The sequence below is a fragment of the Protopterus annectens genome, chromosome 7.part0 (assembly GCF_019279795.1).
Source record: "Protopterus annectens isolate FY-2018-M chromosome 7.part0, PAN1.0, whole genome shotgun sequence".
NCBI classification, from domain to species: Eukaryota; Metazoa; Chordata; order Ceratodontiformes; family Protopteridae; genus Protopterus; species Protopterus annectens.
The window spans coordinates 1217744554-1217888732 of record NC_056739.1 but is presented as its reverse complement, the minus strand read 5'-3'; positions in this window follow the sequence as shown (position 1 = coordinate 1217888732).

Sequence of the window (144179 nt, the reverse complement as noted above, 5' to 3'; positions counted from 1 at the left end):
CATTTTGCATGGTAGTGTTGGAAGCACAACATACATAACAAATGATGTAATAAGTGAGAGTACTCAACTATTGTTAGTAGTGCCCTTAATATCTGAACAAGAGGTAAATGAAGACAGAATAGATAGAGTACAGAATTACACTATTGCATTTACCTTTACATATTGCTCAGAAGCCTTAGATATACGTAGGGCATTGAGAAAATATTGGTATTGGTTAACATTAGATAAAGACCTTGCAAAGGTTTTAAATTTTGGTCCTATAGTTACATATAGACGAGGCACAAACATGAAAAAATTGTTAGAACAAAAATACAATGTGAAGAAAAATAATAGGGGTACCCACAAATGTGGGGCATGCCGGTATTGTTCCTATATTGATGAATCAGAAATGTATGTTATTAGGAAAGATAAGTTTTTTGTTAATGGTTCATTTGATTGTAACTCGAAAGCAATTGTCTACCTTGCCCAATGCACACAGTGCACATCTTTTTATATTGGGAAAACGGATAGGCGTTTAAGGGATAGAATTTATGAACATACATATGCAATTAGAAAGAACAAAGATGAAAATGCTCTTGCTAGACACTGCAATTTGAATGCAGGTCACAGTTTTAGGTTCATGGTAATTAGTCAAATCATGAATAAGTTATATCAGTGTGACCATATAACCGATAATTTTTTGAAACTAGAATTGGAAAAAAATGAATTAGCCTGGCAATTGCGTCTAGCAGCATATAGAGAACCAGGGCTTAATGAATTTTGTTCCATTGCATGTGTATTAAAAATGAAAACTTTATTGAGATAAATGGAATTTTATCTATTATTATATATGGATATTCGCTAAAAGTTTAGGAAGACACATTTAAATATATTTTTAAACAATTTTTAAACATGTTTTAATAAACATAATATAAATACAACATTCTTACCTTGTGATTTTTTTAATAAATTTATATTTATTTAGGATATACAATTATTATTGCTTAACAATAATTTAAATAAATTATATATCCATATGCTGCTATTATTTATAAATTATATAAATTTTATTTATATATTTTATGAATATTATTTATCTTGTAAACTTAATGAATTTAAAATTTATATACATATATATTTATCTAACACATTTTTTATGATATACACCAAGGTTTTTAAAGGGTTAATATTAATTTATTTACTTGTTAAAATTTCTTGTATAAACTTGTCCACTATAGTAATCTATGAACTGTCAGTTATATTATCTAGAAGTATTTAAAAGTATTCGAAATTAGTCAAAAGCATTTATAATTATTTAATAATAAAAAGAAGAGAAAACTTTTCCAATTATCTAAAGGTATAAATATAGTACCTATAATAATAATAACAACATAACATAGAGGCTTAGAATATGGCTTATACTTATTGCCATAAGTTAATTATTAATTAATTACAATATATACCATATTGGAGATAATAAAATATGCTAAAAGGACGTAGTGTCTGTTTTAGTATCTACTTATTAATAGTTTAGGATTTTTAATCATAATTTTTATTAATAAACATTTATTTTTAACTACAACATTTAATAATACTAATAGTTTCAATTTAAATAATCGGATTTATATTTTGGTTATTGGGCATCATTTAAATCAAACAGTGTTTAATACTGAGTTATATTTTTTTAAAAAATAATTAACAGAAGCGTAAGCAATTAGATTAGATTACCGTGATTAACAGAGAGTATTTAAATCCTAACTGACCAAAAAGTCAGCGTTTTGTCTGATGAAGTTCAGATACACATCTGAACGAAAAACGCGTGGTTCCATTTAACAACACTTTTTCAGTGAGCTTTTGTGAACTGTGGAAAACTTCGCTGTGTCGGACTTCACTGTACACAATTTTTATCTGACTGGGTTCGTGGTTTGTGATATAACTTGCCTACACCAACGGTTTTGGGCGGACAGCTGTTAATGACTGTACATTAGGTGAACTAAGCCGCACTTGGTTACGGCAGTTGGAAAACGACTGCACCTCACCTTATTACGGAAGCTATAACATCGCTACCAGGGCTGGCCATCCTGGAGGTTTACTTGAAAGTAAATTAACGTAAAACATATTGGTTTGGTAATCACAGAATTGACATCCAAGTGCTACTGGTCCACATTGGAGTCTCTGATAGACGGTTATTTTTCTTCCGCTTTTTCAACCACATCAGAACCCAGGTCTGGTTTATTCTTTTATATTTTATGAACTTTGTGTTGCCTGTGCCAACTAATAGGACATTATTTCTAAAGTACGGACAGTACGTGGATTATATCTTGCTTTGGGCTTGCATATTATTTGGAGACTTTGTGTACTCAATAAACCTCATGTGTTTTATGCAAAGGTGATCCATTCTCATAAGTATAGCAGTCAATTTTTGTGCTTTTTTACAAGTTTTGTGAGTGTGAAGTTTTCTTGGTTTACATATTGGGTCCCCTTAGAATACCACCAACCACTTAGCCAATTGTTAAAATCAGTTATCCTCTCTCAGTTTCTAGTTATCATAATTGGTTGACAATACTCCTCAAGACCAGTTTCTCCCTGTCTCAGGTCATTAACTACCTCATGGCCACCACTAAATTGTAGTCCTAGTTGTCTGGATTAAGGAACCTTAGGACCCTTGTGATATCGCATTTCCTGACACCACACAAGTGGGTTACAGTTACCCTGTTCTTGTATGGTATGATGAATGTGGAGTTTGCATGTCTAACTATAAAACCACCTATGACCAAAACATTTCCTTGTAAGAACACAGTATTAACGGGCTGCATGTAGTAAGGACTGCTTTCCTGGTGACCCTTGGGTGATCTGTGTGAATTTGCAGTATGTATGAGTGGAGAAGGAGTAATTGCTGCCTTATGTGCTTGAGGTTATGATCTTTTACAATCTTTTCTAGGAGTCTATGAGAATTTGTTTTCTTTATAGTTTAAGCATAAGTGATGGTCATGTTTATTTGTTGTGATTGCTGTGGTGTTATGGAGGTTTGATGCTTGTTGATGGTTGGCAAATATTAGAGGCATGTCTCCATGTCTCTTAAATATTTGCATCACTTGCAGGTTGTAGTATCAATAATAGGTAGAAGTGGTGAACAGTTAGTAAGCATAAGGCAGTTACTTTCCTGCTGTAGATCACCTAATGGAAACAGAATGGCCACAGATGGGGTGAAAGCAGACTACTGAGCTATGTTGCCAGTGAGTGGTGGACTATGGCTGGTCATACTAATAAGGAGGTGACTGGAGACTACAGTAGTAAACCCTGGTGATTTATGGATGACTGTATTTAGAATGACACTCTGAAGATAGGTTAGATGGTTAATTGAGCAGTCTCTTTTTTAGACAGTAGCACTAAGCCCATTCTAGTTCCTCAGAAGCAGGTAACATACTTTTTGGTGTTCAGCAATCTCACTGTACATACTGCAGATGTCTGTAGGCTTGTTTTACCCCTTCTCCTGATAGAGAACCTGGATAGCACATGCACTTGAGAGCAAAGTTGCACAATGGTCTAAAATTCTGACTGAAAGGTTTCCAACAAAACAGCAACTGGACCAGTCTAGGGCATGCTGCACATATTGCACAATCAGATACAGCCAAATATTGATGTCTCTGTGCTCTTTCTCCTTCTAGGAGCAAAACAGTGACACTAATACCAATTGCGCCCCTAAGAAATAATTGTATAGCTTTTGAGTGATCAGAAGTCTGTAAGAAGGCTAGGAAATAATGTCCCTCTGCTCCTTATCTCACTAAGGACAAATCAGAAGCAATAATCCCAAGCTGATCTATAATAAGTGGTTAGTACTCTTTAGTGATCAGTTGTCTTGCCCCAGATTTTGAAGACTTTTAAAAGTAAGGTGAAAAAAGAGGTTATTATTCTAAGTATTGCAATGTATATATTAAGGTGTGAAAGAGAGGATAACTGAACCTCCAACAGTCTCAGAGGAGGGTCTTCTTCTTCTAAGCTTGATCTTCTAGCACTGATTAGTATGAGCAGAAGAGATGGGGGGAAGGCTTCTAAGGTCAAATTTACAGTAAGGGCAGGCCATTCAAGTACCACTAAGTTAAAAGCACAACAGGTCAGGATGAGTGGGTTGGAAAGATTCACAGTTGCAGCAGGCACAGATCAGCTGCAGATCCAAAATATTATCCCCTTTTTCTTGTTCTGCATACCTTACATCTGTACTCCTCCCACAAATTATCAATAATTAATCCATTTACAGTCTGAAAGCAAATCTTTGTTAAGATGCCCTAACCAAGAAATATTAAAATTCTAAGAAAAACAATTTTAAAGTAAATCAAACTTAAAGTAAAACAAATGTGAAGTTAACAAACTGCAATAAAAAAGAGCAAAAATAAAATAAAATAAATAAAATGTAAGTATGCAACCCTTGAGTGAGGAATTCCAATGTATTTGCACAATAGCAGCAGCAGTTAAATCAGTGGCCGCTCCCTCTGCCGGCTAGCTATCAAATCTTTTCCTATCAGAACTGAGCACTTTCATTCCCAAAATGTGTAGGATATTCCCATCAAATCCCCTAGGGTGGAAACCATCTCAAGAAGCTCCAGAAAACTTTTGTAGAGCTTGTGGTCTCACTAGCATCCTGCCTGACCCTTCCCATGAGTAATGGGGCTACTAATGTCTATCTAAGTGTTTGCATTTGCCCTAATGAGCAGCTGTCTTGGAGTATCCTCACCAGCTTGCATAGCCACAACTACACCTTCCCCTGCACTGGTCCTACTGATTGACAATGTCTTCATCTTCCAACAGGGATCACATGCAGAAGTAGTGACAAAAGCCCAACTGGACATCCATCTCCCGGAATAAGCATATCTGTTATTCCTCTGGTGACTTGTCAATCACCCAAGCTGCTAACAGAACAAGAGTTGTCTCAGCCATGGTCTGTACAACATCAGCACTGTAATCACCAAAAAATATGATATTAATCATACCTACTTGCTCTTACAGCATGCTCTTCCAATTGCAGCTGCATGGTCCTGCTGCATATAATTAATACATTTCAAAAAGTATAATATAAAATGTGCACTCCCCAGCCTGCCTATCAGTTTTAATAATAATAGTTAGGAATATGTCATCCTAAGCTGTTCTCCCACCCAAATGAAGTCAATTGTGTACTTCTTTGTAGAGGACATAAAGTCTTTAAGATTAGGACTTATAAAATTAGTATATAATAGTTAAGGAGGAATAAACAATAAAAATAAGTTAGCTAACAGCCTCTCTCCATGAATGAAGAGCTCATCCATTAGTACATTTATTCTTTAGTTCAACCATTGTGTGACACCCCTCCTCTGGGCCAGTGATCAAGGAGTCTCAATCTTCACCATGGACATTGGTGAGTGGTGTTCACTTGGAACAAAAGTGGATACACACAGTATTTCCAGATGCAGCTGTCTGCACCAAGCACAATATCCCTCAAAAGAACACAGGGAGCACACTCCGTCCTGGGGCTGGGTTCCCCCTCCAGGCTCAAAATAAGACTCTACTTTTCTCTCTGCAAAAACCAGTGCTCTGTGTCCCTGTTCCAGATAGCTGACACACACACTTTACGATTTCATTTTTGCACACACACACACACACACACACACACACACACACACACACACACACACACACACACACACACACACACACACACACCTGGAAAAGGCTAGTACAGACTTACCAGCTAGGTCCAGGCTATAAGGTAGTTCCACTGCTACCAGTCAGCTACTCTGAGGCTCTTATCAGGTTACCCAGTTATACTGAGTGAAGTTAATACTAACAGCAATGGTAATGTTGATCAAAAAGCAAGGCTTTCAGGAACTTCCACAGTGTCACCATTTAAATATAAGTACAATTAATGGTTAACATTTTCTCTAAAAAACAACCAAAATGAAAAGTTTAAATATATTTAATAATAATTAATAAAAGGAACATGAAAATATTGAATATCTCTTTACAATAAACATCTACTTCTCTGAAGTACAGGCTAACACAGAAGGTCTTTGGCTAACAAAGTTAGCAGATGACTGCAAACTAGGAGCCATAATCGAAACTCCTAACGATGTGGACATCCTACAAAAGGGCCTCACTGAGACAGATGCCTGGTGTCAAAGCCATGGCCTCAAGCTCAATGCCAAAAGTGCATTGTCATCCTCTTTGGTAAAAACTCTGTACCCATGAACTACAACATAGGCGGTAGTATACTTACCACCAAAAGTGTGATAAGAGACCTTGGGACACAGGTGGACCATAGTCTCTTTTTTGATAATCACATCGCCACAGTAGTCAGGAAATCCTTCTACATGGCACACCTCATCACAAAAGGTTTCTCATCCAGAAAAAAAGAGGTCATTGTTCCCCTCTGCTCATCACTCATTAGACTCATTATAGAGTACAACGCCCCTTTTGGTATGTACCTCACAAGACATCTACAACAACTGGAAAGGCCGCTGAAATACCTCACAAAGAGGATTACTGGCCTCAAACAGATGCCCTACGCAGACCGTCTCAAAAAACTCCAGCTTTACTCCATCGCATATCGCCTACTCAGAGGTGATCTCTGCCTAAGATACAAAGCTATGCCAAACCCAGAGCTGTTGGACATGCTCCACTTAAAGAAATCCCAATCCCTCCGAGCTACACCCTCTAGGGACCTAAACCTTGTCACCACAATAAACAGAACATGACGGAGGGATAGATTCCTGTCCCAGAGACTTCCCATTCTCTGGAATAAACTACCTATCTATATCAAACAAAGCTCCTCATTAGCACTCTTCAAGAAAAATCTTGATGATTGGATGGGAAATAGGAAATTCATCCCGGAGATCACCTCTGGGGCTCTGCTCGACAGTGGCACAGGAAAATAATTTTCTTGGGTGGCAAAAGCCAGGGTACCTTTTTGACTGGGCTTGTATAGGCCCCAGGGCCAATAGCCTAGTACCTACCTATGAACCTATGAACCTATGAACATCAGAGTTTCAATCACAGGAAATATTAAAAATAACACGGATAGATAGATTCACACAGATAAAAAACAGTACTTAACTAATCTCACTGTATTTTCCTGACTGATCTAAAGAATTACTATTCCCTGGTTACTTACTAAAGCAAGGCAAGATGAAGTGGGTAAGTGATGCTTCTTTGTCAGGTTTCAAAAATATACTGTCTCATCTAATATTAAAACATCATTTCAGTGCTGGATTACAAAATTACATCATATACATCTGGTTATCTGACTTCTGGTTCCCACACTACCCCCTTTTCTAGAAACTGAACCAGAAACTAGCACATATCACACACACACACACACACACACACACACACACACACACACACACACACACACACACACACACACACACACACAGCTTTGCTAAGATGTGTTATAATATCTGGAAGCTATAAAACCAGTTCAAAAATATCCACCTTTCCAGGGTCCCTAAAGACAATACAGTAGGATTCCTAGTCCTGGTTTCACAAATATTTTGTCTCTGGCTGCAATCAGAACTGTAATATACAATCTTTATGGCCTAAACCAGGTAATTTAATTTCAGAGTATATTTCAAAGTTAGCTGGACTGAGATTAACCTCTTCTTTTCTGGTATCCTCTGTTACAGTATATTAATTTCAACAGTTACAATACAAACTGGAATACAGGTGTGTTTGTTTTCTTTACAGCTGGACCCACTGTTGGTACATTTTTAACACAAACAGTTTTACAAATACATTTTTCAACACAAGCATCTACACAAATCAGTTTGATTTACAAATGACATATAATTCTTTACAAAACTCCAGTTAGCTATGCTGGCATATGGTACACATCCACTGCCCTACTTCTCCTGGCATAGCTAGCAGTACCTCACATCATCGCACCCTGAAGAAAATAAATTATCCCTTACCATCTTCCAGACATCCAAGTGAATCCCTCAAGCCATACAAATCTATTCAGTGGTGTTCAGAAATGACCAACTTAAACTCCTCGGGAGTGACCTACCTCATTCTTCCTGCTGTCTGAGTTGATTCTAACTATCTAAAAAGCTGTTGCTTGATTTCAGACTTTCCTCAGTTCACCTGCATGCTCTGTACAGGACCTCATATTGCTGTATAAATGCCAGTGAAATCTCTGTTCATTCCTAACCATGGACCCTGTGCATACAACCTTCTCACATCTTAGTCAAAGGGCTAAGAACTTTAATACTTTAGAGAGTTAGTCAAAATACATATTTCTGAAGACCACTCTTTGGAACTGTAGTATTTTCTCAAAGTATTCTTCCACATCTGTTTTTAACTTGTCTTACCCCTGTCTCTCCTTCTGTGATAGATTACCTAACGTAGCCTGATATCCAGTTCATGAGATTCTTTCTCATATGGCTATATGCTTAACTATTCCATCAGAAGCTGCATCGCACTGTACAGTTTTAATAACTGGAATTTAATGTTACAAAGTAATTGTGCATTTATAAACATTTCAGTGTTGCAATGTTTAGCTGATTTTCCCCATTTAATTTAATAACTGCACAAAAGTGATTAAGTATTATTCTCAGTCTGTTTTCTTCTTGAAAACCTCATAACTTTAATTTACATGTTCATATTTCAAAATTGTAGACCTAGGTTATCACAAGACAATAAGAAGTATTATGTTTAAGCTCACATTTTAACACAGCCTCAGTTTATTATTATTAGATCCAGTTTTCCTTTCATAGTTTATATATGTAGGAGTGTACAAGTCTGCCATGCTTGTATCAGAACCTCTAAATCTATGGTCTATTTCCAAAAATCTCACTCAAATATATATGGATCATCATCATCATCACCATCAATCTGCTTTTTTCCAGTTTTCTACATGGGGTTGGGCTGTTGTGTCAACTGTTGCCATCCCTCTCTATTCAATACCACTCTCCTACCTACGTCAAACCTCATGCCTATCACAGGTCTTCTCTCACACAATCAGTCCACCTCTTTGCTAGATGCCCTTCTTTCCTCTCGCCTTCTTCCTGTCTGTCCCAAATCATCTTCACCAGATTGTCTTATGTTTTTCTGCAAATGTGCACAAGCTACTGTACTTGGTTCTCTTTGAAGTTTTTTCTGCAATCAGAGCTGCTTTGGCTTCTGCTCTTATGTTCTCATTTCTTCATCTGCTCGGTAGTGTCCACCCTACCATCCATCTCAGGCACATCATCTCCATCATCTCTAGTTTCCTCAACTGCTCTGCCTTTACTGCCCAAGTTTCCATACCATATAGTAGTACTGGTCACACCACTGTTTTGTATGCCTTACTTTTCAGTATCTTTGTCATTCTTTTGTCACACTACACCTGACACTGTGCCATTTGCCTGCAGCTCCTCTGATTCTAGCTTTGACCTCCTCATTCAGACTTCCTTTTTCCTCAACTGCCCCTCTAAGATACTTGAAGCTGTTAACCTGTTCTGCTGTTTTCCCTTCTTTCTCAATTCTCAGCTTCTTCTGAACTTCACCATTTGCTGCTATTACATCTATCTTATGTGCTGCCAGTTTTATCCCATGTGCCTTCGTTTTTACATTTCATTCCCCTATCCTTTGGTGAAGTTCTTGCTCAGAGTCTGCTTGTAATGCACTTCATCTGCATACAACAGTTTTGTTGATCTGCCCCTCTGACCTGTTTGCTAATGTAGTCCATAACCAGTATGAGCAGCAGTAGGCTCAGAGATGAACACTGGTGCACACCCACTCGCTCTGGAAAACCCCTCAGTGACCGAACACTGATTCGTACCTGTAGTATTGGGTCCTTGTACATAGCTTGCACTAATTCCACCAATGTTCCTGGGACTTTGAACCACCACAGGACTACCTAAATCAGCTTTCTTTGGACCTTGTCATATGCTTTTTCCTAGTGTAGGAATGCCCAGTTGGACTTTTTCCTCATCTCTAGCTTCTTCTTAACTATCTGTCTCACTGCAAACATCATGTGAGTTGTGCAGCATCCTGGTCTGAATCCAAACTGCTCACCTCCCATCTTACCTTCTTGTACTTTGCATATTCACTTATCGATCACTCTGTCCAGAACATTCATGCAATGTGACAGGAGTATGAAACGTCTGTATTGCCCACAGTTGTGAATGTCCACTTTGTTCTTGAACACTGGCACTAGTATGCTTATCCTGCAGTTATTTGGGACAAGCCTTTCTCTCCACACTGCTATGAGTACCCTCAGGATCCATTTCTCCCCTATCTCCCCCAGCATCTTTATCATATCTGCTGTGAGCTCATCAGAGCCTGCTGCTTTCCATGACTTCATTTTCCTTATTGCTGCACTTCCTTGTTTTAGAGTAAGCTCTTATTTCTATTTCATCATAGACTGTGTATAGAGTAGTACAGCTTCTGTAAGGTTTTCTTCACTCAGAAGCTACTGGAAATACTCTGTCTGCCTTTGATGTCATGTGGACTGGTGAGTAGGTTGTTATTGGCATCCCTTATGAATGGTGTTTGATGACTGTCTTCTTCATCCTTCTAACTTTCCTTTCAGCCTCTTGTAGAGTTGCTTTGTGACATCTGCTGACTCACCTTCCAAAAGTCAGTAGAGTGCCTTTGATGCCTTGTCATTTGCTATTGCAATCACTCCCTTAGTCTCTTTGTAAGTCAACCAGTGTTTCTTCATAGCTCAGTCCATCTTTTCTCTCTCCCACTTTTTTTTTGCACTCCTTAATTTTGATATTTTCCTGGACTTAAGAATACCAGCACCAGTTTTTCCTTATGTACCTTATTTCCATACTGGTCTCATCTACATATCTCTTCTACAGTCCTCACACATGGTGTCTTGAGGCACTGCCATTCTTATCCGGCTCCAACTGTTTTCTCTTCTTCCTGTGTTGCTTGAGCCCTGAGTATTTTCTTGAACTCTTGCGTTTCCACTCCAGCTATAGTTGCAAGCAGTGGTCAGAGAAGGCTCTAGTGTCTGCTGACACTAGACTTTTCTCTGACCATTGCTTGCAACTGATTATGACCACCGGTAGTTCAAATTGTGAGTTGACTGTCTCACCGGGGGTGACTTTGCAATCTTTGATTCTACACCACCGCTCTTTCCTCACTAGGAAGACAGAGTTGTATATTGACCATTTCTATATGTGTGTGACCTTGTTACTATCACATTCTTGCTTAAACATGTCATGGCTACCATCAAGTCATTCGAAAGACAGAGGTCTAGAATGGACTCTCCTTTTTCATTTCTGTTCCCCACCTATGTGGACTCATGCAGTCCTCTTCCTGTTCTGTCCTTCCAGTATGAGCATTGCAGGTCCCCCATTACTAACACCAACTCATGTTGTCCTGCTTTATCTAGTAAGTCCTGCAACTGCTACCTGAATGCACTCATTTCCTTACTTTCACAACCCCGATGTGGGGAATAGGCTGGGATTATGAATAGGCTGGGATTATGAATACTGCCCTACATTTACAATGGAGTCTGATTGTCATGAGTTTATCACTAATTTTGGTGATGTCCCTCACTGGCCTAAGAAGCCTCTTCCTCACCACTATTCCTTCACAATGCCTAGTGTGTCCTCACCTTCAGTTGCAGACTCAGGATCTCAAGCCAGATGGCTTTGCAGCACTGTCCTTCTCTTTTGTCTCCTGGATACAGAAGAATTCCAGCATTCTCCTTACCATCATGTCATCCTATTCCAAACTACATCCTATCAGTGAGATTTAGTTCCTTCGACAGAACTATCTGAGGTAACCCAGTCTGGATGTGTGTGTGTACATATATGTATTATTATGGCATATTACTGAATCAATTTTTAAAATACACCTGAATGCATATTTTTCCGACAAAATGTAATCCTTTGTTGTTCTTTCTAATTACAGAAAGCTATCTTTCATTGTAAGAATATACATATGATCATATGAAAAACAAGTCAGTTGCAGTCAAGCTATATAATTTACAAATAGCAATAATTTTCACCCATTTGAAAACGAGCGTGACTCACCAAAGTATATTAGTCACCACACTTTACAAGAATGAAAGCTTCCATTCAGCTGCCATAACCACTGTATTGCTGTAATAGCTGCACAGTGACACTAATGCTCCTTAGACATACAATACAAGCATCTCTACATCGTTTTTTCTGTTACTTATTTTTCGATCCTTATGTTTGCTGATCATGATGCATTTTCCTTCTGATCAACTATTCACTGGAGAGTCCTGGAATGAGAGTAAGAGGGTGGATGGGCTGTCATTTGGGTAGACAGAGGGGGTAGATGCTTCTTCCCTGGCCTTTTTGCCAGTCCTTGTTGCAACATGATGTCAGCGGGCTCCCACATTGCTATCCCATAGCATGCGCATTCTCATCTGCCTAATGTGACTACTGTGCTACACACAGATGCCTGGGCCCAAAGCAGCATGCTGCTAATCTCTCTATGCTGAAACCTATTCAAGTCGTGGATTCAGCAGCTTCCCTCCCACTTGGATGGCAAGCTGGTATATACATACCCTCCTTTACATGTCTCTTTTGTTCCTGGGGAGGTGATCATTCCTGGGATAACTGTATCACTTCCATGTCTTCTTGCTTCTGCGCCAAGAATATTGTATCTGTAATGAAATATTACATCTCTCTTAGTCACAATACAAAACATCATAACTGAATTGTCTGGCTTTCACCATGACAGCACCTTATCTTATTTCTTAAATTGCAAAAAAAAAAAAAAAAAAAAACTATAAACAATTATTTTTGCACAGAGTACATTGAGGTGCTTGATAAACACTTGTAACACCTAAAGTTTTGAAAAAACAGCAGGTGACAAACTGTAGTGCTCATGTGAATCTTATATAATAATTGTAAAATGAGTATACAGCAGATATACATACTCTCATGAAAGCAGCATATGCAATTCATCATTTCCTACTGGTATAGGGATATCTAAAATTTAGGAATTTCTCTTACTTCTGGTCAGTGATTTTTTGAGAGTTTAGGCTTCACTCATCACAAGATGTGGGATTAAACTTATGGCCAAATCTATTACAAGACATAAGAGTTATTGCTGTCCTTGAGTTAAGGAATACTCCTTGCTGTCCAAATGTTGTTGTTGTCTTTTGGCTTTTCCCGGTTAGGGGTCACCACAGCAGAACTCCAGTCCGCTAATGATTGGCAGTAGATTTTGACAAACGTCAAGGTGCCAGCTCGACATTCAACCTAAGCACACCCATTTACACAGTCTTTCGAACGCCCACCCAACCACGGGGAGGACATGCAGATTCCACACAGAAGGCACTCCCGCCAAGAATCGAACAGGAGAACCTCTTGCTGTGAGGCAACAACACTACTGCTGCACCACCGTGGATGTACTGCTTGCTGTCCAAATAACTGTGTTATACAACTGCCACAGTAACATAAAAAAAAAATAAAAAAAAAAAAGTGTGATCTCTATAGCACTATTTGACAACAATCATAACATATAAATAAATGCTCACTTATTCCATTGGAAGATGCATCTTTTATTAATATACTAAATTGGAATGGAGGAAATGCAGGGTGTTTTCAAGTAAATAATAGTGTAATATTACCATAATACTATACTAAACTATAGTTTATAAGCTGCAGATATAACTCTATAATTTTATTTAAAAATATCAGTTTTCCAAATGTATATTAAAGCAAAAGCACAGCAAGACCTTTTTGAATAAACTTAGCTTGTTCGCCAGGCAAGTGAATCTCAGGGGTGGTATGCAGTACATTTTCAATAAACCATAACCACTCAGTTTGAAAAATGCATTTCTGTGTCCATCCCAAAATTCATGTTGTTCAATTCATTCCTTACTACATCATATAATAATCAGATTATAACATTTAACTGCCAGGTCTCTTCTTTCATAGTTTTGATCTTTTGCTTATGAATTTTAACTTTCTACAAGATTGTCAGTCAGAATTACACTTATGCATATGATAGCCAGCATACAAATAGCGCATGACCCTTGAATTTGCAAAGGTTATGAAGCACTGTCTTTTTTGGTAGAACAAATGCATTAATACTTCATAAATGCTTTCATGTGAAAAGAAACATTTGCTCTACGGGAATAACTCAGCCATAAATATAGCTGGGTTACCCAATGGCTATTAAGGCCACAGATGTTTCCAGCATCAAGCAAGAAAAATATTCACTTTTTTGGTCAGTGGAGCAAAAACACTTTGCCATCTAGAGCCAGCTTTTGATAACATACAAGCTTTGTCAGAAAAATAAAATGTAGCTATTGTATTCAAAAATGGAACCAGAAACTCTACTTTTAAGACAGTACTGTAGTGATGCAAATAAAATGCCTGATTATTTATATTTTAGTTTTTACTTTGTGTTATGAAGTGTATGCAGACATAGTTTTCAAAAATGCGCATGTGTGCAAACACATACAGACACACACATGTACGCGTGCATGAATATGTGCACGTCTATGAATACAAATACCTTATAGATGTAATACCATAAATATTTTCTAATTTCCCACTTCATAAACTCAAAAAGGTTAAATAAACATAGGTTAAGATACCAAATATCAGAGGACTTCTGCACAATCTCAGATTCACATTCTTTCAATACTGCTTCAGATGGGTACACTGCTGTTTACTAACTCTAAACTATGCAATATGATGTGCAATTTTAACAAAAACATAAAATCATTTAAAATGAATTGGCTATCAAAACAGTAACAAAAAGAAAAAAAAATAAAGCTTCAGGGTGGGGAACCATATATCAAGAAACAGTATTGCATTTTGTGACAACTGGATGGATAGCCGTGTGTGTGTGTGTGTGTGTGTGTGTGTGTGTGTGTGTGTGTGTGTGTGTGTGTGTGTGTGTGTGTGTGTGTGTGTGTGTGTGTGTGTGTGTGCACTGCATTGATACATACACTAAGACAAACGTTATCAGTACCTGTGTAGTATGTGCATGTGTGTAGAAATAATAACCTATCATACTGCCCAGTTTGCTAATTCCCTAATATGCCCCAGAAAATGGACTAACAAAACAATGATTATGCTACAACTTGACCAGTATCTGTTAACAGTGAGCAAATATTAAATGCTAAAAATGACTTACTCTGTCTGGCAACATAAAGCTAGATATAAAAAGAGGCAATCTCATTAAGATCACTCAAAACCCCTGCTGATATGTATGGAGAGATGCCCCAGTTTCAAAGGAACTTGATTAGCAGATTACTATGATAAACAATCAAATCTTTCCCAAATCTCAAAAACATTGAATGATTGGATGAGGCTCATGAGCATCTTGACCCCCCCCCCCGACTGTTCCCATTTTAAACACACTGTACCAGCTAAGTGCAAGTTTGCCCTAATTACATCAGTTACAAAACTGGAACTGTGTACCTATGTTTGCATTAGAGGACATGACTATGGAACTGTGTACCTGTTTGTATTAGAACACATGACCATGGAACTGTGTACATATGTTTGCATTAGAGCACATGACCATGAAACTGTGTACCTATGTTTGTATCAGAACGCATGACCATGGAACTGTGTACCTATGTTTACATTAGAGCACATGACCATGGAATTGTGCCCCCACTCCCCATTAAGGAAATCACGGTAAAACATTTCTCCAAAGCCACCTTCATGCTTCTTAAGACAGAAGTGTTGAACTTCATGACACCCACGCAGATGGACAATACAGTTATGACTGCTGAATCCTACACAGATGCACTCTATAAGCACTTACACGAGTGCATGGATAATGCCATCCCAAACAGAACCAAGATGCTATCCTCCAAAAAAAGGAAGCCAATCTGGTGGTTCCCTGCCATGAACAAACTCTACAACAGAAGGAAGAAACTGTTGCAAAAGAGAGTAAAATCCCATGAGTAGAGGAGTTCCCTGGTCAGCCTCAGTAAGAAGCTGAGATCCCTTATAAGATCCTCCAAAGCTAGCTATAAAAACAAAATCACCACTGATTCTAGGGACAACCACAAAGCATTCTATCGCTATGTCAAGACTCTCAATGGCAACAGCCAGATCTGCTCTGTGTTACAGCACAATGGCACGAAAATTACAGAACCAACTGATATTGCCAACGTCCTGGCAGATAGGTTCAATGCTAACTTTACCCCCCTCTCACCCCCCAAAGGGCCCATATCTATACAGAAAGAATGCAGAGTCCCTGTAAGCACAACTATGCAGGTAAAAGCTGCACTCTATAAAGCCAAAAACACAGCATCCATAAGACCGGACAACATTCCAGGCTGCGTTTTACATGAACTTCAGAACGAACTGGCTCCCCACCTAAGTACCATGTTCAATCATAGTCTTATATCAAGGTTTGCACCCACTGAATGGTGCACAGCAACAGTTATCCCACTCCAAAAAGGGGGAGCCACCACGGATCTTGGGAACTATCGCCCTATTAGCCTGATGAGCCTGGTCTGTAAGGTCATGGAACGTATCATCATGGAACTCATAAACAAAGACATTGGTAACCTCCAAACTCTGGATCCCACCCAGTTCAGGTTTGTGAAAGGCAGATCATGCCTCCTGAACCTGATAGATTTCTTCGAGGCAGTCAGCAAAGCTGTAGACAAGGGTAAGGTGGTTCACACACCCTATCTTGACCTCACCAAGGCTTTTGACACCATCCCCCATTCTGAAATTATAGCTAAACTCACTAAACTAGGTATAAATCCCTATGTCACAAGATGGGTTGCCAATTGGCTCACTAACAGAACCCACACTGTAAAAGTTGCAGACTCCAAATCTGACTTCAAAACAGTGACAAGTGGAGTACCACCGGGTTCAGTCCTGGGACATCTCCTGTTTGGTATCTACTTCTATAAAGTACAGGCTAACACAGAAGGCCTTTGACTAAAGAAGTTTGCAGATAACTGCAAACAAGGAGTCATAGTTGAGTCCCCAAATGATAAGGACATCCTACAGAAGGGCCTCACTGAGACAGATGCCTGGTGTCAGAGCCATGGCCTCAAGCTCAATGCCAAAAAGTGCATTGTCAACCCCTTTGGTAAAAACTCTATACCCATGAGCTACCACATAGGCGGCAGTCTATTAACGCCGAATATGTGATAAGAGACCTTGGGACCAGGTGGACAGTGGTCTCTCCTTTGATAATCATATCGCCACAGTAGTCAGGAAATCCTTCTATGTGGCACACCTCATCACAAAAGGGTTCTCATCTAGGAAAAAAGAGGTCATTGTTCCCCTCTACTCGACACTCATTAAGCCTATTATATAATACAATGCCCCTTTTGGAATGTACCTCACAAGACATCTGCAGCAGCTGGAAAGGCCACAGAAGCACCTCACAAAGAGGATTACTGGCCTCAAACAGATGCCCTAAACTGACCGTCTCAAAAAATCCAGATTTACTCTGAAGCATATCGCCTACACCAAAGTGATCTCTGCCTAACATATAAAGCTATGTCAACCTCAGAGTTGTTAGACATGCTACACCTAAAGAAATCCCAATCTCTCTGAGCTACACACTCTAGGGACCTAAACCTTGTCACCACAATAAGCAGGACATGCTGTAGGGATAGATTCCTGTCCCAGTGACTTCCCATACTCTGGAACAAGCTACCCATCTATATCAAGCAAAGTTCCTCATTAGCACTCTTCAAGAAAAATCTTGATAAGTGGATGGGAAATAGGAAATACACCCCAGGGATCACTTATGAGGCTCTGCTCGTCAGGGGCACAGGAAAATAACTTTCTTGGGTGGGGTAAGCCAGGGAACCTTGTTGGCTAGGCTTACTTAGGGCCTTGGGCCAATAGCCTAGTACCTACCTATGAACCTATGAACCTATGAACCTATGTTTGTATTAGAACACATGACCATGGAACTGTATACCTATGTTTGCATTAGAGCACATGATGATGGTGATACCTCTACCCTACAGATCCACAGAGCTAACCAACAACATCATTACTTTAACAAAAATATAAAACTTCTTTGCACAGTATATATTAAAAAAAAAATTACTGGCATCAGAGATCCCTGTGGTGCAGACAAACAATCAACAACAACCATGCTTGTCCAAATAAGTAAACACTGGCACTGCTGGGTGCTTACTAATGTGGACTCTCACAGCATCAGCTCCCCTCATTATCATAATATGATAATGATCATCCCTCCACAATCATGCCTAATGAATTCATTTTTTGTCAACGAGATCTTTGTCGATATTCTTAAACAAGTCTATTTATTTATTTACATTTGTTGACCGGGAAAATCCTACTGGACACAGGTCCTTTTTCAACGGAAGCCCGGGGTGAAAACTCCACAATAAAAACAAAAATTAAAAACAACAATTAATTACAAGTTACAAGAAGTATAGGTAGGTTTTGTTTAACAATAGTGGTAAACAGTTATAGTTCAAAATGAAATTAAGTATTTAGTTAAATGATACAACACTTATGTCATTGGTGCCATAAAGACTAGCAAGTATTTTAATAGCTGAACTAGCAGCTATTACCCTTGAATAACAGTGGCTAAGATTACAGCTGAGATACAGGTTTACAAGCATTGTATTTGGCTGCAATCCAAGGTAGTTAGAGGGGTGGAAGAAAGGAATTTGAGAGGTTGGGGTAGAGATGTTACAGAGGTTTGTTACGGGGGCATGCCCAGTGCTCTTTTAGTTGAGATTTTAGAGCAGCTTTGAAGTTAGTGCATGATGACACAGAAGTTATAATGTGAGGAAGGGTATCCCATAATTTTGCTATGGAGTAGAAGAAGACAGCTTCTCCAGCAGAGTTCCTGGTTCTAGTTACCTGTAATTGATTTTTGTTGCTGAAGTGTAGTGGTCTGATGGTATGATAGGGTTGGAGTAGAATTTGGAGGGAGGGGACTTTTAGAGGATGATTTAGTAGTTTGTGGGTGAGTGAAAGTTGGTAGCATTGAAGGAGGTGAGGAAGTTCTAGCCAGCCTAGTTCAGTAAGTGAGGTGCAGTGATGGCTACGGTAGTTTGCGCCAGTGGCAAACCTTGCTATTTTGTTGTAGCAAGTTTTGAGTTTATCTAACTCACTTTGACTTAGGTTGGTATATATTGGAGAGGCATAGAGTAGGGTAGAGATAAGGTGGCTATTTCCAACTGAAATCTTGGCTGTTTTGGTGGGGAATTGCTTATTTCTGTATAAAGCTCCTAGTTTTTTGTGTACTTTTTTATGGTTAATGAGATGTGGATGTAAAACTTGAGGTTATTCTCAATTTCAACTCTAAGTACTTTGGTGTGGTCTGTTGGGGGATAATGGTGTTGTCATTGGCTTTAATATTAAATTGGTGTGTGTTTAGATTGTGTTTGATGGGTTGGAAGATGAGGAGTTTTGTTTTGTTTGGGTTAAGTATTAATTGTGTATCTGAAAGCCGAGTTTCAACTGAGGAAAAGGCTTCCTGTATGGTCTTTTGAAGTTCAGTTAGGGACTGGGCTGAGCAGATGATGGTGGAATCATCTGCGTACGGTATAAGAGTGGCTTGTTTGGTAGCGGAGGCTAGATTATTAGTGAATATGGAGAAGAGTAAGGGTCCAAGGATGGATCCTTGGGGAACACCTATTGAGGCAGGGAGTTGGGGGGATATATCATTATGCCAAACAACGGATTGATGGCGGTCAGTCAGGTAGCTCTGGAACCAGTTTGTGACAGATTGAGAGAAGGATAGAGTATTGAGGACAGTGATGAGTTGTTTATCAGAGACCATGTCGAATGCTTTAGATAGGTCTAGGGAAGTTGAGGGGATGAAATAACCATTGTTTTTATGTTGAAGTATTGTATTAGTGAAAGCAAGTATGGTAGTGGTTGTGCTGTGGTAAGGTCAGAAACCATGTTGTGTGTTAGATATGAGGTTGTTAGTAAGGAGGTAGTTAAGAACTTGAGAGTAAATGCATCTGTCAAGTATTTTTGATAGAGGAGACAGAATTGCTATGGGCCGGTACTTCGTGAATTCTGTGGAGGGCCCACCTTTGTGGTGGGGGATAATGTAGGATATTTTCCATTGTGAAGCGACATAGCCTTCAGATAAAGATCGGTTAATCAGGATTGCAACTGAGTAAGCTAGGGTTTCAGCTGCAATTTTAAGGTACTCAACTGAGAGGTTGTCAGCTGCTAGTTTTGTGGACTTTAGTTTCGATAAGAGTCTTTTTATGTTGGAGGTAGGGATAGGAGAGAAAGTGAATGCAGTGGACAGGTTACTAGGTGTAGTTGTAGGGGGTAGGGGAGAGGGGTTGTGTTGTTTTGTTAATGATAGAACGGTTTGTTTGAAGCGAGTGTTGAAAGAGATGGCAATGTTTTCAGAGGAGTTTGTTTTGTTTGGTGGAGGGGTTCCTACTTTTCCTGGGTGGAGGATGGAGTTTATGGTTGACCAGAATTGTTTAGGGTTGTTTCGGGTGGAGTTCAGGGCAGACTGGTAATATAGGATTTTGTCCTGTTTTATTAATTTTTTGACTTTATGTAATTCACAGAATTTCTGTCTATCAGAGGGTTTTTTTGTCTTGCGCCAGTGATTCCAGGCTCTATCTCGGTTTTTAATTTGTGATCTAGTGGCTTTTTGTAGCCATGGGGAGGACCGGGCTTTAACTCTAGTAAATCTTGTGGACACATGGGTGTTTAGGACTTTAAGGAAGGTGGTATTGAAAAGCTGGACAACGTCATCAAGGCTGAGGTATTTTAGTGGAGTCCAGTTTCAGTTTTTTAGGGCTGAGATAAAGTTGTCAGGGTAAAGTTTACTTTATTACGTATTTGCTGATAGGTAATGGGTTTAGCCTGATATATGTGTTTTTTGAGTAAGAACGTTGGGGTATGATCACTGAGGCTATCCGGTAGGCAGCCAGTTGTGTATGATTGGGGGCTTTTGCTGACTAGTATCCAGTCAAGAGTAGAATGCTTGTTGGAATTCTTATTTATTCTAGTAGGTGTCTGGATAGGTTGGAAAAAAACATGAAGATTTAGATGTTGAGTTGGATGGTGGTTGGAACAGAATAGCCAGTCTATATTAAAATCACATAATATTATGGTTTCTTGTGGAAGGTGATGATTTATCCAGCTGAGGAGGTTTTCTAGTGGAGGGATATTGTTGCCAGGTGGGAAGTAGCATCCTATTATGTTAATGGTCTTGTCTTGGTTTACTTTTAGGTTGGTATAAATTATTTCTTCTTTGTCAGTTAGGGGGGGCTGATAAGTTTAAAATTTGAATATTAAGATTATGTTTATACATTAAAGCTACACCACCCCCTTTTTTGTACAACTGATCTTGTCTTAGGATATTGTAGCCTGAAGGGAGAATTTGCTCACTGGTAATGTGAGTTTTGAGTCAGGTTTCTGTTAGAATGATAATATCAGGGGAGTATATGTCTATGGTAGCGTGGAGTTCATGGATTTTATTGGTTATACTTCTGATATTTAGGCTTAAGATAAGGAGTTCAGTTGGTTTCCTATTGGATGTAATTTGAGGGTGCGTGAGGTTGTTAGGCTGACTATCAGTGGAGGAGTTGTGGGGTCCAGGGCTTGGGTGGATGTCCCCGCTGAGAACAAGTATTGTTATGGCTGAGGACATTAGTTTTAGTAATGAGAAAATTAGTTTAAGTTTTGGGGTAGCTTTTTGTTGGGTGAAGTGGGTGATACATAAAGTAGGTTGATGGATAGTTTGTAAGGCATTAGGAATGCTTTTTGTTTGTGTGGTGGAGGTGATAGCTTAAGTGGGTTGTGCATTGGGGTGTATTTGTTGTGAGAGGTGTATGAGTAATGTGATGGTGTGACATGAGTGGTGGTGACTGTAGCTGTGCAGTGGAAGTTGTTTGGTGGGGGTATAATGGTGTTTTGGTAAGATGTAAAGTGTGCAAGAAGGGTGCATGCAAAGAGTATAGGTAGACTGTGGAGGATCATGGTATTCAAGGTGGGAGGTTAATGGTAGGCTGGAGGTGTGGTTAGACTTGGTGTTGCAGGTGTGGTTGGTTGTGGTTGTAATGGGAGGGATGTTTGGCTAGAATAAGTCTAGGTGTGCAGGGGGGCGGGTGGTATATGGGGCAGGGAGAGGGCAGAAACACTATTTGTTGTACATATCAGCTGGAACCAATCAATAGGCTAATACAACTCAGCACTAGTGGAAAGTCTGTAAGGTAACCCCGTATTGCTAGACTCGCTTCGGTAAACCATAAGTCTTTGCCTTTTAAATAAAATACCTTTTACTTTGAGTACAGGGATGGATAGTATACAGGGAAATGGAAAAAAAAAACAAGGAAGGAAGGCTATGCAGCTGTCCTTCTTGGTGAAACACGTCACAATTATATTAAAGGCTTAGGCAGATAAATGTATAAAAAATGACCTGTGTCTTTGGCATTAAACTGCTGGGTTCGAGTCCATTAGCAATGGGACATAGACTGTAAAGAAAAGGGGAAAGAGAGGTTGAGTGAACAGAAATAATCCCTGGAAACCTTGAGGCAGAATGCCAGACCACAGTAGAAACAATCAGTTAAAGTGTGCCTCAAGACAGTGGAGCAGTTAAGAGTAGCAATTCCTAGAGGTAAGAAACTTATGCATGTAATAGCAACCTAACACATGCTGCTTTATTAGTTCTGTATAGTTTTGCAACTCCTGATATTAGCAGTTACTAAAAAAGAGAGAAGAACGGAAGGATAAAGTTCAGGGGAAAGGGTAGGGAGTCCAACACTATTTGATTGAGTGAGTGAGCGTACCACTTGACAAATAAGCACTAAAGTGTTTCACTATAGAAACTTGCCTAGTACAGCAGGAAGATTAATGAAACTAATAGGTCCACTGCAGGTGAGATGAACACTTGTTTTTCTTGTCACGAGGAAGCTGCAAAGGGGTGAGAGATCCAGTTAAGCAGGGTTAATCGGTTGTACTCGCTGGGAAAAATGCAAACAGCAGCTAGTACAGCAGGAAGATTAATGAAACTAATAGCTCCCCTGCAGGTGAGATGGATGCTTGTATTTGTTGCCATGAGGAAGGTGCAAAGCGGTGAGAGATCCAGTTAAGCAAGGTTAGTCGGATGTACTCACTGGGAAAAATGCGAACAGCAGTCGGGAAGCAGAGGAAATTCTCTTCATAAGGATGAAAAGACTGTTTGAAAGTCTTGTCAAAAAGCACCTTGAAAGTGCAACATCTCATACTATAAATCCATAGATCCAATAATATACAGTCTAATTCTAAAGACTTGAGACCATCTAAACTTCTCTGTCATCTTACAATGGTGACTGATATGGTGACCATAAAATTATAACTAGAACATTTAACAATTTCTAAATATGAATGTAACATATATATAAGCTTCATGAAATATTAGTCAAATAAACAAGAAAAAGAGACATCACAAACTCCTTCCCCCTGCCATTGTTAAACCAAGATATAACTAACTAATGTAATATAATTATATTGCATCAAAATATTCCATAAAGCCCACAATCAAGGATATCTCAATTCACTCTTGTATTTGATGTGTATGTACGTATCAAGTTAACTCTCTAATGACATTCTTATTCCTTAAGATACTTTGTAATATATTTCTTTCTGGGACTCATTTTATTTGTCAGTTACACTACCTCTTCAATAACTGCTGAACTTTAGCATCCCGCCTTGTACTTCTAGATTTTTTGTGACTGTCATGTTGCTATTTAAAACAACCGTTTTATTTTTAATTGAATGCACTTGTCTGCCAAATTCCCAACAAAAATAAGCTCCATGTAAATTGTACTTGTCTGCCAGTCACTACCTGCAAATGATTATCCATATCTCTCTTAAATGCTTCCATTCAAAGAAATGACATAAAATATGTTCTCAAGTTCCATGATATCAACATATAGGATTCACTACTGGTAACTTTTTTCAGCCTGTACAGAGTATAAAATAGTTGTGTAAGTACTTCCAAACAAAGATTATGAACCACTCAAATTGTTCTTGTCTTGGTAGTAGTAGAAAACTCAGTATCCGTGCCAAAACATTTTTCCATTCTCTTTTTAATGCTTTGTAACCATATGACTTTCAAGGCTCTATAAACTCAACTCACCAACCAGCAGAGTGTTCATAGTAGAACTTTGTGTGCTTAATATGTTGATGTGCCATTCACAGACAATGTATGGAATTTAGAAAGGTTGCCATGAAGGATAAGCCTTTTTCCCCTCCAGGTAACCATTTCCAATTTAGAGTTAACCATACTATATTGTTGTACAACAATGGGGTGCAGTACTTCAGTGGGCTATCTCTGTGGCCTACTGCAAATGCTAAAGAAATGTTTTGAGGGAGTGGCTTATGCTAATTAGCCATGTGTGGTCCTCCTGGAATGCCTGTGGTAAGGCATTTACACAACTGAGTGATTCAGAGACTCACTCTGCTACCTAAGGTACCTCAGCCAGCCGTGTTAATGAATCTGGTCAAAACCTGACACTTACTTTCAGTGGGTGACATTATGTTAGAGGTACAGCCAGTGAGCTTAGTGGCAAGGTAGTGTGTGTGTGTGTGTGTGTGTGTGTGTGTGTGTGTGCGTGTGTGTGTGTGTGTGTGTGTGTGTGTGTGTGTGTGTGTGTGTGTGTGTGTGTGTGGATGTGTGTGGGTGAATATAAATAAATGAGTGTGTCTGTGAGTGCAGTCGGGTGGGAGGGGCTTTGTTTCTATATGCATTAAATTGAGTGGGACAGTTGGCACTCCCCTAGACCAATGAACAAATCATACAATATTAGTGAGGAGGCACACTAGATACTAGAGATACTTTTTATATCATGCCCTAAAGGCACTTAAAAAGATTTAAACCATGTATCTCATGGGGCAGCGCAGTGGTGCAACGGTTAACGTTGTAGCCTCACAGCAAGAGGTTTCTAGTTTGATTCTCAGATAGGGTTCCTTCTGTGTGGAGTTTGCATTTTCTCCCTGCATTCACATGGGTTTCCTCCAGATACTCTGGTTTACTCCCACATCCTAAAGACATCCGTCTGGAGCATTTCTCCCTGGGCCTCCACTGAAAATAGGCTCTGTCCTAGACAGACTCTCCCAGTCAACAAATGTTAAATAAATAAATAAATAAATAAAACTCTGTGGTAGAACTGTACTTCTGTATATCACCACTAAACACCAGGGATCATCTTAGATAATACCTGAAGTCTTTAAAAAAAGTTAAAGAAAAAGGAGATAGAAGCTTCTAACCATGTACTCATGGCAAAAACCCCATCGCATAAGCAAAGTGGTAGTCCTCTGTGCATTGACTAGACAACAGGTATGCAGTTAGCATATTATTTGAAGTCTTTTATAAAAAATAAAATAGGGGTGGAGAATTCAAACCGTTTGTAGATAAAGTGTCTCGTCACTCCAGAGCCTAAACCTTCTACACTAACTGGGTTGGGGTTTTATGCTAGTGTATTTTTTAATACTCTAAGCAGTAAGACACTCTAATATCTGGCATCATTCACTGACTGCAAAGGTACACACATTATGAGGGACAGGTCACTTATAAGAGACAACATTAGGAGCATTCTGTAAATTCAGGAACAGTGGACTCACCTAAAAGGTTAATAGAGCATCAGGTCTAGCATCATGATGCATTTTACCAACAGAAAGAAGAATGAAACTGTAATGGCTGGCAATGCTGCCTGACCGTAAGGATTTGTGATTTGTGAAGGCAAGGACAAAAATAAGGAGATACATCGGGAATGTTTGGTCAATTCAGGAACAGGTAAGAGAGGTGTGTGTGTGTGTGTGTGTGTGTGTGTGTGTGTGTGTGTGTGTGTGTGTGTGTGCGTGTGCGTGTATGTGTGTGTACAACAGAGACTATGGGGTGCCTGCTCCAACATAATGCATGAGCCACCAGTGGTGACAAGCACGGGAAAGTGCTGCTCTGTACTCAAGGTGGATGTGGGTGATTTGGAGACATGCAAAATGGCTGTTAATGATGTAGTTGCTCATTCTAGCTATCATGCCACTCACATTTCCTTGATTGTGGAAGCAGTTCCTCTTGGTGGAAGGTCTTACTGTTGGTGGTAGGGTTCTTTTTGAATCCCCGGGAATGGCATTCATCTGTATACCACCTGATATTGCCTAAAGCGATTTCTCTGAATCATGTAATGACAGGTGGTATACAAAACATACTTTACAAAATGCTTTTCAACAGCTGCACATTGTACTTTTGAATAGCCTAGATCATTAAGACTACAAAACACACAGAAATGAAGTCAAGTTTTAAGAGGCACTTTTCTTGCATGTGTTTTGTATAGTGTCATTTTTCTAATGTTATCTACACGCTACCATATCTTAATACTGGAGGCCACCTACAAGTGTGTAACTAGGTTTTCATCTTGGTTCAAAATTCTAGTTATGACTGCATTTTTCTGGCTGAATTAAATATTCCCACATGTGCACCAGCAGCTCTATTTGTATCTCTGCGTATACATTTGTACCAATAATAATAAAAAGATCTTCAGGGATGCTGAACTGTTGATGATGCCTTTTATCCTTGCAATGCTGCATTTTTATTGTCTCACAAGTTTATTTGCTATACAGGGAATCTGCTAGTATTTTGGTTGATAAGTAATAAAAAGTGAGTTGACAGTGTACTTTTCAGTTTAAGCTGACTGCAAATGAGAAATATCTCTGTTATCTCATATTTTTATATGTAAATCTTGTAGTTGGTTTTACTGTTTATAATGGGAGCTCAAGCTTAGATCAAAAAGTAATCAAGAAACTTTGTTCAGCCAAGATTATTGTTTCCTGTTTGTACATTTAAATCCCATATAATTGCATTCTTTTTTTTAATTTATTCAGATGTGAATGTTGAAATTATTTATTTATTTATTTGACATTTGTTAACCAGGTTAGTTCGAATGAGCCATGCCCATTTTCAGTGGAGACCTGAGGAGAAAAGTTAGAGAGCATTACAAATATTATTACAAAACATAGATTGAAACAACATTTGACACATAAATTGTCGCATAACTTAGTTGTGTAGGCAATAAAGATACAAAATTGTGGAAACATTTTAGGAGGGTAAAACAACATCATATGAGAGAAAAAAGGAAGTTTATATAAGGTTAAAACATCATGTCAGATAAAAGGAAGTTTGAACGAGGAAATATGCATGATTAAATGTTGCAGAGATCTGGTAGAAGTGGATCACTTATGCGTTTGTTGGCATTTTGTATCTGCTCCAAGTAATACATTACTATTCTTTGTGATAGCCATGTGTGCACTTGAGGTTAGACATTTGATTAATGTATTGGAATATAACTACCAAGGGACTGAAAACAAGGATACCTATTTCATTTAATTTTCATAACTAAAATAGTTTTTCCATTCTAATTCTTTTTTTGAGATAGCTTTGTGTCATTTGTAAACCAAAATACTAAACAGAGAGCACAACAAATCAGCACAATATTTTAAATTATAATACTGGCATTTGTCAGTTAAGAACTCAGATGGAAGGTACAGTTAATGCACTAACTAGATAGGACAGAACTGAGCTAGAAGAATGCGACTATATGGGGCATTACACAAGATACAGCTTTCGTGTCTGCGATATGATGTTTGCTAAATAAATATTCAAGCAAAACTTGCTAGCATCCTGCAGTTAAAACAAAAAGATAAGACAAATTAAAACACTAAACAAGTCACCAGTAGGATTTATTGATATAATCGTTAAGTACTTTCGTCCTTTTATATGTCAGACTTCATCAGAACATCTTGTTTCTTGTTTAGTGTTTTAATTTGTCTTATGTTTGCTAAATAAGTGCCAAAGGCTGCACTGCACTCCGTTACTGGTTGCACCAGAGATTTGTAAGGAAGAACCAAAAATGGTGATGGTGATTTACTAAGCCTGATAGAATTATTTGCATCTCTCTAAATGCTTTTCTTGCACTGTGGGCATTTGGTTATAAGAAAATGGTTTATTTAATATGTAAAGGAATCTACATTAAACTATTATTTTTACAAATTGCTTGTTCAGTGTGCATGATCTCTGATATCTTGATGCCAACAAACAAACTAGAACACTCCTAAAATCTGTTAGGGTATACAGAAGTTTGTAATAAAGTCCAAATAAATATACTAGACGTGAATAGCAGTTTAATACTATGGTATTTTGTTATTAATTTCTGCTACGTTCATTTGGATTACACCCTGTAGCTAACTGGCTATAAAAATTATTGGACTATTAACTGTTTTACAGTCAGATCTCCAGAATAATACACTGGTGGTATAGAAGTACACACCACACTAAGCAAAGTCTTCTCAGGTGGTCAAGCAGCTAAATGCAGAGGATAAGTTAAGACTTCCTGCTACAGCCTTTGAAATCTTTTCCCCTCTGGACATAAAAGTAGCTATTTAACTTATCAGTCAGATAGGTATCTGTCTCTGAGCAGGTCAATGACCAAGGAAGCAAAATGAATATTGAATGCCCTTCTAAATTACGCAATAATAAAGTGATATACAGCTTCTCTTGGTGGTTGGTTCATTACATTAATTACACAGGCTGTCTGCAAATGGTCTATAGTGATCAGTATACAACCCTGGTAAATAAACTAAAATAAATAAATTACAGAGACTTCCAAAGGTAGAACTTGAAACCTAAGTAAAAACAAGTTCTGCCATCTTTTAACATGTTTTGTTGGTGCAGTCAGTCACACAGTCCTGTACATATATATATATATATATATATATATATATATATATATATATATATTTATATATATTTATATATATATATATATATATATATATATATATATATATATATATATATATAGGTTCATAGGTTCATAGGTAGGTACTAGGCTATTGGCCCTGGGGCCTATATAAGCCTAGCCAAAAATGTACCCTGGCTTTCGCCACCCAAGAAAATTATTTTCCTGTGCCCCTGTCAAGCAGAACCACAGAAGTGATCCCCGGGGTGAATTTCCTATTACCCATCCAATCATCAAGATTTTTCTTGAAGAGTGCTAATGAGGAGCTCTGTTTCACATAGCTAGGTAGTCTGTTCCAGAGTATAAGAAGTCTCTGGGACAGGAATCTATCCCTCCAGCATGTTCTATTTATTGTGGTAACAAGGTTTAGGTCCCTAGAGCGTGTAGCTCGGAGGGATTGGGATTTCTTTAAGTGGAGCATGTCCAACAGCTCTGGGTTTGACATAGCTTTATATGTTAGGCATAGATCGCCTCTGAGTAGGCGATATGCGACGGAGTAAAGCTGGAGTTTTTTGAGATGGTCTGCATAAGGCATCTGTTTGAGGCCAGCAATCCTCTTTGTGAGGTATTTTTGCGGCCTTTCCAGTTGTTGTAGATGTCTTGTGAGGTACATATCAAAAGGGGCGTTGTACTCTATAATGGGTCTAATGAGTGATGAGTAGAGGGGAACAATGACCTCTTTTTTTCTGGATAAGAAACCTTTTGTGATGAGGTGTGCCATGTAGAAGGATTTCCTGACCACTTTGGCGATGTGATTATCAAAGGAGAGACTACTGTCCACCTGTGTCCCAAGGTCTCTTATCGCACTTTTGGTGTTAAGTAGACTACCGCCTATGTGGTAGTTCATGGGTACAGAATATTTACCAAAGGGGATGACAATGCACTTTTTGGCATTGAGCTTGAGACCATGTCTTTGACACCAGGCATCTGTCTCAGTGAGGCCCTTTTGTAGGATGTCCACATCGTTAGGAGTTTCAATTATGGCTCCTAGTCTGCAGTCATCTGCAAATTTAGTTAGCCAAAGACCTTCTGTGTTAGCCTGTACTTCAGAGAAGTAGATACCAAACAAGAGAGGACCCAGGACTGAACCCTGTGGTACTCCACTTGTCAGTGGTCTGAAGTCTGATTTGGAGTCTGCTACTTTGACAGTGTGGGTTCTTTCAGTAAGCCAGTTGGCAACCCATCTTGTGACATAGGGATTTACACCTAGTTTAGTAAGTTTATCTATAATTCCAGAGTGGGGGATGGTGTTGAATGCCTTGGCGAGATCTAGATAGGCTGTGTGAACCACCTTACCCTCATCCATGGCCTTGGTGACTACTTCAAAGAAGTCTGTCAGGTTTAGGAGAAATGATCTGCCTTTTACAAACACAAACTGTGTGGGGTCTAGGGTTTGGAGATCTCCAATGTCTTTGTTTATGAGTTCCATGATGATACGTTCCATGGCCTTGCAGACGAGGCTCGTCATGCTAATGGGGCGGTAGTTCCCGGGGTCTGTTGTGGCCCCCTCATTGTGGAGTGGGATAACTGTTGCTGTGCACCATTCAATGGGCACAAAGCCTGAGGTGAGGCTATGATTGAACATGGTACTTAGGTGGGGTGCCAGTTCATTCTGTAGTTCATATAGAAGGCAGCCTGGGATGTTGTCAGGTCCCATGGATGCTGTGTTCTTGGCTTTGGAGAGTGAAGTTTTTACCTGAGCAGCCGTGATTACAGGAACTTTGCATTCTTCTGGTATAAAGATGGGCCCTTTAGGGGGTGAGAGGGGGGGTAAAGTTAGCACTGAACCTATCTGCCAGGATGCTGGCAATATCAGTTGGTTCTGTATATTTAGTGTCATTGTGCTGTAACTCAGAGCAGATCTGAGTGTTACCATTGAGATTTTTAACATAGCTATAGAATGATTTGTGGTTGTCTTTAGAATCAGTGGCAATTTTGTTTTCATAACTAGCTTTGGAGGATTTTATGAGGGATCTCAGCTTCTTACTGAGGCTGACCAGGGAGTTCCTCCAATCGTGGGATTTTCCTGTTTTTTGCAACAGTTTCTTTCTTCTGTTGTAGAGTTTGTTTATGGCAGAAGACCACCAGATTGGCTTCCTTTTTTTGGAGGATAGCATCTTGGTTCTGTTAGGGATAGCACGATCCATGCACTCGTGTAAGTGCTTATAAAGTGCATTTGTGTGGGATTCAGCAGTCGTACCTCTATTGTCTGCATGGGTGTCATGAAGTTTACCACTTCTGTTTTAAGAAGTGTGAAGTTGGCTTTGGAGAAATTTTTTACGATTGTTTTTCTAATGGGGGGTGGGAGCGGGATGTGGATGTCTAGGGTGGTTAGCTTGTGGTCGGATCTGACCAACGAGGAGCTGACATTTGGTGTGGAACACCGGTCACCCATGTTGGTGATGACCAGGTCTAGGATATTGCTGCCTCTGGTGGGGGTGTGGATAAGTTGATCCAAAGCATTGGAATTGATGATTTTCAGAAAACATTGAGCAAAAGAGTTGGTACATGAGTAGTTTTCCCAGTTAATGGAGGGTAGTTGAAATCACCCATTATTAGAGTGTTGGGTTGTACCTTAATATTTTCCAGTGTATCAAGAAAACAGGAATGGGAATCCTGGGGCATGGTGGGGGGTCTGTAGCAAGCTACAGTCTGGATGGCGGATTTGCCCAGAGTTAGTTGAACTTGGATAATCTCGGATGCATTATGTTGAGCAACTAGCTTGGAGGTGTGGATATCCTTAATGAATATGGACATGCCTCCACCTTTAGTGTTTCGGTCCGGGTTTGGTGGCCGAAAGGTGTGGTATGAATTATAGCCTGGTAATGCAGGGGTGCTCCCTGGAGCTTTGAACCAGGTCTCTGTCACTGCACAGATGTCAATGTTCTCCATTTTAAGGAGTGCCTCGAGTGAGTGCATTTTGAGGTTTAGACTTCTAGCACTGAGTAGCATTACCCACAGATTTTGCTTTCTTGTACCTGTTACGGTGGTGAATTTGTCATTTGAACCTTGCCTAAAAAAGGCACTATAGGGGTGGCAAGAACCTTTGCCAGTATCCGGAATCCCAAGGGTGACAGGTGCAGGCCATCTCTGGCAAAACAGCGTGGTCTGTCGATCATGTCATCCCAGGCAGACAGATACTGGATTCCCTTAGAATTACACCAGAAGCTTAGCCAATTGTTAAAGTCAATCATTTTGTCCTTGTACTGTGGTGTCATTCTGGGTGATGGCAGGATGCTACTCAGGGCTAGGGTCATACCGGCCTGGGCTACAAGATCAGAGAGCTCCTCCATGTCTCTTTTCATGTAGTCCAGGGAGGTACATCTCAGATCATTCACACCAACATGTACAATGACAGAGTCATATTTGTACTTGTTGTGGAGTGACCTGAGTGCGTGCATTATGTGGCGGATCCTGGCACCTGACAGGCAGCTGACAGTAACTTCTTCCTTGTTTAGCCTGTTGAGTGGAACATCAGTGTGCCTGACTATAGAGTCACCTATGACTAGAGTGTTGGGTACGTTATGCCTTATGGGCTGTAGTTGAGTGGCACACTGAGTAAGTGGACTATGTGTCATTTGGGTTGTGTTGGGGGGTGGAGGTTGCTTGCATTTCTGCTTTGGAGGTCTCTGTTGTTTGGGCAGATTAGTACAGAGAGCCTCCGTGAATGTAGGTGTGTGTTTTGTGGTTCTGTGTGTGTGTTTTGGTGGTGTAGGTTTTGAGGGACTATGTGATGAGTGTGGGACGGTGCAAGTGTTTACCTTCTCCTCTAGACTGTCTAGGCCTGTCTTTGGTAAAGAGAGCTTTGCTTCCAGTTTGGCTATATAAGTGCATCTCTCACAGGTTGTAGTGTTGGGTGGTAGGAGGAGGGGGTTGTCTGTGTACATGAGGCAATTGCTGCATTGTCTCAGGATGCCCAGATTCATCAGATAGACAGGAGAAAACACCGGGAGCTGACCTTTAGACATGCCTGAATAGGTGCTTATTTATTAAGTACTAAAAACTGTTTTCCTCTAGACAAGTGAGGAAAGTTGAGTGCTGTAGTAATTTATAACTTATTTAGTGCTTACAATGAGTTCTGAACAAGTGCTGAGATCAAAGAAACAGATGAGTGCTAAAACTAAAAAGCTGGCTAGTTGCAAGGGAAATTTTGAAAAACAGACTTTATGGCGCCAGGAATAGTTTAACCCCAGTTACGTGGGGGGGGGGGGGGCTTAGGAGCTCACAAACAGTCCTGGACACAGCAAACCCTTATCTGACCTGCCACAGGAAAGGGGGGAAGCAAGCTTAGATTTTTTTTTCCCAGTAAAGTGGAAATGGAGAAAGCTGGAACAGAAGTTAATTCAACGTTAAGAATCTGAGTGGGTTGACCTTCACAAATGTTCTCTATTAGATTGAGTGAACTAATGACACTAGACTGGGAGGACTGTGACAGATCAAATATACAGTATGGGCGGGCAACTGCAAAGCCACCAAGTAAAACACACAACACTAGGGAGGGTGGGTGGGAAAAACTTAAATTACAGTTCCTAGCTGTAGCAACTAAATGAAAGTTTTAAACAGATCAAAGAACAGACTAGAGAATGCTTTTAACAGACAAAAATGCACATAAAGGTTCGGATAGAGCAATCACAAACAGAAAATACAACTCTCAGTATGAAAAAGCAGTTTACAGTTAAGTAATGTTAAAACAGTTTAAAACAGTATAACAGTGCAAAATATAGTAGATCAACTGTATAACTCAATTATAAGTGTTTTAGAAGTGCAATTCAGTGAAATAGGTGTAAGAAATAACTTAGCCTGCTCTTGGAATCTTAAGGAATTCCCACTTATGCAATGCAATCCAGACCCTGACAATACAAGCAGAGCCTTTATAAGACACAGGGTTTATATAGCATTAAGAATGGAAGAGTTGGAAGATCAGATTACTCCTCAGCCCCTGCTATTACCCAATCACTCGTACTAAAGAAGGTCACGAGGCCTTGTTACTCTCAATAATGAAGACAATCAGCAGACAATGGCGTCAATAAACACAAACAAAACTTCCAGCCTACACAACAGGCCTCTATCAAGATTATGCCACCTGAGCAGGACACAGAAACCTCACTTTAAAAGCATAGAAAGAATACCCACAAACTGAAAATCCAAGTCTCAGTATGAAAAAGCAGTTTACAATTTAGTAATTTAAATAAAACAAAAACAATTATAGTAATACATACTATTACAGTTCCTAGCTGTAGCCACTAAATGAAAGTTTTAAACAGATCAAGGAGCAGACTAGAGAATGCTTTTAACAGACAAAAATGCACATAAAGGTTCGGATAGAGCAATCTCAAACAGAAAATACAACTCTCAGTATGAAAATGCAGTTTACAGTTAAGTAATGTTAAAACAGTTTAAAACAGTACATAAATGCAGTGAAACAATAAAAAAGCTTTATAACAGTGCAAAAATATAGTATATCAACTGTATAGCACAATTATAAGCATTTCAGAAGTGCAATTCAGTGAAATAAGTGTAAGAAATAACTTAGCCTGCTCTTGGAATCTTAAGGAATTTCCACTTATGCAATGCAATCCAGAGCCTGACAATATATATATATATATATATATATATATATATATATATGTGTGTGTGTGTGTGTGTGTGTGTGTGTGTGTGTGTGTGTGTGTATATATGTATATAAATATATATATATATATATATATATATATATATATATATATATTTTTTCCAAGTTTTCTATTTGTATAGAGTGATATGCTTACAGTATCTTTCAGTACTTGCATCACTTCAGGTGATGTTTGTTTTTCTTGAAATTGATACCACCCCTTGTGTAGGATACATATCTTGAATTCAGTAGAAGTGGCTGCAGCCACTTATCATATAGCTACTGATTCTGCTATGGAAAATACATTGTTAGCCTTAATACCAGCTATGAAATTACTAAATAATGGCAACTCCATGTGGCAGGTTAGTAAGCTGCTCATCTTGATACATCTGACTTCTTAGGTAACTCTACAGGTTTTACTTGTTTTCGTTTAGAACACCTGATATGCTCCTCATACCTGTTAGTAATATTCAGTGATTTTTGTTTTATCTGTTTGGCATTCATTTCTGGTGTTTGTCTTCTATCTTTTGAGATGAGGCAGCAAATCCCCAAATACAACTGTGTCCTCTCCCTTTACCTAACATAGTGCACTTATACAAACCAGTAGCCACTGTCTTCCTGGAGAGGAAGTGGAACACAAACAGTTATACAGATGGATCAAGGGAATTTAATTTAATTTCAAATATCAGGGCTGATGAAAGATCCTTACTCTAGTAAACCACTGGTGTACTTCATGGCATGGCTTGGTGAAAAATTATACTGCACTATAAAATATCATACCAATGACATAAATGTCTCATCTGAATATCGTTTTCAGATGTGTTAGTCATAATGCATGCTGATGACAGTGCCAGTTGTTTCACTGATAAGCAGGCAGTACATAACAGTTCCCACTCTGACTACCTCTATCATCTCAAATCAGCCCTCCCCCATAATGTGTCAGGGCAGTCAATCACATGTGCGGTGGTTCCCAGTCTTTGAAAACAAACATTTTGTTAGAGGACATAGACTGAAATATTTATAAAATAAAAAATTGTGAGACATTAAATAAATAAAAAGACCCAGCAACACATACATTCCTAAATAGAACTAAAAAAAGACGATGTGAAAAATAATGCAACATGAGTAGGTTTCTAGTATGCTGTTTGAAAGAATTAGAATCTCTTGTTAATAAGTAGGTATAAATGGTAGTATAAAGTTATAGTGCATAAAGCAACAACAGCATGCCGATTTCTAGTGTGAAATACAGAGCACTTTCTACCAGTATGAGTCTGTCCTCCAGTGGTCAGACAGAGGACAGTGGTGCAGAAGGGATATTTAGCTTCCTTGTTGCCAGGATCATAACATTTGCTGCTACAGGAACTGTTCAGACAGCAGAGATGCATTGTCTTTGCCAGTTCATTAATAAGACTTATAGACACCATTTTGTATGACATTCACATGTACTGTATTCCCATTTACTACATCATGTAACTTTCAGTCCCCGGCATACTGCACATATCACCAATATTATTCCTCTCACCTTTCTGCTAACTGTTTAGTCCACGTAATATTGTCTATGTTCCAAGAAACTCTATCCCACCCTTCCACTTCAAGCCATATCCCTTTCACAGGCACAATGTAAAATGTGGAATTCTTGGTCACATGCTTGATCAAAGCATTAATTTAATTATTAATTCATTTATTTATTGTTTGTTAACTAGGAAAATGGTATGGGCCTTTGGCAATTTGAAGCTATGAATTGAGCAAATTGTTTGTTTTCTGCAATAATGCATAGTGCCTAGCAATGATTCATGCATACATCAAATGCACAACATGCAAACTCTACCCAGACAGTGACCAAAGGTCAACATTGAATTCTAAATTCTTGAACTGTAGCAAAGAGATCTTGCCACTAAATCACTATGCTGTACTGTAAGCATAATTCTTGGTAAACAAATGATTCTTGAAAAGTATCTCATTTAAATTTAATTCAAATAGTCATAATGCAGCAACTCTGGAATAATTGACATTTTACACAGGTGACTGTACAGGGAATGTAGACAGCTGCCATAATATACTTTCTGTAGAAATCACCAGCAAGATGATAGTACACGTACACAGAGCAAACAAAGGTTTTCAGCTTAAAAACTCAAGTTTAGATCAGTGCTACTTTTAAAAATCCTTTAATAATAAAAACATGAAGCATCTAAGCACTTTTGTCCAAAGCATCCAGAACTTCATCAGAAATGAAAAGTCCTTCACTACAAAACATTTTAAAGACCATTCCACAATCCAATTACATATTTAAATAAGTAAGTAATTAATTTGCCTTATATACTGTCACCTTGTTGGTGGTTGCTTGTTCTTTTTTAGTGAACTTTAGCCTCTTTTTTTGTGGTTAGTGGTGACTTTCCATAGGAAGGCAGTCCCTACCACTGTAGTGCAGTCCTCTTACCTTCCTCTAAATCACCACAAATTATCTGTGCATTTAGCAAGGGTCTCACTCTAGCACTGTGTGGCAGCATCGGGTGCATGTGTGTGTGTGTGTGTGTGTGTGTGTGTGTGTGTGTGTGTGTGTGTGTGTGTTTGTGTGTGTGTGTGTGTGTGTGTGTGTGTGTGTGTGTGTGTGTGTGTGTGTGTGTGTGTGTGTGTGTGTGTGTGTGTGTGTGTGTTTGTGTGTGCGTTTACAGCTAGTCCTATACATAGGCAAACTAGATGGTCCCTAGGATGCCAATAAGCCACTGGCGCTTTTCTTATTTTCTTTCCCAGAGTGAACAATAACAAAATGTTGCAGCATGCTATGGCTGTTTGGAAGAGAAGCACTCTAAGTGCTGTAATTTCGGAGTTTTCAGTTCGCTCCCACCCATGAGCAACACTGTGAGTCAGGAGTTGCTGTGTAGCTCTTAAATAGAAGTCCAAGCTGAAATGTTGAAGTTTATACTGAAAATAATGGATGCCATGAAAATCTAAAGAGCAGCAAGTAAAGTGTATGCTGTGGTTGGTGTGTATCTCTCTTAGAAGAGGCTGAGGCTGGATAGTAGTATGTATTTTTTTTTCTTTGTCACAGTCCTAATAAAAACTACACAGACTTTTGACAACCTTTATTGTAATGAAAATGGAATAATAAACATAGAACTTTATTGAAGCACACAAAATCAACTCATTGCAACAAATAAGTTAACCAAACATAAGGCCAGCGTCCCTGCTCACTCTTGGATAAACAGCATCCCACACTTGCTCATTGTAATCATAAAGGCAGCGTCCCTACTCACCTTAATATCACCAACTCCATCGTTCCATTCCAAGTCATCCACCATCAAATATCACCACCTCAAATTCCAATTCTCCTGCTATGAGGAAACAGAAGAGGGTCAGGCCTGACTTCTTCTCCACCCATCAAACCATCACCAAAATGGGTCGGGCTGGGAGGGCAACAAGACCACACCAAAATGTGCTTCCTCTTCAAAAACCTCTAAGACCCATCCCTTAGCCTTACCTCACTTCTTCCCTCAGCTCCCAACATAATTAACCCTTTCCTAGCCACTCTCTACCCACACAAAACCTAAATTACCTATCTCTCTACATCCCAGCTCCCCCCACCCCACCCACACTAAGGCCGCCCCATGACAAATTTGTCTGTTCCAAACTTCACTTCCTTGAATGGCACTCAAATATTAGTGGTAGCGGCCTGCTTAAACTAGCATGGACTTATGAGAAGTAAGTTGGTGACTGTCTCCAATTTCACAGAACATCCCTGACTTTACCTTATATGTTTGAGCTTATCTTGGTAAAGTATTTTGGCTTTCAGTATATCATCAACAACTGCATTTATTAAATAACAGACATTTGAGTTTCATACTTCATATCACTGAGAAAATGCATGTTAATGCAAAACGCATTGTTCTAACAATGCTCTAGTTACATAAGACTAATAATTAAAATATACCCCTTACGAGGATGAAACTATTGGAATACTTATACTTTGACTGATTATGTGCTTTTGTAAAATGACTCTGCCCATTATTAGCTTTTTATTATTATTATTATTATCATTATCATTACAGTCCAACATCTAAGGTATACAGCGTCAAAGTGACTACAGTTGCTGGGGATAGTGGCGGTCTGTGGATAAATATGAATTTCTTGTTTTCTGTGTACACAGTTAGTTTTCTCTCTTTCTCTCCTTCATATTACAGGCCCAGCACCCCAGTACCTGCCCACACTGGATCATACCCTTCAAGCTTTTAGAGCAAGAAATCTTGATAAAGCCTTAAATAATGTGGGTACAAAGACCCAAAAATCAGGACAATTTTTAAATATTGCTCTTACAAACATAGAAAGTTGATAGAATAACAGGCTTTGCATTAACCTGCATTTTCTGAAGGGTGTGAAGTTTGAAACTCAAATGCCTGTCATTATTTTCTCTCTTCAGTTCTCAATGCTTTGCCAAAGATTTGCAAGAAAAACAAAATTGTATGAGGAACAGACAAAAAATATGAGGCAAAAATTTGGATATTCTGTGAAAATTTGTACAGTTGAGAGGTATGCACAGCTATCTCCTAATCTCCACAAACTTTCAATCTAGTCTTGCTGAAGCCAGGCATGGCACCATACCTCTCAACTTGGAAATATCAAAAATCTGCACAAAGGACCATTAAAAATAGGTACAAATTCATAATTCATATGCTGATTAACATAATATTCCCATACATAATTATGTAACCCCACACACTCCAATGGAATTGTGGGATACTAACTTTCAAATGCAAACTGAAGACCAGTTAACCAAAATATGGCTCCAGACCCTGAAGTAAATGGTGACCATTTTTTTGAAATGTATAGCAATGATGTTCACTGGGAAGAGAGAAGATGATGAACCTTAGGATTTTGTTTTTGGTGACTTGCAGTATGTGGGTTTTCTGGTAAAAGTAGGGCATTTAATGGTAGGCAATATTCTAATCATAGCAAAAGAATATTATAGTTTGCTAGGACCTCCAAAAGTCATTCTTCGTGGCCTACTGATCAGTGGTGTAGATAGAGTTTGTGCCGCTTGGGGCTGTCTTTGAGTTTGACGCCCTTTCCCCCTCACAAAATCATGGTTGAATGGGGCTCCCATACACAGCCGTTCCCCCCTGCAGTCATTCCAATGTCCCATTACTTGGCTATTTTGCCCCATTTACCATAAATACTGTGATGTGCATGCTGCTTTACCTCTATAGTGATTATTTGGATTTCATTTAAAACTTTTATTTTACATTTTGTAGCACAAACACTAATAGGCATCTGTTAAACAAAGCAATACAGTTTCACAATGAAAATAGACTTAGAAATAAAACCTCTCAGCTCTTGAAACTCACATTCATTGAAACAGCATCGAAACCCACATTCAAAGAAAGTGCAGAAGTCATCTAAATAATTTTACATTAAAGAGATATGTAACTAATGAAAAGGTTGCTGCCAGTAACATTGTTTCATCTACAAATTAAGTGTATGTTGCACTTGAAGAATACATTGCCTATGTTACATTAAAAATGGTACTGTAAGCTGGTAATATTGCAATAGGGAATGGATGGCAAACTGATAACAGGTTCATAGTTACTAGGTGTCTCTGCCAAAGAGGACATTCTCAGGACTGCAGCACCCACCCCCTTTAAAAGTACAGCACAGTTACATTATCAGCAATCCATCTACATACTGTTGGAGTAGAACCCACAGCCTTCTGCAACAAAAGCAAGTATACTACCTGTTGTGCTACTAACAACACAAACAGACTTGGCATAAGACGCACTAAACTTCTTTCCCCCTGAAGAACTATGCAGCACAATAAATGTCGAAAAAGCCAAAATTTATTGGGGAGGGGGGGGGGGTGGTGGCCCAAAACCAGGGACACATTTTAAACATTGCTTGTATAACCTTAGAAAGTTGTTAGAATAAAATATTTTGTTACCATGTGTTTCCTGAAAGATAGGAAGATTGAAACTTAAATGGTTATTATTATTTAGTGAATTCAGTTTTCACTGATTTGCCAGAAAACCACAAATTTTAAGAGAAACAAACCAAAAGTATGAGCCAACATTCTGTGAAACTTTGGACAGTTAAGAAATTCCTTGAATCATGAGTGGTGATATGGGTAGAGAATTTAGGCTCTTGCTCTTTGTACCTAAGGTACAGGGTTTGAGTTTGAGTAACCCTAGCTGCCAGCTATACCTACGTGGGGCATTTTACACAAACACACACAAGTTTTGGTCTTGATAGATGCACAGAACCCTCAATGCAGAAAGTAAATGCAATAGCAGTACACTTGGTAAACATAAGAAAATCGCAGCAATGAGAAAAGAATTAAAGTGAACAGTTGTGTATACAATGTAGAGCATACATAAATAAAAGACCATTCCTAACCTCAATGCAAAGGAACTAACAGTCTCATAATAACATTCAAATGACAGCCCTTAAATATACTTGCAGAGCCCTTAATGCAAAGGATCTATCAGTCTCGTTAAATACACTTGCACAGAGCTCATATAAGATAAAGTAAACTCAATGCAGCAATAAAAAGTAAACAATCTTGCCCTTAGAAAACATTAATGCAGAAAGTAAACTCAATGCAGCGACAGTGATAAAAAGTAAACAGTCTTGAAAGATACACTTGCACAGAGCCCTTATAAGAAAAACTCAATGCAGCAATAAAAAAAGTCTTGCTCTTATAAGAAAAATAAATGCAGAAAGTAAACTCAGTGCAGCGACAGTGATAAAAAGTAAACAGTCTTTTTTATTGCCTTACCTGGAGGAGCTGGGGGAAGAGAGACATGTTATGCCTCTGTGCAGGGCCTGAATACTGGTAAAGTTAAATTAAGTAGTAATATGGCATTGGCAGCAGATTTCTGACAGGCTGAGTGTCTGACTCACACTGACATCATCGCACATGCCCTGCATGTGATGACATCAGGAAGAGTAAAAAAAAAAAAAAATCAAAACAACCCCGGGAAGTCTGGAAATTAAAGGGGCCACTCAGAAATTCATGTCACCCCAAAACTTTACCCTCAAAACTGGTATTTACCAAGGAATTCAGTATTGTTGAGATGTATGCATGGCATTAGGCATCCACAAGCTTGGCATATCTCTGCATTCATCTGGGGGGTAGTTTACTTATGAACTACCCATTCCCCCTTCCTTTATGGACCTAATTGTATGCCAGAGCAGGTGTACAATAGAGATGTATGGCATATCACCCCACCTCCACAGCAGCTCAATCACATCCCCATCCTGTTCCCCTGTTAAGGCACACCTACCAGTTTGCTTTCCCCTGCCTACACTAGGGATCAACATGGTAGGCACCCATGGGTCTGTCCACCCATCCTTTCCTGCCCGTTCTTCAGTCACTCAAGCTGCCAATCAAGCCCAGGTCACCTGAGTTGTAGTCAGGGCTTTATCCCCCTACATCACCAGAGCAGTTGAACACATAGTCAGTGATCTAACTTGGCAGGAGCAGTGTCATGCAGTTTATTGTATTTTTCTGAAATCAGTGTAAAATCATCATTGCTGTGATTTGTGCATGTCTGTCCATGCATATGTAAGAGAGGACAGCGCAGTGTATCGAAGAGTAAGTAATGCATTGGCCATAATATCCTTTAATTTCCAACACTGTCAGACTTCAGACATGTAGAAAATGACTGGCAGTCTTTGGATGTCTGGACAGAATGTGTATGAAAGCAACTGATCATTGAAACTGTAAAGCAGCGAATAGCCTTGCCATGTCACAGAGCATAGTATTTTTGTTGAGTTTGTGGCTGTGGTTTCTTCTGGGTGGAGTCTGCATGTCATTCCTCCCTCTGAATGCATTATATCTAGGTGCTCTGGTTTCCATTAACATCCCAAACACCTGCTGCAGTTGAATTGGCAAGCTAGATCAGTGACTGTGTAGGGTGATACAGTGGTGTAAGGAGTAGCATTGTCACCTGACAGCAAGAGGTTTTCTAGTTTAGTTCTTGGCTGGGGTGCCTTCTGTGCCTCCCTGTCTTTGTGTTCATTTTTTGTGGATATTCAGGTATCCACCCACATGTAAAAGACACGTGGCAGATGGATTGACTACTCTAAGAACTGTAGGTATCAACGTGGCTTGCACATGACAAGGAAGACAGGTATCCACCCACATGTAAAAGACACGTGGCAGATGGATTGACTACTCTAAGAACTGTAGGTATCAACGTGGCTTGCACATGACAAGGAAGACAGGTATCCACCCACATGTAAAAGACACGTGGCAGATGGATTGGCTACTCTAAGAACTGTAGGTATCAACGTGGCTTGCACATGACAAGGAAGAAAAGCCTGGCAGTCTCTACTCCCTTTCTTTTTCTCTCTACTTGCTCATTAACTGTATGCATGGCATTGACTCTTCCTGGGGCACTACAGGAGTCGAATACAATTTGGCAGCACTAGATGGATGACTAGAAGTGTGTTGTGTGAGCAGAGGGGTAACTAGTTATTCTGGGACCTGATCTGGCACTTCTCTCAACTCAAAACTGAGGAAGAAAAAAAACAAAGGTTCTCTGTCAACAGAAGTGCTTCAGTTCTGAAGTCTTGTGACTGGATTTTCTAGTAAAAAAAAATTAATAATTTTTGTTTTAAACTGTAGCACATTGCTTGCTAGGTTTGCTACTAGTTTGTCACTCATTCTGTTCTAAAGTGCTTCAGTTATGATCACAAATGCAGTATCAGCATTTAATTGCCAGTAATGTCCTGAAGACCAGTCAGCATCTGCCATTCATTGCCCCAAGCACTTTGCACCTGGGACAGCTGCTCGCAAGAGTGCACATATTTTATGATAAACTTGACTTGTCAGGGACAGTATGTTCCCTTGTGTGAAAAAAATATAATCACGGCATCTTGAGATAGATCTAGTTTGTGAAGGGTGATGTTTGTATGGGGTTTATGTGGGAGCTGGAGACAGTATGATTATTGTTTCTTTAACTTTCTTCACAATGAAACAAGAGTTTTGCAAAGAATTTTGCTATAGCTTTTCTGGGACAGTGCACCGTCTTCGAGCAATATGTTAGACTACATTACTGGGATCATTTTTTTTTTCATTTTCATCATAGTCAAATATCATACATGTATACTGGTAGCTATCTTTTGGGGATGGATGGAAGGAGGCATGCTGTGCATACATCTGACAGTGACAAGTAGAACTATGCTTCTATAGTCATTTTGTTCTTTCACTTTAGTCCAAGTATGACATCAGAGGTTTACTAAGAATGAGGGCTGCCTTTTGCCAATAGGAGTAAGGAGCAGCAAGTCGAAATAAACCACTATGGTCATTTCTTTGTAACTTTCATCTCATCAGTGCTTGAAAGGTGACAAGCTTTTTTGGCAAGCTGTGTTGGTTAGCCAGAACTATTCCCATGATTTGTCTGCTCAGTTAATTAGAAACTATTGTTTTTTTCCGCTTTGAACAATATGCCTTGGAAACAAATTAGAAACTACTGGGTTTTTTTCAGCTTTGAGCAATATGACTTGGATGGAACATATTTCTTCCTGATTTTGTTCAGACCATCATTGGTTAGGAGAATAGCTGTAAACTGCACCTTATAGCATCTAGAATACCATTGCTTCTTTGGCCCTAATGGACACCAGACCCTTATCTTAATTCAATTATTTATTCCACATTTATTATGGTGCAGCCCCAGCCAATCAGAGTATATTAAAAAGGTGCTAGAAAAGGCTGAAAAAGAGTGACTGCAGATTTGACTTTAGTCATGATTTGTGCTCAGGCCCATCATTTGGCCAAAAGGTTGGGGGAAATAACTTCAAAACACATATCTCAGAATATCTTAGTTCTTGGCTGTGACTTCTTTGATGTAGAGTCTGCATGCCTTCATGTATCTGTGTGAGTTTATCCATATGCTGTGGCTTCATCCAACACCTCCCAAAAATGTGACTCTTCAAGTTTGCATATAGGTAAGCATATAGTGCGTGTGAAGGTTGGGGGATGTTTCTGCATTTCTGCATTTTGTGATGCACTTACCTGGCTTGTCAAAGGCAGTTCAGGGATGTTTTTTGTAGTGTGTGTGTGTGTGTGTGTGTGTGTGTGTGTGTGTGTGTGTGTGTGTGTGTGTGTGTGTGTGTGTGTGTGTGTGTGTGTGTTTGTGCATGCTCTATGTGTCTGTGTGTGTGTGGTTGTGCATGCTTGCGCATATGTGTGTGTGTGTGTCTCTGTTTGTGCAAAAATCAGATTTTACCTGCAGACACATGCATAACTCTTCTGAGAAACACTAAGAAAAACAATATAAGTTATTATCTTTCAAAAATAAGACATTACTGTGTCATAGAGTATCTGGACCATCAGATCTTCATGGAGGTCTATAACCATTGAGGACCAGATTGTATAGGCCGAATTTGATCTAAGCTTAGTAGTGCTTTCTGCTGTAAGCATCACCTACCCTAAAACTGGCCCTGCTCAAATGTGTGTAGAAAATGATACTGTAGCTTGTGTGCGGGATAGGGATGAGGTGGTCATTGCATCTTTAATATTTCTCAGTCAGTCTGGTAGTTGGTGTAGAAGGTTACAGCTGTGAACTACAGTTCCTGTGGTAGTGGGTTTGATTGCTCATTTGCCTACTGTGTGGCCTTAAGCAATTCACTTAAACCAACTTTGCTCCCAAGCCTAAGTTGAAAAGGGACTGTATGTCTAGCGGGCCTAATTGGTTAAGGAATGCTTATTATGACTATTATTATTATTATCATCATCAAACCTCCAGGGTGTGCATAGAAGGTCACAATAGCTTGTGTGGGGGACTGTGGATAGTTTAGTCATTATTGCTACAGATACATACTCTTATTATATGTGTCTGATCCAGCTGTTCAATGGAAGAGAAAAAAAAAAAATGTTCCGCTTCCTACACTGGCACAGCAACCAGGTGGCCAGACAGATACACAACTGCTCCCACCTGCCCCAGGCCTTCATTGTAAGAGCAAAGTACCAACAATCAGGTAACTGGGGCTCCTGAAATGCAGGAGCCTATCTGGTCCCATTTCTGCACCCAGACCTCTCATTCCTTAGATAATAGTAAAATAAATAAATAAATGGAAGAAAACCAAAATGAACCAACTATAAACTTGGAAAAATAAGAAATGAGGCAAACCGGCACATACACAATAAACCTGTTTGTGGTCAAAAGCACTTACAATAAACCTGTGTGTGGCTGTGCCGGTTTGCCTCATTTCTTAAAATAAATAAATAAATAAAACAAATTAAAAAATATTTTTTGTTTGTTTTAACTATAGCAAACAGTTACTACACTTTATAACCATGCACATAGCACTACAACACTTGGATAAAAAAATAAACTTTTTTTTTTACTTATAATGTAACAAGGAGTTGGTATAGATTAGACCACACATGGAGTGCTGCAGTGCTCAGGATTGACTGCAAATGCAATGCCAGCTTTTAAAAGCTGGTATACATTAAAGACTGATCAGGATGTGCAGATTGTTCCCCCCAACACTTTGCACCTGAGGCAGTTTTCCCCTTTGCCCTACCCTAGCTATGCTACTGCCCCAGACCTCCAGCTTAATTTGGCCATTTCCTCCATAGTTATTACAATGCAGTTTGGCCCACTTAGAGCATTTTGAAAGAATGCAGACAAAATATGAGACAAAGTAATCTTTATGTTGGGAGGCCATAATGGGGAACAGGCATACCTCTTAACCTCAGAGCACAGAAGATCTAGACTAAGCCAAAAATAATGGGAGACAAAGCCCCAAAAATAGGAGCAGATTTTAACTATTGCTCATATAAACTTAGAAACTTGCTAGTACAAACCTTACTGTGTTACCATACATTCTCTGAAGGATATGAAATCTGCTACTCAAATTCTTGTCATTATTTTGTGAATTCAGTCCTCTTTGATTTGCCATGAAAATCCAGAAAACCACAAATTTTATGAGGAATAGACCAAAAATATGAGGCAAAATTCTGGACATTCTGGGAAAATCTGGACAGTTGAGGGGTATGGAAACAGGTGGCACTGGGAGAATGTGTGGGGTTAGCGGTGGACAGTAGGGTGAGGGCCCCATGGACCCCTTGTCTGGGGTGCCATTTAATGTAGACAAATCACTATGCTTCAACTTAAGAATAACCTTAGAACATGCTAGTGAGAAACAAAATATAAAAAAAAATGTTTTCACCACTATGTGAGTTACTGCCATCCCCTACTGATTTCATATTCTAAATGGGATTGCACATTACCAGGTAAAGGGCATATTCCTCATCCCTAGTAATGTAGTGATCCTGCATGGCTATGAGCCATCTGTTTAGTCAACCAAATTTTGTCAACTAAACAGATATCATCTTTAATGACAGTCAAAATGTAATCACTGATTCTTACTTATAGAACTTTACAAATGTACAACTTTGACAAAAGTGAAGAAGCCATACTAATTCTATAGTTGATGAAACAAAAGCTAACTATAACAGAAATGCATAGAAACTGAAGTCTATGAATCTTCAGCCCATATTAACCCTTCAACTATGAAGACATTTGGCAAGCACAGGGAGTCCCTTTTGTGTGTATATACAAACACACACACGCACACACACACACACACATGCACACACACACAGACAGACATTCTCTCTCTCTCTCTCTATATATATATATATATATATATATATATATATATATATATATATATATACACAGAGAGAGAGAGAGAGAGAGAGATACACACGTGTGTGTGTGTGTGTGTGTGTGTGTGTGTGTGTGTGTGTGTGTGTGTGTGTGTGTGCACACATTAATATATATCTATATAAGGATGGATCTATTTGACATGGTTGAAAGAATGGAAGATCAAATGGCTAAATGCGCACAGACCTGCTGAGATAATTATATATACTAATTTAAAGATGTTACAAGAGAACATGTAAAGGGAAATCACCCTTATTGCATTATTTTGTGATTGAACATATCAGCATCTCAAAAACAAAACATGCATTTCAATTCCAGCAACCCTAAACTCCCCAATACTCATATTAATGCAAATACTCTATTTTTGCATTGTTACACTCCTATAACCATAACAAGAAAAAATGTCAGTGAAAGAGACTTCCTGTTTCATTTGATAAAAGTGTACATGGAGAAAGTGGCAGTCAGATGATGACATCAGACTTACGGTAATGTCACTTCTTTAATACTATTTTGTTGTCCCAGGCATTGTGAATATTTACTGAATATTTTTGTTTAACTTTTGCTAAACTGTAGACTGGAGCTACTATTTAATATTCTGTAAAAAATGGAAATAAAAAGAGGCATTATTATATACCTCTTTTAGTTTTCTGACACATGCATTTATTTCTGTTATATGATAACCTTTATTATACAAATCCATCTAAGATTTCTTGCTGCCTCTTAACATTATATGCCTTTCAGCTGACCTGATTATAAGTGCAAATGATTCATAAGCAGAAGTGAGTGATTGTTTTCATCAAATATTTCATAAATGGTCCACTGCTTAATTTCTGTCCCTAAATTTATTGAATGTTCAGTTAATAAATGTCAGTCTAGTCTGTTGGCATTGCAATTCTTAGGTTAACACACATGAAATACTGCTGATGTGAACAGAAACATAAAATTAAAAAAACAACATGTTGGTTGTAAAGGCCAACTGTGCCCTCAGGCCCTTTAGTGGTTCATGCATACAAATTGTATTATTTTGAGAACTGTGAAGCAAAACACTTTGCTGGGACTGTATTTGCAGTGGTTAGACTACTAGTATAGTTCCTCAAGATTTAATCTGCATTCACTCTTCAGTGAGAGTGGAGCTGCAGAAAAAGAACATTAATTTTACTGCCTGCATTTTGTCATTTCCCATCACTTAACCCACTTCACAACTTTGAATCTATGATCAGTGTTCATTACTTTTAGCAAAAGTATGCATCAGTTATTTGAAAAAATAATTAAAAAAAATAAATTTCCATGATATAGTTCACATAGCAAGTTGGAGAGCTGCTTATTAGCAAGACATTTTCTCCTATGGTACTGATAACTGTTCCACTATGTTCATATCAGTGTTATGAAATATTGAGGTTATCAGCAGCTCAGCAATCAGGAGCATGCAACAAAAGACCTTGCAGCAAAAGATTGTGCAAACACAGACCTCTCCACTACCCCAGATTTGGAGGAACATTCCTATTTTCAGGCCTGATTTACTTTTGTACGTGATATTTTTTGAGGTATGTCCCTAGCTACAGGCTTGACTTATCCTTTCACATAATTTCTGAATCCCCCCTTATCACATGTGATTTGTGAAGCTGTCTATTGTATAGAAAATGACTCTACACAAATTACATTCTAGTGGCACCAATAATTTAAAGAAAGAGGGCACACATCTTATACTTTATTTTTAGAAACAAAAATAAATTACCTTCTGTGGTAGACTTTTGCCATGCAGTCATTAAAGTCTACACATTTTACTTTCTTTGATAACATGCTTACATTTTTCCATCATTTTGTGACTCTGCTTTTAAAATGTTTGTGATAAGTAGCCCACACTGGAAGCAGGAAGCGTTATATGTGATTTAGTATTAAAATTTTGTGTTAATTATGTGTCCAGATGTTTGGTTGAATGTACCCATACTTCTCAATCTCTTGGCACAAGAAATCTGAACACCAAAAATAATGGTTGGACAAAGTCCCAAAAATGGGGACAGATTTTAAATATTGCTGTTATAAAGTTATACAATTGCTAGTATAAAAGTTTTATGTTAGCATGCATTTTCTGAAGGCTCTAAAGTTTGAAACTCAATTGTTTGTCATTAGTTAATGACTTCAATCATCAATGACTTGTTAGAAAACCACAAACCTTTTGAGGAACAGACTAAAAATGAGGCAAAAATCTGGACATTGTGCTAAAGTCTAGACAGTTGAGAGGTATGAATGTACCTACTTTTCTTTCATTGGTGGTTCATCATATTTTCATTGTCTGCAGGTTGAGTAGTATGGCTGCACCTGTTAATTAAATTATGGCCTGTGCCATCACCAGTGACCTTAAGTCTATTCTCATGTTCGAGCATAAACAGGATATGCTATCCTATCCTAGTTATCAAATATGTTAGAAAGCAGACACTGAGTCTGTGTTTATGCTAATATAATGCAATATATCAGACAACAGAACATTTTTGCAAACAGTTTATCTCTTATATTAATTCAAAATATAGGTGTTATGTCAGATATGTCTGCCATGATTGCACAAATACAAATTAAAGTACATGCAATAAGACACACATACAAAGTATATGTATATATGGGTATAATGTGTGTGTGTGTGTCTATATATATATATATATATATATATATATGAATATATATATATATATATATATATATATATATATATATATATATATATATCTCAATATCTATATATTAACCTGTGTGTATATGTGTGTGTGTGTGTGTGTGTGTGTGTGTGTGTGTGTGTGTCTTGTGTTATAACATATTTTCAATTATGATAAAAGAAAACAACTGGAATTCTCAATTGTAGGTGGTGGAAAAAAAAGTAGTTGAAAAAATACCACTAAAAAAAACAAAGAATAGTTAACCATTTTAATTATTTAGCACTTTTGACCTAAAAAGGTCATCTTCAGAATGAATACAAATTGTTCATAAAACATTTAAATACCATCTTTAAAAAAAAATCATCATATCAAAACAATTAATGTTGTTAACTCTTAAAGCAATACTACTGCATAAAAAACATATTTTAATATACAATAAAATACAGTGAATACATATCATTTACATTTGTCATAATATTGTCTTCTGTTAAGTACCTCTTTATAGTTGACATTAATGTTAAACCCAGGTGTATTGTATGCATAAAGCTCTATCTGCCATCTCTACTCTCTATACTCTAGCTCACCTTGTCTGTCACCATTAAAATCAATGGTGATCTGATCAATAACACAGAAATATTTTTTTTAAGTTTTACACTCAAATATGCATATTTGGCTAATGTGTTGTTTGTGTTGTTTATTTTGACACCTTACTGATGTTCAAAAATTCTCTTCTTTAATTCCTTGTTGTTTTTCCCCACATAAAATGCCTCACAAGAGGAACATTTTGCAAGATAAACCACATACCTGGAGATACACATAAAAAAAAAAATGGCACTGAATAAGATTTTCCACTTCTGGGGTCGACAAAATAGGACCTTCATAAATATATCTGCACATAGAGCACTGCTGACATTTGTACGTGCCCCTTTTACTAAACTGACTTTTGTCTTTTGTTCTTTCTAAATATGATTTAATATTCAAGCATTTTTGTTAATAAAACAGGGTGTTTCTCTGACTGCTTACATGCTTAATTTATCCACTAACTTCCAATATTCTCCAATCATTCTGTACCACTTTTTTAAGGCATCACTATCTAAGGAGAAAACCGAAGTCATGGAAAGGGACCACTCTCAGTTTTTATTGCACAATGACTCAATCGATTGTACTCTAGCAGTTTCCTGATTAACTATTATTGTGATAACATCTCTGGGATATCACCTATGCATAAATCTGTTGTGTAACTCTTTTATAAGGTGGTCTAAAAACTGATTGGCTGAGGTTAGCTGTTTTAACTTCACCAGTTGATTATGTTATGTTTCTTCAAAGAAAAGGGGTGGGAGCCAGTAAATTATTACTAAAAGTAGGCTTTCTAAATATATTTAACAAAATGTTTCCATTTGCTTTATAAATTTTTGTATCTAAAAAGTCAATCTGATCCATACAGAGATTGTGTGTAAATATAACAAAATCAGTAGTGTCTTGTATATATCCAATAAAACTGTTCAAAACCTCTGTTGCTCCATTCCATAAAACAAAAATGTCATCTATGTATCTTAATAATGTGTACAAAATTTGTAATACTATGAATGGAAAACATATTTCTTCTGCCATCTAAGTATGACTAGTTAGCAAAAATGGCAGTACAAGCAGCCTGTATAGCCACACATGTCATGTGTGTATAGTTCTTTCCTTTAAAAACAGTAAAATTATTGTCTAAAACAATGTTTAAACAATTCAGAACCAATTGAACATCTAAATTATTTAAGGAACTCAGTCTAAGAGAGCTTCATGAAAAAAGTCTGTACCAGTATCTTCTAGTGTATATGTAAACAGGTTCACTACATCTGTCCAAAAAGTCTCAAGTGTTCTTTAAAATGTATTTCACATTACAGACCATACATTTAATGAGCTTATCAGTATAAACTGCAAAGGGATAAGTCATGGAACCTTCAACAGCTACTATAGGTCAAAAAGGTTAGTTTAATATGTTTTTGTGTACTTTAGGGATCCCGAATATTATTGGGATATGAGGGTTAGGGATCCTTAAAAATCATATAAAAGCATGTCAATCATACTTTGTGGTAACCAGTTTTCAAGTTCCAAATCAATTTTTGTAAAAGCTATATGTATCTCATTTTTTGAAGTGGGTAAGTAGGTACTTTCATCCTGTGAGATAACAAACATAATAGAATAATCTATAAAAATAATAATTATAATTATAATAACAATAACCTAGAATAATCAGTATAATCAAAAATAAAAATACCGCCACGTTGCCTGGCTTCATAATTCTGATATTGTTATTACCAGTCAGCCTTTTCAAGAAATAAGATTCATTCTTACTTAAATTATTGCATTTAAAACCATACTTCTTGTTTTGAAGTTCATGTAAATCCTTAATTCATAAATTTTTCAAAAGCTTGCACCAAGGTATTTACTGAAGGAGTGTAGGTACTTTTTTTCTTAAAATGCTTGTTTTTACTTTCCTAAATGTTGCGTCCTTCATTAAATTGTAAGACTAAATTAATTTTCCTATTAAATAACTGTAATTCTAGTATGGTGTCAGCAACATCAAAATATTTGTTAGGGTCAAATGTGAAGCCCTTTTCAAACAAAGAGAAAAATTATATGGTGATGTCTAGACCATTGTAACTGATGATATTAAAATCTTTATCTCTAAACAGAATGCCAAAACACTCTGTTTGAATCCTCTAAATTAAATCTGTTGTCATGTTTGCTTAGCTCTAACAGTTCCACCATCTTCCTCTTCTCCTTCTCTTATTTTATTATTTTGACTTGGAAGAATATAGTCTATTCTCTGTGGTAATGAAGTGTTGTACTGATTACTCCAGTCCCCCACCCTACCCTGTAGGTGCTATTGGCTCACCAGTCTCTTGGAGCAGCTCAGGGTGGGGAAATTCTTAAGGGTACATGATGTTCACCCTAAAATATGTGTTTATGCCTTTATGATCCCCATTTTGCCTAATATTATCAACCATATCAAGAACATATGAAATCACTGAATTTGTTATATCATTTATTTGAAAGTATAAACCATTTATTGCTCTTACTTTGAAATTCAGGATATGCTTTATTGTTTCTATATTATGTTTTATCACTCATCTTTTTATTCTTCCTATTTTGAAATAACACAATACTTGTCAAACTTATTGAATAAAGATATGTAATAGCTCCTGTAAATGTTAAAAAGTAAATAATCCTGTATTTGGCATTTCAGGTCATTGGCTTCAGACAGCAACTGTTGAGAGCTTCCATTAACTCAAACCCATGTCTATCATACATATCCAAACATTCGGCATAAAATGTTGAGTCTGCCTCAATCTCATTGGGAAATTTAGACATGCATATATCTTGTGGGACAAGTTTTAACTTTAAACATTCACTAAAATGTACATTTTCTAATTGCATGCTGAGTATTTAGTTAATTTATTCTTAAATGTCTGGATCATTTTGTTCAGTGAACCAAAATCTGAATATTCTGTGTTCCCTTTATCAACAGTGGAAACCCCACATGTATATCTTTTAGCTAACCAAGTGTAAAAACTTAAATTGCAAATCATTAATGCAATACTGAGTAGAACCAGGCTGACCCACATCAAGATTCCTATTATGAGTTTAAGGTTTTCTACTGCATACTTGCACAGATATTTGGTTCTTCCACTATTTTCCATTCTATCTCATTTCTTAAATTCTTTTCATTTTTCTCCACTTTCTGGCATTACAACTGTCTTGTCTTTACTCAATTTCAACCCACAGCCTTTAGTTTTGTGTTTAATTACCCCATCCTATGTTGAAGATCTTTAGAGTCTGCCTGTACATATGAGGGAGTGCTAAATAGTTATAAGCCTGAATAACTTTCTAAATACTGAGCATTATTTTGTCATTGTAGCTGAAAAAAGGGTTAGTTCATTTTGTAATGTGCTTGTCTTTACTCAGTTTCAACCCACAGCCTTTAGTTTTGCATGTAATTACCCCATCCTTTGTTGAAGATCTTCTTTAAAGACTGACCTATTTGCTAATGTAAAGATGTATACAATTATGGAATATTTGAGGACATGAGGTATATATATGAAATATCTGGTACTAGGTAAAATAATCATTTATTTGATATTGTATTTTCATATAATATTGTTCTTCCAGCAAATATATGCTTTTAAAATAATAAAAGGTGCTCATGTGTGTGGATCTTAAGCAGTAGTACTATTGATTATATGCTGTATGAATAACTGGATATTTTTAAGGTTTGTGTCACAAGTAATTGTTGACAATATGAGGTACTTTAATGAAATTAGACATAGTAGTACTTGTTTTATATAAAAGTTAAATAACTCATACCTGTAAGAGTGAATACAACTGCCTTTCTGTTCCTTCAGATGAATGAAGAAATAGTTTGAGAAGCAGGACCAAGGAAGCTTTGGTGGATTAAACAATTAAGGAATGAGGTACAGACATTAAAATAACACAGCATAATGCTTTTTAATGTAATAATTCTGACTTTCTGACATGGACACAACTTACTCCTAAATTTATTTATCTGAAGATAATGCATGTAATGAATAATTGACGTTTTGAAATTTTAGCAGTGCATAGCAAGGGTGTGAATTTGTGTCTGAAGTGTAAACTCATAGTAATACCACATTTTCAGAAGACTAAGAATAACTGTTTCAAACTGTGTTGTACACTATATTTAACATATTTTCTTGTTACACAAAATTCAGTGTTTGATCCTAATAACATTTGCAAGACAGCTGTATGAATAGTGATTTGTTTGTTTGGTAATAATAATGAAATATTAAATGCTTATTTATGCTTGGATATGAGCTGTATTCACAGGAAAAGTGATTTTATCCTTCCACACAGAAATGAAACCATTAAGGCTTTTAGTAAAAGTCAATAAAAGTGTATAAAAATTATGTGAACTTTAAATGGTTTTATTTTTTAAATGTATTCTTCTTCATATTGCAAAAGAATACATATTTTAAACCATAAAATCTCAATTCCTTACACATCATTGTCTGATGAAGAAATAAATAATGTTATCGTGAAACGAGAAATATTTTTAATATAAAGATATATAATAATATATGTATTCGCAATTAAAAAAAAAAACTATTGGGTCATAGCTCATAAGTTCATAGGTAGGTACTAGGCTATTTGTCTGAAGGCATTTATAAGCCTAGCCGGAAAGTGTTGGCTTTCGCAACCCCCTTAGATTAGTTCCCTGTGCCTCTGTCCAGCAGATCCATTGAAGTGATCCCCGGGGTATGTTTCCCATCCACTCATCAAGGTTTCCCTTGAAGAGGGTTAGCAAAGAGCTCTGCCTAATGTAGGTTGGAATCTTGTTCCAGAACTTGGGAAGTCTCTGGAACAGGAATCTATCCCTCTAGCATGTCCTATTTATTGTTGTGGTGAGGTTTAGATCCCTAGAGCGTGTGGCTCGAGGGGATATGGTTTTCTTTAGGTGGAGCATGTCTATCAATTCTGGGGTGGACATGGCCTTGTATGTCAAGCAGAGATCACCTCTGAGTAGGTGGTATGCAACCGAGTACAGCTGGAGTTTCTTCAGTTGAGCTGCATAGAGCATCTGTTTGAGGCCAGTGATCCTCTTGGTGAGGTAATTCTGTGGTCTTTATAGCTGTTGCAGGTGTCTTGTAAGGTACATCCCACATAGGGCGGTGTACTCTATGATGGGTCTGATGAGTTATGCATAGAGGGGCACAATGACCACTTTTGATCTGGATGCAAACCCTTTTGTGATTAGGTGGGCCACATAGAAGGATTTTCTAACCACTTTGGCAATGTGACTATCAAAGGAGAGGTTACTGTCTACTTGGGTTCCCAGATCCCTTATTATGTCTTCCGTATTTAGGGTCTAGTTTGTGGGTACTATGTTTTTTCCAAAGGGAATGATTATGCACTTTTTGGCATTTAGCTTGAGGCCATGGTTTTGACACCAGGTATCTGTCTCAGTGTGACCCTTTTGGAGGATGTCTGTGTCAGCCAGAGAGTCAATTATAGCCCCTAGTTTGCAGTTGTCTGCAAACTTGGTAAGCCATAGTCCTCCTGTACTTGCCTGTACCTCTGAGAAGTATATGCCAAACAGGAGGGGTCCTAGGACTGAGCCCTGGGGAATGCCACTTGTAACCGGTTTAGAGTCAGACCTAGCTTCCGCAACTCTTACCATGTGGGTTTTGTCCATGAGCCAGTTGGCAACCCATCTCATGATGTAGGGGTTTATGCTCAGGCTAGTGAGCTTGTCTATAATACCTGAATGGGGAATAGTGTTGAAGGCCTTTGCGAGGTCTAGGTAGGCTGTGTGGACAACCTTTCCCTCGTCTATAGCCTTGGTAACTGTCTCAAAAACATCCACCAGGTTTAGGTGGCATGATCTGCCCTTAACAAAGCCAAACTGGGTAGGGTCCAGTGTTTGGAGGTTCCCAATGTCTCTGTTAATGAGATCCATGATGATGCACTCCATAGCCTTGCAGACCAAGCTAGTCAGGCTTATAGGGCGATAGTTCCTGGGGTCTGTTGTGGCTCCACCTTTGTGGAGTGGAATAACCGCTGCTGTGCACCACTCTATGGGCATGTAGCCTGTAGAGATGCTGAGTTTGAACAGTGTGTTTAGGTGAGGGGTTAGTTCATCTTTGAGCTTGTGTAGGACGCAGCCTGGGACACTGTCCAGTTCCATTGATGCTGTGTTTTTGGCTTTGGAGAGGGCTGTTTTAACTTGAGTGTCTGTGATTTCAGGGGCACTACATTCTTCTGGTATGGTTATGGGCCCTTTTGGGGGTGAGAGGGGGGTGAGGTTTGCACTGAACCTGTCTGCCACAATGTTGGCTATATCGGTCAGTTCAGTGTATTTTTGTGCCATTCAGTTCTAACCCTGAGCAGATCTAATAATTGCCACTTAGATTCTTGACATAGCTAATGAATGCCTTGTTGTTATCTTTGGAGTCCTTGGTAATTTTTCTTTCGAAGCTAGCCTTGGATGATTTTATGCGGGATCGTAGTTTCTTGCTGATACCAATCAGACCTTCTTGGGATTTTACTCTTTTCTGTACTAGTTTTCTCCTTCTATTTATAGCTTGTTTATGGCAGGGGTCCACCAGACTGATTTCCTTTTCTTGTAGGAGTGAGTCTTGGTTTTGCTTGGGATAGCACAATCCATGCATTCTTGTAGGTGCCCGTGGAGTGCATTTGTAAAGGATTTTGCAGCTTGGACAGAGTTATCCTTTAGCATGGGGGCTTTGAAACTTTCCACCTTGGTCTTAAGTAATGTGAAGTTTGCTTCTGAAAAGTTTTTCATGGTGGTTTCTTTGACCGGGGGTGGGGGGCGGAATGTGGATATCCAGAGTGATTAGTTTATGGTCAGATCTAACCAGCGAGGGGTTGACCTCCGGTGTGGAATACCAGAAGCCCATGTTGGTGATGACCACGTCCAATATGTTGTCACCTCTGGTGGGAGTGTTGACTAATTAATCCAGGGCATTAGAGTTTATAAATTCTAGGAAATGTTGGGCAAGGGAGTTAGTACTTTTATACCAGTTGTTTGGGTAATTGAAATCACCCAATATCAGGGTGTTTGGTAGGACCTTTATGTTTCCCAGTGTTTCCAGAAATGTGGAATGGGGGTCCTGGGACATGGTGGGTGATCTGTAGCAAGCTACAATTTGGATTGCAGTTTTGCCCGTTGTTAGTTGCACGTGGATGATCTCTGAAGCATCATGCTGTGCCATTAACCTGGAGGTGTGGGTAACCTTGATGAATATGAATACGCCCCCGTCTTTTGTATTTCGGTCTGGGTTTTGTGGCCGAAATGTATGGTATGAGGTATAGCCTGGTAGTGCTGAGGTGCTCTCTGGAGCCTTAAACCAGGTTTCTGTTACTGCACATATATCGATTTTTCCCATACTGAGGAGAGCCTCGAGTGCGTGCATTTTGAGGTTTCCGCTGCCACACTACCAAACTGAACTACTAACTATACAGAGTCCACTTAGGTTCATAGGTTAGTAGTAGGCTATCAGCCCTAGGGCCTATACAAACCTAGCCATAGCAATTCCCTGTCACAATGATGTTAAATTTTAGCTGCCTCTAAATTTAGTATGGGATTGGATTGAAATTGTCATTAATATCTGGGAAGCATGTGGCATCCAGTCTTAACTGCTAAATAACTTCCCTGTTCTCTTTTGTGGAATTATTTATAATTCTTTCTAATAAGACTACTGCAGTCTACAGAAAACATGCCAATCTACTACAAACTGTTTCACCCCTCTACTGCATCATCAGAAGGTGGGGTTGGATGACATGGGATCAGAAAGTAATTGGACTAGTGCTCAGATACAGTAAACAGAATTACCAGTTTATAGGTCCACCAAAATAACTCAAGTAAAATTATCCATTTTAGAATACAAAAGCCCAATTTACAAGATCAGGGCATGATCATAACAAAAAAGAAATAGTAAAAAAAGCTTTGCATTAAACTAATGTTATAATAAAATGTTTACAAAATTTCTAGAAAGATTTTATCAATTGCAAAGTGGGTTAAAGAAAGTTAAAACTGTAGTGAAATATAATATTATTCTTCTGGGCTTGTTTCCTTTAGCCTCAACCTACAGAATTGGAGTCAGAAGTGAACCTTCAGAAATCCAACCATATGCTCAAGAATGTGGCTGGTCTGTGGCAGTGCACAGTTGTGTGTCATCTTGAAAATTCTCTAAATACATGAAATACATGAAATGTAATATATGCACACTACTTGGTACTTGATGGATCAGAAGCCCTTCTGGCTTCTGTATCAATATCTATGTGGATTGGGTGGATACCTGATGGTGACATGGTTGCTGCCAGTGGCCCCTAGTACCATAGGGAAATAGCCTATGTCGCAGAATGCTCACAGCATGGTATTTCTGTTATTTTTTTTTCTCAGCAGACACTGCGCATGCACCACCACATTTTATACTACAACACTATGGAAGTATGTGTGAGACAGATGCCTGTGATATACCCACCCTTGCCCCATGAGAGCTGCTGGAAGGTTTGTGTTGCAAAGACAGTCAATGATGCAGGTATGTTAGAGTCCACAGGGACTAGTATTTTACTCATCCCATGGGATTTCATGTGAGGACATAGTGTGTTCTACAATCTCCTGTATGGTGCTTCTGTCCATAAGATAACATGCAACTATGTCCTTGTCATGGAGATGAAGGCAGTTTAGGCACAATATGATCAACCTGTGATGTGGAGAGTGACTGCATGCATTGTCATGGACATCAGCTGTGATAATGGCCTCTAATATATAGTGCCCACCTAATAACAGATGTTACTCTTAGCACCTTAATGCAGCTTCTGTCTCTATACTAAAAATGGTGTGCAAATTTAATAACCATAACATCTCACTGCACAATTTTTATATCTTTCTGAATTATTTTGTTTACCCTAATTTGTTTTCACCATTTGTCTTATTTTCATAATGCTGCAATCTGCAGATGAATGCAACTGTGCTACTTTCATGGGTACTGCAATTGTGCTATCTGTGTATCTGAATAAACCCCGCCCTGTGCGACACTGCTCACTACACTGTTTACTGTCATTCAATGTGCTAATCATTTCCAAATCCGAGGCATATTATTTGAGTTTCTTTGAAAGTTATTTTATTAGATAATACTCCTTGGTTGCCCTGTAAAGAGGGGTTTGTTCCTTCTGCAGTTTTAGTGGTTAAAAAGTATAAAAAATGCAAGGTCACATCTTTAGCGGTTAGCAATAATTCTATTTTACACTTTTGGAAAACTCATCTTATGGATATAAAATCATATGCTTTCAAATGAAAGAAAATGTGAAAGGGTAGTAAGACCACATTGAAAACAGTTGTATAATTTTTAAGGTTTGTCTCTTTTGAAAAACAAAAAGCAGCAGGAACAGCAGGAGTGTATACCAAAGAAAAATATAGATCAAAAACCAAAAATCAGGAGAAAAGTCTTTTAGCGTAAAATGATTTAATTCGCTATTCGTCAAAGGTGACTCCATCAGAAATACAACTTACTACTGCAGAAACACACTTAAAATACTGTCAGCAAGTGAACAATTAATTGTATAAGAAGCTGTTCAACTCATAAAACAATTATTCAATTGAAGTGAACCATTAATTAACTTAGCCCCATAGACTACTATTTGCAGTAAAAAATACATCTAAGTAAAACTTTATTTTTAATATTAACTTAAAAGAATTAACAGAAAAGTTAATATTAAAATAAAGTTTTTACTTAGATGTATTTTTTACTGCAAATAGTAGTCTGTGGGACTACTATTGATCTACGGTTTGTCTCTTTTACATAGTATTACAACAGCTCCCTCTTAATGAAAATATATTCAAAAGTCTTAACTTATGTTCAAAGGTCTTACCTTTTGAGTTGCATTTTTTGGTGGAAACTAAACTCAAGATGAATCACCTACATAGGAATAAAAAGGAAATGTTTTAATAAAAACGTGGAATATATTTAAGTAGATTTTGGTCTGTTTCCCCATAACTCTTCTTCTCCATCATTTCTTTAGTTTTATTATATAGCATGTTTGCAATTTTGTACTTGATTTTCCTGTTTGCATCCAAACACTGAAAGTATAGAATGCAGCCTGTATAATGTTCACTATGGAACATAGCTGGAGCACATGATAGAAAGAGGCTTCATCCACTGTCAAACAGATTTAATCAAAATTATAAACAGTATACACTTTTTCTGGTGTGCTCTTTATAGAATGTGTGTGTGATAATCACCAAAAATTTATTTAATAACGTTGCTTTATTTTGCTTTGGTTTTATATTTAGGAATGAGTTTATTTTTTTAATTATTTTCTTTTATTTCACTAAAGGTAAAGGCAGTGTTTATGATCGAGAAACTCTTCAGACTCTACTAATTTATTTGTGATGTAGTCATTATGTGGAGCAGGCTTTCTTTTTACTGTTTAAGACTGTTATTAAAATTTTAATGGAGTTCAGTGTTAGTATGACATCAGTAAAAACTGCTAAACTTGAACATCTCATTTAATTTAATTATTTAATTATAATTAGTATCATGATCTTCAGTCTACATTAAAATAAATAGGAAGGAAAGGAAAAGAAAAACTATTTATTGAAAGAGAAAGCTATGAAGAGATAAAAAATACTTTATAAAGCACTGTATATAAATAAAATATGAATCTTTTATGAGTTAGAATTTATCCATAGTTGTATGTATGTAATTATTAGGTTAGGCTATGCTAAAAAGGGACAAACTTAAAAAGTAAAATTGGAATATCATAAGCTGTCCCAGTTTTGATCAGTATTTACAGCTGTTATTTTAGGAGTATAATTTTATTGTTGATATTTTGTTTTGGACAGTAGACAAAACGTTAAGGGATACCTTGAAACATGATGCCTCCGATTTAATCAAATTTTACTCAAAAACTTGCTGGATGCTGCTAATAGACATCATAATAAAGGTGCAATAACCAGAAATTCAGGAATGGGGAAATATCAATGCAGACCAAATATTTTGAAAATTCAACATTTTGAGGCTACAGTATTTGTTCTTATCTTAAAAAAATGCCAAAACATATACTAACTAGTGCAGGAGAAGGTACTGTGTTCTCAGTCTTCCTGTTGATTTTTACACTTCCATCATGAGCAGTTTTCATTTCATATAGAGGGAGAAAACCTCTATGAATAAATGTCCTTAAAATGTTTCAGAAAAATAGAGGATATTGTATGAGCTGGATATGTCCATGTAATTTGTTTTAAGGTCTGTTAATGAAACAGTAATATGTCATTTCAGGAATAAGTGATTTGTAATCCAGTAATAATCTTTGCAATATAGATAAATTTGATTTGATGATAATGTTATCCAAACTTATATAAATATAACAGAATAGGAAAATTCTGTGAAGATAAAATATGCATTTTTGAGTTATCATGCTTATATTTAATTGGTTTAAAATCATGCTTAAAGTTAATTTGTTTACAATATCTTATAAATTCTTAACATTAGCCTTTATTAAAATGTAAATGAGTAGATGGGGCCTTCATAAACCAATTGCATTTTTTTTGCAAACTGAGGAGATTGAACAGTTCAAACAAATATTTAGGTAAATGGATTGTAAAATATTTTACAATAATTTTATTTCAATTTGATTCAATTGATACTAGATATTGAAAGTAATTTACTAAGATATATATATATATATATATATATATATATATATATATATATATATATATATATATATATATATTTATATATGTCCTCTCATGGGTCTTGGTCTTCACTTAAGATTGAATTTAGAATACTTCCAAGAAGGAGTTATTCTTTTAATTATTATTATTATAAATACAATAACATATTCATGCAAAATTTAAAAAGTCCTATTTAAAAATAGCTTATACACTTCAAGAAGTAAACCATCCAGACTATGTTTATTTTACATTTTTAATTTACTAAATCAATATAATTTACTATCATCAGTCATACATAATTAAAATTGTTGACTAAATCATTATTAATAGGTAAAAAAGTATCTATTTCTGTTCATGTTCATTACTTGATATGTTATCATAAATATTATCAAACTTGAGTTTAACATATTTAATGTTGAGCTTCAAAATTTTAATTAGATTTATTATACCTATCATATACATAGCATTGTGTTTAACATAACTTTGACATTATTAATACTCTTTTTAATCACTGAGAACTTGAAAAATAACCATTCAATTTTATTTTTTCTTAAGCTGTGGTTGTTTTGTGGTCTAGTTTTCTTCTGCTTAATGGAGATACTATATCAACATTTATCAAGTCTCCTTTTTGCACTTTGTTTTTTGCAAAATGGAAGTTGTTTGGAATTTTTCCTAGTTCAACCTCTTTCTTAAATTAATTTTTGGAAGTATATATTTTATCATATATAACATTTCAGTCTGTTTGGAAAATTAATTTTTACTAAACAGTTAACCATATGTAAACTTTCTAAGAACCCTGTAACATGTATTTATTTGTTTGTATGGTATCATTTGGTAAAATAAACAGACAGTTAATCTAAAAAAAATTCTTTGAAAGTATTATTTTTTATTAACTAAGATAGTGTACACACATTTGGAAACAGGCTTTTATTCTTTCAGTTTAAATAGTCAAGCATTATGATCGGATTTAAAACCCCATTTTTAAAGAATTCTACTTCATAAATCAAATCAGATAAAATAAAAACCTTGATTGTTGTTTTATTGTTAAAGATGTAGAACTTGAGAAAAATACATCAAATCATGATCTTTATATTCAACTGTATTCTGTTGTGCATTTTAATTTAACTATTTTAGGTCTTTAACTGAATAAGTCTCATTCCTTGTGATGTTGAGATTAAAATTGAAATGTCCTTATATGATATGCATGGACTTTTAAATTATCCAAAATAGTCTCTTTAATTCTCACCTGAAACTCCATCCATACTGTCATGTTTATGTTCTGATATTGTACTGTATTCATAACAAGCATTTTATTATTATATCTATTTATAGTTATGATTTTAGACATAGTTCATTATTTTTAGTATATCATTGCCTGTTCTCACTCTCAGTATTATTTTAATAAGAGAAGAATAGAGTTTCAAGGTAAAATTCCTTATTTTTTAAATGATTTGTAATAGCTGAGCCTTTTATAGAAAAACACATCAGACTTTGTTGAATTTCAAGTATTTTTAGAGTGTATCTGCTTTTCCTCATTTTTCAGACCATAAATATTATATTAAGTGATAACATGAAGAAAAACTTTTTCATGTAATATGAAGAGGAACTTTATTTGCACAATGCCGTAAGGCATACTAAAGAATAAAATATAAAATAAATTTGTTTTTGACAAGAATGCAGAAATAAAATAAATTATGGGTAAATTGTCATTAATTAATGTTGGAACCCTACCACTAAACTAAAACAAATATATACAATCCAGAAGAAGAATCAGGAATACACTCTAGCCTAGTCTAATTAAGAAACTTTTCCTTAACTAAACTACATTGAAATCCCTGAGATTAATTCTAAAAAAAATAAAGCGGGTTTTAGAAATAGATGTAATCTCAGCACTAAGGATAGGTAAATATTCTAATTTAAATCTGTTTTAGCAACAGGAGTGAAAACAATGAAAATGTAGAAGGATAAACAGAGTGAACTATGATGCTAAGTAATTCATGTGGAGGTCTAGGTCATAAAATATCTTTTATTGAATTCAAGTCATCTTCCTCTATCAATTTTCAGAGTCCTGCAACTTATGTCTCTTATTTGTTAATGACAGTATATAAATCAAATACATAGTCAAACTAGCATCAGTCCCCACTCTCCCCTTTTTTAAACTTTGTACAAGGGTTTAGGACCAACAAATTAAAAGAAAAAAAACAGTGTTTTAAGAATTACATGCACACTAGGTTTTTAAAAATATATACAGATAAACAGGATCAGTTATTTTCAGTATGTTCTTACTTTGCATCTAGGCTTTTCCTCACATTTTGACTGTAATATATGTCAAAATCAGAATCTGTAGACTTATAAAATCCTCACTAACTGAGGTTGATGGCATCTCAAATACAAACATTAGTTGAAAGTATTAGTGCTCTTTAAGATTGATTTTATGTACTAATTTAGGGTATATGGGCAATAACCAATTTAGTGATTGAGATTTTATCACTAATTTAACAACAACAAAATGGAGAAGACTAGAGATGAAAAGGAAGACTATTACATATAAACTATTAATCTCTGTTAATGTGACTAAGAAGAATGAATCACAATAAAAGTGAATATTCTTAAACGACAATTTTTGAATATATGGAGTAAGAGAGATATAAAATTATATAATCTAATAACAAATGCTAAAGGGAAGTTACCAAAATATGATTCTGGTCTATAAGGATTAATTCTTCTTCATGCCAAATCATTTCCAAGTCAGTTTACCAATAATAATTCATACAGAATACTAAGAAACTTGTTTGTGATGAAAATAAGGATGTTGAAGTTATTAAAATAATAATTACCATATATTCAATCAAAGAAATAAATAAGGACAATATCACTCCTAAAATTAATGCTATGATAGTACATTAAGATTTCAAGAAATATACATTAATTTGTTTGAATTAATTCTTTAAATAATTTGAATGTATTATCTATTTTTTAGTACATTGGTTTTAAAACCTAACAGAACCAATGTAGGAATATTACAGTTGTAAAGAGTAATAAACACGGTGATAAAAAAGTATATGATTTTATATTTCCTATGGAACACAGAACATATCTTCAACACTGCTATCTTTGAGAGGTATCCCATGTCTTCTATCTCTGTTGATAATTGTTTACAAGAATGCTCAGATAATTGCTGTTAATTATATATAGAATACTGAATTATGTAGCACATATTGTTGAAATATCTGAGCCCATATTCTTCTCATTTCTCAGTAAAAAAAACTTACACTGCTCCTATAAACAGGGAGATGCAGTTCTCCTTATTTAAAATTCCTTCAAGAAACACATTGGTGTGTCCATCAATAAGGTTTCTCCATAATCTATTAGGAATCAAAAAGATGAAATAATTGCAATTCAGTCTACTGTATTTCCAATTCCGCAGTACATATGAGAAGTCTGGATTGTAATACTATCCAGAATCATTAATACAGTGTACATTTTCACTTTTAGAACAACATCTGCTAAAGTCAGTGTAATTATTTTGTGAAGACTATATTCAAGCATACTCCCCATGAAAGATTTTAAGCTCCTCATGTGGACTGCAGCAGCAATTCATGCTTCTCTAACCACTATAAAATAAGCTGTCAGAGGTAAACTTTGTAATGCATGTTTCTCCAAAATGACTGCCATAAAATATCCAAAGCAATAACCTAATTGTCACATGTCCTGGCCCTGTATCTTCCTACTTTCAGCTTCTGCAAACCTGCTAACACAGATGTCAAGTCCTTTGCCCATGGGGCGTCAGCCTCAGCCAGCAGTAGTTCACCATCTGCATCAATTATTCAAACAAATCCACACATCCTCCTCACCAATCTTCTCTTTAACTGCTACTGGAATATGTAGTGTTAAAAACAAACCTGCCTCCTTAGACAACAAAGACTGGGCCACCGTTACTTTCAAAGACAAACCCTGAAATGTTTCCCCATCTTGATTTAACAGCCCTCTAGCTTATCCATGTTGATTCACAGTTATTCTTGACTCTGGATCCTCAAATGAAATGTCCCCCATCAATGATTCATCTGATTGCTGACCTACTTCCCCTGCCCCTAACAACTCATGCAACCTTTCCCTGTCTCCTTCGCTCAGATTCTGCAAAAAATGGACTCCTGTCATCTAACTCCCCACCTAGCTCATCAGTACTTACAACATCAATGCCACTATGATTACCTATGGACATATGAGGAGCTTCAGCTGTGCTGTCAACCAGCTCCTGTGGGCTCTCCCTCACCCGGATGTTTCTTGTTCTTGCAGTGGACCATTCACCTTCCTCCTTCTACAACGTCTTTGCCCATATTGATCCTCAGGTCACCCCTAAAGTACGACTTGGCTCTGGATGCTCAGTAGTTACCACCTCCATAAACAGCACCTCAGCGTGGGCTGCTGTCAGCCCATTGATCCTTCAGTGTAGCTATGTCCAAACACATTAACATATGAACATGACAATCAGCTCACACTACTAATCTCCTACTCCATACCTCTCAACCTGTTAGTGCAAGAAATCTGGACAAAGACCCAAAAATAGGGACAGATTTTAAATATTGCTCATAGAGACTTATTAAGTTGCAGGAATAACATGCTTTCTGCTAGAATGCATTTCTGATTATATGAAGTCTGAAGCTCAAATGTATGTCATTATTTAGTGACATCAATCCACAGTGATTTTCCAGAAAACCACAAATTTTATGAGGAACAGACTAAAAATATGAGACAAAAATCTACACATTCTGTGAGAGGTATGCCCTACTCCTGCAGACAAAACAGTTTTATAAATCCCTCTAACTAGATCCACCAACCTACCTGAACCCCACCTGAAACAGCCCCACAATATCCAGAAATGCTGAGACAACTATAATCATATACTATATTGCCATTGCATAAGCCTGCCTACTAGTGAATGAGTTGACAAATAAAATCTACATACCCCAAATATTGTTAAAGCAACTAACAGTCCACTAAATTTAAGTCCTGGAATAAAGCAACTTTACCCCCCCCCCCCCCACACACACACACACGCACACGCACACACATAAAGAAAAAAAAAACACTTTGAATACCTTCCAGTAATGGAACACAACAACCAAAATGGATGCTGCTTCCATTACTGGAAGGGAAAGCAGCAACCAAAACAGCTTTAGCTGCTTGCCATGAAACTATAAGGTACACAATTCTCAGCATACCATTTCAAATATAAAGACACTGTCTCTCAATGTGTAACAAATTAGTAAAATGTATAACCCTTATTAATAGCATAACAATACATTCAACTGGGAAGCACACAGGATGGGTTAAGTGTAATAATTTATACTTGTAAAAATTCTTCATAATTAACCTGATTCATTATTATTTAGCATCAATCAAGAAAAAGTTAGTGAAAGAAATCTGTGACAGAATCTCTGAATGCAGAACTGTGCTATGACAAAGATGGACAAAACTCTCCTCCTAGCTTCATTATGCAACTACTCTCCCCTTAAATTCTAGATAGCATATTACTGGAAAAGGGACACTTGCTGTTAATAAAAATATAACCTCCATAAGAAATGGCCACTGAAACTTGCAATGTGAAAAGAAAACCATTATTGTCCTAGAAACTGCATTAAGATGAAAGGTCCTCCCACCCACAAGCAAGCATCAAGAAGCTACAACAATTTGCTTACCAGCCACCAGGTTGATCATCCCCATGTGCCATTGCCTCTTACTACTATGAATCATTCTAGTTGGAAAATTAACAACAAGCCATGCAGGCACCTGTGACCTACCTCTCTTAAACATCCATGGATAACAGCATCTCACAAAAACTGCACCACATAAATGCAACCTCATCTCCATTGAACCGTGTGCAGGCCCCTTGCACTTGCTAACTAGGGGCCAAAAACAATTCACTAACATCCTTAAATATTACTGCCACTGAAGTGAATCCCTTCCATTCACCTGCAGTTGCTGAAACTTGCACTGGAAGACTAAACTTATAGCCATCTTCAGTGGTTATAACAGTGCCTCACTCAGACTACAGGGTCACCCACAATCAAATAGAATGACACAAACAAAAATTAGGAAGTAACAAGGCCACCAAAACTCAGTGTCAGTAGCACCTATTGCCATCCTTGGAGGCTAGAACACCACTTTACATAAAACATATTCTACCACTAAGCAGAATGATTCCAGAGTTTTTTGCACTTATCTTCCTCAGTTGCTTAGAGGAAAACAGCTCAAGTACTTACTTCCCTCACTTGTTTAGAGGAAAATAATGATTATCCAGGCATGTCCAAGGAACAGCTCCCAGTGTTCTCTCCTGTCTACCTGATGAATCTGGGTATATTGGGGCAATGTAGCAATTGCCTCATATACACAGACAACCCTCTCCTCCTACCACCCAACACTACAACCTGTGAGAAATGCATTTATCTAGCCAAAATGGAGGCAAAACTCTTTCAAACCAAGACTGAACTTGTCAGTTAAGAAGAGAAGGTAAACACTTGTACCATACCACACTCATCACATAGTCCCATTAAACCTACACCACCAAAACCCACACATAGAAACACAAAAACATTCACAGAGGCTCTCAATAATAATCTGACCAAGTAACAGAGACCTCCAAAGCAGAAACACAAGCAGCCTCCACTCTTCAGCACAATCCAGATGACACATAGCCCACAGACTCAGTGTGCCACTCAACCACAGCCCATAAAGCAAAACAATGTACCCAACACATTAGTCATAGGTGTCTCTATAGTCAAGCACAATGATGTTCCACTCACCAGACTAAACAAGGAGAAGGTTACTGTTAGCTGCCTGTCGGGTGCCGGGATCCGCCACTTAACCCACGCACTCAGGTCACTCCACAACAAGTACAGATATTAGTCTGTCATTGTCCATGTTGGTGTGAACAACCTGAGATGTACCTCCCTGGACTATATGAAAACAGACATGGAAGCGCTCTCCGATCTTGTAATCCAGGCAGGTATGACCCTAGCCCTGAGTAGCATCCTACCTTTGCTGAGAATGATACCGCAGTACAAGGACAAAATGATTGACTTCAACAATTAGCTAGGCTTCTGATGTGATTCTAATGGGATCCGGTATCTGTCTGCCTGGGACGACATGGTTGACAGGCCATGATGCTTTGCCAGAGATGGCCTGCACCTGTCACCCCTGGGATTCTGGATACTGGCTAAGGCTCTTGCCACCACTATAGTGCCTTTTTTAGGCAAGGTTCAAATGACAAGCCCACCACCGTAACAGGTAAACGCAAGCAAAAACTGAGGGCAATGCTACTCAACGCTAGAAGTCTAAACCTCAAAATGCACTCACTTGAGGCACTCCTTAAAATGGAGAACATCGATATCTGTGCAGTGACTGAAACCTGGTTCAAGGCTCCAGAGAGCACCCCCGCATTACCAAACTATAACTCATACCATACCTTTTGGCCATCTAACCTGGACCGGAACATCAAAGGCCGAGGTGTGTTCATATTCATTAAGGATATCCACACCTCCAGGCTAGTTGTCCAACATAGTGCATCTGAAATTATCCAAGTGCAACTAACTCTGGGCAAAACTGCAATCCAAATTGTAGCTTGCCACAGATCCCCCACCATGCCCCAGGATTCCCACTCCTCATTTCTTGATATACTAGAAAATATTAGGGTTTAACCAAACACCCTAATAATGGGTGATTTCAACTACCCCACCATTAACTGGGAAAACTAGTAATGTACCAACTCCTTCACTCAATGCTTTCTAGAATTCATAAACTCCAGTGCCCTGGATTAACTTATCCACACCCCCACCAGGAGCAACAATATCCTAGACCTAGTCATTACCAACATGAGTGACCAGTGTTCCACACCTGAAGTCAACTCCTTGTTGGTCAGATCCACCCATAAGCTAATCATCATAGATATCCACATCCCACCTCCACCACCCCCCCCCCCTCCCATTAAGGAAACCACTGTAAAAAATTTCTCCAAAGCCATCTTCATGCCTCTTAAGACAGAAGTGGCGAAATTTACAACACCCATGCAGATGGACAATACAGTTATGACTGCTGAATCCTACACAAATGCACTCTATAAGCACTTACACAAGTGCATGGATCATGCTATCCCTAACAGAACCAAGACGCTATCCTCCAAAAAAGGAAGCCAGTCTGGTGTTCCTCTGCTATAAACAAACTCTACAACAGAAGGAAGAAACTTTTGCAAAAGAGAGTAAAATCCCATGAGTGGAGGAGATCCCTGGTCAGCCTCAGTAAGAAGCTGAGATCCCTCATAAAATCCTCCAAAGCTAGCTATGAAAACAAGATTGCCACTGATTCCAAGGGCAACCACAAAGCATTGTATAGCTATGTCCAGAATCTCAATGGCAATACCCAGATCTGCCCTGAGTTACAGCACAATAGCACGAAAATTACAGAACCAACTGATATCAACAACATCCTGGCTGATAGGTTCAGTGCTAACTGTACCCCCTCTCACCCCCTAAAGGGCCCATATCTATACCAGAAGAGTACAGACCACCCACAATCACAACTGCACAGGGAAAAACTGCACTCTCCAAAGCCAATAACACAGCCTCCATGGAACTGAACAGCATCCCAGGCTGTGTTCTACACAAACTTCAGAACGAACTGGCCCCCCACCTAAGCACCATGTTCAATCATAGACTCACATCAGGCTTTGTACCCACTGAGTGACACACAGCAACAGTTATACCACTCCACAAAGGGGGAGCCACCATGGACCCCGGGAACTATCACCCTATTAGCCTGATGAGCCTGGTCTGCAAGGCCATGGAATGTATCATCATGGAACTCATAAACAAAGACATCGGTAACCTCCAAGCTCTGGACCCCACCCAGTTCAGATTTATGAAAGGCAGATCATGCCTCCTGAACCTGATTGATTTCTTTGAAACAGTCACCAAAGCCGTAGATGAGGGTAAGGCAGTTCACACAGCCCATCTTGACCTCGCCAAGGCTTTTGACAACATCCCCCATTCTGGAATTATAGATATACTCACTAAATGCGTATACATCCATACATCACAAGATGGATTGCCATCTGGCTCACTGATAGAACCCACACTGTAAAAGTTGCAGACTCCAAATCTGACTTCAAACCAGTGACAAGTGGAGTACCACAGGGTTCAGTCCTGGGTCCTCTCCTGTTGGTATCTACTTCTTTGAAGCTAACACAGAGGGTCTCTGGCTGATGAAGTTCACAGATGGCTGCAAATCATGTACCATAGTCAACTCCCCAAACAACATGGACATCCTACAGAGCCTCCCTGAGACAGATGCCTGGTGTCAGAGCCATGGCCTTAAGCTCAATGCCAAAAATTTCATTGTCATTCCCTTTGGTAGAAACTCTGTAGCCATGAACTGCCACATAGGTGTCAGTCCACTTAATGCCAAAGGTTGTGATAACAAACCTTGGGATTCAGGTAGACAGTACTCTCTCCTTTGATAATCACATTGCCACAGTAGTCAGGAAATCCTTCTAAGTAGCACACCTCATCACAAAAGGATTCTCATCCAGGAAAAAAAGAGGTCATTGTTCCCCTCTACTCGACTCTCATTAGACCCATTATAGAGTACAATGCTCCTTTTGGATTGTACCTCACAAGACATCTGCAACAGCTGGAAAGGCCACAGAAGTACCTCACAAAGAGCATTACAGGACTCAAACAGATGCCCTATGCTGACAGTCTCAAAAAACTCCAGCTTTGCTCCATAGCATATCGCTTACTCCGAGGTGATCTCTGTCTAAAATACAAAGCTATGTCAAACCCAGAGCTGTTGAACATGCTACACCTAAAGAAACCCCAATCCCTATGAGATACACACACTAGGGACCTTAACCTTGTCACCACAATAAACAGACCATGCTGGAGGAATAGATTCCTGTCCCAGAGACTTTCCATACTCTGGAAAAAGCTACCTATCTATGTCAAGCAGAGTTCCTCATTAGCACTCTTCAAGAAAAATCTTGATGAGTGGATGGGAAATAGGAAATTCATCCGGGGATAATTTCTGTGGCTCTGCTCAACAGGGGCTCAGGAAAATAACTTTCATGGGTGGAAAAAGCTAGGGAACCTTGTTGGCTAGGCTTACATAGGCCCTTGGGCCGATAGCCTAGTACCTAACTATGAACCTATGAACCTATGAGGAAAGATGAGCCAGGCCCACTCTCCCCCTCCTATATTCTCTCCTTGAAAGACATCCCTCTTACTCTTGCTATATGATGGGGTTGCTCCCACACACCAGTAACCCAATTACTTTATATCTACTATTTTTAAGATCATACTTGAGAGGAAAAACAAGAGGTGAACTAGCTCTTTTATTATACAATGTGTACTCATTTCTTTAGGGGGTCATATAGATGCAGATGAATGAAACATACCATTTTTCAAAATGCATTAATGAATGCGACAGCAAGAAGGAGCATAATATACAGCAGTATGTGAACATGACTGTAGCAAAAAATGGCACAGAAAGGAAGTGGAAAGTATGCAGACATCAAAAGGAATATACCTGTGTTTACTGCTTCATTTATTTTTATTATCAGTATGTAGTTGAGCAACATTATGTGTTATCTTCTGCAAGCTGATATGAATTACTACGCATGTGCACTAAAACAATATTTCTGAGGTAATGAAGACTGCAAATTGAGGAAAGGATTCCATACTCTGAAATGTTTGGTATAATAAAGCATCAAAGAAGTTGACAGCAGGAGTATATGTGCACATTGGATGGCAATGAAAATATAATAAAACAGTAGTGGTTAATATGGGCTTATCTAGTACAGCTTTGGTTTATCCTGCCGTTATAAACATAGCAACATTTGCATATTAATAGCATTATCTCAAGACTAATACATTAGACATTATGAAGCAAGGTGTTTTGTGGACACCAATATGTTTAGGCATGCATGCACTGAGAAATTCATTTTTGTACAGGGCTTACATAATTGAACAGTGTTTGCAGAATATTGCAGATTCGTGAGATTTGTCCAGAAAATCACCTTGTCCCTCTTTCTCACAGAGGTATGCTGCCTGTACAGCTTGTGGGATAGTTGCATTTAATGGCAGGCTCTGGGGATCTCATCATACCTTTTCATGTATTAACACAAGAAATCTGGACTAAGCCAAAAATAATGGTGGGACAAAAGCCCAAAATAGAGACAAATTTTAAGTATTCCTTTTATAAATTTAGAAAAGTGTTCTAATAAAAGGTGTGGTAGCATGAATTTTCTGATGGATATGAAGTCTGAACCTCAAATAATTGTCATTATTTAGTGACTTCAGTCCTCAATGATTTGCCAGAAAACCACATATTTTATGAAAAACAGACCCAAAATATGAGGCAAAAATCTGGACATTCTGCAAAAAGCTGGTTAGTTGAGAAGTATGGATCCCACTGTAAGTTTAATGAGGCAGCTACAGGTATACAAGAGCTATTGCTTACCTCTGACTAGTTAGGGTCAGCTCATTAATTTAATAAATGTAAACAACAGAGATGGAAAGAAGTTTCATTCTATATTGGGTTTTTTTTTTAAGGAAGAGCTGTGATAGTGATAAGAAATAGAAGATATTAAGACTTGCTTTCCATGTTCCTTTGCCTCTGACATGGTGCGCAAAAGAAGTTTTTTTCCCTAGTATTTGGGTTACAAGCAAAAGGGTGGTTGAGTAGGCTCACTGAGTTGTCTTTCATTATTTTACCTTTTTTTGATGGTAGGGCGTTGGCCTTAATTGCAGCATGGTGGCCCCTAACTGGCTCTTGCAAGGAACAGGAATAAATGATGAAAGGTTGTCTGTCGGGAGACTTGCACTTGGGACTGCTTTCTGCCCTAACACTGACAGGATTTTCATTTTGGTTCTTGTCAATTAAGATCAACGTCTCACATTTTCACAGTGTCCCTGACTTTGATTCATATTTTATTATAGTATTAAATAATAAAAAGCACATGTTCCTGTCTGCTCCACATTAATATGATCTGTCACACATTCTTTGGGTAGCTCCAGTGGCTGTTAGTAAATGATCTATATTTTGCCCATTTCCTCTACATTAGGAGAAGCAGGATTTTCACATTTAAGATATGGATGGTTATAGTGATGTCAGTAATACATGCAATACATACACATTTAGTGTGTGTGTGTGTGTGTGTGTGTGTGTGTGTGTGTGTGTATATATATATATATATATATATATGTGTGTGTGTGTGTGTGTGTGTGTGTGTGTATGTGTGTACATATATATATATATATATATATATATATATATATATATATATATATATATATATATATATACATATATAAATATATCCATACACAAGCTATATCAAAATAAAAGGAGGGATTAACTGCATGTATATGTGTGTATTCTAAGTTCAGAAAATATTCCCTGGTTTGCTGGTTGCCTGGTCTTTGATTGCTTTGAGATTATCTTGGGCAGGTGATGTTAACCATTCAGCTTTGGCCACAACTTGTAAGTTTTAAATCTCAGAGTAGAGCAGGTTTTTCCCTTCTTATTAGAGTTATTATTGTTTTCATCTTTCTCCTAACCTCAATTTCAATTGATGGTACTGGTGGCTATTCAGAGGTCACTCAGGGCATCAAGTATTAAACCTGACCATTAAGTGATGAAACTGAAGTTGTTGGATTGTGATTGACAGGCCTTACTGTCCAGCATTATTCTGTACATGCAGAACCAATTGCTGGTGAAGCAAATTGTTGCTTGCTCTTACAGAAATCAACATGAGAATTTTGATTATTGCAGCTGAATGCATTGATACTGAAACATGCTATTTATAGCCAGAGCTGTAACTACAGTGAGACAAATGGGACTGCTGCTCTGGGTGCAAGCTAGTAAGGGCAGGATCAGCATGTGCCCATGGTGTGGGAGCGCACTACCAGCACTGATTTATGAAGCTATGAGGGCATCAGAGCTTGATGGATTAATGCCAATACTGCATTTGCAGTCATGGCTGAAGCACTGAGCTGCTCAATATGTGGAGATTTAACTGTAGCAAGCTTGTTGTATCTGTAGCAAACAGCTTGCTATGCTGCTACAGTTTCAAAGCACAGAACCTTTTTATTTTCTTCATCTTTGAAAAGACTGTTTTTGTCCTCAGCTTTTACTTAAAGAGAATGCCAGCGTGTGGAACTATGAAATATACAATATGAGCTACAGTTTTTTTAAGACTCTCTATATCTCTGTCATATGATTTGGAATATTCTCATGTGTGATTTTTTTTTTTTTTTTTTGCTATGACACAGATTCCAGAATAACGTAATATTCTTGTATTTTCTTACTGCACCATACCTCTCAACTGTACAGATTTTCACAGAATGCCCAGATTTTTGTGTCATATTTATGTTCTGTTTTTTCATAAAACTATAGTTTTCCAGCTAATTAGTGGCAAATCATTAAAGACTAAAGGTAAAAAATAATGACATACATTTGAATTTCAGATTTCATACCCTTCAGAAAGTTCATGTAGAAGCAAAACCTGTTCCTCTATCAACTTTCTAAGTCTGTAAGAACAATATTTAAAGATTGTCCCTATTTTTGGGCTTTTGGCCCCTTTTATTTATGGCTTTGTCCAGATTTCTTGCTCCACGAGGTTTAGAGGTATGCACTGCACTGCACAGGCACATATTTTTATAGCCATTTAGTGATATAGATTGTCTTTTGTCATTACCAAACTTTATGGCCTTTCAGTACCCCATTACCATCTTTCCAGAATCACTCATGAGCTGTACCTGTATATAACAAAACTGTGAATTATTTTGGAATATCAGTGCTTCAGGCTTGTCATAGTGCAGACTTAGTAATGCACCTAACGACTGTAATGCTTTTTGAATGTTTTCACTTGTCCATCCTTCTAAGTTTATTTTATTCTTGTCTGTTTTTCCCTTTTTAAAGGGGTTCATTGTATCAGTACCGCTGTTTATCTTCTGCAGGTTATTTATCTCCTGATGAACAGCAGCCCCCCGCCTCCAACTAGCTGAAAGGAGTGAAGATCATTTCTTCTTCTGAAATAAACAGGAACATTAGCATTGCCATCTCACAGCAAGAGGTTCTCCGGTTCGATCCTTGGCTGGGGTGCCTTCTGTGCGGAGTCTGCATGTCCTCCCTGTGGTCACGTGGGTTTCCTCTGGGTGCTCCAGTTTCCTCCCACATCCCAAACACATGCTGCAGGTGGATTGGACACTCTAAATTGGCCAGTGCATTTGTGCGTGTGCCATCTGTGGAAGGTTGGGCACCGGGCTGGAAACTCAGCACTGTAAAACTCCACTGCCAATCATAAGCGGACAGGTGATCCGCTGTGGGAAAAGCTGAAAGAAGAAGAAGATCCCTTCCTTGGTCTTGTAAATGCTTATCTGGGAAGATTATATTGCAGCAATCCATGGCAGCGGTAGCACTCATCAAGCCTTTGTTTGTTTATGGTACAGCCCAGTTTTAATAGTAATCTATCAGTCCATTGTGTACCATGCACTGTTTCTAGCAGTCTTTAATTTTGCTGCCTCCTAAAAATTAACTGTTACGCACTTTTAAAGGTGTATACGTATTTTAATAAGAGGGAGGAGCATAGGGTGACATACAAGAGTAGAGGAAGATGCACACAGGTGGATTATATCTTATGTAGAAGTGCCAGTCTGAAGGAGATTGGATTCTGTAAAGTGGTGGCAGGGGAAAGTGTAGTTAAGCAGCATAGAATGGTGGTCTGTAGGATGACACTGGTGATCAAGAAGAAGAAGATAAGTGTGAGGGCAGCACTAAGGATCAAATGGTGGAAATTGAAAAAGGGTAATTGTGAGGTGATGTTCAGGGAAGAGCTAAGACAGGCACTGGGTGGCAGTGAAGAGTTACCAAATAGTTGGGTAACTACAGCAGAGCTAGTAAGAGAGATGGCTAGAAAGGTGCTTGGTGTGACATCTGGAAAGAGGAAGGAGGACAAGGAGACCTGGTGGTGGAATGAAGAAGTACAGGAGAGTATACGGAGAAAGAGGCTGGCGAAGATGAAATGGGACTGTCAAAGAGATGAAGAAAGTAGACAAGAGTATAAGGAGATGAGGTGCATGGCAAAGAGAGAGGTGGTGAAGGCTAAGGATAAGGCGTATGAAGAGTTGTATAAAAGGGTGGACACTAAGGAGGGAGAAAAAGACCTGTACCGATTGGCTAGACAGAGGGACCGAGCTAGTAAAGATGTGCAGCAGGTAAGGGTGATAAAGGATAATGAGGGAAATGTATTCACAAGCGAGGAGAGTGTGTTGAGCAGATGGAAAGAGTACTTTGAGGGGGTGATGAATGAAGAGAATGAGAGGGAAAGAAGGTTGGATGATGTGCGGATAGTGAATCATGAAGTGCAGTGGATTAGCAAGGTGGAAGTAAGGATAGCTATGAAGCGAATGAAGAACGGAAAGGCTGTTGGTCCAGATGACATACCTGTTGGAAGCATGGACGTGCTTAGGTGAAATGGCAGTGGAGTTTTTAACTAGATTGTTTAATGAAATCTTGGAAAGTGAGAGGATGCCTGAGGAATGGAGAAAAAGTTTTTTATTACCGATTTTTCAGAATAAGGGTGATGTGCAGAGCTGTAGTAACTACAGAGGGATTAAACTGATCAGTCACAGCATAAAGTTATGGGAAAGAGTTGTGGAAGCTAGGTTAAGAAGGGAGGTGATGATTAGTGATCAGCAGTATGGTTTCATGCCAGGAAAGAGCACTACAGATGCGATGTTTGCTCTGACAGTGTTGATGGAGAAGGTCAGAAGGAGTTGCATTGTGTCTTTGTGGATTTAGAGAAAGCATATGACAGGGCGCCTAGAGAGGAGTTGTGGTATTGTATGAGGAAGTCGGGAGTGTCAGAAAAGTATGTAAGAGTGGTACAGGATATGTACGAGGGTCGTGTGACAGTGGTGAGGTCTGCGGTGGGAGTGACGGATGCATTTAAGGTAGAGGTGGGATTACATCAAGGATCAGCTCTGAGCCCTATCTTATTTGCAATGGTGATGGACAGGTTGACAAATGAGATCAGACAGGAGTCCCTGTGGACTATGATGTTTGCAGATGACATTGTGATCTGTAGTGAGAGTAGGGAACAGGTGGAGGAGACCCTGGAGAGGTGGAGATATGCTCCAGAGAAAAGAGGAATGAAGGTCAGCAGGACTAATACAGAATATATGTGTGTGAATGAGAGGGAGAATAGAGGAATGGTGAGGATGCAGGGAGTAGAGGTGGCGAAGGTGGATGAGTTTATGTACTTGGGATCAACAGTTCAGAGTAATGGGGAGTGTGGAAGAGAGGTGAAGAAGAGAGTACAGGCAGGATGGAGTGGGTGGAAAAGAGTGTCAGGAGTGATTTGTGACAGACAAGTACCAGTAAGAGTGAAAGGGAAGGTCTACAAGAGGGTAGTGAGACCAGCTATGTTATATGGGTTGGAGACAATGCCACTGAAAAAAAGGCAGGCGTCAGAGCTTGACGTTTGCGAGTTGAAGATGTTAAGATTTGCACTGGGTGTGATGAGGATGGACAGGATTAGGAATAAGTATATTAGAGGGTCAGCCCAGGTTGGAAGGTTTGGAGACGAAGCCAGAGAGGCAAGATTACGTTGGTTTGGACATGTGCTGAGGAGGGATGCAGAGTATATTGGGAAAAAGATGCTAAGAATGAAGCAGCCAGGTAACAGGAAAAGAGGGAGGCCTAACATAACTTTTATGGACGTGGTGAGAGAGGACATGCAGGTGGCTGGTGTGACAGAGCAAGATGCAGAGGGGAGGAAGAAATGGAAACAGTTGATCTGCTGTGGCGACCCCTAACGGGAGCAGGCAAAAGAAAAAGAAGACATTACATTAAGTTATATAATGTAGTGGACAGGGATTGAGTGAAACAGTTATCTCAATAATAGCCTTAGAAGGTATACAAGTAATAGGTCTGCAACATCTCTCGCAATCTCAGAATTCTTGTCTGAATCTTTTTGCTGATCTGCCTCTGATATACCGTTCGTACACAACCTAAACCTGCTAGTCTGTGGCATCTCAGCAATGAGAAATTCAATTATATGTTTTCTGCTGCTGTTTCTTCGAGTCAACATACTGTCCTCAACAAACAGATACAGGCAAAACAGATTATACAATTAAATATGTTTGTTATAAAGGGTTAGGAATAATGGATTTCATGTATTCTTGTCTTATTTAGCTCTTTGAAGCTAACTGTATAAAGCATTGTCATGATGTAAGCAACTTCACTTTTACATATAACATTTCAAAATGTTATCCTTTCAACTTTGCTTCTAAAACCAAGATCTCATTTATAAACTAAAAATGAGTCGTCCCAGTGGAACTATAACATCAGCAATTTGATTATATAGTGCACCTGCGTCCATGGACTATAAAACAGCTGCAGGCATGCTCATAATCAAATGACCCAAAAAGTCCTCAAGCTTTTTAGCTGTGTGCAACAGGTGAGAAATGATTTCTGTGTAACTACTTTTCATGCTATCCTCCAGAAAGCAGCTGCAATCATTTTTATTAGCCAAAGTTTTCAGAGCATGCAAGATTAGTAGTTCGTTATTAATATGCTCTGACATTCTAAATCAGATTTGTTTTTAACTTAAAATGCTTTACTGACCTTTTCAGTAACATGAATAAAAGCAATCGTACACTGAAATAATTTAAAACTAAAATGAACAACATACTTACTGTCATAGTGTGAGACTACAAGTACTACTCTGGGAAAGTATAACTATACAAATGCCACTTTATCCTCTTAAGGGTAACAAATGCAACAGCGAAAGGAAATAAGATAGAAGGGGGAAGAGAGAAATAAAATCAACATAAAATGATCTCTATTTATATTAATGTTATAACCTACGATTGCAAACAACTCTGACAGAGGACATACCCCTACCTCACCATTTCACCAACTGTTCCCCTAATCCTGAAGTCCCAGCAAGCAAAGTGTTACATTTCCTTTAAATGATATCTAATACAGCAGAAAGGGCAGTCTGCAATTTGGCCTTCAAGATATGATAGGCAGGTGATTCTAAGTTGTCTTGTCCATTCATTTTGGATGTCAGCTTTTTTCATTATTCCAATGAAAGGATGAGTCTAGATATGTCTTTATGTTGACTTCATTTTAATGCTGTTGGTAATCGCAACATGGATGAGTTAGAGGAACCATGGCTTTCTGTGGAAGGTAATGTTAATACCAAATATAGATGCAGTAGCATAGTGAATCGCTTCTTATTTTATTTTTTGCTTTGTTACAAGAACTGGCTGTGAAGAAAAATGTAGGATTGGACAACAGTTAATTTTACTAAGAAAATTTGCTATAAGGAGCTTGGCTACTATACTTAATGTGAGCAAATCATAGTTTTGTATGTCAACTTTACAATCTACTGGCATTCAAGATGTCCGAGTGCTGTAACTGTAACACTTTGTTCATATTTTTTATTATACATACATATCGATCAATCTTTCTAAAATAAATTTAAATGATCAAAGTACTGAAAGACTGACCTGCAAAATATTGATAACAGTAGACTGAACATCTAAAACTCAGAAACTTAACAGACTGAAAGATGTACAAACTTTCCTTTTCTGATCTGTTGACACTACCTTTAACTCTGGACATGCTTTGTTGGAATAGTTGTAAGATACATGAAGGGATTTTCCAAGGTCAGATGTAGGGTTGGGGTCAGAGGCAGAGACAGTGTTCGGATTAGCAGGAATCAGTGAAGGTGTTCAGGGGAGCTTGGCTCCTGCCCATCTTATCAATACTTGGTAACCCTGCCCATAACCCCAACCTTATACCCATCCTTAGAAAAATCCTTCAAAGAATTCTACCACCGCATATCTCAGACATAGAACCTATACAAAACACACACACACACACACACACACACACACACACACACACACACACACACGCACACATTCAACACAACATAACACAACTATCATAGGTTCATAGGTTCATAGGTTGGTACTAGGCTATCAGCCCTAGGGCTTATACAAGCCTAGCCATAAAAATTCCCTGGCTATTTCTTCCCACATTATTTACTTTCCTGGACCCCTGTCTAGCAGGGCGACTGACGTGATCCCTGGGGTGAATTTCCTTTCTCCCATCCAATCGTCAAGGTTCCTCTTGAAGAGGTCCAAAGAGGCACTCTGCTTGACATGTATGGGCAATCGATTCCAGAGTCTGGGGAGTCTCTGGGTCAGGAACCTATCCCTCCAGCATGTTTTGTTTATTGTGATGACAAGGTTTAGATCCCTGGAGCGTGTAGCTCTGAGGGATTGGGATTTCTTTAAGTGTAGCATGTCCAACAGCTCTGGGTTTGACATGGCCTTGTATGTTAAGCAGAGATCGCCTCTGAGTAGACGATATGCGACAGAGTATAGCTGGAGTTTTTTAAGGTGGTCAGCGTGGGGCATCTGCTTTAGGCCTGTGATTCTTTTAGTGAGGTATTTCTGAGGCCTTTCCAGTTGTTGCAGATGTCTTGAGAGGTACATACCAAATGGGGCGTTGTATTCTATAATGGGTCTAATGAGGGATGAGTACAGTGGGACAATGACCTCCTTTTTTCTGGATGAAAAGCCCTTCGTGATGAGGTGTGCCACATAGAAGGATTTCCTAACTGTTGTGGCGATGTGTTTATCGAAGGTGAGACCACTGTCCACCTGTGTCCCTAAGTCTCTTATCACACTTTCTGTGTTTAGTGTACTGCCACCTATATGGTAATTCATGGATACATGTTTTTTCCCAAAGGGGATAACAATACATTTCTTGGCATTGAGCTTGAGCCCATGGCTCTGGCACCAAGCATCTGTTTCTGTAAGGCCCTTTTGTAGAGTATCCACATCATTTGGGGATTCAATAATGGCTCCCAGTTTGCAGTCATCTGCAAACTTTGTTAGCCAGAGTCCCTTAGTGTTGACCTGTACTTCAGAGAAGTAGATGCCAAACAAGAGCGGCCCCAGGACTGAACCCTGAGGTACTCCACTTGTCACTTGTCTGGAGCTGGATTTGGAGTCGGCTACTTTTACAGTGTGGGTTCTATCAGTAAGCCATTTAGCAACCCATTGGGTGACATAGGGATTAATGCCCAACTTAGTAAGTTTATCTATGATTCCAGAGTGGGGATGGTGTCAAAGGCCTTGGCAAGGTCTAGATAGGCTGTGTGGACCACCTTACCCTTGTCCATGGCTCTGGAGACTGATTCAAAGAAGTCAATCAGGTTCAGGAGACATGATCGGCCCTTCACAAACCCAAACTGGGTGGGGTCCAGTGTTTGAAGGTTGCCAATGTCTTTGTTTATAAGTTCCATGATAATACGCTCCATGGCCTTGCAGATAAGGCTTGTCAGACTGATGGGACGGTAGTTTCCGGGATCCAAGGTGGATCCCCCCTTGTGGATTGGGATAACTGTAGCTCTGCGCCACTCAGTGGGCACAAAACCTGAGGTGAGGCTATGATTAAACATGACACTTAGGTGAGGTGCCAGTTCATATTGTAGTTCATGTAGTACACAGCCCGGGATGTCATCTGGTTCCATGGATGCTGTATTCTTGGCTTTAGAGAGAGCATTTTGTACCTGTGTGGCCGTTATTACTGGAATTTGGCAATCTTCCGGTATTGAGATGGGCCATTTAGGGGGTGAGAGGGGGGTGAAGTTGGCACTGAATCGATCTGCCAGGATATTGGCAATATCCTTCGGATCAGTATATTTAATGCCATTCTGTTTTAGCTCAGAGCAGATCTGAGCATTGCCATTTAGATTCTTGACATAGTTATAGAATGCTTTGTGGTTGTCTTTGGAATCTTTGGCAATTTTATTTCCGTAACTAGCTTTGGAGGATTTTATGAGGCATCTCAGTTTCTTACTGAGGCTAGTAAGGGAGTTTTTTGCATCCTGGGATTTTCCTCTTTTCTGCAAAAGTTTCTTCCTTTTGTTGTAAAGTTTGTTTATGGCAGGGGACCACCAGATTGGCTTCCTTTTTTTGGATGAGAGCATTTTGGTTCTATTTGGGATGGCACGATTCATGCATGAGTGGATGTGCTCGTACAGTGCCTTAGTGTAGGATTCAGCAGTTGAACTTTCAGTTCCCGTCTGCATGGGTGTCATGAAGTTTGTCACTTCTGACTTGAGTAGCATGAAGTTGGCTTTGGAGAAGTTTTTATGGTGGTTTCTTTACTGGGGGTGGGGTGGGATGTGGATGTTAAGGGTGATTAGCTTATGGTCAGACCTGACTAACGAGGGGTGACCATAGGTATGGAGCATTGATTTCCCATGTTGGTAATGACCAGGTCTAGGATATTGGAGCCCCTGGTGGGACTATGGATTAGTTGATCCAGGGCGTTGGAATTTATGAATTCCAAGAACCATTGCAAAGGTGTTGGGACATGAGTAGTTTTCCCAGTTAATGGCAGGGTAGTTAAAATCACCCAGTATTAGGGTGTTTGGTTCTATCTTAATATTTTCCAGTATGTTTAGAAAGGTGTAGTGAGAATCTTGGGGTATGGTGGGGGATCTGTAGCAAGCTACATTTTGGATTGCAGTCTTACCTAGTGTTAGTTGCACTTGGAGAATTTCAGACACATTGTGTTGGCCAACTAGCCTGGTGGTGTGAATATCCTTGGTGAATATTGACACTCCTTCACCTATAGTGTTTCGGTCCTGGTTTGGTGGCCGAAAAGTGTGGTAAGAGTTGTAGCCTGGTATTGCAGGGGTGCTCTCTGGAGCCTTGAACCAGGTCTCAGTTACTGCACAGATATCAATGTTCTCCATTTTTAGGAGTGCCTCGAGAGAGTGCATTTTGAGGTTTAGACTTCTAGCATTGAGTAGCATTACCTTCAGATTTTGCATGCTTGTACCTGTTACGGTGGTGGTTTTGTCCTTTGAAGTTTGCCTAAAAAAGGCACTATTGGGGTGGCAAGAGCCTTAGCCAGTAACCTGAATCCCAGGGGCGACAGGTGCAGACCATCTCTGGCAAAGCATCGTGGTCTGTCAATCATGTCATCCCAGGCAGACAGATACTGGATCCCCTTTGAATGACTTTGAAAGCTAAATTAACCCCTACCATAACCCCACAATTCACACACACACAAAACTGTCATATACTATCCCCTTGCCTAACCCTAACCCACATACACCTGCACTCAGAAACTGTCTGCACACACCCATATCTCAAAAAAACATGCAGTATTACTCAGGTTACACACAACAAACATTTAACTATAACTCACACATACATATATCTATATATATCTATATCTATATCTATATATATATATATATATATATATATATATATATATATATGTGTGTGTGTGTGTGTGTGTGTGTGTGTGTCTATGTACAGACACACAAACGTACACACACACACACACACACACACACACACACACACACACACACACACACACACACACACACACAAAACTTCTGTTGATTAACTTACATCAGTGGAAAGTTTAGTCAAAAGACAGACAAAACATAAAACGTTGCTTACGTACTATTCCAACCAGATTTATGAAGTCCCATAATTCGTTATGTTTGCGCAAAAACAGGTATGTTAACCTTAAAAGGGGTGTGTAAGCAAGTATCCAGTACTGGGTCACAGCGGATATGAGGCAGCAAGAGGAATGATGGTAAAATGTTGTACTCCTCCATGGCATTCCTCATGTCTTCTGTGAATTCCACAGTGGCACACTTCTTTACAAGTCCTGCATTCCTGATTACTGATCATAGGTCTTTGTAGTGCACGGGGTTGTATGCATGCAGCCAGTTTAAAAAAATGTGTTTTACTGATTTTTTTTAAATCCAGTAAAGCATTTAGCAAGTGCTGTGTCATAGACAGCAACTAAATATCATGACAGAAAAAAAGTCGGGGACTGATGTCTGTAAACCTCTGCAAAGAGAACTACAGTTTTAGGTAAGTAGTTCTGAGTTAAGAGTGAATTAATGTGCCTTTTGAGAGACCAGACTAGAACAGGGGTGTGTAGGAATTGATCAGATACCTGCAAAAGGAGCTTTCAAAATAAGTGAGTCACTTTATCTCAATGAGCCATGTTCTTGACTCCTTGTCTTGTTGGGAACATGATGACTTTCATGACTTGTAACATTAATGATGGAGAAGTAGCAGTCAGATGTATAAAGCGGGATGGGATACTACCAGGGAAGAGGAATTTTGACATTCTTCCTCTTCCTGTGTGAAAAACAATCTGGCACAATACTACTTAAGAGTTTACACACCCCTTGTTAGGTTAACAGATGTGGTTTCTTGAAAAGTTTACACATTGTGGTACTTCATAAATCTGGTTGCGATAATAAACAAGTACCTATAAAACTAAGTGCTGTTGCAGGAGGGCAAGATCTCTTCCACTCCCCATGTTTGTGGGTGCCCCCACCTCCCTTACTACATAAATATACCAACTCTAAGATCACACAGCAACAGTGGAAAGGACAAAATTCCTTAACTCTGATATTATCTGATTTCACTCAGAACATCTGAGAATACAGTGACTAAATGATAAGACCAAATGAGATGATCTTTCTCATACTGACAAATGCATGCGTGTGTGTGTGTGTGTGTGTGTGTGTGTGTGTGTGTGTGTGTGTGTGTGTGTGTGTGTGTGTGTATATATATATATATCTATATATATATATCTATATCTATATATATATATATATATATATATATATATATATATACGGATCTATGTTGATCCATCGAAAGTACATTTCATTAAAACGTATAAGATCACTCACTTTCGCAAAAGTGCCTTTTATTGAAAATACACTTTCAGAAAAAAAAACAACATGCCAAAAAACTAAAAAAAAATAAAACAGTACTCACATTTGTGCAGGGTGCAAGCCCCCCTGCACCCATATATGGGGTGCTTTGCCCCCACCCCCCTATTTTAATATTCTCACTCCAAGATCGCACTACAGTGGGAAAAGAGAATATTTCATTATCCCCACTGTACTGCAATCTAAGCAACAGTGGTACCTGACTTTGTCTTTGCTTAGTTGTACAATCAACAGTACAGTTGATGTACAACTAAATCTACATGCAAACAACTGTTTGCTTAGTCAACTTTCCATGAACGTGTATTTTCGAAAAAATGCACTTTCACGAAAGTGAGTTTGATCATGTGGTTTTCGATGAAATGTACTTTTGATCATAAGACCAGGGCACCCACATATATGTGTGTGCGTGTGTGTGTGTGTGTGTGTGTGTGTGTGTGTGTGTGTGTGTGTGTGTGTGTGTGTGTGTGTGTGTGTGTGCACGCGGTCGCATTTGTGCACTTGCTTCACATTAAAGAGAGCCTTTTGAACCAGCATGTGAGAAACTGTTGTTACCATATTCTCCTCGTCAGGCACTGCTGATGTCATCAGATATAAAGTGTTTTCTGAGACACTCCAAGGCATTCTGTTCTCACTGCAGTCAAGTGGGGTACACTTGCTTGACATTACAGAGAGCCACCAGCATGTGAGACAATGTTATTACCATATTCTTCTCACCAGACACTACTGATGTCATCAGTTATATCTGTTTTGTGTATGCACATTATTCCCACCATTACAGTGTCAGAGACTGGCCTGGAGGCCAGGCAGAAGTCATCTCATTCTGTACGATAAAGATTATAGTGACATGGCTTTCAGTTTATCCACATACATTATGTCAGGTTTGTAGGCCCCATGCTTTCTTGGTGAAAAAGTCCTGTGGTCTCTCCAGATGCTACATGTGTATGGTGAGGTACATGCAAAAGAGAGCATTATTCTCTATTAGTGTTCTGATGTGGTTCAAGTATAGTGCTGCAGTAAAATCCTCAGATCTGAATACAATGGCATAACTTATGATGTGCACAACATAGGCTTTCAATACCAGTGTGGACACTGGTATATCACACGCACACACACACACACACACACACACACACACACACACACACACACACACACATTTGACTGCAGTAACAACAGAAACCCTACCTATCTAAGTACACAGACTACAGAACTCTGTATTTAAGGCAAGCACCATGGCACAAGTCTGACTTTTACAAGGCTACAGGACAATTTATAGTGGATGACATCAGTAGTGGATGTTGGAGAAAAGATGTTGGGAGGCATGTGTGAAATTAATATGTAGGCATGTGCAAGTGTGAAAATACTGGCAATTCATGGGATTGAAATGGTAACTGTAGGATGCACACTTATTCTCTTCTGGCTAGATAGACACAAACACAAACACACCCACATCATGGCAGTGATAACAGAACCCCCTACTTAAGTATACAGTACACAGAGCTCAGTACTTTACACAAATACTATGGCACAAGTCTGACTTTAACACGGTTGCAGGGCAACTTTTAATGGATGACATCAGCAGTGGTATAAGAGGGAAGATGTTAGGAGGCCTGCATAGGTTCATAGGAGGTTAGTAGGCCAATGGCTCTATGGTCTTTATAAGCCAAGCCATGTAAAAACCTGAGTACCCTTATTGGCAGTAGTCAATAGCAGAGCGATTTTGTGGTCAGCACTGTGCATGAGGGACATAGGTGCCACCCCTGGGGTGAATTTATGGTCATCCATCAGTCGTCAAGGTTTCACTTGAATAGGGTCATTGAGGAGCTCTGCTTCACATTCAGTGGGAGCCCATTCCAGAGGATCATCAATTTCTGAGAGAAGTATCTGTCTCTTTAGCATGTTCTGTTTATGTCACAGGCTAGGTTGAGATCCCTGGAGCAAGTTATTCTTGTCCCATTTGATTTGTGGATGTCCAGCATTTCCATTAGGTCAGGGTCCGAAACTGCTCTGTAGGCCAGGCACAGGTTGTCTCTCAGCAGCATGTATTATACTGAGTACAGTAACAAGGCTTTCAGTCTTTCCATGTATATCATGGTTTGTAGGCCCTGGATTATCTTGGCCAGAAACCTCCAGGTGTCTGGTGAGATATACACAGAAGGGAGCATAGTACTCAATTAGTGGTCTGATAAGGGTATAGTACAGAGGAGGTATGACCTCCCTGTTCTTGGATATGAAGACGTTATTTATGAGGTGCACAATGTAGAATGTTTTTCTTACCACTATGTATGCATGCTGATCAAAGTTTAGTTGCTATGAACTTGTGTTCCCAAGTTTCACACCACTGAGTTTTAGCCTAGCAGGGTGCTACATATATCATAATTAGCAGGGGCTACTTCTTTGCCAAAATGAACAATGAGGCATCTTTTTTTTGTTAAGTTTCAGTCTGTGAGTTGGCACCAGTCATTTGTCTGTGTCAGCCCTTTCTGTAATATTTTAAAATCTCTGGGGATGCTATATGATTGCGCCCAGTTTACAGTCCTCTGCAAACTTGGTAAGCCACAGGCCATCTACCTTCACCCGGACTTCAGAGAAATAGTTTCCAAGCAGTAGAGGTCTCAACACAGATCCTTGCCGTACTCCACTGGTCACTGGTCTACTGGTGGAGGTGGACTCCCCAATTTTGACAATGTGCATTCTGTCGGTGAGACAGCTGGCTACCCATCTAGTAATGTACGGGTTAATCCTCAGAAGGGAGAGTTTCTCTGTGGTACCTGAAATGGGAGATTGTGTCAAAGACCTTGGCTCAATCAAGATACATGGTATGTACTGTTTTCCCTCATCCAAGGCTTTGGTATTATTCTCAAAGAAAATAATCACCAGCCCACACTGGTTCCTGAGTTCTAAATAAATACAAAATCAAAAACTCACTCAAGTTACACTCTATGATGTTAATTGTTATCACTTAATTTGTATCATGTGACTACTTGTATCTGTTAGAGGTTGTATAAATACAAGCACATTTTAGTTGTATTTATTAGAATCTGATAAAGCAGGTCTTCCTGTGAAAGTGCTTATGTTTTAACATTAAAACTTCAACTGAAACTGGAAACCTTGGTTGTACCAGAGTTCTTTTTTATCTTTATCATTGTTTCCATATTCTCAAAGACGTCCATTAGATTTAATAATCAAAATCTACCCTTGGCAAATCCAAATTGGGTTGGGTCAAGTGTTTTGAAGGTTGCCTATGTCCTTGGGGATAATGTCCATGATGATTCTTTCCATAGCCTTTCAGATAAGGCTGGTTGAGCTTATGAGTCAATAGTTCCCAGCGTCAGTGGATGCTTGTGTGGGGATGTTCAAATGTGAAGATAGTTTACTTCTGCATGTTAAAAGATTGATGTCCATTGCATATCACAAAACATTTGTTATTAATTTATGTAGTGTAGTCTATATATTTGTGAACAAGTACTGAGAGACCAGGGTTACAGTGCTTGGGGGGGAGGCAACACATGGCTGCATTGTAGGTATGTAACATATTGTTAGATAGATCCTTCTTTTTGTTATGTTTCCACATGTAGTTTCATGGCATAAAGAATAAATGGACAGTAAACAGCACTAATTCATGCTAATAGTGACTTTGCATAACTCACCTGTGAGCAACGGGTTTGCACAATGGTCGGCAAAGTGTTTGCGCATGCGAGATACACATTTCCATTACTTTCCCTGTTTGTACATAGTTAACCAGTGCACAAATGCAAGCTGCATTGATAAAATTCTGAGAACTAGTATTGAGTCTATGAAACATGCCTGCTGCTTAGCTGACTCTATGGCAGCAGGTATAAATGCATTGACACATTTCTTTTTGAGCCCAGATGATACTGGGTTTGAATCCAGGTGTATTTAATACTTTTAAATTGACAGTGATAATGAAGTCACATCAGTTCTTTATAGTAAATGTGTTGCTATGTGCTGGCATAGCACAATGGGTTTAAACAGCATTGCATGGAGATAACCGCAATATTGTAGGGCCACTGACCATCCCATGCATGAGTGTGTGGTGCTAACCTCTATGCAAACATAGAGGCCAAAAAATGAAGGGATCAATTGCTTTTTCTGGTATTTATGTGTGTTGTGTGTGATTCTATTTTTCTACCAGATTATAGGTGTTAAAATTGGTTAGATAGGAAAGTGGTAAAAATGGCAGCCAGCAGGGGAAAGAACAAAGGGAAAGCAGTACAGGAATGTGTAGGAGGGAGGTAGGAAAGAACCATAGCTATCCATTTCTTCAACATTGAAAACTGAAAATATGTGCAGAATATTAGCTGAATTTGGACTGTCACCTCCAGAATGAGGGGTGACAACAACATAATCATGTTGTATAGCCATTTGCACACAATCAAGCGTGTCAAGAAGACACATGTGCGAAATGGAGAGCTATGTATGGAATGATATTTTTTGTGGGGCAGGTGCCCATTTTATTCAGGAAGAGAGGAATACTGGGTAAGGGACGTAGGTATTTATGGGTCAGGTAAGTTGTGTAGGTGAGAAAGCAAATGCAAACAAATGACAAACAAGACAGAGATGGTGAGGGACAGAAAATGTTGGGGAACACCTGAATGGGGTGAGGGAGGGTCAACACAGGCTCATGCCCATCAAACATGGAGACAATGAGAATCTAGTCCTCACCCACTGGACTGATATCACTGTCCCTTTACTCCACTGGTGGCTGGATGCTTGATGTCTCCTCTTTCTATGTCCCATAAGGGAGAGCAGCCTGTACATCTTGTGTAGACATACACCAATGGTGTGGTCCTCAACTCTGTGCACCAACCCTGGCATCTCTTGGTGAGTGATGAAATCCCCACCTCTGCCACTGCTCCTGGAGGGTACCACAATACCAGCTGTCAGGGCAGTACTACCTTTGGGCACTGGTAGTGCAGGGGCAGTAGAGTCAGTGCTACCAGGTTGGATTCCATATGTGCTGGGCATCGATGTTAGAGTTGGTAGAGCTGGGAGGCTGATCCACTTGGGCTAATCCACCTCACTGTGCTGTGAAGCACTTAGTGATGTGGTACAGATGGATGACATGGAGACATTCTGCCGTGACATAATAAAAATAAAAAAGAGATATTAGGGTTGGGGGTGAAAGAAAAAAAAAAGATAAAATGAGTATCATCATATGTGACATACAATGCATTAACACGATTATACAACTATTTTATTTGAAGTATTACATTTAAGTAGAAAACCAAAAATTGAACTGGAACAGCCAACAAAATAAATAAAATAAATAAAACTAGAATTCCGTTCCAAGTACAGCATGAACCATACACTGGCACAAAGATAATTCTCCAAATGTCTCTTTATTATCCACAAGGGTACAGGTTAAGCACTTTCCTCTATTTAAAATAGACTACATCAGAACACTCCATTTAAAATCCACTCAATTTAAATATATGTATTAACCAATCACATACAATTATAAATTAGTCCATTAAAACCTTAAAGTGCCCAGTGTATATTTCCCTTAACTCAAACTATGAAATGTATCTCAAAAAACTAAATGAATAGTTACTTCAATTAAAATCTAAGACTATGTCACATGAAAGTACATATTTAATAGTAAATTATGTATAAATAAATATTAATAAAAAATATTTCCTAAATAAATTTTACAAATTCACAGGCCACTGTATTCCATCCTGAACAAATAACCCTTAAATATTTGAATTTAATCTTAAAATGGAATGTTCTGTGTTAAATCTGTACACATGTTTCAGGGACAGTTCATTTGATAGCACTTATAGCATTTCACAGATGGTTGTTAGCAAAATGTATCATTTGCCTGATCTTTTGGGGGTGGGGAGCAAAGCTGCATTTCTGTTTTGGCACAAGCAAGGATATGTTGGTGTTATTACTCTCCCTTGTTGTGCATCCAGCATTGCTTGGTGTGTGAATGTAATATGTTGCAACCACACAATTTCTTTGTTTGTATTTCAGATATCTAGACTGTTTTCTGTTTCGTCACTGGGTAATACTGAAGTGCTACCTCTTCTGTTTTATCTGGGAACAGGAATTTTTTTAGTTATGTGATACTTATGTTTATTATCCTTCTGTTGTGTTTTAGGACACATAAGGCTGTGACACCTTGGTATCACAATCCCCAAAAAACACCCTTCAGTGACCCTGAGAATCAGGTCATTGTGGAATCTTTTAGTAGACATGTTGCCTTTCTGCTTGAGAGGGGATGTCAGGCAGAATGCAAATTTGGCAACAGATAGTTCCAGATGTGAATGTAGTAGTTGACCACAGCAGGACATATGTTCGGGTATGTAATAGAGCCACTGAAATGATCTTATCTGCATAGAGGAGAGTAGCTGCAGTGGCCCGTGATTGGCTGGGTAACAGAGAAGGCCTGCTACAGAGCCATATGAAGAGCTCCTGTCCACTGTCAGGGATCTGGACAGCTCCCAGGAAAGTGATTCAATGGATCAGATGAATGACACATTGCAACAGGTGGTATCCGTGATGGAACATCTGCTGGGAGGGAGAAGGCATTTGCATGGGCATAGGTCATCCACATGTTCAGGCAGCAGCAGTGCATCTCATCATGGGCAGGGACATGCCAGTTCAACTCCTGGCAGAGCCAGTTCTCATGGTCAGGTATGTCAGTGATGAACTGCTACCTCTACCATGCATGGCTCACACCTGCCCGACATACCAAGACATAGAGCTAGCCCAGAGCTTGGCTGTGTTCATGCAGACACTCACATACCCATTTCACCTGGACGACCCATACAGACACACACATGATAGTTACATAGCTCAAACGTGAAGCTTAAAACTCATTCTGTCTCACTGGCCATTTGTCACTTTATGCAAATGTCTGCCTGCTTCTCTTTCTTACTCACACACACCAGCCAATCATTTGTGTCATCCTAGCCTTCCTACCTCACCCCCCACAACACTCTGCGCAAATGATGATAACCATACCATAAACCTGTATTTCTATCATTTGGATTCAGGGATACATAAGCTTTGTGTCTGATGTTCAGGGTGCATAGCTGACTTAGTGTTTAGTATATCTGCATTTGTGACGTTTAATTGATAATTGTACCTTTGAGTTATATTTGTCTTAGAAAGTTACACAGTTGATAGCATCAAACTTTTTTTGTGTCAGTATTATTAATGATCTTGTGAGGGTTGTGAAATCTGAAACTGAAATGTGTCTCATTATGTTCTAACTTCTGTCTTTAATGATTTTCCAGTACAAACGTATTGTGCTAAACTGAGGACATTCATTGACCATCGGTACTCTATCGAGAGGTATGACTGTGTGAATCCTTGCTGCCTAATCATATAAGTCTCTGCCGTCACATGTTAAAGTCATTTCTGTATAAATCACCCACCTTTTACTTGCTTACACTACCAAGTAACAACATGCAAGGATATGCCAGTCATTCATATTATTACATAATACACTCCAGGTTAAACACTTCAGGGCTGTCTCTGTCTGATGCTAGCAGTATACAGCCATTACATGGGTAGGTAAAAGTTGTGAGCATTGCCTGGCATCAATCATGCTATATATATGTGTATAGGAGGAAGGTTGTAGCCCCTTAGATGGTGAGTGAGTGTGCTATGCGTTGCCTCTTAGCCAATACAAGGGCATATTGAGCACTCCTACTTCTGCCTACACTCACAGCAGCTGCTGGTACCACTCTGATTTCTCACCTGGGTGCGGCTGTGTTGACCTTGCCATTGGTGGTGGTATGTGTGCTCCTTCCCCTTGTTGATCCTGCTGAAGCTGTTTTCTCAGGATAATGTTGTGTAGCATGGCACATACAGTGAATATTTCAGTACATGTACATGGATTGTACTGCAAGCCTCCCACAGATGTATTTCGGTTCCAGAACCAAGACGTCTGCAGCCCAAACACACTCTCTATGATATTTCTGGTTTCTCATTATGGTGTTCTTCAGCAGGGGTGTGTGCATTTTTGATGGTCATCATCAGCCATGACTCCAGTGCATAACTTGCATCCCCCAGTAAATGACCCTGTGGAATATCCCACCTAGTAAACATCTGATACAGCTAGGAGGTGTGCCAGATATGTGAGTCATGGTAACTGCCTTGGTTGCCAGTACACACATTCAAGATGATGCCTTTGGCATTACACATGACTTGGCAGTTAATAGAGTGAAACCCCGTTCTGTTTATGTAGACCCCTCCCTGTTCCCTGGGTGGTGCCTTCATTTCTATGTGTGTGCAATCTACAGCACCCAGTACTTCAGGTAGTGTGCTACAGGGCAGATCCCCTGCATATTTCTGGCTTTGTCCTCAGGAGGAGGATATGTTGGAGCACAGCATTCAGGAATTGATGGAAAATCCTGGATGATGATAACTGTGACACCCCCAGCATGTCCTCTGTTGGTCTCTGAAAGGTACCTGTAGCTAAAATTCTATGTGGTACACATACCTTTGTCTCCATTGATATGGGCTCTCCTCAGTTTGCCCTGGCTCTGAGTTGAGGATGACAGAGGTTGCAGAGTTCCTGTAATGTGTCTCTATCCACCCCATAGTGCTGTACAACTTCACTGTCATGTAGATGTAATAGGTTAAATGGGGTCTGAAAAGTCTTCTCCTTCTTGGCCTTGATCTATTACCAGCAGCAATAACATAGTCTTCAGCCTGTTGCACATACACATGAATTAAAGTAACAGCAGCCCCTAACATTGTTTCTGTGTAGACTCCTTTCTGCGGCTGTATTCCAATAGGTTTTGTAATTCACAGTGAAAACCAGCACTGAGTGTACACAGATGCTTTATAACTTGTTGAATAGCTCTTCCATCTTGGATTGGTTGATTAGCATACAGTTCAGCTGCTTATGCTGTAATTAGTATGCCACAGGGTTCACCTTGTTTGTGCAGGTCTACACACCATGTAGAACCACTTACTGAATCTAAAACAGTGTGTTACCATGTGTGCCATGGAGCGGCACGCACACGGTATAAATGGACAGTGTAGGTTTTATTGAATCGGCTGCATAAGTATATATAGTACCTTGCATTTCTTGATTAACAGAAAGAGAGAATAGCAGTTTTTAAGATAAAAATCAGAAAGGAGTATGATTAAAAATAATGTACATTTCTTAGACCGTTTTTATTCTTCACAGTAGTACAGAGTGATGCAGTACCCAGAGAGGCTTGTGTTACTGGACTGAAAAATAGTCAAAGATTATGAATTTGTTGAGTTGCAAGATTCTCTAATAAGAGAGAGACTAGTCTATGGAATAAGCAGCAAAGAAATATGCTCACAATGATAAGAGAAACAGAGCTGAGTTTATCAAAAGATATGAATATCTAGCTCTAATAAGATTACTGGTGCCTTTTTAAAATAATTAACGAAGGAATATGTGTGTAAGATAAAATATGAGGTAAAATGAGAAATAAAGGCAATTCATGCTGTAGAAGTAATGATATGAAAAAAATAACCATATAAGAATTCAAGATGGAGGCCATAGAAAACATAATACACTTTTGATTCTAGCTTGCAGCTGGTGTTACTATAAGCATGACCAGAAGGAGTCAAGCTTACACAATTTATGATAGGAAAATGTATTTTGTAAAAAACATTTAAAAACAAAACAAATGTGGTCAAAATAGCATGAATATTGAACAAAAATAAGAAAATAAACTGCTTGTAGAAGCTATTAAATTGCAAAGGTCTTATATTTTCAAAATGAAAATATATCTGAAGACTGCGGTGGTGGTGCTGCGGTAGTGTTGTCACCTCACAGTAGAGATGTTGTCCTGTTCCATTCTCAGCTAGAGTGTCTTCTGTGTGGAGACGTGTGAATGGGCGTACCTTCGTTGAAGGTTGTGTGTCAGGGCTGGCAACTCAGCATGTGAAAAAAAAAATCTACTGCCAATCATTAGTGGACTGGAGTTCCGCTGTGGCGACCCCTAACCGGGAAAAGCTGAAAGACACAACAACAAAATATATCTGAAGCAGTGAAACAGCTGGTGCAAGGGAAATTGTAAATAAATACTGAAACAAATGGACAAAATCTGGAATTTAAACCAGATACAGGTATAAAGTATAATATTTTGTCAGAAAATATATTTAAGTAACTGTGATTAGACAGTACCCAAGTAAGTTGTGTGCACATTGCTTATATATTCTAGCTACAAAATAACACCATTAGGGTAGAGATAGATGATGAGACTCCTTGAAGGCTTTCTTGCTGAGGCACAAGGGTGAATAAAGACTTCATCTGTGGCTATTGTTTGTATGTAAAGTATGTAATCTCACCTGATTTTGGAACATTATTTCAACCTTCTTGAAAGAAACTGACAGACACAAGCGAAATGTGATTAGTAAACTGAAATCTACATTCTTGAGATGAGTGATACTTAATGTGACATATCAGAGAATAAACATTGATACATAAGTTCTGAAACTGGGAAAATACATACATGAGTGGGCATTCATGCATATAATATCAAGCCCACACTACCCTCAGTCCAATGCGTAAGTGGAGAGACCTACCTCAACAACAAAGAAGAAACTCACAAGAAAGGGAGGAAAAATCTCACATGATTGTGCTGAAGGAAAAGCTATGAGGATTGGCTGTACCGATGACACAGTGGGATGAAATCCTGAGTATGACTCAGGCACTCCAAGTTCAATTAGTTGCTTGGGTGCTTGACTGCACAGGTGCAAAACAATGAGCATACTCATTCTGGGGGAAGCTGCATGTAGGACAGGTGTCTTGGTGTACTGATGGAAGACGGGATTTAAGGGTGAGAGGAATGAGCAGGAATGAGAGGACATGAACATGGTATGTGCCTAAGATGGGGCATGTACTTAAGGTCTGTTGACAATGAGGCAGTCCTAACAGAATGCACACAGAGGGTGGAAGCTTGTGTTAAGGAATAGCCCCCTGAGATACTCAGCATGATGTGTGCTGCCCTTTAGAAGAGGGATAGATGACAGCTTCATGACTCAGAACACTACCAGGAGGTCTTCTGCAGTCCCATTCTAGGAGTCAGGTCAGATTACCTGGCTTTGGTACAGCTCAACCGTTCTCTGCTGCAGGTATGCAGAATGTGGAGCAGCAAGGGATCCGAAAAAAAACTGTGACGACTCCAGCCTTGCAATTTTGGAATATAGTAGGTTTCCACTGCTGGGACTCGGTCTGTTATCAGTTCAACTACTGATGGAGAGGAAGTTGAAAAGCAGATTACAAGGATTTGTTTTACTTGGTTACTTGATATAATCTTTCATTATGTAATCTTATTTAATCCTAGATCTTTCATATACTCGCTGCTAAAACTATACACAAAATAAAGCTCTAGTTTTATTCTGTTTTTCCCCCTTTCTTTAATATCTATCTACTCTCTTTTGTCTGTATTGTATTAAATGCCCACTGCTTCTAAAACAGATTTGTCCATTGCATACACCCACACACTTGCAGACACACTTATACATGCACAGAAACACACTGAAATACATTTGCACTCATAGACACACACTCAATCATCAATATATGTGTGTGTGTGTGTGTGTGTGTGTGTGTGTGTGTGTGTGTGTGTGTGTGTGTATGTATATATATATTACTGCATTTTCTTTTTATGTCGAAAGGCTGCCCAGTTATTAATTTATTTATTTTTTATTTTTTTATTTTACATTTGTTGACTAAGCTAGTCTGACTGGATACATGTCCATTTTCAGTAGAGGCCCAGGGAGATAAGCTCCAAACTTTGCTAAGTAACAATATTACAAAGAAATAAATGAATAAAAAATGAAACAGACAATAAAGACAGAAGACAAAAAACACATCAATTAAAAACATTCATATACATTTTCTTCACTGATTGTATTTCAGAAAGTCTATTTTCCAATGTAAGCAGATAATTAGGTAAAGGGATAGACATTTGTCTTAGAGAAAAGTAGGAAAGGTAAGATAGATTAAGGTGGCTATTGGGTATGTTCAGGATTATACCCACTAGTAAAACAGAAAGGAATACATATAAGGCTGAAATGCAGGTGCCTGGAGTAGGGGGAATTTTCTTATTTTATGTAATACAGGGTAGTTTGCAGGCACTAGAAGACTGGAGAAGATTAAAGCCAAAAGAGCGACATTAGTAATGCATTGTTTCCCTACTGTTCAGTTAACACTGATGGTAAAAACAATACTCCAGGGTTCTCATTTATGCAGTTCTGTGCTCTCTATGTACATTCTTTGCTACAGTAGTAATTTGAATAAAGAATGAACCTGTAAAACAATGTAGTGCACAGAGCACTGTTATTATGCTTCAGTATCCGTAAAAAGACAACTCAGTTAAGCTCTTCTATAGTGTGAAACTCAATCTTAACAAATGCTATGCACCCACTGCTTCACATATTAAGATTTGGCATCAAGCTAGGCAGTTAAATCTTCTAGAAGTGATCAACAAATGGCAGTGGCTGAATAAAAAACAAAATTGTTTCTGCTGCTGTCTGTGCTGGTAATGTGTTCCTGACATTTTCTAATATAACAGATCTCTTCCACTGTCTTTTTGACAGCACTTACAATGTGCGTTATGGCTTTGAAAGGAAGAAAAACACTGAAATTATTATTTTTTCTGTAACTAGTAGTACATGGAGCAGATAAAGCTGCATGCACTACATACAGTTATGATCAGGTCTCCAATCATAACCCTTTATCATGTGTTCCCAACATGGATGCAAGGATTCACCTTTCAAGCTTCACTCCCGAGATGAATTTCTTGGTGTCCATGTCTTGAGCACACAATAAGCAGGTTATTATCAATGACCTGCAAATAATCCTGTCTGCTGTGATCTGCTTCTCTTAGCACTGTGTGATTTATTTTTATAGTCTTATTTGTTACATCCTGTTTTGGTTATTGCAATAAAATTTGGTCTCTTGGTACTTTATTTATGCTTTTGTTACCGAAGACAACATGCAAAAGCATAATGCTGGGAATTTAAGATGATACAATGTAGAGATGAATAAAATATGACATAAATCAGTCAACATATATGACTATCAGATATGTGAAGCTATGGGTTGCTTCTTGACAACACTGGCAAAGCTGTTTCTTAGTGCCTACTTCTGTGTAGTTTAAGATACACATTATTGACAGTGGCAGAAATTGCACTCGTGAAGGAACCAAGCCATGAGAGCTCATTGTGAAATGTTTACTGTAAGTACATTCGATACTTAACAAGCTTATTACTTTTACTGCTTTACTGACCAGTCATAGATATAGTAAAAGTAAATATTATTTTCAGTTTTCAAAGTATTTTCATTTTAGAAATAAGCAGAAAAATTGTAAGCATAGTATCCTGGAAGACTGCAGCTAATGTTCGTGGAAGAAATTATGTGCTGGTAATAGCTGATAAAGAGAGCCAGATGAACCTCTGGTTGATTAGTTTTCTGCAAATAAAACTATAAACATGCCCAAAAGCAATAATAATCTTCTCGTCTTTCATATTCTGAGTTGTAAACTAGCCACTGCTCTAATTATACTGCTGAAGTCATCTGGATTCCCAAAAATATATTTATTCTGTTCAATGACAAATCATAATTCATTTAGTTAAGTAAAGTAAACCAGATGCCCCAAATTTCCTTCATTATTGAGAAAGTGCCCTTTATCCTGTCATCTTGTCATCAGTAACCACATAAGGCACAATTATTTACAAATGCTGTTTTCCCCTGATTTCTGAATAGAAGTCTTCTGAGATATTTTATGGCTTATATCATTTTCTTCTGTTTGTGCAACTGGGGAAAGTTAAACAGTAAACTCAAGTCCAGGATCAGTTATGTTTTCTAAATCCCTCTCTCTTGCTTTTTAATGGCCTTTAAAGGGTAACATTTCTGTTAGATGGACTAAGTCAAGAATCTTTAAGTAACTAAAAACAAAACGGTAAGTAAATAAAGTCTGTACAACTGGTGCAACATTTCCATATGTTGTTTTACGGAGCACTACTGTAAAAGTAAACCCCGTTAGTAAGAATGAATCAGAGGTGCTGAACAAACAGCCATGGGTTTTGTAACAATTATTAATTTTATCGACTGACTGATTACTGACATTAAAGTCCTAACTGGGCATTGTGCAGTAACATTCAATGTCTTGTGAGAAAAATGGCATTAAAAAGATCAAATTGCAACTGCTTCAGCCACTGGAAAACAACACGATAACACAGCACGCCAGAATCGCTCTAAGGAGAACGTTTGTGAACACGTTCACTGAACATACAGGATTAGTATTCCAGCATGGAGCATTGAAAACAAATAGCATTAGTTCAGACTGTTAGTCAGTTTTCATTAATGTTCATTTTTTCTATGTTTCTAGAACAAAATACTGATGAAAAGTCATTTATGCTCAGACGAAGTAAAGCACAATCAACAGAATAAAGGTTAGCCAAAATTAACAATATGTTATTCAACTGTGCAAAACAATGCGTATTAGTTATTGTCTTGTATGATTTAAGAGTCAGAGGAGGAGAGGTTGTTAGACAAGGAAACCTGAAGTGAATGTCAAAAGAGGAAGAGGTTGGAATAAGGCCAGTAACAGGAGAAGAGGAAGATGAGGTAGAGAATGGCTGCTGGTGAGAATTAAAGCAGGTAAATAGCAAGAAGCAGAAGAAATGAAAAAGATGATCTTGTAGGACATTCTATTTTAAAGTGGCAGTAAAGATTTACACTGGTAGAGGAATAGTGCCTATGAAAGTATTTAGAATCTATAGGAATCAGGACAAGACAGTTGCCATGGAAATAGGGAAAGGAAGAAAGAGAAGCAGCAAAGGAAAAAAGAAGGGAGGAGGACTGAAAAAGAAGGGAACGGAGGAGGAAGGGTAAAGGTATAATCAAAACAGATCTATAAGGGAGAAAAACAAATGCTTATATGTAATGTATGGATGGTAAGGTTTTCCTTACCAAGATATAGATAATTCAAGATAAAGCACAGTCACGTACTACAGTGGTTAATTAAAAGATGACTTCTGCATGAAAAGCTTCACAGTAGCCTGCTGGAAAGCCATTTAAGATATGGCTTATCTGCTAATTGTGCATGAATGTTTTAAATCCACATCACTAAGCTATACAAGCAGACATTTCATATGTGGCTTATCTACTATTTATGCATGCCTTATTTTAAATCTATGTCACTAAGCTACACAGGTGACCATTTCACAGATGATTTATCTACAAATTATGTGTGACTTATTTTAAATCTGTGTCGTTAAGCTACATAAGCATGACTCTCTGCAAATCCGTCACTGTTGATAAGCACTTGAACTAAGCATGCAGTGAGTGGATAAGCAGAAGTCCTGCAGGGTTGCACCACTGTTGTGTTTTGTCTAAGGCTGGACACTATGACAAATGTAAAACGTTTGTATAATAGCTTGAAAAAAATCGTACAGAAAATTGTCTTAAAGTTCAACCCAGATAATGTCTTAAAAGTACACACTGAGGCAAATCAGTCTGCCAGTCTTACTATAAATTTATTTCAGTGATCCATTGTCATGACTTGGTGAGAGTTTAATACTTGCATAGGAGTGAAAGGAGCAGAATGGTTCTTGCTTTTGTACATGGACAAGGACCAGACTGATTTTATTTTTTTTTTTTTTTGTAAACATAACTTCTCTCTTTATTTTTAATGAAGTGGCTTTTAATCACAGGCCAGATAAGAGTATCTTAATTGGTGTGAGCTTAAAAATTAGTGGTATTAATCTTTTCAAGTGTGGTGACATCTAAGACACTGATAAAGCAGTTGTATCTGAGGATGCCTTATTAGCATTTGGATTACAATTATTATTAGGTGGGATTGCAATGTTTTATTTAGCATTAAGATAGAGATAAATGTACTCGGTTAGTTTGAATACAAGTGAAGCCCTTCTTAAGCTCTGTTTTATTAGAATATTTATGCTGTCAACAAGGAAGAAAAAGGTCAAATTGCAGGCATGCTGAATTAGTCTGAAAGCAATGCAGTAGACCAACTTGTCCATTAAAAGGACTTTAAAATAGTTTGGGGCAAGCACAGAACTCTGTAGAACTCTTGAGTCTTATCGATAGAGGGGAGGTGGCGGCATACACACATGTGAAATTAAGATGTACATTTTAGGCAGCTAGAGAGAGACACTAAACAATATTTCTGGAGAGATCAGCATTTATCAGTCTATTTCAACAGATACAGTAGTCAACAGTATTTCACATCTTAAACAAGTCAAGAAGCAGGGCATCTTTGACATTTGGTAAATTTAACTTTGAAAAGGGTAGTTTCTCTGCCATGTTCCTCTGAAACCATTAGATTACCAGTGCTCAAGAACTGTAGATGTTTATAAATGCATTTAGGAATTTGGAAATATAGGAGTGTAATGCTTTAGTTTTAAAGCTATCAAAAGCATGGGAGGAGACATATTCATGAAAAGGGGTTATAATAACAAATTTCCAGAGACTAAGTGTATATATAAATGAACAAAATGCCCATGATTTTAGTCCTGCCATTGAGGTCTTTAAATTGGGCAAAGGTGATGTTCTTGTTTTTCATTTTATGATATTCTGTCTGGAACTGGTAACTTTTTGACAGCATAGCTTTGATTTCTATGGGTTGGGAGGGTGACCTAATGGTTAAGATGTTTGCCTTACAAACACAAGGTGCAGGGTTTGAGTCTCACAAGGGATAATTGGCTAGGCTTAAAAATGGCTCGCAAGGGCAGTTAGCTTAGTACTAATCTATGAACCTCTATGAACCTATGGCAAGAAAATGTAGATTGCTTGTTTCTACCTTGCATATTGTACAGGTGCTATGCTGCTAAGAATTTAGAGAAAAAGCAGTTGAAATAATGGATTCTAAATGAATACCCAACAGCCCAAACCCATTGTCTACTAATCAGGATGATGTTTGAATGTGATATAAACTGCAAATGCCTAGAGACAGCAAAAACAAACACATGCTGTATGTGGACTTGACCCCTACAGGTAACTCTGGGATGCATACATATCACAGGAAACAGAAGAACAGCCGCTGTAGAAATGTGGTAACTATCTAAATATTCTGTACTGACTGTTGGTGGTGACCGTTATATTTCATATCACATGGATGGATGGCAGGGATTCCACTCGCATTCTTTCCCCTCCAGTTCTACACCCTTTTTTGTTTGATATTAGTTTTTCCAGTTCCCTTCCCCTTCATTGAACAGAGGCACTTCCTTATATGATGTGCACATACACACACACACACACACACACACACACACACACACACACACACACACACACACACACACACACACACACACACACACACACACACACACACACACACACACGCTCAAATATCTGTATTAATATCTCTCTCTCTGTGTATATATATATATATATATATATATATATATATATATATATATATATACATATGTGTGTATATATGCACATACATTTTATATATATATATATATATATATATATATATATATATATATATATATACTGTCTATATAGTAAAATAAATGTCTCCTTTTATCATAGCAGTTATTAGGCAGCAACATTATTTCAATAATAGCACTTCCATAATGTTTGGATCCATTGTTACATAGTTTTTGTAGATAACAAAACAATGGTTTAGTCACTCACAAAAGACATAGAAATAACAAATTAAGCAATGTTGGTGAGGGCCATTCAAAAGCATCAATTTAAAGTGGTTTTCAGTGAAAAAATACCAGTGTTGTTAACCTATATAATAGAGAACTGGTGCTGTCATCCAATAAAGATGTAATATTCTTTTCGATCAAGGTATTTCCATTTGTTGGCCAATTAAAAATTATCAGTTAAAGAAGAAATGACTGGTGTGTGGGCTGATATGTTTATTTTCAGAGTATATCAATAAAGGATCCCCAAAGTATGCGTGGCACTTTGCATATAGCTATGCGTTTAGAACTGTTAGTAATGCATAAAAATCTAGGCAATAGTTCGCGTTTATATGCAGTAATGTTATGGACTGAACAGTACCTTGTTAAGAAAAGAGCGCACACTTGGCTGTTTTCACTTCTCCATGGTGGTGTGCATATGTGTAACAGGTTCGCTCAGTCTGTGTTCACCTCTCCAAGCGTTTTCTTCAGTAAACCTCTCCTCGTAATTGTAATAATGTAAATCAAAGTATACAGTTCCAAATCAGTAGTTCCAATGCTGGTAATTCCAGGCGTCTAAATAAATGCAATCCAAATAGAAAAATTCCAACAGTGCTATTCCAATAATATATATTGTGCGAATACACCACGCAAGTATCTTCAGATAAGCAAAATCCTTTTATTAAACAAACAATCTCGGCTAGCGCTTTCACCTACTGGCTTCCTCAGGCCGTTAAATTAATGGTGTTAATTTGAACCATATATAACTTCAGGATTTCAAATTTCCTGATGTCACGTCCTATCCTAATTTAAAATTACTTAATAACTATTCTTATAGTAATGTTACATAGTATCACATAGCATGTCAAATATTTACATTGAATAAGACTTCATTTCTACTTCAAATATTTAACTAATATAACAGTATTGAATCCTGGACAACATATAAAATACGCTTAAAATACAAATAACTAAATATTATGCTTCCTGATGTCACATCCTGTTATGCTTCGCATAGGTGTATTTAGGTATAATTGCGAAGACTAATATCGCTACATCAATTATGCAGAAGTACAATTTTATTCTACAGCATCAGTTAATACAAATATAATATTAAAAAAGTGTTACTTAAAAACGGGAAAGTCTATCAATTATAGTGTTAATCAGAATAACTTTAAAATATTTGCATCATGTACGTAATTAAAAATGTCACCTTGTGCAATATTATTGACTATTAAATGTATATATGTGGCTTCTGTCTATAGCACTTATTAAACCAATCATTCTATGATAAATATGTTTTGCTAATTCATATACATTATGTGGTTTAGTGTTTCCAGTCCGAATTAGTTTATGTATGCCATTCAAATGCAGAAATCCTAAGACAATGATTTGAAAGCTGAAATGACAGAGTAATTTGTGCCAAGGATATTCATAAAATTGTATGGCTCCCTTTATAGTCATACACTTTATCCTGCTAGTAGCTCACTATATAACTTTCATAAATGGATGTGTGGAAGTTATAGTATATATATAGGCAAAATAATATTTCATATATAATAACTGTTCATTAATCTATCTCTAAGCTGCATATAGCTTGCACGGCTGCTTATAGTTGTATACTACTTCTCTATTCTTTCTCTGTATATATAAGCCTTGCTTTAAGTGGGCAGGTGTTATAGGAATATATGTTACAGTACTTATTTATACGAAGGCATTGGCCTGATTATATTTATTGTTAGTGCTTATTCAGATAGTATGATCTTCGTGCCTGTCATGTGTATATAAAAATACGGGCATATGTCCGATGAGGCAATAGCAACCAAAATCGATCGCTAAATTATATTTATATTACAAGGGTCATTCGCGAGATATCGCATATGACTTATGAAGTGGCAATGATGTCATGGCCATAGCATTACGCATCAAACACTAATAAGTAGTATAAGATATGCTAGATATAGGAATACTAATAAGGTGATATGTGTAGCTTGGAACTAACCATCACATTACATATTATTCACTATTCACTAAGCAGTTCATTCATTTGTCTTTAAGAATATCATTACTTATTACCCAAATATACCTTATTGTTTGAGTCCTCTATATTATATAGTATGAATTATTATAATCACAGAATACATGTTATTTATTATCATATATACTATTTTAAAAATACTGATTAAAATTAATGTTAAAAATCAAAGTTTAGTATTCTGTGGTATATTGTTAAATTCACAATCAGAATATTATTATTACACAAATTAATTTTTGTCTTTAAAATTTATACAATATATATAATAAATTATTATTTTAATATCCAATTTTATGTAATTAGTTAATTATTCTGTAATCATATAAAATCATTAAGTTAAAATTGTTAATAATAATTTCCTGTATATATGATATTTACACAATATGTATATCTATGAATGTGTGTATTAGTAACTTGTTCAAATACATGAAATGTTAAGTAGAAATTAATGTTAGAAGTAACAGTTATCATTAATATTTATGTATACTATCCAACTTACATATGTGTGTGTTTTTTATTACTATCCAACCTTAACATCGGACATTCATTTAGACTTTATTCTTAATCTTCTTGCCTTCAATACAGGCTTAATAGGAATCTTATCGTTGAGACCCGGTTTCTGATCGGCTCTCAGACGAATAATCCAATTCATTTCTATTTCTTCTGTTTTATTAGAAATATCTCCCCTCCTTATATTAACAAAGTTATTCTGTAGCACCTTAAATCTGAATGTATGTTCAGCGGATGTATTAATAACATGTTTAGATAAAGCATTGGTTGTAGAGCATATTCTGATATTGTAAAGATGTTCCCTGATACGGTCTTTTAACCGTCGATCAGTCTTACCTATATAGAAGGCAGGACAGGCTACACAAAGGGCAATGTATACTATATGCTTAGTATCACAAGTAGCCTTCGCTGTCAGTTTGTATTCCTGTAATGTGGTTGGATGTATGAATATTGCATTTGTATCGATGTATTTGCAATGGTTGCATTTCATACATGGTATAGTGGCATGCTTCTCCATCTTATTTACTAATTTTCCTGATGTTCTATTAGGTCCACATAATTTCCTGTATAGATTAGGTTTATTTTTATAGGTGTACTTTGGTTTTGCCCCAACTATCTCTTGTATCTCGGGGTTAACTGTTAAAATCCCCCAATATTTCTCATATATTTGTCTAATGCAAGTAATATCTTGTGTATAGTGAAGGACAACCTTCGTCCAATTATTATTCTCATTACTGGTATTGTCTGGATGTTCTAGACCTTGCACATAATAATTTGAGAAGTATGGGGAAGCTCTACCTTCTCTCATATGGCAAACATTATCTATCTCTGTTCTTATCTCTTGTTCGTCATAAGACCTTGCTGTGAACTGTTGTTTCAAATTCCCAATTTCAATATTGTAACCATCTATAGTGGAATTTAATCTTGATGTTCTCATTGCTTGTCCCCTTATGACATTTTTGAAAACAAAACCTGGATGCATGCTTTCTCTATGCAGTAATGTGTTCCTATAGCAACTCTTCCTGTATATACCTGTATTTAGCATTCCATTGGTTAATTTCTCAACATACACATCCAGGAAACTAATTTTATGTTGTGATGTTTCCATGCTAAATTTTAAATAACCAGTGTGTTCATTAATCTCATCTAGAAAAGCATCAAGGTTTGCTTTATCTGATGTCCATACAAAAAAGAGGTCATCCACAAATCTGTTATATAGTCTCACATATCTATTAAACATTTCCATTTCAAACAGAGATTGCTTTTCCCAATCAGCCATTACAAGGTTGGCGTAGCTATTGGCACAAAATGTGCCCATAGCTACGCCATCCCTATGCATATATACTTCATTTTTAAAGACAAATATATTATTGCTTAGAACTATATGGATCAGGTCACACAGCACTTCTGTTTGTGCAAGTGTATAATTTGAGTCAGATTGTAACCTCCTATGTATACATTTTATACCTTCTTCGTTGGGTATAGATGTAAACAGGGATTGTACATCTAGTGTAACTAGCCATACTTCAGTACCTAATATTACATCAAGAGTCTGTTCATATAGTCTCATCAAAAATTGTTTTGTATCTCGTAGGATATGTGAATATTTTTCTACTATTGGTCTCAGTTTTTTTTCCAAGTATATTGATATTGGTTCTGTTACCCAACCTCTACCAGCAACAATAGGCCTCATGGGTGGTTTCAGCGGGTGCTTGTAAATTTTGGGTACTCCCTGTATGCATGGTAGGGTGGGGTTATCTGTTTTACAAAATGTATAGATTTCATCATTTATTTTATTTTCTTGATGTAATAAATATATATTTCTCGCAACCCTTTCCGTTATTATATCCACTGTATTCATTGTAATCTTACTATAATATTTATCATCACTCAACATTTGTTTCATGCTATTTACATATACTTCCATATCCATAATAACTATGGGTCCTCCTTTGTCAGCAGGTCTCAACATGATATTTGGATCATTCTCTAATTTCTTTAATGCTAAACGTTGTTCAGGTGTCAGATTCCCATACCATTTCCTATTGGAATTTTTTCTATGGTGTATATATAGTTCTTCTTCAACTAGCTTAGTGAATGCATCTATAAGTGGATGTAAATTAGGTACAAATGTGCTAGGTTTTTTAAGAACTTGTTTAGGTTGTTCATTTGTTCCATAGTCTACTTTTAATTGTATATTCCTAGTGAATAATTTTAAATCAGTGACTGTCTGGGTTATATCACTTTTACTTGATGGAATAAAACTAAGTCCTTTCTCTAGAACTTGTACTTCTTCCAATGTCAATTCTCTGCTAGATATATTCCATATAATAGAATTTATGTCCCTTGCCACATTTTCTTTATTGTAGGTCCCACATGCTCGTGTTCCTGTATTCTCCTTTTCTGCTCATAGAGCGATCCCTTCCTTGTATCCATTGTTGTGCTATGGGGAAAGGGGCTATCTCATTACTATTATCTATATTTCTGTTGATTCCTGTTCTCATTTTCCGCACATCTTTTTGCCTGCATCCATCTATTATGCTGGTCTCAGTGACATTCTTTATAACATCTTGTGTTTGAATTTCTATGCTATTATTGGTGTCTACTTCTGGGATTATCTCTGTATCTATATTTTCTTAATGGACTTGTGCTACTGTAGTCACAATTTTATTTATAATAGGATGTTTACCATTTACATTGCTGGTACTACCAATAATATTGGTACCTGCATCGCTGCTATTAAATATCGCATTCTTATTGCTATTATTCCTCATATCCCTATTATTATTCATATTCCCCTTATTATTATCACTAGTTGGATTACTAATTTTCCTAGGCCAAGTGAAGACATGTCCATTGGCAAAATCCTGTAAATCCCGTTTAATTTTGCCTTGCTTCTGTTCTACTAATTTTTTCTCATAGAGGAACACATCATCTAAAAGTTTTTCTAACATTTTATCAACTATGACTTCTGGATACAATTCATATAAATGTTTCTGTTGTTGTCTGATAGTCTCTTGCATCTCAAGTTCCTGTGGAGAAAAGAAATCATTAAGTAGTTCCATATATCGAATGCTCATGTCTATATTGATCTGTTGCCACTTATATAGCAATTCTGGGTAAATGGTGCCTGTGGTGAGCATCTTCAAAACTCGTAGCCCCCTGGTTATAATTTTACGTATGATACAGACTTCGAAATGTTGTCTTTGTAATTGGAGTCTCTTCATCTGCATGAAATTAGTCTCCATTTCACCCAATAAATTAGATAGTCCCGAGCAGTCAAACTTCGTATTATCCTCTGGTGTTCCTATATCGATCTCGTAGGCCATAAGTGGATTTGTTTCATTAGTAACAGCTTGCTCAAATCTAGTCACCCCTCGGCTACTAGTTTCAGGTTTATAAGGTAGTTCAATATTTTCAGATAGTGTTTCAGCCATGCTTGTGTTGTCCAGGATTCAATACTGTTATATTAGTTAAATATTAGTTAAATATTTGAAGTAGAAATGAAGTCTTATTCAATGTAAATATTTGACATGCTATGTGATACTATGTAACATTACTATAAGAATAGTTATTAAGTAATTTTAAATTAGGATAGGAAGTGACATCAGGAAATTTGAAATCCTGAAGTTATATATGGTTCAAATTAACACCATTAATTTAACGGCCTGAGGAAGCCAGTAGGTGAAAGCGCTAGCCGAGATTGTTTGTTTAATAAAAGGATTTTGCTTATCTGAAGATACTTGCGTGGTGTATTCACACAATATATATTATTGGAATAGCACTGTTGGAATTTTTCTATTTGGATTGCATTTATTTAGACGCCTGGAATTACCAGCATTGGAACTACTGATTTGGAACTGTATACTTTGATTTACATTATTACAATTACGAGGAGAGGTTTACTGAAGAAAACGCTTGGAGAGGTGAACACAGACTGAGCGAACCTGTTACACATACGCACACCACCATGGAGAAGTGAAAACAGCCAAGTGTGCACTCTTTTCTTAACAAGGTACTGTTCAATCCATAACATTACTGCATATAAACGCGAACTATTGCCTAGATTTTTATGCATTACTAACAGTTCTAAACGCATAGCTATATGCAAAGTGCCACGCATACTTTGGGGATCCTTTATTGATATACTCTGAAAATAACCATATCAGCCCACACACCAGTCATTTCTTCTTTAACTGATTATTTTGTTGGACTAATTAGACTGTGTGTTTTTGGAGCAGTAGTGACTGTTTTCATTTACAATTAAAAATTATGTTTTAAACAACAGCTTATGTGATGTTCATATTTAATACTAAAAATATGCTAGGCCATCCTCATCAAATGACTTAGTATAAACAACTTTGTGATAAGATATTAACTTTGACAACAACCATTAGGTAGAAACTAGCAGATCATAAACAAAGTGTGGTGTTTCCACCTGCTTTTAAAATTTGAGTATGTTGTTTCTTAAGTTCATGTTTAACGTCAAAAAAATTATTTGGTTGCCCTTATCAAGTGGATAAATGTACTTTAACACCCACTGTTCAATAAAAACTGGCAACAGACATAATGTATGTAACCATCAGGATCAATTGTAGGCCTAATTAGTCAGTAAGCCATGACTGTATGCAAAGACCAATTGAATTAAAGGGCTGATGCTTTCATCCAATAAAAATATAACCAATCAGATCAGAGAAATGATACTGTCATCCAATAAATCCATTACATCCCCTTGACCAATCAATGAGGGTATTTTCATTTGTTAGCCAATTAGAAATTAAATTTTTAACATTTAGTACTATGGTATTTTCTGAGCTCGTATTTAACACTGAGAATATATTAGATTATCTTCATCAAGCAGCTGGACATAGAAAACCCTGTAATAAAATGCTGACCCCAACAATCACCATCAAATGAAAAGTGACAGCAATCATAAGCAGAAGCGCAACATTTCCATCTGTCACTGAAATCTGGCTTATATAGTACTTCTTAAACTTATATTCAACATCAAAAATATTTTAGATAGTCCCCATCAAACAAACAAACAAACATTAGCACACACCATCAAATATATGATGGAAACAAGCATGAATAAGGATGCAGCATTTCCATCTGTATGTTGAAATATGTCATTTGCTTCACCAATCAGTAAAGGTATTTGCATTTATGACCAATCAAGGTTGATTCAAAAAAATGTTTCTTAAACTTATATACAACAAAATCTATTGTGTTGTCCTTGTCAGGTAACTAACAATTTTGCAATAAATACTAGATTCAACAGCCACCATTGTGTAAAAAACAGTAATCATAAATGGAAATACGGAGCTTCCAACTAAAATTAAAAATGTAATCCATCTAGTCAAGCAATGCCAGACTGAATACAGTTTTATACCCATAGCTATAATCAACAGTTGTAGTACTTTCTGAGCAAAAAGAACCAATGATGTTTGCCTGCAAATCATCCTCTTGCTTCTACCAATCAAAAGTGGCTACAGTGCTGATTATCCAATCACGGCGAACAACAGTGATCAGTTTTTAAATAACAACAATGCATAAGGCATCTTAAAGACAAGTTATTTGTCAAAAATTTTTAAAACAAATGATGTTAAAAAACACAAATGGATTTTTAACTCTGCTCAAAAAACTAAGCAACAAAAGTCCAAAGCACACTAACCAAGGCAGAAAATCAGAGCCGGACTCCACAAGTCTATTTTAAGCTTTCGTTCACTTTAATAACCAATAAACTTCTTCAGAAAACATGTGACTAACAACACACCCATCCATATATATAAAAAAGAAAAAAAAATGACTAAAAACAACAAATAGTAAATGAGAGAAATAATTAAATACATAAATGCCCATTTAAAGCCAAAACATTTATAAAAGCAACATACACAATAAAAACAATAAACCCATATATCATGTGTGCAAAACAAATATTAACATTAAAATGAACAGTAGGAGGTAGCAACCACGGCTATGTAGAATAACAGCTTTATTAGTAAAAGAGGTGTGTGCTTTCGTGGCACCAGCCACTTTATCAGACAATCAAAGAATAGTAAAACACAGCATTTATACCAAGCTTATCATTGCCATCAACTACCCAATTAATCCTTAAAACCATATACCTAGTATAAAAAGTTTTATACCTAGTGTGAAAAATTTTAAAAGCTTAAAATTAAAAACAGCTTGACAATAGAAACAGCATATCACATTATGCAACTTAATACATACAATATAAAAATATAAAAAAGTTTAAAAGGTGGAGGGGGGTACTACCTACTATTTCTTTAAATCTCTATTTAGAAGAATGGATTTAATATTAATTTTGTCATTCAGGCCTACCCCAATGTTAGCTCGTAGCCTTATAATCTATTCTAGTTCCCTAGTTTCTACTCTATTACTAACATCCACCTCTATTGTCAGTATAGACCTTGTCTATTACTAAAAATAAAAATCTGTGTGTCTCATCATGGTCCCTCACATGCCTGGCTAAGGCATCTGTCTCTATTTCTCTGGTGATATCATATATATGCTCCCTCATTCAGTCTCTCAGCCTTCGCTTTGTCATTCCAATGTAGATGGCAGGACAGACTGTGCAGTGTGGCAAGTATATAATATCCATACTGTCACAGTTAGCTATTATTCTAAAGGTAAACTCCTTCTTTAGATCTGAATGTAGAAATCTACTTCCAGTGTCAACAAAGGTGCAGTAATTACATTTATTACACAGGAAAGTTCCATATCTGACTGCATTTTCTCTTCTTGTTTCCATGGGTTGTGGTCCACATAATAATCTTTTTATAGATTTTTTTATTCTTAAAAGCAAACCTTGGGGTCTCACCTACCAGCCTTTTAACATCATCATCATAATCAGCACATAGTATATTCGAGTTTTTTTGATATACTTCCTGTAAAGATCTAATGTTACTTGAGTAGGATATGTACTCTCATAGGTTTCTGCCTAACAGTTCCTCCATGTATCATGGTATCCATAGTTGAATAATATGGCTTACCTGTTCCTTGCCTCAGATAGACCCACTAATGACTGTAGTATCTCTTTTTCACTGTACCCTCTATGTATGAACCTTTCCTTCATGTTCTTGATCTCTTCCTCATACTTAGTTTGATTAGCTGTGAGTCTTGATGCTCTCAGACCTTGGCCTCTTACAGTGTTCTTAAATATATGTCTCGGGTGCATGCTCTGTCTATGGAGATAGCTATTCCTATAACATTCTTTCCTATACATTTCATTTTCCGGAGCACCTCTATCTTTTTGAAGTAAAATGACATCCAGATATTCTATAACATCATGGGAATGCTTCATTGAAAATTTAAGGAAGCTGGTACTATTATCTATTTTGTGGAAGAATGAAAGAAATGAGGCTACATCACTTCCCCATAAAATAAAGAGATCATCCACAAATCTCCTGTAGAAGTTCAGATACCTTCCCATCTCAGTGAGTAGGAATTCTTTCTCCCACCTAGCCATAACAATATTTGCATAGCCATTTGCACATGAACCTTTTGTCTATATAAATTTCCTTCAAACAAAAAGATATTGTTCTCTAATATCAGTTCCATCAACACTGATAATAAATCAATAACTTGTACATCATATGTTTTGTCTTCCATTAAATATTGTTTGAAGAGCTCAACACCTGTACTATTAGGGATGACTGTGAATAGAGATTTCACATCCAAGGTAATCATGAGCCACCTATCCTCCACAGCTATACTCTTACAAAATGCATACAAATCTTTTAAAAAACTGTTTTGTATCAATTAACATATATATATATATATATATATATATATATATATATATATATATATATATATACATTCTTTTTCAACACAGTTTTAAGGTGGTGCTCCACAAAAATTGACAAAGGTTCAGTACACCAGCCCCTCCCTAATACAATGGGTTTCATGGGGGGCACTCTGAGATGTTTATGTATTTTGGGGAGTCCTTGTATGATGGGTAGAACAGGTTTGTCTACTATGAAGCACTTGAATAGCTCTTGGCTAATAACTCAACACTGTAAGCATTCAAACAATGCATTGTATATTAACATGCTGCTTACATGCACCTGTTAAATATCTACTTTCTGATAAGAAATGTCATCATTCAACATTGTCAGCATAGATTCCTTATAAAAAACATAATCCATCACCACTAGAGAACCACCTTTATCAGCTGGTCTCACTGCGATGGAGCGATCATTACACAAAACCTCCAAAGCTTCTTTTTCTTCTCTGTTTAAATTACAGCAGCATTTCTTACAAATACCACTATCGTGCATCTTATATATATTTTTTTATACATACTTTTTCGAATGTCTAAATAGCAGCATTGTTTACAGGAATATAGCTACTTGGTTTCTTAAAAATGTTCACACAGCTATTATTCATATTATTGTCACCAAACTGAGATTTAATCATAAGATTCCTAGTAAACATTTTAAGTTCTATAATATTGTCAGTCATATCCATTCTACTTGCCGGTACAAAGAGAGTTAAAGAAATAGCAGGTAGTACCCCCCCCCCACTCCACCTTTTACACTTTTTTATATTTTTATATTGTATGTATTAAGTTGTATGATGTGATATGCTGTTTCTATTGTCAAGCTGTTTTTAATTTTAAGCTTTTAAAATTTTTCACACTAGGTATAAAACTTTTTATACTAGGTATATGGTTTTAAGGATTAATTCGGTAGTTAATGGCAATGATAAGGTTGGTATAAATGTTGTGTTTTACTGTTCTTTGATTGTCTGATGAAGTGGCTGGTGCCACGAAAGTGCTCACCTCTTTTACTAATAAAGCTGTTATTCTACATAGCTGTGGCTGCTACCTCCTGCTTTGTTTTTTACTGTTCATTTCATTGTTGTTGGAGGTAACTCTTGCCAGCACCATTTGGTTTTTACTGCGGATTCATTAGCATTAAAATCTTTGCATCTGCAAAAAACATTTGATATTTATAGTCTCATTTAACCCAGGTGGTTGTCTGCCTCCAAGGAGATTTGCCATTTACTTTCTTTGCATTCTAAAATGGTCTTATAGTCCCCACTCAACAAACTAGGTACCACATTATCCACTACAAAAAAATAAAACTTTTTAAAGTTCTCACACACATTAGCGTGTCTGGCTAGAGCATTAGTAGTGTCCTTGTTTCTAATGGATAACACATGCTCATAAATTCTTTTCCTTAAGGTTCTAATAGTCTTCCCTATGTAAAAGCAAGTGTAGGAGCTGCACAAAGCTGTGTAAACAACACAGATAGAATCACAAGTGTAATGTGCATTGCCCCAGACAGTTCTATGAACATGCCTAAACTCAATGGAACTAGAATTAGCCACAAACCTGCATTGTCTACACTTCCAACAAACATAGGTACCTGACAAAGTCGGCCAACCTCCAACACTGACAGATTCCCCCTCTCTAAAATGGTCTTTATACTGACCACTTTTTTAAAGGTGAATAGGGGTTTGCTACCTAAGATCTTGGCCAAATTGGAATTGCCCAAAATCACCTTGCAATTATCTGCCACAATGTATCTAATGACCACCAAGTCATTAGAAATGAGAACTGGAAAGGCTAATCTATATCTACCTACCCTACAACATACCCATTCCTCAGAGATGGCTGAAATGCCAATGGATAAAATGGGCTTACCAATATTTAAACATAAACCCCTAACTCATCAACTATCCCTCTTAGCCAGATAGAATTGTATCCACTCTGAATGAAAAAATGTAATAACCTGTCAAGCTCAATTAAAAAAAAAAATCTCCTCATCACTGGTTAAATGACTTAATCTAATTAATTGCCCTTTAATAACACATTTCTTCATATGCTCAGGATGTAAACTGTCTTTATTTAGGTACTGGTTGACGAAAGTAGATTTTTTGAAAATTCTACTGGAAAACATCAGATTAACTCTATCAAATTCTAAGTGGACATCCAAAAAATCAATACTTTCACCAAAACCACCTACTATGAATTTCAGAAAGCCAGTACTTTAGTTTACATATGAAACAAAACTCAAAAAGGTGTCTAAATCACCCTTCCATAAGAAAAACAAATCATCTATATAGCGCCTGTAAAAAAGAATATTGCAAGCCAATGGATGTTCAACGAAATATTTGAGCTCCCACATAGCTATGACTAGCTTGGCAAATGACGGTGGCACCCTGGAGCCCATAACAACACCAGAAATGTGTTAAGAAATCAACCCATCAAACTTAAAAAAGTTGTTTTTCATAATGATATCCATTAACACACAAATAGTCTCAACTCTGGCATTGTCAAAAGAAGTAAATCTAGATAAAAAATGCCCTTAGATATTCAAGACCAATTTCTTGATCAATGCTAGTGTAAAGGGACATGACAACCAAAGATGCAAACACAAATGGTGTGTTAATGTCTCTGAGATTACTGATTAACTCCAACAAATGCCAAGAGTCATGAAGATAAAACCTCATGTTTTGAACAACAGGGTTTAACAACTCATCTAACCAAATAGAGATGGTTTCAGTCTTAGAATATGCAGCCGTTACTATAGGCCTAAAAGGGGGATGTGCTCTGTCCTTGTGTATCTTAGGAATGCCGAATAAAACTGCCAACTTAGGATATTCAACACATACATTTTTATAAGTAGAATGACTGATGTTCCCTTGACAAAATAAATCAAATAACATTGCATCAATTTTCTCAAAGCAATCATGGACAAAATCAGCATCACCTGTCTTGTAATTATTTTCATCATTTAAAAGTGCAAACAGAGCTTCCTTATAGTCATCCACTTTCATGATGACTATAACCCCACCCTTGTTGGCCTTCATGATGCGCAAATCCCTGTTTTGGGCTAAAAAACTTAAAGCCTCTAACTCCTTATTTGAAAGATTGAAATTAGACATAGTATTTGAACAAGCTTTCCTGAATTTTTTCTCACATAATCCACCAAAAATCTGTAAAGTTTGTATATTTGTTTTGTACACAAGATGTATGGGTTTATTAACTTTTTTTATTGCGTATGTTGCTTTTCTGAATGTTTTGGCTTTAAATGGGCATTTATTTATTTAATTATTCTGTCATTTACTATTTGTTGTTTTTAGTCATGTGTTTTTTTCATTTTTGTATATATGGATGGGAGTGTTGTTAGTCACATGTTTTCTGAAGAAGTTCATTTGCTATTAAAGTGAACAAAAGCTTAAAATAGACTTGTGGAGTCCAGCTCTGATTTTCTGCCTTGGTTGGTGTGTTTTGCACAAATGGATTTTAATTTAAAACCAGTATAAAATACGACCAGGGTACTCGACTGCACACAAATCAATCAACATCTATAGTGTTATTAATAGAAATTAACTGTCTATCCAAACACAATTAAATAAAAATTATTCCACTGCAAAAAGATGCTGAGATAATGCAAATAAAGTCCAACAAGGTCAAGAATGGCAATCAACCTACTACCAATACAAAACACTGTGCAAAACCAACCGTTTAAAACCATCAACACAATCTACCAGAGAGGGGAAGAATCCTCTTCCAAGCAGTATAAACCATAATCATAATAACAAGCTGACCAAAGGGTCTGAAACTACAAGAAACACTAGCAAACCATTCAATAATGAAACTTAAAATTAAAGCCAATACAAGGGAATATATATGGACATTTATTTTACTATATATTTGAGAACCTGACCTTGGCAGCCTTTGTCTTAGTTTTGTTGGGATTATATGGATCTCATTCTCTTTATCAAAATTATACTTACCCAAACCACTAAATCATTAGAAGATGACTTCTTCAAAAGTTGAACTGAAATTTTAGGGTCTGTATTACATGTTGAATCTTTAAATGTTCGAACGTCATATGGTCAACACCATATGATCAAACATTTAAAAGTCAAACGTTTCAATAGAGATCTCTGTGCAGTGCATAATGGGAAGATTTCCCTTTTCTGCACTGTAGTGTGATCTCAGAGTTGGTATATTTAAAGAGCGGTGAGTAAGGGGGGTGCAAACCCCCATGTGGGGGGGGTGCAGGGGGGCTTGCCCCCTTCTTAAACTGCTCAGGTAAGTTTTTTCTTTGGTCTATTTTTTTTTTTTTACATTTTCAAACTTTTAAAAGTTTGATCATATGGTGTCGATCATATGACATTCAAACTTTTAAAAGTTTGATTATGCAATATAGATGCGAAATTTTACATAGGGGAAAGAAACACTTGGTCACCAGGACAAAATAATAACATGGAACATATTTAAACTCACTTAAGTTGGGGGCTTCACTCCCATGCCCCCCTATGTTGGGGGCTGCTCCCCCACACCACTTAACTAAATGGGTTCCTATCAGTTTGTTGAAATGTCAGCAGTTCGAACACCATATGTTCGAACTGTGAAGTTCGAAAACTGATTATCGTGAAGCCGCGGAACACCAAATTCTTCCCAAGGAAAATAATTCAATGGGCCATTTCTGTGGCTCCTCGATTTTCAGCACTGTGGTGGAAAGTTACTGGTTGGGTTCAGGTAAGTGTGCAATTGTGTGGACGTTAGGGTTAGGGTGTGGGTTAGGTGAGTTAGGGTTAGGGCACAGGTGAGGTGTGTGTGCGATAGTGACAGACTTTAGGGTTAGGGTGGGATAGGTGAGTTAGGGTTAGGGAGCGGGTCAGGTGAGTGTGCGATAGTGACGGACCTTAGGGTTAGGGTTTGGGTTAAGGTAAGTGGATAGAGAGTAGTTTATGTACAGTTTAGTGTAGGATTTTAAGTGTATGTGTGTGGATTGCTGTTTTTTGGTGTGCTTGTGTTGTGTGTGTGTTTCTTGGAACAGCGATTTTTTTTTTCCCTGGGAAAAAAAAATGCTGTTCTTAGCCTTCGATGGTTTTGCATTTCGAGGTTAGAAGTTTGAACATATGGTGTACTTACTTCTGCCGTTTCGACGAAGTGATACAGACCCAACTAAATATACCAACTCCGAGATTGCACTACACCGGGGAAGTATATCATGCATGTCATTCCAGTGGTGCTGAGCATACGTTTACATTTTTGGTTATAGGGAGGGTGCACAAGACGTTAAAAGGAGGTGACATCAGGACTAGTACTGAGCAGCTTGAGTCTAAGTGAATCATTAGACTGACAGGTGATAGTGGGCACGGACTCAATGATGTGGTCCCTATAAAACCTAAACTGAAATCTAGGAACACAAGGTGTTGAATGTTTTGTGCTTTTGTATTATTGTGTTTTTATGTTTATATATATATATATATATATATATATATATATATATATTTGTTACATATGCATTTTTAAGAATGTATTATGATTTCAGTACTTAGGTGTTATGCCTATGCTTTTATGAGACTGTTTGTTTAAATAATTTGAGTGCCTTGATGTCACATGATTAATCAAGGGAGGTATTATATGGTATTTAAATTGAGTTTTTTAGTTTGATAGGCATTACCTGAAGAAGCAGCTTGGTCTATGAAAGCACTTGTGGTGTCGACAATAAAAGTTTTTTTATTGTAACTGGCCATTTTGGAGTCCCTCTGTCTTGCTGGACTTATCATTTTCTTCTTTTTTATTTACTTTTTTATGCTTGGAGCAACAACAGTTCACTAGACCTTAACTTTCATTTAAAGTGTTAAGTTAGTTACTATCTTGGATACCTTATGACTTCCCATCCTTTTTGTGCTTTTGTCATAATTATAATCATGCACTTTTACTATGTACTTCATTATCACAGTTTTAATTCAGTATACTTCCATTTCCTCAGCACGTTGTTTTATTTCAGAAGTAGTTTCTTATACTTTGCATATATCCATCGAGATATACAACACCGTTTCTGATTATCTAAAATATCTGCTTCTTGTTTTGTCATTTTAATGCAATAGACAATAAGACTTATAATTAATTAATTAATTAAAATCACATTACAGTATTTACTTATTTATTTATTTATTTTAATTAACATTCATTCACATGGATAGTCTTGCTGGGTCAGGAAAAGTGACACATTTTCAACAAAAGTCCATGAAGAAAAGCTCCATACATCAATAAGAAAAAGAGAGAGCACAAAGATGAGAATAAAGGTACAGTAATGCTTCTAGTAGGATAACCTAGTAATACAAAGTAAGCTTATGAGCAAAACTGTTATGTAGCAACATAGTAGTCAGTCTTAGATTTACAAAATGTCATATTAATAATTAGCGACAGTTACATATATAAAGGAGATTCATGGTAGATCAGTTTTCAAAATCAGTTACAGTGATATACCGCTGCACAGCAGGATGGGGGCATAACAGGAGTACCACTTTCAATGCAGTACAGAACATAAATAGGGGTAGTAGCAGAGATGAGTTCTCAGGTAACAGAGTTACATTAAGAGTAGGTAAAGAAAGAAGAGTCTGTGCTGACAGCAGTTAGGGGAAGCAGATCTGAGAAAGATAAAGGAAAGAAAGTAGAGTGGTAAAGAAGAGACAGCAAGGTAGTAGTGCTGGAGTGGAGAGAAAAGGAGGAACAGAATAAACGAGGCAGGAAAGATTTTGAGTGAGAAGTATGATTAAGAGTTGAAAATATGGAAAATGAGAATTGAAGGGAGGAAGACCTGCCATGGTAAATAGCAGTTTTATAAATTATCATGTGAGTGAGGAGAGAAGAGGGGCAAAAAAGCCGATTAGAAAGGTGAAGACAGTAGGGGGTTAGCCTCGTGTGGAGCAGGAGTAGAGCCATGTATCCAGTAAGTGCTGTTTGAATGGTGTTTTGAAATGTTTGTTATTGTTATTATGTCTAAGTAGTGGGGACAAGTAGCTCCATATTTCAAGTATATAGGAGGAAATCATAGAGTCACCAGTTAACTCATGCATATAAGCATCAGTAACTTCCTCGGCAGCTTGATTACTATTAAATAAATAAATGTCTGACAAGTGGCATGTTTATCTTTGGGTCAAACTATGCTTTAAATTTTCTCTGTTACAACTGCTATCTTGACTCTCTCTCTCTGTACACTTTCTGTTCTCTCAGAGCAAGATGCAAACCATAGTGTCATGGTTCCACTTAGTGAGTGTCCAACAGATAATGAAAATAGGCCAAGATGGAGACCTTTAAAACATTCAGTAGTAAGACTAGACTGGTTGCAGTATTTTGTAAGGAAAAAAAAATGATTTCATACAGGGAAGCATACTTCAGCAAAGAAGTGCGGACAGGTCCCTTTAATATGAGATACCGGAATTTCATGTGTTTTGAGATTTGCATTATTTTAAGTCCAGATTAATTATATAGTAGCACAAGTCATTTGGGAAAAATCCAGAGAAGTGTGGATTATGTTTGTTGAAAGGAGAGATAGACAGAGTCATGAGAAGTGGGCTCTGAAACAGGAGTCCAGTGCATGGTCTGTGATTGCCATTGGAAGTCCTGGCAGCAGAAATCTGGAGATTGCCAGATCAGAGAGTTTCTGCTAAAATTTTTTTTTTTTCAGAAGGGAAAGTCTTGGTGAAAGAAAAACTGAGTTGTAAAGACTTTAGAACACCCTGCTGACTATTTGGCTTATGCATTCTGGGAACAGGCATTCATTTCCAGAGAGAGAGAGACTTTGTTGTGTTTTAAAACAGATTCTTTAGAAGGTATAATTGTAAAGACTGTCAGCCTGGGAAATACAATTTACGTCTGTGTTGAGTGGTGCCACTAACATGGCTAGCAGAGTGAACTGTATATGATACTGTAAGTATGCTGCTGCTTCATTTGTTTTTTGGTTTAATTCTTGAGAAAGACAGCTTGTTTTGCATCGTACCAATAAAACTTTCATTACATGCAAAATGTCTCACTCACACACACACACACACACACACACACACACACACACACACACACACACACACACACAGCTGGCTCAACCAGCATCTTGTGCTGGTCCTAAGATCTAGCACCCCAACCCCTAGCTCTTAAAATGAAGAAATAAATAAATAAATTATATATATATATATATATATATATATATATATATATATATATATATATGTGTGTGTGTGTGTGTGTGTGTGTGTGTGTTTAAACAGTGCGTCATCACTCTTTGCTGAGATACAAAGGCCTTTTTCTATAGAAAAGGCAAGTATCTAAAAAGATGCCATTCTGAAGTCATAGAGGCACTCCTTGCATTTTGTTGGAGAAACTCCAAAACCAAAATCTGCTTTCATTAATTTGTTTTCTAAGACATATGTAAAATGCTGAGCTATAACAAGAGTGCAGTTTTGCTGTACTATCTGCAAAAGATAAATGAAAAAAATTGATCGTAATAGCTTTTTTTATTTTAATATTGTATTAGAGTAATAACTTAAAAGAAAAAGCCTTCCAGAAGTGGAACCATTTTTTCTGGTTATTATAGCCTGAGTATTAGAGAAAATAAGTCTGAATCAAATTTTTATTTTTTCATCTGCAGCAGGCATTTGCCAGGAAAACACAGTTTTATCTAAAGTACACTATTGATTTCATTTTGTTTAAAAATCAAAATAAGAAAATTCCTTCTGAGAGACATATTTATCGTTAGCATTACTTTTCTTTCCTGCAGCAAGAATTTCCAGAGAAAAGTAGATGTGAAGCAGTGAAACCATTTCATACACTGCAAATTTCAAACTCCTCCATGTTAGAGCTACAAGTATCATTACCAGAGTCTGAATATCAGTTAGCGCTGCACACTCCTGCTGATGTGTATCAAAAGCTTGTGCTGAAGCCTTCCGTTTTGAACCATGACATTCATATTCCTGGTTAAACTCTTTTGATGGTGGATAGAGTACACAAAAGCTGGGGAAGTGTGGTTCTGTACGTAAAGGACTCTCAATTCACTCATCAAAACTTCCATTTCAATTCTGTATTTTAGGAACGTCAGTGAATCTCTTCATCAAGATCCAAATTTGAAGAGAAAACAAACTGATCATTCAGTATATTTATCTCACCATTCCAATGGCAGTCTGTTTAAACTTACCTCATATATAATACAGAATATCTGGCATGAACACTAAACTCTGAGTGATGTCAGTAGTAATTTTACTGCCTCACGGGATTAAGTAAGCAGAACTACGCAGATAACAGATGACCTTTAATGCATATTTTTCTAAAAAGAATTGCTCCATATGTTGGCAGACATAACATACTAGAATGGATGGTAATCAGTCAGAATGGCTATGCACCTTACATTTCATATATTATTTATTTACCTTTTGTTGACAATGTTAGTCCCACAATGCCAGTGGCCAGAAATCAAGTCAAAATGTAACATATATGCATGTATTGTATACAAAGTAAATGCCTTGCCTTAGCCTTCAAAATAACTTTCACTCCATCCTCCATCTAGTGGGTGCATTCTTGAAACTGTCACTGGCTATTTAAGAACATGAAGTTGCCAGAGTAGGTAACCTCCCACCTTGATTCCAGAAGATGTTTATTTGCCTTACTGGAAACCTGGTGTGACTATTCACCATTGATTTGTTGTGGAAAACTGTTTGCACCATTCTGTTTTATAAGGGAGGGCACCATCATTAGACAACAATGATAGACTCATCTGTATTCTGATTCTACTGCTTGAAAAACCTGTGCTTGTACAACTCACTTGATACCATTATAATAACAACCAACTAACTGATCTTCCCTACAGATTCAGGCCTCTATATAGTGTAGGGACCTCACTGATCCATCCACTATACCATGTTTTGACTGCCTTTACCAAAGGCTAAGGTGCAAATAGCATCTTTCTGACTTTAGCAAGAGTTTTGCTTTAGTATCTCATACCTTTTACTATAGAACAGCTAGCCCACTTTGGATTAAGAACTCATGCAGTTATTTGACTCAGCAACAATCTAAACTTGATGTACGTAAAGTTCAGTCTTAGTGTTTCTTCTGTGAATGATGGCACAGCGAGTGTGCTCCAAGGGTTCTGTATGCTGTGCCTTCCTGCTTTGCCTCTTCAGAAATGTGGAATAGTGACATCACAGTGGACTTCCCATTGTTCTCTATGTGGACAATGTTGCTTTGGTGGCTCTTCTCCCATTATACTGCATATAGATGATGTATTACTGGTAGGGGGAGGTGAAAGAAGTAGAAATAATGAAGTGCGGTGTATCAGATCATGCTGTGATAGTGATGCCATGACAAAGACAGAGGAGTGATTCTAACAGGGGGTGGAGAGAGAATCAGGTAATATAAGAAAAGCAAGTAAGATAATGTGGTTAAAGGGGATGTAAAACAAGTTGTAGAAGAAAATTCTGAGAGAAAGGGAGGAATGCGAAAGCATGATTGAGAAGGAATAAAGATGACGTGGAACAGAAAGATAATGAGATTCAGAGGGACAGCGATCATGACAAGGATGAATGTGACTAAGGAATGGCAAATGCTAACAGGATGGCAATATATTTTCTCCAAAGGGAAAAGGTTCGGGAGTTGAAAGAGAATCTGAGGTGGCTAGATGAATCACAAGTTGAGGAAGAAATGTGGAGAAGGGGGAGTTAGATTGTTAGCAATAACTGCTGATCAAAAGAAGCGCGTATAGATTAGAAGGATAAGGGTTGGAGAGATGCAGCAGTAATCCTGAGGGTGGTTAGAAAGGTATTTTTAGAAAGGTATGCTATAATTTGTATAAAGGTGTATGAATGGGAGGGAGGGGCTTAATGAGTAGCAAAAACGATATTTAGAGTGGGAGAATGAGACCACGCACAGAAAAGTTTGTGCCAGCAATTAGAAATATAAAGGGTGTGAATGAAGGGGTTTCTGGATAGGTTTCAATAAAATGATAGATCCTGAGATGAAAACAGTTTTAGGGAAAGTACTTAGCACTTCATAGTGGTTGGAGTCCATGAAAGAAGTAACAGTGGATGGGAAAGAGGGGAACCTAGAAGATGCAGCTAATTTTACAGCAGTATCATTATGTAATATACATGATAAACTGTTTGCCAGAGTTCTGGCAACTCGTCTTGAGGAAAGATTGAAAGATGGTTGAGAGTGCTCATTAGATTTCATCAAGGGAATGTCACCAACTGATTACTGTACATTGTTACTTAATCTGCTGCATGGGTAGCAGCAAGGAGAGGGAAAAGTCAATACATTTCTGATGGACACGCAAAAGGCCTTTGATACGGTCAGCTGAAATTTTTTATTTAAATTAATAAAGCAGATGGTAAGTGACGGAATGTTGTTACTGGATGTCAGGGCTCTATATAATAGACCATGACAGAAAACTATGGTTAATGGGAGTGTGCTTGGTTAGCTGAAACTAGGTAGGTGGATTTGTTAAGAATGTCCCCTGTCCCTGAGTTTGTTTCTGATCGGGATGCAGAAGCTGTCACAGTTATGAAATATTTATAGGAATGAGGAGAGATGGGAAGTAGTCTTAATATTTTTGTGGGTGAGTGTATGGTTTTGCATCGTTATATGGAATGTATGTTGATAAAAGTTTTTGTGATATTTACCAACATTTAGAGAAAACTTGGGGCTATAATTACATCTAAAGAAATCACTGATCAGCAAGGTAGGGTAAAGCAAAAGTTGTAAGGTGGTACTGCCACATCTTGAGGGGTTATTTGGAGACTAACATTTTCACTTCTGCAAAAGATTAAAGAAGTATGTTGTTTAGAAATAAGAAGGAGGATTAAAGGTATAATAGAGAGATAAGGTGGAAATCATAGTCATTGCACACATGTGTTACAGCTATATGGGCTGCCGGTGAATGACCATCCCTAAGCCACAATTCATAGAGGTCACTTATGCTAACACTCGATGGCAGTGAATAAGCATAAGCAAATTAACTTATAATGAGATGTCAATGAGAAATTATATAAAGTGACATATGCTAATAAAGTATTATTTCATCCAGTTGCACTTGTGAAAGAGAGTCACACCTATTATCTTACCTTTGCAATCTACAAACTTGCTCTTAGCTCTATTGCCGACCCTGTAAAAGTGTCCTTTCTCTGCATCATCACTACACATAAAATCTCACAATAATATACAAAACTTTTGACATAATCATTTATCAAACATAAAAACTGAAAGAATGCATGCCTGACAGCTTCAGAAAAAAGTTATGTAGCACAAACCCTATACTTATACAAACATGCAGAGTCCAGCCAAGTGAAGTTGTGATGAAGTAATATTTACTCTAACATGAATACATTCACTATAGCAAAGAAAGCAGTCTGACACATCCATCTTCTTATTATCTCTACCACATTCTTGTAATCATAATACTGTCAGTTCTCATTTATCAGTGACATTCAGGCATCTCCTAGTAAAGACACATGTTGAATCAACAAAACATTCTAGTCACTTCAGATTTAAATCACTTCATTTCTGCTGTGAATGCACAATCAATAAAAGACACCAACGTATATGATTTTCTCACTGATCACTTAATCATTTCCACTGCTGCTGTAATGATTTCCCATTTACAAATGATAGCTTGCAATGTTCACCAAAGCATTTGTAATATGCCTGTCATATAAATAAAACAAACATTTCTTGAAGTGAACTCAATAATCATAACTTTTTTTTCACCATTTCGTAATAATTTCCAATCCTGCAATTTTTTTTTCACTTTAAAAAGTCAGTGGTTTCCTAAGTAATTTTCCACCTAACTCAAGTAATCTCAAGGAAGTATGGTACAGTTAAACTTACCCACATATGTTCAGGGCCATGAATACATTGTATATGCAAATGAGGCCCTTTTACGTTTATGAATCTCAGTAATATGCATATGGCAATTTATGCATGTAATTGGTCTCTGCCTCATGCTTATTTTCAGGTACTTCATGCTTTTCCAAGATTAAATATCTGCATTTAGACCTCCCTCCGAAATCTCCAAGAACAAATCCTCAAGCTGCTATCCAAGGCCAAGAAGATGACTTCTATGGGACTGGACACCAAACTCAGCTGCCTGCTGGTCAGCCAGAAACATGACTTATCGGACCCAGCACAGAGATTATTCAGTATCAGCCGATAAACAGACATCATGCCAGATGAATGCTGGATAGCAATGTTATCCCCTTGAACAAAGGTAGGGTAGTAACAGACCTGGGTAATTATAGACCCATAAGCCTGACCAGCCTCATCGTAAGACTATGGAAAGGATCAATACCATCCTACACTTAAGTATAGTAGATAACCTCTCCCAACTAAATGTACATACCTATGTAACTCACTGCATAGCAAACTGCCTCACATAAAGAACCCAGGAAATTATAGTGGGTGGTTCTTTCTACTCCCAAAACCTGTCGGTAACTGTGTATCCTAGAGTTCAGTCCTCAGTGCTCAGAGGTCAAAGCAAATATTAAAGGTTTATGGTAGTCTAAGTTTTCAGATGACTGTAAACTTGTTGCCATCAAAACTTCTCCAGAAGAAACTAAAGTTCCCAAAGAGGGTCTTTCCCAAACAAAAAGCTTGTGTAATCCGCATGCACTATTTGGGTTTGGAACACTACTCAAGTCTGGAATATACATTACTGAGCATGTTATTGCTATGACTTACGGGTACTGTGACTTCTTACATTAAAAATAACATGTGACATACTTCCATTTCAAGTAACGGGGCATGATGAAAAAAGATTGAGTAGCTTTAGTATAATTTCCTTTTCTCAAAAATAGGCATGTATATTATGTGATTACCACTAATAACAACTACTTAATTGACTAAATATGACTGTCTGTATTGAACAAAGACATGCATAACAGAGCTACATTGTGTGAACTGTTTCCCAGTTCACACAGTTAAGTTTCATACATTCACAGAGTTCACAAGGCAAAGTCAGTCCATGGACTGTAATCATTTTGCCAATACCCACCCTCATAAGACACCTCTTTCCCTCCAGGAGAGCAAATCAGCCCCATGATGAAGTTATGAGTGTCCATCCAGTCGTCAGGGTTTGCCTTAAAGAAAGTGTGGGAGTCAATCCTGTTTTATATGCAATGGAAGACCATTCAAGAGATGGGGATGTGGTGAGTAATAAATCTGACCCTCCGATGTGTCTTATTTATTTGGTGAGATAGATTCAAGTCCTTAATTTAAGCATTTGTGAAATGCTTTATTTTGTGGAAATGTGTGAGACAAGAGAGGGTTTAGTCCTCAGCAGCATGGAAATTTAGATTTAAATGATTGTGCAGGAGCCTTTAAGAGACAGAGTATATGGATTGTGCTTCAAGCATGTCTTGGTAACTGAGGGTCTTTAGTGCAGTGATCTTTTTAATTGATAACCTCTGACATTTTCTTACTGGATGATGTGCTTGGATTAATATTTTCTAAAGGGGCATTATGTTTTATAATTGATCTGATCAGGGCAGATTATAGAGGAATGCTCTCTTCTTCTGACCTGAATGAGATACCTTTAATTATTAATTTAGCTAGGTAGGATTTCCTTACTGCTGATACTGTAAGGTTGTCAAAGGATAGGCAAGTATTTCCAAAGATGCCAAGATCAGTGACACCCATATCAATCTAGAGTGGGTTGCTATCAATGGTGCAAGCTGCTGTCTATATGTGTTTGCCATGTGTGATAATGCTATACTTCACTGAATTTAATTTAAGTCTATTTCAAATGCAACATTGATTTGTATGGATTAGGCAAATTACTACAATCATCTTGCTGTCACAGCAAATTTAGTTAGCTAAATTATAGACTATTGGTCAGGAGATGTAAGAATGCCTCACAGAAAGGGTCTCTTTCTGCTCTCTGTGGTGGTGTCTGCTACCTTATATATAAAAGTTTCTGTCTATTAGATAGATTCTATCCGTCTTATAACATAAAGGGGCTACATGTAGGCCCTTAAGTTGATTTACAGTTTCAGCATGGGGAATATTAGCAAATGCCTTGGCCAGAACCAAATATGCTCTATGAAATGAATGAAGATGATTTACAGCTTTGATGACTTCTTTGAAGATGTTTACTAAATTAAGAAGTTGTCTCTGTTTGACAAAAGTATATCGCTGCTGGTTTAGAGCAGTAAGATTTGCTCTATCAGGGTTTATGAAAAAAGGACACAATATATTCCATGGCTTTACAAATTAGGCTTACTAGGCTGATAGGATTGTCATTCCCAGATCTGAAGATTGGCTACCTTTATGGACAAGCTTAGCCATAGCCATTTTCAGTGTCACTAGTAACATATCCAGTGGCTTTGCTTAAGTTGACCAGATTTAGCAGGGTTGCAGAGAGGGTGTGTATAGAGCTCTTAATAAAGAAATCAGATAGCTTGTCAACATCTATAATGAGTATAGTTAGGACATGTTGCATAGTAATCATGAGAAGAGGAAGGGGCTTGGAATTGGCATTAACTTTATCTGCAAGGATATTATCAATATCTTTAGGTTTGGAGAGGTAATACCACTATGAATTTATTCAGAACACTATTGATCATTAGTTTATAATTGTCTGATATAGCTAAAGAAGGATTTATGATTATCTTTGGCTTCAGAGGAAAATTGTTCCATCATTTTAATCTTCCCTATGGCAAGTTTTGTATTTTCACCAGTACTTTAATAGAGTGATATTGGCTGATTCTGATTTATTATAGGACTTGATTATTAGTTTATGACAGAGCTTATTGATGCTGATATTCCACCAAGTTTGTTTATTTCAACATTCTCCAACATATTTATTTTTCGGAATGAGACCACTTGGTTTACATTATTTGTTTATATGGCATAAATGACAGCTGAGGCACAAGGGAACTCTAAATCTTACAGTTGAATTTTGAGAGCTCATCAATAGTTTTAATTGAATTCAGTGGTGTTCATTGTGTGGGATTTAAATGCCCTACAGGAGAAGATTACTGATTTGTGATTACATTTGACCAGCTAGGAGGATAGTACAGGAGGAGTCCAAGTAGTTAACAATGTTAGTCATGACTGTCTAGAACATTATGACCCCTAGCAGGCTCATTAACTAGTTGCACAAGCAAGGGTGCCCACAGGCAGTTGCAAGGGGGTGCACTTCCGCTCCCTCTGGGGTTTTACTTAAGTTACATCTGTGATTTGTTGAAATCAGAAAATGTACTGGCAAAACTGTACATTTTTCCATTTCAATTTATTTTTTTCTTCTGTGAAAACTGCATCGAGATGTTATTGGAGGTTGCAGTCACATGATCCATGTGACAATCCTCAACTCTCCTTAAACTGCATCTCCATTGTAGTAGAGCTTTCATGACAGATCGTATTCTGAAGATTTATTTTGTTTGAAAAAAAGGCATACATTATATAGTTTATGTAGTGTGTAGCATGTAGTTTCCACAAACTGTAGAGCTGAAGCTGATCAAAAGATCCAAGCATTATTTACAGCAGCATGCACAGAGACAAGAAGAAGATCCTGAGGTAACTTTTTTTATTCGTAGATTGAATGGCAAGAAAAAATGAAAGTGGTATAGTTGAGAGTGAGACTGAGTGAGTGAGTAGTACCTCGTCCTCATTTTGATAACATAAATGTGTAACTTTGCTAATTTGGTTATTGGAAGAAGATTGAGTATTTAAAAAAAAGTATAGTCAAAAAGTTCCTTTTTCTCTAAAGTGTTCATTAATGTTGAAATCTGGTGGTTCTCCAGTCCGGTAGTAGAGAAGTAGACTAGTTTCCCCTATAATGTCTAGTGCCCTCTCCATTGCTGTTCCCATCCCCGATCCACCGTACTACTGTAGGTGCAGACAGTAATGGCACACTGAAGTTAGAGCAATCCCTGAGGTTAACAGCTTCCTCCCACCCCTGATGCCCGTACTAGCTTTAATTAAGTTCAAGAGAACAATATTTATAATATTTCCCTATATAGTTTAGGCTTTGTCCAGATTTCTTGCACAAAGAAGTTATGGCATCTGTGTGTGAGAGTGAAATGCTCTTGTTAGGGATACGAGGTGGTTAGTAATTTCTTAGGCTCAAACTCTGTATCTTACTTACAGGAAACAAGAGCCTGTATCCTCTACCTGAACTATCAAGCTGCATTTTTTTGTGGAACTAAGTTTCAGGTGCATTTTTCAAGGAATTGAGTTCCACGTGCATTTTTAAAGAATTGTTTTTTTTTTTACTCATAAGTTTTTATTATTTTTCTTGAAAATTTAACAAAGACTACTTGTAGATTATCCAAAAGAAATATCAATATGTAAATAATAACAAGAGTAACTAAATATTTACATTATATACATTGGCCTGAGTATAAATTATATAATAAACCAATCTAAGTCAAATATACAGATATTTTATATATAAGTTTATCTTTCATCTTCTTAATACGAGCTTTCAAGAAGAGACTGAATCCATTCTCAGTGTGTCGATAAGATGAGATACCTTCTTCCATGGATTTTTGCTCCATTTCTTAGGGATAATCCCTGACTCTTTTACTTTTACTTCCATCAATGCTGTTTCATTTAGAAGGTTCAAAAATTCTTCAAAAGTTGGTTCAGATTTGGAAAGCCATTTCCTAGAAATACATTTTCTAGCCACTGATAGAATAGTCCATAGCAAATATAAATCTTTCCTATTCATTTCTAGTTTTTCAGTAACATTCAGGAAGATTAAAGATTTTGTTAATACAAAAGTGTCTGAAAATAAAGCTTGCAGAAAATTTCTAATGTCTTCCCAATATTTTTTAAGTTTAATGCAATCATGGAATATGTGTATCCAGTCTGCTTTACAGGTTTGCAGACATCAACAAATTGCACTATTAGAAGAAATTAATTTGCTAAGTCTATTAGGTGTATAGAATGATCTGTGCAGACATTTCCAAGTATATATTCTCCAGAATTGAGTGTTAGATGTTAATTTAACAAAGTACAATAGATTTGTTTTGTTTTCTGGAGTTAGATTAATTGAGTACCCTTTAGGAATGAAATTCCAATAATTTTACTTAGGCTTAACTTTATAATTTAATAATAATTGATATAGATTTAAAATTGTGTTTTTCCAATTAAAGTTATCATATATGAGTTTGTATATAAATTTTATGAAGTTTGGCATATCTTTAAAAGGAGAACTACTAACTGGTCTGCACAAATCAGACGTGTATAGTGTTATATTTTGAAACAATAACCAGTCAGATGAGGATAAATTATAGTGTTTTGGCTATTTGTTGACTATCAATTGGTTTTAAATCTTTAATACAGTGTTGCCAACAAATAAAATTTTTAGTTTCCCATAAAATGAAGACATTTTTATGTATCTTGTTGAGAAAACCCTTTGTAGAGCCAAAAGGAGTTAGAATATTCATCCAAATCTTTATGTCTGGATTGGACATAATAACATTTTTAAATATGTTGAAGATATAGGTTATAAAAGTCAGATTAGTAGGTTTTGTTATGTTATATTGGATACACATACATAAAATATGCCATGGTATATTATAATATCCGTCTAACATAGCATTTTTTATCAAAGAATTTTCATTCAAAAAAATAATAGTAAGCATTTTTTTCCCATTGTAGGAGTAGCTAGGGTCTGTCCAATTGATAACAATTCTAAAGATGGAAGCTCTAATGTAAGCTTCTATATCTGGAAGGTTAATTCCTCCTTGGTCCCAGGGTCTGATATGATGTGTGATAGCTATTCTGTTTCTATTAGGATACCAAAGCAATTTTAATAAACATGGGTTTATTTTTTTTAGTATAAGTTTGTCTGGAATCCTGGGAATAGCTTGCGCTATGTAAAGAATTTTCGGTAATAATATCATTTTTATTAATTGTAATCTGTCTTCAAATTACAGATTGATTTTGTTCCATTTTGTTATAGTTAATATTTAGTATTTCTTCTATGTTATTGCATAAAGTAATACCTAAGTAATTTAGAGTGAGTACTTGTTTACCAGTTATGTGATTTTCATCCACTAAGATTTTATTCTTTTTGTTCAACACTAGATAATTAGATTTAGCTGTATTAAAATATAGATTCCTTTGAATAAGTCAATGTGAGAAGTACATCATCTGCGAAAAGCATAATTTTAGAATTATATTGTCTATGTATATCGATTCCTTTTATTATAGGATTTAAGCAGATTGAAGAAGCAAAAGGTTCAATAGCTAGAGCAAATAAAACTGGTGAAAGGGGATATCCTCGTTTTGTACCTTTTGTAATTGCAATTGACTCAGAGGTGAAAGGACCAAGTTTTACATATGCTAGGTTATTTTTATAGATATTTTTTATCAGTGAAATGAATGCGTGAGGAAATTCATAGAGTTCTAATATTTTAAATAAATAGTCCCATTTTAATGAGTCGAAAGCCTTTTCTATATCTAGGGCAATTAATAATGCTTCCTGATTATTTCTATTTAAGATGTCAATTATAGTTAGAATTCTTTGAATATTATCATTAGTTCACCTGTTATGGATAAAACCAGTTTGATCTTCATTTACAATATTGGGTATGAATTTTTTGATTCTGTTGACAAGGATTGACATAAATATTTTATAATCATTATTGAGAAGAGAAATAGGTCTATAGGAGCTACATAATGTCGAGTCTTTATTCTCTTTTATGATGAGTGTGATTAAGGAGTAACGCCATGAAGGTGGATTTGAATTATGAGTTTGGATTTCAAGTAAAGTTTCATTAAATAGTGAGATTAGGGAAGCTGGAAAAAATTTATAAAGTTCAATTATAATACCATTGATTCCTGGAGCTTTATTACTTTTGCTTTTCTTAATATTTTCTGTAATTTCTTTATGTGAGATTCATTTCTGTAATTCTAGTTTTAATGTTTCTGGGATTTTCTTAATATATGAAAAATTTAGATCTAAATTTGAAATGTTACTGTGAGAATTTATAATTCCAAAGTGTTTTGTATAATGCTACTTGAAGGCATCAAGTATATCACTTATGTCTGAAACTTTTCTATAATTTTTTCCCTCATGAAAAATGTTGATTATGCTATTTACTTTAGATTGTTTTTTAGCTCATAAAGCTAAGTTATGAATATAAGGCACATATGCTCATTTCTTGCGTAAAGGTCTTTTCAGAAGAATTGGCTTGATAGGTACATGGTCATTTAGACCATGTCCATAATCAGCTCTAAGTCTAACAATCTAATTGGCCTCAAGTTCTTCTGTTCTATGTTGCCTCACCTCACATCTTCATAAGTTGTACCCAACACTAAAAATTTAAAAACATGCTGTTCATCAGTACTACCTACATGTTTCGCAAGTGCATTCATAAAATTCCTTTTCTTAATATGGTATAAATGCTCCCTTATTCTTTCTTTCAGTGCCCAATCAGTCTTACCTACATAATATTTATTACATAATACACATACAGCAAGATATACTACATGTGTAGTAGTACAAGTGGCACTAGTATTGATCTGAAAAACCTGACCAGTGTCTGGATGTTTAAAGGCAGTATCCATAGAAATATATCTGCAATAATTACATTTACCACAAGGGTATGTCCCTGGTTCATTTATTAAATTCTTCCTATGTGATTTGTTACATAGTCTATTCCTAAGTGACTTCCTATTCTTAAATGAAAATTGTGGTTTTGTACCTACTAAAGACTTGATTTTGTTCCATTTTGTTATAGTTAATATTTAGTATTTCTTCTATGTTATTGCATAAAGTAATACCTAAGTAATTTAGAGTGAGTACTTGTTTACCAATTATGTGATTTTCATCCACTAAGATTTTATTCTTTTTGTTCAATACTAGATAATTAGATATAGCTTTATTAAAATATAGACCTGAGACTAAGTATAATTTTTCTACCTGAACATCCAATTCCTCTAAAGATTCCTTTGAATAAGTCAATGTGAGAAGTACATCATCTGCGAAAAGCATAATTTTAGAATTATATCGTCCATGTATATTGATTCCTTTTATTATAGGATTTAAGCAGATTGAAGAAGCAAAAGGTTCAATAGCTAGTGCAAATAAAACTGGGGAAAGGGGACATTCTTGTTTTGTACCTTTTGTAATTGTAATTGACTCAGAGGTGAAAGGACCAAGTTTTACATATGCTAGGTTATTTTTATAGATATTTTTTTATCAGTGAAATGAATGCGTGAGGAAATTCATAGAGTTCTAATATTTTAAATAAATAGTCCCATTTTAATGAGTTGAAAGCCTTTTCTATATCTAGGGCAATTAATAATGCTTCCTGATTATTTCTATTTAAGATGTCAATTATAGGTAGAATTCTTTGAATATTATCATTAGTTCACCTGTTATGGATAAAACCAGTTTGATCTTCATTTACAATATGGGGTATGACTTTTTTGATTCAGTTGACAAGGATTGACATAAATATTTTATAATCATTATTGAGAAGAGAAATAGGTCTATAGGAGCTACATAATGTTGAGTCTTTATTCTCTTTTATGATGGATGTGATTAAGGAGTAACGCCGTGAAGGTGGAGTTGAATTTTGAGTTTGGATTTCGGGTAAAGTTTAGTTAAATAGTGAGATTAGGGAAGTTGGAAAAATTTTATAAAGTTCAATTATAATACCATTGATTCCTGGAGCTTTATTACTTTTGCTTTTCTTAATATTTTCTGTAATTTCTTTATGTGAGATTCGTTTCTGTAATTCTAGTTTTAATGTTTCTGGGATTTTCTTAATATTTGAAGAATTTAGATCTAAATTTGAAATGTTACTGTGAGAATTTATAATTCCAAAGTGTTTTGTATAATGATACTTGAAGCCGTCAAGTATATCACTTATGTCTGAAACTTTTCTAAATTGTTTTCCCTCATGAAAAATGTTGATTATGTTATTTACTTTAGATTGTTTTTTAGCTCATAAAGCTAAGTTATGAATATGTCTAGGAGATGTGGAATATGCATTTAAGTTAAATTTTTCTAAAGCCAAATTAGCCTTGTGAGTTAAAATTTCATTATATTTTTTATTCAGTTCATCAATTATCATTTTATTATTAGACATAGGTGTTAGCTCCTTATTTTTTGCCTTTATTAGCTGTTTTTGTATATTATGTAGTTCTGATTCCCATTCTCTCGATTTATTTTTAAACCATGTGAGAGTTTTGCCATATATATATATATATATATATATATATATATATAATAGAATATGGTTCTGTTTCTAACCAAGGTTTAAATTCTCTTAGTTTTGTGATATAAGCTGGTATTCTTGTTATGTGAATTCATTTTTTTAAATCTGTTTGAAGTTTTAAAATGAGAGAATTATGATCAGATAAAGGGCAAGGGATTACTGAAAATTTTATTATTTTAGTGTTCAGCTCTTGTGAGATAAATAATTTATCAATTCTAGTTTGTGTTCTAAATCTAAAATCTTGATGTGAGAATAATAGTAAATTATCTTCTTTGAAAGTGAAAGTGTCGATTAAACTAAGGGTTTTACTCCATTTTTTTATATTTTTGCTATGGAGACAAGACGAAGATTTCTCAGATTTGTGGTCTCAGAATTGTTCAATATACAATTGACATCTCCTACTACTATTAAATTACCTTTGTATGAATTACTAATAAAGTCTAGATGTTTTTTAACTGTCTTTGTCGCTATGCCAGGAAACCAAAATAATTTCACCAATGTCCAAATTCTATTGTTAAATTTCAATGTGACTTGTTATAACACCTTCTTCATCTTCATTATTAAAGATAATTTGAGGAAAATAATGTCTTTCTTCCAAAGAATCATTACTCCTCTAGTTTGTGATTTGTATGATGAATGTGATATCATTAAATATTCATTTGGACACCATATATGTTTATCCTCTGTTTTGAAATGAGTTTCTTGAAAGAAAATTACCTGTGGTTTGTTTAATTTTGAGTACCTCAATAATAGATTAGATCTTTTCCTTGGATTATTCAAACCATTAATGTTAAGGGATAAAAATGACAGATCCCTACTCATTAATTAGATCTGTAAGACAAATATATAAATAGAACTCAGAAATCTTCCAAATATTGAGATTGCAAACTGTTTTTATCATCCTTAAATATTAATGTCAGATTGGTTACTTTTACTGAGGAATATAAGTTATATTCACACTCAGGCCAGTTAAAAAACAAGAACTTAAACAATACATAAAAAGCTATATATAACAAAAAATTCCAACATTTCAAAAAACTTTCTAATAACCATGGAATGTTAATCATTTCTAATCTGATAGATGAAAGAATATCTATCAGATTAACCCTCATGCCTTAACAACAAAATTTTTTTTTTGAGCTCTCTAAAATATTACTGGAGGTCTTTTAAGTTTGCAGTAGGTTTTTATATTTCCAATGAGTAAAGAGGTTATTAACTCAATTTTCAACACAATTTTAATTATATCAAAACATTTCAGTTTTGTGTTTCATCACTTCTTAACTGATGTAAAGTTTCTGTGGTCATAACATTTATGATTTTCTTTGATTTATAAGCAGTTTGATTTTAACAAGACATTCTGATATGTGAAGATAGTAACCACATAACTCTTATACAAATAATTCAGTGTGAAGTTGTTTTTCAAACGATATTCTATTAAATTAGTGTCCCCCCCCCCCTTTTTTTTCCTTCCCCTCCCTCTCCGAGCTACTAGATCTTCTTAGAATGCATATTTACTATATGTTGTTCCCATGTTTACAGGAAAACTGGCCTGACACATTGTTCAACAATCAGATATCAACTCAGCTATTGCATTTATTTCAGAGAGGCATACACTTTGTGAACTTCAGAGTGTATTCCGTCCCAATGCTATGCAATTAATTGCACATCTTTAACCACTCAAACAAGATTGCCTGTCAATTGGAACATAAGTTACATTGCAACTAAACTAAAGCATTCCAACAAACAAAACTTTGCTTGAGTTTTGAGGAATAATGTATTATAAGTAACACAGTGCATAGTTTTATCTTTTATTTCACTTTACAATCAACAAAAAAGTCTTAAGAGTGCATAAATTATTTTGTAGAAAATAATGTATGATAAAACCTGTGTTACTCTAAAAAGTAGGAGCCATCATCTAGTTTACACAGTCTTTTGCATATTATGCTCCATTCACGTTACATGTATTTGCATGCTTTCAGCTTTATATATAAGATTATATAATGGACTTGCATAGTGCAAAGTGGTACTCAATCAGTCCTTGTCAACAACAGATGATTGCTTTGAAAAGGGGACCTTAAAAACAGTGAGCAATATAGACAAGGAGCAAGTAATATGTACCTGTGTACCTTTCATTCACTGATATTGAGATAGGGTAATTCTTTATTTATTTGTGTGTGTGTGTGTGTGTGTGTGTGTGTGTGTGTGTGTGTGTGTGTGTGTGTGTGTGTGTGTGTGTGTGTGTGTGTGTGTGTGTGTGTGTGTGTGTGTGTGTGTGTGTGTGTGTGTGTGTGTGTGTGTGTTTATATATCAACTCAGTAATCGCCATGCCTTGGAAAAAATTGAATATTCTGAGAAATGGAATCTTGAGCTTATTATATGAAGTCCATCCTTTCAGCAATTCGATCTATTTAATTTGGATCATGCTCTACCAGGCCTTGATATTTCAAATGCTTGCCCCTGTGGGGACACATGGCTATACAGTGGTTTTACTGAGATTAGGACAAGTACAGAGAGAAAACTACAACACTTGCAAATGATAAGAAAGGACAGTGTTCTTTATTTACAGTGTCTGGCATATAAAGCAAGCACAGCCAGTGTCCATGATAATGGAAGTTGATAATGAAGGAACCTGGCATCAATAATGTCACTACAATGGCAGTGAACAAAAAAAGGTTTGGGATAATGTCTATACAACTTTGTGTACAACCAAGTATTTGTACGATGATGTATGTGTGTCAGTCAGAAGTAAGAGTGGATTAGTCACACTCTTTATTTCTTATTCAATTTCAGACTTGATCATTCCATCTCTGTACCTTCCTCTTTTCTCTGAACTGTTCGTCTTTTCCCATTCCTTTTTCTTACCCCTCCCTTTTTATATCTCCTATTCAATCATAAAGTATATAAATGTGTGCCTATCACTTTAAGAGAGATGAGGAAGTGCATAAAATTATATACTCTGTGGTGTTTCAACTTTACCACAAATCCTTCTGACTCACAAGGAAGAATGTCATTTAATGGGAGGTAACTTGTAGGGGATACTTGATACAAGCAGAAAGTGAAGAGAAAAGAAGAAGAAAAGGGCAATGGAGTGCACAAGAGTATCGTTCATCAGAAAGGGACCTCTGAATCAAAGCAGGTGAGAGAGTGAGGGATAGAGTGTTACACTAGCCGAAACCTACCACCCCATCTGATCCTTCCCTCCCCACCCTCCGCTTTATTTTATTGACTCTTCAAAGCTACATGACTTGATTGAGAGACCAAATGTAACCATTGTTGATGTCACCTACATTAATATAACTGAATAGACTGTTTGAGCTTAATGTAAAGTGATAAGCACTTTTTGTGGGCTCGCAGACAACACACTAAAGATTTCTAACAGTTCTCGGGCTCCGCGAACATTGTAAATTCAAAAACACAGAAAATAACTGCAAAAGCAGGAATGTTAGCTATTTTTAAATGGCAGCAAGCAAATATCTTGTGTCTAATATTATTTTAAAAGCACACTTCATCACTAAAGAAAAATCTCATGTCTGTATACAACTTGAATGTCTCGCTTAACTGAGAGTACAGTGACAGTATATAAAGCTTTACATTTTAACCAATTTACCCTCAACTCTCATAGAAAATTAATAAAATGTCTTCCTTCTGTATCACATCCTTCCATTTCACTATTATGGACAAGCAAAGAGGGAAAAATAATGATTAGACAGTTATTTTAAAAATTATTAACATTTGGAAGAATGTTTATATACTAACTACAAATGTAATTTTAGAGGAAATGAGAAAGCCAAAACCAAGCAATGGAAACACTTCACACAAGAAATAGATCTAGTAGGATAAAACAGAAAAGAAAAAATATTATACATACTTTTTTATTGTCCTTTTAGCAAGTGACTCATATTTTAGTTGATTCTTTGAGAAAAGCAGTATAAGAAACATTTTTAGATTCAGTTCTTTGTTTTTTTTTTCTTTATATCAGTCCAAGTATTTTTTTCAGGTGATCTTTTCAGGGAGGTAGTTGAAGTCCAGTCCATGTCCTCTGGAATTGCTATAATGTTGTTGTTTTTAATGAATGTGGTTGCTTCTTCAAGATTATTAAAATATCTCATTTCATTAGAAAAGAAAATCTTTATTTTTGCAGAATATGTAAGTTGGGCTTTTATTTTATTTTGTTTAAGTAACTTCATCAGTGGCCAGGAATTTTTCCTCATTTCTAGAACTCTGGAGGAATAATCATGGTCAAATCTGATTTATGAATGTTTATATTTCAGTGGACTTTTCCTCCATGCAGATTTAAGTACAAATTCTTTGTCCTGGTAAGAGAGAAATTTAACCACAATAGATCTTGGTGTGAAGATGGATGAGGAAGGTATTGGTTTCCCTATAGCTCTGTGCACTCTTTCTATACCATAGGATAAACCTTCCTTTAAACCTAAGATGTCAGGTAACCAGGAGTTTAAAAATAAGATAATATCTTCACCTTCTGACTTTTCTGCTAACCCAAAGATTCTTAAATTAGTTCTCCTTTCTCTGTTTTCCAGATCATCTAATTTATTAATAAGCCAGTTGTTTTGTTGCAGGATAAATTCACTTTAATACAGCTTCTTCTTTAAGCCTCCCTTCTATGTCACAAAGTGATGTTTCAATGTCAGATAATTTAGGTTGATGTTGTTGTAATAATTCTTTAAAGGTTTCAGTTTGTTTTTGAGGGTTTTCTTTTAAATTCTCAAGATTTTCTTTGAAGATGTCCATTTTCAAGGATAGTTCTTGTAATGTAGAAGACATCAATTGAATTTCTTTTTTCAGTGTTGTTTCTGAATGAGAATTCTTTGAGGAACTCATTTCCACAGTAGAAGATTAAACTCCAGCTAATTCTAACAGGAAAATTTTGATAAATATCACCCAAAGTTGGTGTGGTGATGGTAAGGATAGATATCTCCGATATTTTATAGTTTTTTCTAGGATTAAATTATTATTTTCCTGTTTTTTTTAAGTAATTTTGCGGAGCTCTGAAAAAGTGCTGCTTTCAGAATGCCATCTAGGCTCCCCCTCCGCATTTTCAAGGTATTGTGAGCTTCAAGGGAAGAGAAGCTTACTGCTGCTCATGCTAAGTCTGTTTACAGTGCACAACTGTTTTGTTTAGCAAATTATTGCGGTATAGAATTTCAAACCAATGTTAGTAGCACAACAGGTAGCATGCTTGCTTTTGATGCAGAAGGCTGTGAGTTTTACTCTTACAACATGTAAATGGGTTGCTGATATTGTGTTGGATTTTAAGGGGCTTGGGGTGCTGCAGTCCTCAGTATGTCCTCTTTTGGATGAGATGCCTATTAACTATGAAACTGCTTTCTGTTGCAATATTACCAGCTTACCATTTTTTTTAATTTAACATAGGCAATTTATTCTTCAAAGGCAGGAGACACTGAATTTGTAGATGAAACATAGAAATATAAAGTTGTTTGCCAGCAGTAACTACAGATCTCATTAATGTCAGATTATTCAGACTTATTTTACTTCTGCATAGATTGTGCATATTGATTGATATTGGTGGACTTTAATGACAGATGTTTGAGTGGCCTTTTGTTGTTGTTGAAATGCTCTGAATTGGGCAGTTTTGTCATTATTGGTTCATAAGTTTGGTTTCATTGCTTAATGGAAAAATGTTCAAAACTATAAATTTAAAACACACTCTAACAAGTGGTATTGTATTATACAAGGGATATAATTTAATACAGCCAGGAAGGTGGATCAGAAAAATATTGCATGTTTGCATGGTCCTAAAAATGTATGCAAGGGGCCTATGATTTGAAAACAGCTCAAAAATAAACTTAATTCACCACTGGCCAGATACACTTTCTTTGAATATGGGTTTCAAAGCTGTTTCAGTGAACGTGATACGTTTTAATGCTAAGTCTGTTTTCATTGTGAGACTGTATTGCTTTGATTAGCAAATGTCTATCAGTGTTTGGGCTATAAAATTTGAAGTAAATTAAATCCAAATATATGTAATCATTGGAGAAGTAAAGCAGAAAACAGTATACACACTGACAGTTTTGAACAGTATTTTTGGTAACCTGGGGAGACATAGACAAGTAATGGGACACTGGAATGACTGTAGGGGGGTCTGTGTATGTGGGGGCCTGATCCATTACCCTGCCTCTGGGTTTGCACTGCCCTGTAAAAAATTCTGCAGGCACCCTTGTGCACAAGGGAGTTAGCATTTACTATGTTTGGGAGTCTTTGGGCATACCCATGCAGTGTGATATATGTGCTCCAATTAATTGATGGACAATTGATAGTGCCTATTAACAAATGTATTTTCTGATTATGTATACTTCAGTAAACTGATTTAAAAATCTTTCAGAACCCTTTGAGTCATGAAAGCTACCTAAAGCAGTGTTATCAGTTGACAACGTGTCTTGTTTATTGTTTATTGTAATAAGTTCAATAAGTTGTTTTTGTGGGTCGCAGGTACTCTTCTTACAGCTAATTGTGTCTCTGACAAATGTTGACACTCCCCCACTGTTTACAGCAGGTCAAAATGTGTGATAGATTCTAAAGACCAGTAGAGGGAGTGCTCTGTTTATACTTTGAAACAAAGGCCGGTATTCATGGTCAGTCTCAACGCATTTGCATAACTATCTGCGATGTTCTTGGACAAGTGCAGCTGAACTGCAATATATAGAAACTATTTACTCAAGTGCATGATGATCTCAAATGTAATTATGCAAATGTGCAAATAATGAGATGTAAATGAGTAGTGATGTAAATCTGCATATGCTAATGAAGTATGTTTTACACCATTTGCAATTCATTGTCATATTTTTCCACTTTTCCATGTTGCATAAAGAGAAGCCTTGCAAAATCTATCAGAGTTGCAGTTGGCGAAAATGTTATCCCCTACAGCTAGCTTTGCTATTTCCAGGTGTGAGTTGCTTGTTTTGGCTGGGACAAAACCATTTGCTCCAAGAAATGTTCACTGGACAAGAAGGCAAAAATATATGCAAAGAATAACTCATTATAACTTTAATCATAAAGTCCTAGGTAGATTCAAAGTCGACAGGAACATTATAAGGGTCTTAATGGTTGTGTTCATCTGACATTCTCTTTTTCATCTTAAAATATTTGTATTATCATCTTTTAGAAAAGTTACTCATATTATTGTTACTTAATGTCATGCCTGAGTGCTCACTGACTCCAGGGATGTCGTTAGAAATAATCCATGCTTTTGTCTTGCTTTGATGAATATGTTTTGCTTTACTGATTACTTAATTATACAAAAACAATGAAAACTGTCAGCAGTGAAATACTTCCTGAATTAATTTACAGAAATTTAAGGAAGTGAATTAAACTGCATTTTTATATTATGCCATCTCTCATATTATTCTGTGGTACTGTGGCCAAAGTAAAATAAACGCACATCAGATTGACATGGATAAGCAGTCTACAGTGCTTTAGAGCTTTTTTCAAGCTTGCTGAAGGAATGCATGAATGGCCCTAGACTTACCAAAATCAGAATGTAGTTAAAAAACAAAATGAGTCATCTGAATATCAGTTTGCGCCAGTCTGAAGTATAATCCTTGCCCATCCAACACTATCATACCTTAGCACCTCAAACTAATCATAACTTCCTAACACAGACACTGTGACATTTATTTCCACTGCCTCCCCCAAAATAAAATAAAATAAAATAAATAAAACTTGAAAGAATCTGCTATACCACATGAGACATACTGGTGTTTGCATACAAAAAATTAGTATTAACAATAGCAATTAAGAATCATATATTTCCATTCTAATCAAACATAGAAGCAAAAGGTAACTGGTTTTCTTTAAGAAAAAAAAGTATGTGACAAAGCATTTTGGTTAAACTAATAATATCAGTAGCTATAATAATGCATCTACTAGTAGACAGAGTTTGATTAAGGTGATGTTACACCCACAGGGAATGGTTCTAACCCTGATTAATGCATCCTGACCAAACTTTCCTCATTGTTGTTCTGACACTTAAAAATGATGTCATCAGCTGCTTTCTAAGTTGGTCCAGCAAGGAGACCCTGATAATGTTCTACCTTCTGAATGATTCATATCAGGAAAAGATAGAGGCATGCATGCAGCATACTACCTGGAAAAAAAAATCAATATCTGGCTAGAGATGGGTGACCACAAATCAATACTGACAGGTATAAACCACTCTGTCCAGCAGTGCCATCACCGTTATGATGATTTGAAGAAGCACATAGCACTGACCTGCTGTCCGAGTGGGTAGACCAGTTGAGGGTAACACGCCTGAGTTCTACAGTAAGTAA